The sequence below is a fragment of the Lepisosteus platostomus genome, chromosome 13 (assembly GCF_059453375.1).
Source record: "Lepisosteus platostomus isolate fLepPlt1 chromosome 13, fLepPlt1.hap1, whole genome shotgun sequence".
NCBI classification, from domain to species: domain Eukaryota; kingdom Metazoa; phylum Chordata; class Actinopteri; order Semionotiformes; family Lepisosteidae; genus Lepisosteus; species Lepisosteus platostomus.
The window spans coordinates 18091547-18235725 of NC_142623.1; the positions used below are offsets into that span (position 1 = coordinate 18091547).

General features: G+C 42.3%; 6 protein-coding genes across 16 annotated transcripts in view; all 6 read right to left on the reverse strand.

Annotated features, from left to right (window-relative positions):
• Nucleotides 1-4175: 4175 nt before the first annotated feature.
• On the reverse strand, nucleotides 4176-58934 carry gmip (GEM interacting protein). 2 transcript variants are annotated; one of them, XM_088603676.1, is made up of 22 exons: nucleotides 58223-58934; nucleotides 53777-53920; nucleotides 37979-38069; nucleotides 36545-36632; nucleotides 35521-35581; nucleotides 24660-24785; nucleotides 22883-22947; nucleotides 22167-22274; nucleotides 21557-21637; nucleotides 20266-20451; nucleotides 19242-19379; nucleotides 17130-17320; nucleotides 16524-16615; nucleotides 14953-15039; nucleotides 14035-14127; nucleotides 12965-13134; nucleotides 12189-12365; nucleotides 11397-11534; nucleotides 10348-10550; nucleotides 9676-9970; nucleotides 6307-6409; nucleotides 4176-5538 (listed from the first exon to the last, which is right to left on the reverse strand). In XM_088603676.1, exons 1-22 carry the CDS (start codon nucleotides 58488-58490, stop codon nucleotides 4862-4864), a joined length of 3582 nt encoding a protein of 1193 aa, XP_088459802.1. In that variant the 5' UTR covers nucleotides 58491-58934; the 3' UTR covers nucleotides 4176-4861. The 2 variants fall into 2 exon arrangements, with proteins under 2 accessions (XP_088459802.1, XP_088459803.1); XM_088603677.1 differs by lacking the exons at nucleotides 53777-53920; nucleotides 58223-58934 and adding an exon at nucleotides 48478-48915.
• A 2879-nt stretch (nucleotides 58935-61813) lies between these two features.
• Nucleotides 61814-66456, reverse strand: nxnl1 (nucleoredoxin like 1). Of its 4 annotated transcripts, none has more exons than XM_088603726.1 (3): nucleotides 65785-66456; nucleotides 64966-65295; nucleotides 61814-63000 (listed from the first exon to the last, which is right to left on the reverse strand). In XM_088603726.1, exons 2-3 carry the CDS (start codon nucleotides 65289-65291, stop codon nucleotides 62670-62672), a joined length of 657 nt encoding a protein of 218 aa, XP_088459852.1. In that variant the 5' UTR covers nucleotides 65292-65295; nucleotides 65785-66456; the 3' UTR covers nucleotides 61814-62669. The 4 variants fall into 4 exon arrangements, with proteins under 4 accessions (XP_088459852.1, XP_088459850.1, XP_088459849.1 ...); XM_088603724.1 differs by having other exon boundaries at nucleotides 65676-66456; XM_088603723.1 differs by having other exon boundaries at nucleotides 65557-66456.
• A 1562-nt stretch (nucleotides 66457-68018) lies between these two features.
• LOC148650151 (procollagen galactosyltransferase 1-like) lies at nucleotides 68019-97691 on the reverse strand. The gene is made up of 12 exons (XM_088603714.1): nucleotides 97346-97691; nucleotides 78626-78736; nucleotides 77942-78059; nucleotides 77392-77526; nucleotides 76848-77052; nucleotides 76505-76624; nucleotides 74750-74826; nucleotides 73964-74070; nucleotides 73564-73696; nucleotides 72990-73117; nucleotides 71559-71765; nucleotides 68019-70212 (listed from the first exon to the last, which is right to left on the reverse strand). The coding sequence occupies exons 1-12, from the start codon at nucleotides 97561-97563 to the stop codon at nucleotides 69945-69947; spliced, it is 1827 nt and encodes a 608-aa protein (XP_088459840.1). The 5' UTR covers nucleotides 97564-97691; the 3' UTR covers nucleotides 68019-69944.
• A 3841-nt stretch (nucleotides 97692-101532) lies between these two features.
• LOC148650152 (protein Niban 1-like) lies at nucleotides 101533-117343 on the reverse strand. Of its 6 annotated transcripts, none has more exons than XM_088603682.1 (15): nucleotides 117030-117343; nucleotides 115878-115942; nucleotides 113328-113458; nucleotides 113085-113210; nucleotides 111919-112033; nucleotides 110688-110849; nucleotides 110068-110183; nucleotides 109143-109247; nucleotides 108290-108452; nucleotides 107668-107846; nucleotides 106611-106772; nucleotides 106414-106530; nucleotides 105975-106082; nucleotides 104815-104926; nucleotides 101533-103812 (listed from the first exon to the last, which is right to left on the reverse strand). In XM_088603682.1, the coding sequence occupies exons 2-15, from the start codon at nucleotides 115930-115932 to the stop codon at nucleotides 103334-103336; spliced, it is 2130 nt and encodes a 709-aa protein (XP_088459808.1). In that variant the 5' UTR covers nucleotides 115933-115942; nucleotides 117030-117343; the 3' UTR covers nucleotides 101533-103333. The 6 variants fall into 6 exon arrangements, with proteins under 6 accessions (XP_088459808.1, XP_088459807.1, XP_088459806.1 ...); XM_088603681.1 differs by lacking the exon at nucleotides 117030-117343 and adding an exon at nucleotides 116284-116992; XM_088603680.1 differs by lacking the exon at nucleotides 117030-117343 and adding an exon at nucleotides 116049-116992.
• Nucleotides 117344-122623: 5280 nt separating this feature from the next.
• Nucleotides 122624-128908, reverse strand: pgls (6-phosphogluconolactonase). Its single transcript, XM_088603687.1, has 6 exons — nucleotides 128715-128908; nucleotides 127206-127490; nucleotides 126679-126786; nucleotides 125803-125904; nucleotides 124759-124899; nucleotides 122624-122909 (listed from the first exon to the last, which is right to left on the reverse strand). Exons 2-6 carry the CDS (start codon nucleotides 127476-127478, stop codon nucleotides 122763-122765), a joined length of 771 nt encoding a protein of 256 aa, XP_088459813.1. The 5' UTR covers nucleotides 127479-127490; nucleotides 128715-128908; the 3' UTR covers nucleotides 122624-122762.
• A 3403-nt stretch (nucleotides 128909-132311) lies between these two features.
• The window catches only part of slc27a1a (solute carrier family 27 member 1a), a 23893-nt gene continuing 12025 nt past the window's right edge, over nucleotides 132312-144179 (reverse strand). The window contains exons 5-13 of one of the 2 annotated variants that reach the window (XM_088603686.1): nucleotides 143030-143099; nucleotides 141408-141499; nucleotides 141130-141239; nucleotides 140217-140426; nucleotides 139096-139222; nucleotides 138869-139006; nucleotides 137947-138111; nucleotides 136108-136354; nucleotides 132312-134268 (exon numbers count right to left, since the gene is read on the reverse strand). In XM_088603686.1, coding sequence (XP_088459812.1) covers nucleotides 134223-134268; nucleotides 136108-136354; nucleotides 137947-138111; nucleotides 138869-139006; nucleotides 139096-139222; nucleotides 140217-140426; nucleotides 141130-141239; nucleotides 141408-141499; nucleotides 143030-143099 — 1205 coding nt within the window. In that variant the 3' untranslated portion in view covers nucleotides 132312-134222. The remainder of the gene's footprint in view (nucleotides 134269-136107; nucleotides 136355-137946; nucleotides 138112-138868; nucleotides 139007-139095; nucleotides 139223-140216; nucleotides 140427-141129; nucleotides 141240-141407; nucleotides 141500-143029; nucleotides 143100-144179) is intronic. The other variant, XM_088603684.1, reaches the window with a different exon arrangement.

The window sequence follows — 144179 nt, forward strand, 5'->3', positions numbered from 1 at the left end:
AAATATTGTTCAATCAGTCAAAGTTACAAAAGGAATCTAGGATTGGCTGGATGTACTAAATGGACGCTCACCTATATCTCAAATAACCATGAGGGGAAAAACAAATATATTCAGCTTCGCACTGTCTGGATTAGTTAGGCTATTTCTGGGGGGGGGGGGGGGGGGGGGGGGAGTATTTTCTGAAGAAAAATGGAAATGGAAAGGATAGGATTGATCAGTAAGATTGGTACTGTAGGGTCAAATCCTGGCTACGCCACTATCAAAACTCAAAATGAGTTTTGCGTGAACTGAATAATGCTGAGTGTACAGGGTGGTTTCAGCTGCTAAGTTTTGTCATTCCTCAAGGTTGTTGTTTTTTGCCAGGAGAAAGGTCAATTAGTGTTATTCAACCCTGAAAAATATAATATGGGGAGTTTGTCATCTTCTGCCAGTATAACACTCTTTTTCTTTCGGTTATGATATGTAAATATATACATTTTTAAGATGCTTTCCCTCGAGATGTTGTTTCGAAGGAACTGTTTAAGTGTATTGGTAGGAAATGACTCCTGATGTCACAGTAAATGGAAAATTTCATTTGTTGCCACAAGCGCTGGTGGTACAGTATTTGCATCATTCAGTGCCCGCAAGGCACATGTCAGCATTCTAAGCTCTATCAGTGTCCGCACTAGACTGATTTCATTAGGACATCCAGTCTTTTTTTCCAGTCAGTGTGTTCCCGTCTTTCTCCACGTCTGCGATGAGGGCTCGGCTACAGTGATTTAAGGTTTGGGAGAGGACGGGGTTATGTTTCTAGAGGTGCTCATAATTCAGGATTTGTGATAGCCTCCCCATTAAACTTTTCCTGCGTGGCGTGCTTCGATGTGTGTTCTTTACGCACCTCGTTTACAAATCCCAACTTCTGTCAGTTTTATGTACAGTTTCCGGTTAACGAACGCCCAAGGTATTTCGGTCCTTTCTGTAATGGGTTGTTTTTGAAGAGGAGCAGGGAGCAGAAAGGAAGTCATGTCAGGAGCACGGCACCCTGGGAGCTACCAAGTCTCGGTGCGCGCCGCCGACGGCCGCGCGTGTAGTGTGCAATGGGAAGCGGACGCGTGATGGGCTAGGTATGCGTATTGCACAATCATTCACCGTCAGCAGTACAGAGGTAACGGGGAGCCCTGGCAAAGCTCTATAAGTGAAAGCTGCGCCCCCAATTTCATTCCTTGGAAGCAGCGGGAGCTCTTAAGCCTTTCATTCCAACCCTTCAGATTCATTATTTTCCGCATACATCACGCCAGAGAAAGGGTATGCTGCGTAAACAAGTTCAGGATCACTTTTTTTTTAATAAGCAGATTTGTAAAGAAATCTAGTGATGTAGCAACCTTAAAATCCATTTTAAATTAAAAATCTGAAAAGAATACCATGTGAATTCCAGTATGCATTTTACAAGGATGGAATTCCCAACTCCAGGCCTGGAGGGCCGCATTCCTGCCTGTGTGCCATGCGCGTTTAAATCAGTAACACCCGAAAAGTTGGGAAAGTCCGCCACACTGTTCTCATTAAGCCACTAATTAGTTCAGTCATATCGTTAATCGTTGAGCTGAAATGAAAACCTGCAGGAATATGGCTATTAGGACTAACCAAGATCGAGATTCTCCATTAATAAAAATGATAAGGCAGCAGTGTGGCACAGTGGTTTCAGTCCCAGCAGCAAGACTGCTGTTGGGCATCATACCTTGCTCAAACGTGCAATTATATCTAGTATAACATACCCTGATGTAGAAATAAGTATGAATAGATGTTACTTTGGATCAAAGTGGCAAAAGCGACCCCCCAAAAAAATTAGTAGCTATTTACTTGGTAAATTGTAAGCATCTGTCTTGTGATGCTATTGGACAGAAGATGGAGTACTATGGACCTCTTACCAGCTGCAAGACCTTACTCTAGATCTTTGTGCCACTCAGGCTTTCAGTTACAGAGTTGATCTTCTAATTTAGCTGCATAAGTCCAATACTTGCAACCCAGGTTGTGATGTGTTTTAGAAATCAGTGTACTGTTAAAGAACAACAATCGACTGTGAAAAGCCTCAGGAAAAACAACGGTTACAAATGAGAGAAGGGCATTCAGCCAGTTTGGCAATTAGTAAATTAATGTCTAGAAGGTATTGGCTTCAGTAACGTGTTCCACACTCCCACCAAACCTCTGAGGAAAGTGGACTGGTCAAAGGTTTTACATTCACTTCCACACACAGTAGTTTGTTTTAAGATTTCGTGCTGGAACATAAAACCAGAAAGAGACAAGGCCCTCCAGCACCTGAGTTTGAGAGCTCTGATTTACTAAGAGAGAGAGAGACACTAGACTAGAGCTTCTCTAATGAGAAATATCTGAAGGAGATGCTTACTGCACTTAATCTCGGAATACAAGGTAGCAGGTTTCCAGTTTATTGCTGCCATGTCTGATTTTGGAACATGAGAAGGTAAGCAGGAACACAAGAAGGCTAAATGAACAGGAGCACATCTGGAGACGTTAAAATTAAAAATGAATTAAGAACCCTAGCGGCTTGGGCCTTTGTTTTTTTGGACTTGACTTGCTCTCTGACGTCATTGCACCGCAATAGTTCTGAGCACTGCTGATACTTCAGTTTAAGAGCCCTTTTACCTTTTAAAGATATAAAATGCAAGAGCATGCTTGAGATTTCTCTTTTATTTGAAAGGGAAATGAAAAGGTATTCTCGTTAAGCTGCACTTGGAACTTGAATAGCATCCCTAATGCTGTTTCGTCACGTCTAGTGCCAGAAGCATCTTTTCACGCTAAGGTATAAATTCTTTGGTGTACTAGTAAGTGCTAATTGTTTCACTTCAAGCATAATTGTCTAAATGTCCATAAATGGTTCTTTTTTGTTACGTAGTAAAAGATTGGCAGGAATTAAACTCAAAATGACTTTATCAAAAGGTTTTCAGGAACTACCGGGAAATGAAACTTAATACTTGAATACTAATTTTAAATTCAAAGTGGCCTATACAGGGTACGGCATACCACTCTTGCGCTCTTTCATTCGTGAGGGATTTCTTTTCAGTAGGTGCCGAAGCCACTGCCATCTAGCGGTTATCTGCAGTAACGACGCGATATATAAATGTGCCCTATTTCAGATTGCCTTTAAAAAACCGTGCAATTTTGTTTAAATCACAAATTGTTCTAACATACAGTACTGTATGTAAATAACAAAACCCACATTCCCCTATACAACAGATACGACTGCAGGTGTATACCAGCTGAAAATGACTGTTAATTTTATCTCTTTTCAAAATATTTGGAGATGGAATTGCCCACTGAAATCTACAAACCAGACCATGTTATTAAACACTGTACTGTGCTGTACAGTTTTTCAGAACCCAGCTTTGAATCAAATGTTTTTTGAGTGAACACAAAATGTAAGCATGTCAACTTTACTTTTCAAGAAACTACAGTCAGGCTAGGAGGCACTTTTTTACACAAAAGGCTGTGGGAGTGTGGCACAAGCTTCCCGGCCACATTGTAGAAACCAATACCCTGTCTACCATCTAGAAACAGCTGGATTAGATCCTCAGATCATTAAGCTACTAACTACCAAACAGGCTAAATTGTCTGAATGATCTATCATTTGTAACTATTGTTGCATAATGTCCTGTTACAACACCTTGGGACATATACTTTCTGGAATTTACCAACCCCCAAGGTATTTCGGTCCTTTCTGTAATGGGTTGTTTTTGAAGAGGAGCAGGGAGTTGAAAGGAAGTCATATCAGGAGCTCGGCACGCTGGGAGGTACCAAGTCTCGGTGCACGCTGCCGCAACCGTGTGTAAAAATATTTGCCTTCCCTTTATATGCCGTTTTGATATCAGCTAGATTTTAGCTCATTTTACATTTTTAGGACTGTGCAAGTAAAAAGTAACAGGCTCTTCCCACACTCCCATTCTTTGTGGTAAATATGTGCTTCCCGTGTCCTGTAGTCTCTGTTCATGCGTCGCTGTTCATCCTGAAGTAAATAAAAGACACGATAAATAGAGCTCACCACAATTGCAATCTAAAGAGCAACAACAAACAAAGGATTGTGTTAAAAATATATAGACACACAGGCTGTTCAGCATTAGAATGATTAAAGCTGTAACTAAAAAAAACCAAAGACAACTCATGAAACAATCCATATACCCAAGATGTGTATTGGAAAAATCTAGTTTAATATTTCGCATCATAAGAGGGAATAAGTGCTTTTTCCTTTAACCTTTAACAGCACATAACATTGCAGTTGCTTTTAAAAAACCTTTTTAAAATATATATACACAAAACACAGTGCAGCATATCCCAAATGTGACCACAAGCATGTGTCCCAGCACCTCCTTGAACAAAAACGGCAGTGACGGCCCAGAACAGACGGCTGGCCCTCAGCTCTCAGAAGAAACACTTGTTCCTTCAGGGAAAGGAAACGGATTCCTTGCCAACACCAATCGGCCGCGTCAGTTTCAAATCGCCGAAGGACACAGGACTCGCAGCTCTCCGGGTCGGGCCAGGTGACCAGTCTCCCTCCCCGCCGCTGGCTGGCTTCCTGCATGCCTTATAAGAAGCCAGAGATTGCCAGCGCTTGAAAACGTGGAGTTCATTCCCGCCTTAGGAAAAGGGAGCAAATAATTGGTTTCTTCCAGCTAGGAACGGAAGGAAATGGAGGTGTTCCAGGTTATCTTCGGTGGGGTGCAATGAGGTGGCCACATTTTTCAAGTGTTCTCATCACAACACACGTTGCCTGCCTCTAGTGCCTGGTCTGCATGAGACCTGTCTGTCTAGGACGACCCTTCACATAATTTGAACTGAGTCCAGGGTGTGGGGGAGGAGGTTAAGTACCACCAGATCACACAAAGCGGACCTGGCTGCCCTTTACTGAGTCGCTCCGACGCAGCTTCAGTCCAGAGAGAACCTTCTGGGCTGTGTGCTCTTCCCCCGGATGTCTCTTAAAAGATAACTTGTCCCTGCTGGCAGGCCTGGCCCTGCTGCCAGTGTTGTTATTGGACTGGTTGGTGTTGAGGTTGGCCAGGCTGCCCGCGGGGCCTTCAGCAGGCCTGGCCTCGGGTCCGAGGCCCGAGCTGGCCTGGGAGAGCTGCCTGGTGGAGCTGGTACCTGAATCCGCCTCCGGGGTGCGCTCAGGGACAGGCGGGTCATGCAGGCCCGAGCAGACGGGGAGGAGCTCCACCTCTGGGTGGTGTCCAGCTTTCAGGAGCAGCCGGGCGGTTTCAGGGGTGATCTCTAGCCTGCGCCGGGTTTGCCGCAGCACGCCGGCCTCCGGTGAAGAGCTGCGGCTGCTGTTGGCGCTGCCGGGCCCGGTTCGCCGAGGAGGGGAACACCCCTCACCCTCTGGGTTCCCCCCGTCCCGGAGGGCTCCAGTCCGGGTCTTTGTGATGGGAGTGGCCTGCCGAGAGTGTTTGATGGGCAGCCGACTGAAGTGACCTCTTGACTGAGCTCCTGTGACCATCTCCGATTCCTCGGCCTGTTCCTCTGGAACGCCGGCCTCGCTTACAGGTGAGTCCACAGCTGCGGGAGAGAGAGAGAGAAAAGAAGGACGGAGAAGGAGTGAGAAGAAAGGACCTGGAGAATTAAGGAGAAGAACAGATGAGGAGATCAACTCAGAGACACAACGGAGATTTACAGACACAGGCCAAGGAGCAAGACAAAACAAACACACGTGCCAGAAAGGGAAAAGGAGCTGTAGAGAACACGCTCACAATGTCCTCCGCTTTCAACATCTTAACATCAGTGACGTCTAGCTCAGCTCAATTCCTAGATGGTTGTGCTCATAACACAACGTAGCGCCAACGTATATACAAGCATAGTGTACAAATAATGAACCACATAGCCGAGCACAGCTGAAACTGGCATGTGGCAGAAACAGCAGGCATTGCAAATTGATCAAATCCAAAAAAAGCAGGTGCAGCAAAGGGCTCTTGGCCTTTAACAACTGTAAGAGATGCATTAGAGGTCCTGAAACTGTGTGGAAAAGACAAGTAATTTCCTATGAAAACTACTTTTTTAAAACCAGCTCGATCTGGAACCCTAAACAGACAACACTCATTAGCAAGGGGATACTCCATTAACTCGGAACTTCAGATGGAATTCGGCATTGGCATATAGACTCAACTCGGTGCCAGTAATTTATGATCAGGTGTTCAGTTTGGGGCAGCAACTGCCTTTAAGTGGCCCCATGTTCAGCTCTAATGGCAAACGAAAGCAGTCGCTGCATGCCTGTTCAGTAAGCTCTCACTGGCAGATACACTGTCCCTTCTCCCTCACTGGCCCGCCTACCTGCTCTGCCATTGGCCTCTGGGCTGAGCTGATCCACCGCCTCATTGGACGAAGACTTGTCCGATATATAGCCCTCGCTCGAGTCTCTCTTCATTGCAAGGTTCTGTTAGAGACCAAGAGAGAGGCACAGAGGGGTGCCAGTGTCACGTACGCTATGCAACAGTAAAGAGCCAACTCTAGGTTGATTTCTCTCCCTGACTCTCTCAGAATGTCACCGACCACTGCCTTTGTCCCTTCTGTGTGCGGTACAGTCTGGCCGATGCTTGACATATAATTATTACTCCTGCAAGCATCAACTGACAATGATCCCTTCTATTTTGTGGTCCTTGTGGCTTGTGTCAGTGAGAGAGCTCCTGGATATCTTGTATAAAAAAATTTAAAATGTTAGGGAAGGGTGGTAGTGATAGCATAGCTGCCTCCCTGGTCTGCAGAGATTTGATTCCAGTTGCTCATTGGCTCTGAGTACACACAGGGCCATTCCCTAGACAGGTTAATCTTGTAACTCAGAGCTCTTAGTATGCAAGCAATTGACACATGCAAGTTCCATAGTGGGTGAACGGCATTTTACAACCACTCTGGAAGCAGCTGTGCCTATTATGGGAGTCCAAACGGATCAAAACCCCCAAAGCAGTTAGTCCAAAGCCTTGCCTTGACTCTATGCACTCCACAACATGCTGGAAGACAACTGGGGTATGAGTCTATTTAGCTGTTAAATGTTCACATGCTCAAAGCATTGAGCGCTGCAAGCAGTTCATTAAAGTTCATTCCTAGAATGAGCTTACATTCTCCTCTTACCTTACTGTCTCACATTCTCTGCCTCTATCACAGGTGCACGAAGGTGACTTGAGTCTCCCAGCTAACCAACAATAAGACCACAAGGATCGCAACACATTGCATCCAATTAGCGTAAAATGTAGCTCATGTAAAAACCCTTAAAGGGGAACTGCAATGCTGTTTTTATATTTCGGGGTTAGAAAGAATCGGCATTGGTGAGTGCATTTCAAACCAAAATTAAAGTAAAATGTACACAGTAACATGTTAAACCTCCAATTTACATCACAAAATAGACTAAATTTCCAGGCATGTGCAGAGCCATATTCTGCGATTTAGAATGAGGCAACAGAACGTCTGTTTAGGTGAAGCAGCCCAATTGCACTGTAAACAAGCAGGCTTGTAAATACATCTCTTTTAATTCAAGTAGAAATACTTCTCTTGATTTCTATAAGGGTTTGCCAACAAATACTTGGCATAAAAACAATTTACTTGTGAACTGCATGCAGAGTTAACATTGGAACATTTCTGAAATGCCTGCTGCACAACCTGTACTTCTTTGCTTGTACATCACATTACATTAATCATTACGGTGACTAGTGAGCAGGAAGGGCCGCATCATGTTGCAGTTTGTGGGAACTCAAATGCGAGTTTGTGACATGGCAACTTAACTGTACAAAGTTAATGATTTTGTGCTTAATTCTAAATTAATAAAATGTTTCTATAACATCAATGATTTTTCTTTTTTACTGCGATTTAATAACTGAGAAATTGGGACTGCAGTTCCCCTTTAAGAACTTTAATACTTAATCGGTAAAAACCACGTCCACCAGCATATCCAAACGTCCAACACATTAAAGTGCACACCTAACCAGAAACAACTATACACAGTAAAGAGCTAGTCAAGCAAAATGAACAAGTAAAATCAATCAAACAGGATTTGTATGGTAGAAAGCAATATTTCAGGACAAATTAACACTAAACTGGATTCAATCAATTCAATGGTTGGCTGCTCAAGAACTCAAGGCAGTGTAGTTTAATCAAGCCACGTTCTTAAGAGTGTCTAACATTCTCCTCTTCCTTATGTATTTAACTTTGCCCACATTATCAAACTTTGTTAATGAGAAAAGCCAGAGCAAAATGTAGCTTTTTAAGAAAAGCTGAAAATAAAATCAAAGGACACAACATTAGGACTCAAGCACAGAGCATTGACTGCACACTTCAGCACAAAAAGCAAGACTCGGCATGTTAATCTGAAAGCCACAAATGCATTAGTCCTAGTTTTAGGTTAGGCCTTGTGCACTGTTATTCTGGCAAGAAAATAAATTGTAACTGCAGAATGGCGGTGGAACTGCCTTGTGTGTTCATTAACAAAACTCCAAACTGATTCGGTCACAAAGGGGTGGCTTCATAGCCTTGTCTTTTCTATGGATCTCTCCCAACTATATTTTCACACACAATTTAATACTCAATGTTCAACAACAGACATGGGTCAAGAGGTTATAATAAAGGAGATGATAACCTTTCAACTTTAAATTATGATAAAAGAAAATCAACCTGTTGAAGCCCAGACACTGTTCATCTCCGTCTCATTTAGAATTGGCCAAAACGCACAACTAGACAGTGATATGTATGGTGTCAGTTTATCATTTTGTTTTCTTACTACCTACAAATTAGTAAATCACAATGTACCATTGAGTTATTGGACAGTGGTGAAAGAAAGAAAACTTTTTTTTTCTGGCAGCAGTCATTGAACCAGTCTGGATATTGCCTTCTGCCAGATATAAAGAGAATGCATCTACCCTCCTAAAACCTGCTTGACAGATATGCTCTTGGGAAGACCTAACATCAAAGACAAAACCTTTAGCCATGCCAAGTGTGGAAAATGCCACATAATAAAATTTAAAAGTTCAAAATAAAAGTTGAAACAATCTATCACAGAAATTTCACAGCCACAGTTGTGTGGTAAGGTATGAGCTCCATGGATCACATCAGGCCCACTCAATTGCATTGGGCCAATGGGATTCTATCCATTCATCCATTTTCTGAATGTTTCTTCCAATTCAAGGTCACAGGGCAGGGCAGCCAGATCCTAACCCATAAAGCAGGATACACCCGGATGGGATGCCAGACCTTCAGAGGGCACACACTCACACTGGGGCCAATTTTCCCAGAAGCCCATTAACCTAGCAGTAAGTCTTTGAACTGTGTTGAGGGAACCAGAAGACCTGGAGGAAACCCAAGCGAACATGGAGAAAGCAAACTCTAAGCAGATGGCACCCCAGATCCAAAACTGAACATAGAGCCCCAGCACTGTTAGGCAGCAATGCTAACCTCTGCGCTACCGTGCTGCTCAAATGAATTTTACCGTGTTGCATATTTCTTAAATGACTAATGATATGGTCTAGATCGGACCTGATGTTGTCTGGAAAGACTGACCAACCCTACACCCAGCGGTACTTGGTGCCCTGCCATTGGGTAATCTTGGTCACTATCATACTTTGTCTGCCATCATTTTGGATTAGCTTTGCATGTCTTAGATTTAAGTCTTTCGATTTCCTAGGTTCTGGCTCGTGCTTGTCCAGCGTTCCATAATACCTCTAAAGACCTTGGGCGCTCCTGGCTGACTGGAGAAGCCTGTTCAGGTGGCTGCTGTGTCCTGGGACTTCCTGGCTCCGTTGATAAGACAGGTGAAGAGCGCGGCAAGTTCTCCGTCCCAAAGATGTGCTCATAGTGGGTAATGAAGAACTCCACTAATACGGCCTGGTAGCTGGTCTCCAAGAGATTGATCATGGACACATCCCCTGCCACAAGGGGGCGCATGAGGGTAGGCCCAAAAATGATGCCCAGGTTTTCTGGGGACATCTTGTTGACCTCAAACTGCTCTGAAACCCTGGGGGGAGAGAGACGAATCCATCAGCGGTAGACCACATTTTTTTCTTAGATTTAGGAGTTCTCTGCCCTCCTCCTGCCCTTAAGTCTATAAACTCAAAGTTTAACACTTGAATTTCCTGTACGAACACAGTTCTCTATGTACAGTACATTAGCTCCTTCTAGCACTGACATCTAGGAATCATAGGGTCAGCTCATACTGGAGCTGACATTTTAATTCTTGCATTTTGTTAGATGAACTTAGGAAATAACACCATTATCACAAATTAAAAGGGCTAGCTGAGAAGGATGCAAGTCTTAAATTTGCAAAGTTTTGAAAACATCCAGTAGTCATTGCTAATCCACCATAGCAGCAGCAGAGCAAGGCCTGGGTGGTACCTGAAGAGGTGGGTGATGAGGTGGTGCAGGGTGTTGTAATGTGACACTGGCAGTTTGCTCAGAAGGTCCTTCAAACACTGCACCAGGTCCCCCTCCATTGAAACAGTCTCTGCGGTCGTCTCTTTCTCGCTCATCCGCTGGATGTTCTTTCCCAAAGTTATGAAGTCATCGTAGAGGTCAAAGACAACCAAAGGCTCAGGCAGCTAAACCACCACAAATCAAAAACCAAAATCAATTCCATGTATTCGTCCGTTATGGTACGTCCACAACCATTCTGATGCATCCTGTAAAGAACGCACTGCATTTTGGAAGCAGGACACATTTTGACCAGTTTTGCAAATAGAAGAAATTTATAATCTGTAACGATACATATACATCTCCATAGAGAAACACTTCTTTTACTTTTTGAAACTCAAGCGCTCCAGCAATTCCCATTCCCCTCTGGGGAGAACAAGACCTACTGTACAGTCGTGCCTTTTTTTAAATGTCCACCTGCAACTACTGGCAGGTGATGCAAGCTCCACAGTGCTCAACAGGAGAGTCAGGGCTGATTGGGAGAATGGCGCATCTCTCACTGATGTCACTGCAAACCATTAGGTCACCAGTTTTGTCTATCAGAAGGCCAAGAGAGGCTTGGATGACTAATCCCAGGCCAACCCTGCTGACATTATGAGTTGCACAGCACCACTACAGGAATCCCAATATAACTCAACCTGGATCAGACTAGCCATGTCTGGATTGTAAAGCTCATTCTGCGCTTTGAATGAGCGCCTTCACTGTTTCAGACACTTGGGCACTCCCATTACATGTGTAATTTTAACTGGAGCAAGCTGTCAAAGCCACAATTTCAATAATTAGAACGGTAATCTAAAAATGGGATGGAAATGCTCAATGAAATGTAAAAAAAACCCACCCATCTTAAACAACTCATTCAACAGACCATTTGCCACCAGTATCTCATGTAGCAGGGGAAGGTAACCTTGGTACTGCCATGCAACTAATACGTCAGTCAAACCTGAACTGGAGTTACTGAAATCAGCAGCCCCCACCTCTTTGAAGAAGTGCTTGAGCACGGAAGTGATGTCATGGGGCGAGTGCTCTGACAGGTCCACCTGATCCCGCTGTATCTCGAAGGCCTGGCACAGTTTCTGAATGCGTGGCTTGGAGCCACTGACGCGATAGACGCCCTGAAAGAGATGCAAACGCCCGTGTCAGTTAAACATCCGACAGCTGTGTTATCTGATCATATTGTATTGTATTATGCCAGCAGCCATATAAAACCTGCAACTCAAAACTGGCAACCCACTGAAGCTCTGCAGGTATGAGCCTGGTCAGTACCTGGATGGGAGACTTCCTGGGAAAGCTACGATTGTAGCTGGAAGAAGTATCAGAGGAGCCAGTAGGGGGCGCTCACCCCGCAGTCTGTGTGAGTCTTGCCCCAGTAGAGTGACAGGGACACTTTGCTGTAAAAAGGTGGTTCAGACTCTCTGAGGTGATTAAAAATCCCAGGGTGTTTCTAAAACGAGTAGGGGTGTTACCCTGGCATCCTGGCCAGATATCCCCCTGGCCTTTACCAGTCATGGCCTCCTAATAATCCCCATCTGTGAACTGGCTTCATCACTCTGTTCTGCTCCCCACTGATAGCTTATGTGTGGTGACCATACTGGTGCACTATGGCTGCTGTCGCACCATCCAGGTGTGCCTACACATTGCTGGTGGGGGTGTCCCCATTACCTGTAAAACGTTCTAAGTAGAGTGTCCAGAAAAGTGCTGTTAGTGCAAGTAATTGTTATTATTGGCAAAAAGGAGGCCATTCATCTGCAGAGACCCGTAAGGCCTACCTGTACGGCCAGTGCCCGGCTCTCAATCTCAGTTGTGCAGCGACGCACCACAAAGGGCACCTCCTCTGGGAAGTCCCTGGGTACCAGGGAGAAGTCCAAACCAAACACAAAACCCCGCCTCTGGTCACACTCCTGCTGGCACGAGTCCAGGCACTTCCTGTGGAGGACCAGACTGCACTGCAGGACAACAAGATAGTTACCATGAAGCTCACTCTCATTCTTATCAAGCATTGCCCTGCCACCGTGTTTAACACTAACGAGCTTCGTGATGTAACACGTCAGAGCCCCAAAACATATCGGAAAATGTCAGTGTTTTACAGCAATACTTTCCCGAATGCTCGAGTCATTCTGGAAAGCCAATTGTGCTAGAGTGCATGACCAAGAAAAAAGGTGTTATATCAAAAATCTCTCGGGATACCAAGAAAAGGCTTAAATTGCATGCACCTTAAAAGAAAGTGGTATTAACGTCAACGCATCTGGAAAGATCAGATGAGACGAATGAGCTGTACTCCATATGCAATTTCCAACATTTTATTTAAGCAAAACAAAAACACAAAGGCAAAAATGTACAAAGCTGGTTTTAAAAAAGGAAATCTGACCAACGGTTGCTCTCAAAAATTCAAGTCTTATATATTGCGCCTGAAAAGCCACAGCCTCCTTTGGGATTTTTATTATTTTATCTGGGCTGCTCAAAGATCTTGCGTATAAAGACGTCACTGTCAGCGAAGAGCTGGCTCGCTCATCTTTGGCGCTGCCAGTTCTGGTTTTCCCTTTACCTCCTCACACTCAATCCCGTTGACCAGGATGAAGTTGTCGCACTGCCGGCACTTCGCCATCTTTCCCTTCATCTTGCGAAGCCGGTGAGTCTGTGCGGCTCGGGACTGAGTGCGGATCTTGCAGATGCTCCCCAGTGTCCCCGTGTTCTCGGACGACAACTCGCTGGCATCTGAGAGAACGAGACGGACGCGCCCGTCATCACCTTCCTCTTATACCCGGAATTCTAGTGCCTTCTTTTATCCACCCAATTTCTAACTGCTTCTTTCAATTCAGGGTCGTGGGGGAGCCAGATCCTGTCCTGTCAGGGTACACCCTGGACAGGATTCCAGTCCATCACAGAACACACACTCATTGTTTATCATAATTTTCATAAAGTTGTAGGTGTAATTATTGCAATACTTATTATTGCTTTTCCGTTAAAAGGATTACTTTTGGCACATCTCAGTCATAAGCTAGTGAAAATTAGTGAGTACCACCTGTGCCGTTAACCGATAGACTGAAGGATTTAAATTAGTCAGACAGATTTGGGGATTAGGGATTTATGTGATCTTTAAACTCCTATCCAAAGGGATTGATAAGGCAAAGTGCCCTGTGATGATGTTATGCGAGAAACCCTTGTCTTGGAATTGCAGATACACCCTGGATGGGATGCCAGTCCGTCACAGGGCACACAGACACAAAGAACACACACACAATCACCCAGAGCCAATTAACATACCAGTATATCTTTGGATTGTGGGAGGAAACCCTAGTGAACATGGGGAGAACATACAGACTCTGTGCAGATAGCACCCCCCAGGTCTGGAATTGATCTCGGGGCCCCAGCACTGTGAGGCAGCAATGTAAACTATTGCGCCAACCTGCTGCATGTAATCTTATGTAAAGGGTTTATCTTCTTGGATAATGGACAGAATTAGATGGATACTTTATTGATCCCGTGAGGGAAATTGCAAAAAACTGATCTCCGGGTTATTTGTTACTGACTCACCAATCTATTTGGCTGAAGTTTCTACTTTAAAATACGAGCAACAGGGCAAACCGTATGCGTTTGTGCAGGAGTGACACTTGCCTTCATAGAGTTGTCCCGCCTCCTTATCCTCCAGGTCCTCGGAGGACACTGTACCAGTAGAAGGCGCTTTTAGAAGTTTCCGGTTTGGGTGAGCTGTTAAAGAGATTTATTACTTGGAGGGAGATGTGAATAAGGCCACATTCAATCTTCTCTCAGTTCCTATTGCCAAAAGTTGAATTTTCCCCAGCTGCTGCTGAAATGGGACATGGCATGCTGGTTGAGCACAGCTGTTAAAAACACAGTAACACCTCATACCTTCAACAGCAAAACAGCTACAGATAAATACAGCCCATGCAAAATGTTTAACAGATCAAATAATGGAATAATTTGGTACTTTAAATAAAAACAATAGAAAATGTTGACTGAAAAAGGGTAAGAAGACTGAAAAAGGAACTCTAGATTTAGGAACAATGTGTGTTTCACACTGTATTCAGCAGTACTTCTGCAGGAATAGCCCTAATGCGGATTTAAATTTGAGTTTGACTAACTTAAAGGATGGCCAACACAACAGCATTTAGTACAAGAAGATGAACATCATGGTCACATTGCAGCATTTGATGAGCTGAATGATACACAGAACTCATTAATCATGCTATTGAAGCTCAGTTTAAGGATTTTCCATCCAGGAGCTGTTTAGACCAAGAACAGTGCCCCCCCCCCTCCCCCACTTCAAGAACTTTAAAAGTTAGCTGGTCTATTCAAATAATATAATCAAGGCTCTGCAATATGGACAATTTGCACATACACAAATAGGACCCTGTGCACTCTTGATAGTATTCTGTACAATTTAAACCCTTGGAAACCATGGTAATGTATCATGTGGTTCCACCTGGATGTGTATCATAATAGCTCTGGAGTGCACAATCCACATGATACAGCTGTTTGAAAGCACCATGTATCTGCACATTAGAACCTCACCTGGGCTTGACTGTGGGGACTCCAGGCTTCCTCCAGTGCTCTCAGTGTCACTAATCCCAGTCTTTGTACATCCAGAATTACGTGCAGCTGAAAAGCATAAAACAAGTCTCCTTCAGAGAGGCAAGAAAGAAAATAAAAACACCAGCATTTAAAGGTTTAAATGTACCACAGTACACCAAAGTAGAGAACGTTCTGCTCACTGAAAGCCGAAAACCACAGATCTCAACTTCAGCCCTTGTTGAAATGCTGTTCTTGTTTTAACACTTCGCAACCATGCCTGTGCATAAACATGTGATCGGAACCTCAGGTCCTATCACTGTGAAAGCTTAAAGGAACTGGTTAATCAGCTCTGCAGTTGTAGGAAATCAAGCCAACCAATTTGACGCAAACGGGCCTGAAAGATTCAGAAGGGCACGAACAAGGGTTCGAATACACAGAGGGCCATTGGGCCCTTTATGTTCATTTGGTTAGTTCCCTTCAGGATTCTTGACCAGCACTGGCTGTATTAGGACCATCTGATGAGACATCAGGCCCCTGCTCCTCTGAAAGGGACAATAAAAAGCAATTTGACATTTTACACGTTTTTTGCAGGAGGAAAATGAGGAGCCCAGTAAAAACCCCAACAGTCAGGCACCCCGAACTAATACGGGAGCCCACTTGGTTCGGTTTGAATGAACCGCATGCACCAGGCTGGTAGTTGCTTGTATTGCGCGTCTCTGTGCACCTGTATGGGCTGGAAAAAGTGGTGGTGCGGTCATCAAGCTTGGCACCTCCAATCCAGCCCACAGCAAGGTTACTGCGCCAACTCATGCTTAATGATCAAAGTCGCCAAGTCAATTAAGCAATTACGGATAAATTTACTCATTCTTCAATTAGGTTCACAGTCCTGAGTGGCAGTACCCCTTTGCTATAGCCACAATACTTCACTTCCCAAAACGATATACTGTATACAGTAGGCTGTATGCTGTTCAGTAAACAGCTAAATTAATTACATGCTTAGCCTTTAAACATAATGTTTTTTGTTTCAGCCAGCTTTGACTTCTGCTAATTGCTTTGCTGGAAAGCTTCTTCTTTTAGAGTCCTAAATGTTCTTCTGCTATTTTATTCTGTATGAATCATAAAAGTAAAGCTTCTCTTTATTGTGTACATCAGTGAACCGCGTACACAGTTATAAACAAAACCCTTTGACCTATACAAAATAAACAAAACGGGGAATATAACTGAACATTCCAATTTTCTGAAAACATCTAATTTGCTCAATTAAATCTCAATGCCTCGAGGTAGTTATTCATTTCAAAACTGTAAAAACCATGTTAAACTACCACGTATTCAAAATTCCCATCTTGGAGAGTCAAGCAGGCTAAAATATTGTCAGCTCCTTAGACTGGCGGTCTGCAAGGCCTAGTAGGGCACGTGTGCCTGCAGGGTTTCTGGGATGATTTAGGTAAATGAAGAGCATACATGGAATGAAATACCCTCATATCACCAACATCTTTGCAATTATCTGTATCACGTTCTGCACAGTTCACGAGATCAAACTTCTAGATACTCAGAATAATGTAAGGGCTTACCGCTTTCAGTGGCACTGGAGGGTCGTTTGACACAGGTCTCTTCAGGAACTGGATAGGGTGAATTGGTCTTCTTGCGACCACTAGAGGGAGACCTGAGAGAATGCATTAAAAGCAGTAGTTCTTGACTGCAGCCTGCACCTCTTTGGTTATCCAACATGTTAAAAAAAGTATTGAGGTAATTTCAAGTAATCATTGAGGTGTTTTCAAATATTACATTCTAAAGCAAATTTGGCACATCGTGCTTCCCCAGAAAGGGCATCTCACAACCTCAAGGTCCCACAGCTAAAGAACCACTGCATTAAAGCCTTGTGAAACTAGATGGAGATTGAATTTAAGAATCACAGAAATGCATGTATGTCCTGCAATTTGCTGCAATACCTGCACACACTTTGAGCGTTTCCTTTCCTGCTGCTGCTTTGCATACTAAGTTATTCAATTTCTGTGGATAAATGGAATATTTTCTGAGAATTATAGTCTGGAAAACACAGATGGTGATTTTAGTCAGGTGTTATGACAGCAGCTTTGTTTTATCAAGACAAGGCCCTTAAGGAGCCAACAATTAGCCGATGGCCAGTGCTGGAGTGAGGCCGTGCTCCTCCATCCCACCTCTTGCTTGACTCGTTGAACTCCTGGAAGGTGAAGGTCTTCTGAACCTGTTCCCTGCGGCGTCTCCTGAAGATGTAGCGCACATAGGACTCCCCGGGCTCAAAGGGACGGCAGGTCAGATCCAGGTTGTGGTAGCCCAGGGGAACAGGTTCGGTCATCTGCCTCTGATAGTAGAACATGTTGATGGTGTTCTGGATTCAGAGAGATGAAGGGAGGGAGGAACAAAGACATTGTCTGAGCAATCTATAATAGATGGGTTCCACTGAGGCTAGACTGGGGGGAGATCTTCATGGTTGAGTGCATATAAGACCCGTTGTGTTTAATGCGTCAAATCCTATGCTGAAGTTAAGCACTGAAAGAAAATCTGCTGCTTGAAACTAAACCACTTGATCTATTTACATTTAACATTAACTGAAGCCTGGAAGTCTGAAAGCATTAAAAACCTACATCACGTTACATCCCTTTGGCTCCTATAAGAAAGTGAATGGGTGCAACACAGGCAAAGGAATTAACTCTAGAGAGTATGAGCTAAATATGAGAAACTAGATGTAGTAACTGATTTTGATCTAGTGCCAAGAAACCAATAGGGCGCTTGCAAGGTTACTCTTCCAGCTTGAAAAACTGTATTGTGAGAACTGTGCACTAGAGACCAAGCAGCCAAATCACCCTGCAACTCACAACTGACAGCCCGCTGAAGCTAAGCATGTGTGAGCCTGGTCAGTACCTGGATAGGAGAACTCCTGGGAAAAATCTAAGGTTGCTGCTGGAAGAGATTAGAGGGGCCACCAGGGGACACTCACCCTGCAGTCTGTGTGGTTTCTTATGCCCCAGGATAGCGATGGGGAAACTAGACTGTAAAAAAAAAGAAGGTGCCGTCCTTTGGAAGAGATGTAAAACCAAGGTTAATGACCACTCTGTGGTCACTCAGCGGTCATTAAAAATCCCAGGGTGATTTCCAAAAGAGTAGGGGTGTTACCCCAGCCTCCTGGACAAATTTCCCATTGGCATTTACTAATCATGGGCTCCTAATAATCCCCTCTGAATTGGCTTCATCACTCTGTTCTCCTCCCCACTGGTAGATGTTGTGTGGTGAGCATACTGGCACACTATGGCTGCACACTGGTGATGGTAGAGGAGAGTCCCCATTACCTGTAAAGCTCTTGGAGTGGAGTGTCCAGAAAAGCGCTATATAAGTGAAAGGAATTATGAAATGTAACATACTGTACAAATACATCCATGGGGAGTACTGGCAGTTCACACCAGAGGGCACTAGATCAGCTCAGCAAGAACACCACTGCTGTCGACTATGACTTGCATGACTGGAAGTGCACTGTACACAAAACATGGCTGTATAAAACACTGCTGTTGTTCACTGAACCTGAATCAACACCACAGTCCTGCAGGTGTAAGTCTTACATTGTCGATGAGCAGGAGTCTGCAAAGCTTAACTTCTCCAAATTAAGCAACAGATTGATCCCATTATGCCATGCAGAGCTCAGGTTGAATAAAATTCAAACACTCTCCAGGTCCAGGGCTACAGAGTCCTGACAGAGGACAAGCAACTTTATATAATGGTCAAGGGTATGAGGATGGACCAACAAAGCTTGAGAACAGCACAGTATAATCCACAATGTGAAGACCGTGTATTTCTCATAATAACATTTACCAGTGAGAAGTGGAATTTGGTCCATCTGGCCCATTTTGTTTGTAGTAGTAGTATTTGTAGTAATTAACCCCAGGATCCCATCTAGCTGTTGCATGAATGAATGGTACAGTAGTGTAATGTATTGAGCATTGCTGTGCAACTGTATGGGCTGGAAAAAGAGTGGTAGTGCGGTCATCAAGCTTGGCACCTCCATTCCAGCCCACAGCAAGGTCATTGCGCCAGCTCATGCTTAATGATCAAAGTGGTCTTCAGTAGCCAAGTCAGTTAAGCAATTTAGGATAAATTCAGTCATTCTTTAATTAGAAGGTTCACAGTCTGGCTTGGAATTACCAAGTTTGACTATTCCTTTGCTGGAGCCACTGTACTTCACTAAAAGGGTACTAGCTTCAACAGCGGGACTGGACAGCTTCCCAGTAGGCGGTCAGCGTTCATGTCCAGACACTCACCTCTTTCAGCACAGAGTCCCCCTGGCAGATGAGCTTGCGGGTATGCACAATGATCCTCTCCTTGGTCTTATCCAGTTCCAGCTGGCGCTGGGTTGCATCATTCACACAGCTTCTGTACATAATCTCAGCCTCCTGCACCTAATGTGAGAAGACATCATCCTGTGAGAGGGGGTGGCATGGTGGTGCAGGGGTCAGCATTGCATCTCAGCGCTGGGGCCCTGGGTTCAATCCCTGATGTGCTATCTGTGTGGAGTTTGCATGTTTTCATCGAGTTTGTGTTTTTGTCAGAAAGACTGCTCCAGTTTCGTCCCACAGTTCAAAGATTTACTGGTTAAGCTGATTGACTTCTGGGAAAAATGGCCCTTACATTTTCCCAGAAAATGGTGTGCAAGTGTGTGTCTGTGTGTCCTTTATGATATACTGGCATCATGTCCAGGGAGTATCCTTGTGCCCAGTGCTTTCTTGGATAGGCTCTGGCGTGACCTTGAATTGCATAAGTGGTTATGCAATTCCACTTACAAAGCAACATTGATTTAATCAAGTTTTGCCAAATATGAGGATTTTTTGAATATCCATTTGAGAAAATCCATTTTAAATGATTTGGCAAGAAATTCAAGTTTATTTTAGCAATTGACCATGGATGGCTTTTGGTTATAAGAAATTTAAAGAAGTCTCATTTTTGGATGTTCATATACTCTTCAAAAGTAAAAGGAAAAATATTTGTTTTACTTCTTAAACTTCATTTAAATATTTTTTTGTAAAAAAAGGTTTAAAAATGTACTGTCATTTTTTCTATCCTACATTCCTAGTGCAATTGAGCCAACAATAGTTTTCAGATGCTCATTCAATATCACTGAAATTTGCCTCCCATACACAGTATACCCCATCAGATGAATGTTCCATCTGTAACTGGTCAATAAAAGCTGGATTCAATTCTCCGGCTGTGCAATGAAATACAGGAACCCAGTTTGTACATCAAGCATTTCCGGGGAAGGTCTGACCTATGCGCACAGTGAACTCTGACCTTGAGCTGTGCCTCGTCTCGGGATCGCCTCCGCTTCTCAACAATCTTACTGCCGCTGGCGCCAGCCCCGGTGGTGTTGCTGTTCTCCTCCTCTGCTCGCGCGCTCAGAGCCCGCGCTTTTTCCAGCTCCTCACAGCGCTGGATGTACTGCTGACGGGATTTCTTCAGAGCCGCAATCGCCTCGCTCTGGCCGGGGGAGGCAAAACCAGGATGTTAGAGATGGGCTGCACGCAATTCACTTGGAAGTGACACGATGTAAGGCAATATAAGATAAGATCACTTTATTGACAAGAAATTTATACAATTTCTTGCATTAGGAATTTGTCTTTTCGCATACCCCAGCTTGCTCTCCGTGAGACACACAGGCACACAGATGGGGAGAGAGAAGCCTGGGGTCAGAGCACAGGGTCAGCCATTTATACGGCGCCCCTGGAGCAGCTGGGGTTAAGGGCCTTGCTCAGGGGCCCAACAGAGTAGGATTCCTCTGCCGGCCGCGGGAATTGAACCAGCAACCTTCCAGCCACAGGTGCAGAACCTTAGCCACAGTGCCGATGCTCCAACCCATGTCTGCTTCTGGGTGTGACCTTGTGCTTTTAAGTTGAGCATGTAACCATTTGTATTTTTCTACTTGAATGCTCATCAAATAGTACGTTACAATCCACCTACTACTCAGGAACAAGCTGTTTCTATGATCCAATTCTCTTGTTCAGTGTTCTGTTCCTTCATGCTGCTTAGTTTTGTGCGTCAGGCTAGTACAGAACAGCCAGTAGTGTGTTCCACCCCAGGTAATCAACTCCACGCTCTTCAGTGTCTAACTGTTGGCTCTCAAAAATCAATCTGAGATGCTTACAAGGGCCAAAAATGTGCATAAAATGTTCATCCCATTCACAAATTACTAATAAATCCTGTGAAATTTAGCCAGGATTCTAGGGCTAAAATCCATACCCTTGTGAGTAATGTCAAAGAATCTTTAAAGACCATACATACAGAAGGACCTTAGTTTATATTCTCATGTGGAGGACAACACCCGACAGAGCAGTTCCCCTTGATTTGGAATGTATGGCGTAGAAGAAAGAGCGTCACCTACTGGTCCTCCAACACTACTTCTACATGATTTTCCCCTAGAAGCTCAGATATGCCATGCAGACAGCTAAGAGTGACAAATATGAAACACATCAGGCAGATAAGCATGAGAAACTGACAGATAATTGAGGAAGTCAGACAGATAGACATGAAAATACGCTGGTGGTGATGGGAATGGGGGTGGGGAGAGACTGTTAAAGGGCCCCACCATTCTCCTCTGCTCCCGAATCCACTGATCCTTGAACTCTCGGCGCCACTTGTCAATCTCATTCCTCTTAGAAGCCAGAGCCTGGAAAAGGTAAGACCATCAATAATTAATAAGTACCTAATCAAAGCCAAAGAGGCAAGTACATGTGGAAAGTCTTCCATCACCTGGAAAACTCCCAGGAAGATTTAAACCACTGTGGGCTGAGTACGCGTCTATCATATTGGGTTGTGTAAACTATACTAAATTTAGGTTTGGTTTTTTTCAGGTGTTTTAGGTCTCTTTATAGCAGCAGCACCTTAAACACTTGTAAGTTTCAATTAGACCAATTAAACCCATCATTAAGAGTTTCATAAGAATGGCTGCATACACACTTGCTCTATTTAATAACATTAGGCTTGTCTCCTTTCATTTATTTTACAAGGAAAGCCAATTGAAATTATTAGAGCAATAACAATTCAGAAATTTAAGGGTAATAACTTCCTACAAGACTTCACCCAGAATTTGAACCCACAACCTTCTGGTCTAGAGTCCAGAGACCTAACCACTGCTCCATGTTGCAGCTCCTCTGTGCGAGTCCTTCAGCTTTAAAGCCACGGTCATGTGTCCATACCTGGCAGCAACGATGCTGTATAATTTCTGTGAAATTTTTCATCAAGCCCCCACAGTTGATGTCATGTTCTACGGCCATGGTGTAGATGTACTGCAGGGGCATCAGATCCTATTGAGAAAAGAACCAATTATATGACATCATACCCCTCACACATCTATCACAGAGCCTTTCACAAATAAGGTACCAAATCTTTTAATTAAAAACTAACTTTGAACAGATGGGATTTTGATAAATGATGAAGTTGGAGAGAGGGCTTTCCTGGTCTTATTTCTACAAGGAGAGCATTCTAATCCTTAGGCCAGGCATTTCTAAATCTAATCTTTGAGACCCCTACAGCAGGTGTTTGGGTCTCAGCAAAGCTCTTAGTCAGGTGCTTGAAGCTTGACGTGGGAACAAATGCGATTCATTTTCACTTGTTCCCAGCTATTAAAACATATTGGAAGTGTCTCCAACTTTTGCAAAAATGAAGACTTTTGTGAAGGTTCCAGTGAAGCAGCAAGATAGTCTAGAATGAAGACTAGCTTGGGCAGGGCATCGAAAAGTGATTTGAAATTAAATTCTCAGATTTCTAAATATCACCCTTCACAGACACACTGACAAGCTTCCACCAAGACTATGCTTCCTGACTGCAGTCCTGGCGAGACACTTATGCTACAAAGAGGTAATTGAACAGATCAATCCATGCATTGAGCAATTAAATCACTTTGACCCCTGACCTGTTGAGTGACAATGGACCTGGCGGTCTCTGCTGCTTTCACCATGTTCTTTGAGAACTCTTGCTCTGGAAGGGAAAGGCAAACATTTAGAGCTCTTTCAAAACAGAACTTCATATAGTTTTCCTTTCTGTGGCAGTGTATTGTAAGCGACAGTGATGGGTCTGATGATCCTAAGATGCATCAATAACTTCACTACTGGAAAGAATTTCAGATTGGGTAAATGTTACCATTCGACAGACAAAACTTATCTTCATGAATTGGCACAGTAAATTCATGATCTGGCCAGGTTTTCATGCTCTTCTGGTGCATGAATTACATTAGCTTTGCAAACTCCTGCCTGCGTTATTCGGTTTCACTATGCTCTAATACATGGTTTTCCAGAGCAACCCTTAAGAAAGAAGACATCTAACCATCTTACTTTTTTCTCCACTTTTACATTTGTGGTTTGATCACACCAGATGCCTATTGCAGCAGTGGGATTTTAAATTAAGATGAAACAGGAGAACATTTCTATACAAGAAAAAGAAATCATGATCTAGAGCACAACACAAATGCAATTAACAGGTAGCAGCAACCATCTTCCCACGGGTTAAAGATGGAAATCCTGGCAGTCCTGTAAAAGGAACAGTAGTTTGCCAGTGGATGAACTGCAAAAAGTTATATAAAGGATCGCTTCTCTCCAGTCTGTGGAACTCCTTATCACTTGTACTGTATAATCCATGCCGTCATTGCCGCACCACATTTACAATCTGCTTATTTCCATAATCTTTTTATAATCTCCTCTGCCGCGCCTCTCAAGATCAGGGTAGGTCATTGAGGATGACAGGCAATTATCAAGGATTTGATTTCAACCGAGACACTGCATGAAATTTCACCGAGCAATGTACATGGCCTGCATCCTTCTGTAGGTACCTCCCTTGATGAATATCACCCAAGTCTATTGTTAGTTCTCCTTCTGTCATGTTTCCATGCCCCACCACTAACATACCAGTAGCCCACCAGAAAACCGTCAGGGAATGCTCAGACTTCATGCTGCTAAACCTCTAATCTATTTAAAGCATTTCTAAGAGGTGATAGATGATTTAGTTTGAGTTTTCTACAACTTAACTTACAATTGCTTGATGTCTGAATGTTAGCCAGATTCTGGCTTTCTTCACTCTTGGATTTCCAAGTATTTTGTAGTGGACTTTGTTCAGGAATTAGCTGCTTAAATCCCTAGACAGAGTGCCTTTGAAAGAGCTATGCTACATTTGTAAATATTATGACTATTATGACACTTAAAAATGATTGATGTGCTATGCAAAGTTTACTCAGTGGTATCTGCAATTAATGGGACACTTCTAGACATGTCTATGTAAATGTTTTCAAGCATGAAGAATACAGTCTATTAAGGCAGTGTAATGTGTGAGCGAGACTGGAGTTCACATATGAGTTACGATGTTGAATTACTGGTGTTGTGCAGAAGGTCACGCACGCCTGAATTAAAATGGTCAGACTAATCCCATGGAGGTCACTTTCATTGGAATGCTATGATAAACACCTTACGTTTTTGGGAAAAAATAACAACAACAACAACAACATTGTCTTAATTTCCTCATGGTTTTTGCCAGGACTTTAGACATAGATAAATGCACCTCAGCTCAGGAGTATTAACCAATGCTCCAACTTTTGAAGGAGTTTGACATCCCCATAATTTTAACTTAAAAGGCTAGACTTCTGCACAGACCTTACCATTAAAAGGAAAGCTTTTAAAAGGAGAGTGTGGAACAGAACTTACCTAGAGTGAATCGTTTATCCATCCAGGTCAGCAGATCCTTAGCATATTTGCACCACATTTTAGCATACTGGAGTGCTATCTCCACACCCCCCTCACTGCGCTGCAGGACCGTGTCAGCATCCTGGACTGAGAAAGTGTACACAAGCATTATTGCCAAGTAAAAGCCTGAAGTATTGTTGGAGAACACCAATATCCCTATCCCTCTGCAATCTGTAGTTTTCCTTCGCTCCCCCAATGTCCCAGTTCCAAAATCACTGGCCGTTTGTACAAAACCGTTCCACTTCCAGAATTCAAGCAATCACATCTTCACGGCCACAGGAGGGAATTCACAGACGGACACAGGAGAAGGGGCACCTGCCACTGGCCAAGCGCAAAAATCTTTCCCTAAGAAATTGTGAAAATTGGCAGATCCTTCACACGGCGGTAACGGAACAGGAAAGACAAACTGCTTTGGATTTATGACTGATTGGAGACCATTTCAGGTACACTGGAGTTTAAAGTACTGTCACTCTCCCATCACACACGTGCACAACAAACAGGACTGGCTTACTTCTCTCTCTATCCATGTCTTCGATGCCCAATAAAGACAAGTTCATCTATTCACCTCAACAGACCAATCTGCTTCACAGATTTACTAGACCTTTCTTCTTCATTTGTGGTCCAAACGCTATGAGGGATTTGTTAAAGCACACCTCCTCCTTTCTAACAGATCCCCAGCTGATCAGTCTCTCTCAAGTCTCCTGTCACTGAAGGATTTCACCACAGGTTTGCAATCGCCTCTCTCAGCCTCTTCCCACGTAGGGCAACTCGTTTCCCTGCACGGCGTCACAGTGTGACCAAATTTTTTATCTCCGCTGTTCCTACACTCGGCATTGCAATTCTCTGTTCCCCTGGCCACCCTGAAAGATCAACAGCCGCAGCTGCTCCTAGGTTGTACCACTGGAATGACTGTGAATGCTAGCTACTTCCTTCCTCCCCAAACTGCAGTTTGAGGCTTCCTTATTGGTTTATCAGCATACTCACTTTCCTAACAGCTCGTCATCCGGCCATCCTCGACACCAAGATACTTCTGACACATCAATTCCTAACTATACTGCCTTCCCACAACGCCTTCATTTTCCATTACTATGGACAAACCAATACTAAGACCCTTCCCAGCTTCACCTATAAATGAACTGCTTTTTTCTTGACTTTCTTGTTAAATACCAATGACTCTTACAGGAGAGGTTCTAACATCTTAAGTTCAATTGTAACAGAGAAGAAAAGTCTCTTTCACTTTCAGTTTTATAAATGTGCATCAGCGTCTAATCCCTTAACCCAAAGTTAGCTTTTTCACTCTCTCCTACTTGTAAGGACGGCCCAAATCCATTCCATAACCTCACGCGTCTCTAACCAAGACAGCCACCTCACGGTTCCAACCACAGAATTCCTCCAGATTTCACAGTCCCATGGGTGCAAGTGCTCACATTAGTCCAACAGGGTAAATTTGTATGTCCACTCCGGCCGATTTAGACCACTCGGATGTCCTCCAGTTTGAGAAATATTATTAAGCCAACAACGCAGACATGCCTGTATAACAGACTGCTTTTCCCCCTCTGCCTCTCGCTCTCCCCATCTTTCTCTGCATCAGGATAAGGATTAGCTCTGTCCCGGAGCAGACTGTGGCAGTGACAGGCATTAAGGAGGAATGGGATTTAGCACCAACAGTGTGACAGGGCTTGCCATGGAAGATGGTGGAAGCTTCTTTCTCGCAGAGCTGGGCCAAGCCCCTTTCCAGAAACAGCAAACGGGCTGATTGCCTTGCAATGTGGGACACAGTTCAATCTGGTTCTTGACGTAAGTCAAGGATGGCCAATGGCCTTGGGAGCCATGAATCACCAGTACTGGCCCCTGTGCTTTTTGGATCACTTTCCGGGACATTAACAATTCTTGGACCTCCAGGTAGGTAGAACACCAGTGAAATTCACACCTTTCTGAATCTTTTCTGCTGTAGGAAGCAAGTATGTAGTCCTATAATCAAGAACTGAAACATTCTCATTTTTAGAGGTAATTGCACTACAGCAGTGTTGTAATCTCTCCATATACAGATACAAGTCTCTTAAGGGTTGTGGGAGTGTGGACAAGCTACACTATCGTGTTTTTAAAGCTGATACCCTGGCTTCTTTCAAGACAGCTGGTTGCCATTGGTAATCAGGACAGGAGGCACTTACTGACACAAAAGATTGTGGGAGCGTGGGACAAGTTACACACCATTTTGTCAAAGTCTATACCCTGACTTTGTACAAGAAATGGCTTTATGAGATGCTTGGATCAATTACTAATAGGCTCAGTTCACTCATTTGTAATTATGGTTTTACAAACAGGAGAAGCACTACTGTAGTCATCCTTAGGACATACTGTACATCATAAATGATGATTTTATTACAAAATAGCTTTCAGCACTGAGTAAGCAATGGAAGGACTACCGCAGACCAATTCTTTTAGAATAGCTGATTTTTACATCTCTCCGATAAACTCAGTGATCTCAAACCAGACTGATATGTGAATTATCATTAAGGTCCGATGTATGAACATCCAAAAACAGACTAGCACGGTCTTACATGGAAATTCCAGCCAGTCTATTAACTGATCCATTTACTTGATACAATGCAAAGAACATATGTTACACTAGTTCAGGTGGGTAGCTGCGTCAGCATGCGTAGGCTGCAAAGGAACAAGTAATAGGTTTATTCCATGCTGAAAAAAAGAAGAAAGAAAACGCAACGTTTCGGCCATGGAGCCTTCTTCAGGTGTGAGAAAGATGAGGCATATGCTACACTAGCAGAAGCCCTCAAACTGAGCCCACACTGTAATCCCAAAAAGTATTCTGTAGACATTAGGACCCCTTTGGAGAAACACATTACATTAGGACAGTCATTAAAGACAATGGGAAACCCTGACATGTAAACAATTGGTTCACTTGTAAATGTTAAAGGTTAACAACGCCAATATTTTCAACTGCTTGATGCGAGCGAGAATCCCAAACCCCACCCACCCAATTCAATGTACAGTAATTAGAACTAAATGGGGAAAGAATGTGGCAACAGCCACTGGACAACTGTCCAGCTTTAGTGAAAGAGTTAAAAAAATGATTTCCCACATTAACCTTTGATAAATCAAGGCAATTAATACACTGTGACAGAATTCTGGCACTTCTCTATATCCCTTAAATAGCTATCATCTGTCACCGAAGGCCAAATCCTCTTCAGCTTCAAATCCAGCTGTGTGGTCTGCATGTCTTTGAAGAGACAGCTGTCTTTGACCGAAAATCAGATTAAATCAGGTAGAGCCAAGATTACAGTGTGTGAGAGAGCATATTAATGATAGACCTGCCCTGGACGGAGAACCAATGCTGGAGGATATCAATACTGAGGTCACTGTAAATTAGTCTGTCATGTCAGATTCAGGGGAAAGCCAAAGCCCAGCTACGGCCAACATGCTCACTAGGGGAGAAATTGGAGACAATTTTTGCCCTAGCATTCATTGCTGAAATCCACCTCCAACAATCCCGCTGTCACTAACTTAGCGAGAAACCCATTTACTTGTTTCACACCGGTTTCAGTACTTAAATCTGCAGTTATTTAATGAAACCTTTCAATTCATTACTGCCTATTCCCTTTTACATTGGAGTGGCAAAGGAATCGGTCATCCTGTGCCTTTTTCACATGTGGATTTTACATGTACAGTAGCTTGCAAACCTGCTGCAGAATAAGGTGAAAAAAAAAAATCGATCGGACCCTGTCAATAATTAAAGATTTTCCTAGGTCACCCCAAAAAAGAAAAAAATACAGCAGATATGCTGATTTTTGCACTCGTTTATTTTGATGGTGGGATTTAATTTCCTGAAAGTTCATTAAAAATTAAAATGCATTTCTAAGAAAACCCGCATCACCACCCCCGACACAAAAACACTGATGGAAATCTATGGGGAAAACCCTCTGGTACATCAGAAATGTCACACATGAGATGATTTCTCTGGAATTGCTGTAAATAAGTCACTGTGAAAACTTCCCCATTTCTGAATGTGCCCACGACACTTTCTGGGATGCTCTTCCTTAAAACCTTTCTTTCTTTGTTTTAGGCATTCTACATTCCTGTAAGCATTACTATGTAGCCATGAAGGCCAGCCGTTTGCTAAGACACAGTTTTGTTCCAGAACCCAAGGGAGCTTCAAGCCCTTTTTAGCTGAAAGTAATGTAACTCAATATACCGCCAATCATTATTTGTACAACTGACTCATCTTCCTGATAAGCATCCGTTCTTTCCCACTACTATTACAACACAGATGCACAGACAGAAACAGCTGGTTTATCAAAATGGAAGACAGTGAAACCCATTCAAATTGATTCATTTTTACCGTTTCCAAAGAACAAGAAGATAAGAAATTAGAAAGTTATTTGATCTGCACAGAGAGCACAACTGATTGAGAGTGAGGACCTGTCTTATGAAAATTTTAGCTCTTCAAAAATGTCTGATTTTTTTTTAAAAAGCAGAGGCATTTCAGAACTGTACGTTACAGCTCTAGCAGTGGGTAGGAAGACTGATCCTATTTATCTTTTAAACAGCATCAGATTCCTGCTCCAACTCCAATTATTGCAAGTGTTTCAGTGGTTGGATCAACCTGTACTATTAGGACTCTGAACAGATGTGATCCGAGAATAATCCACAACTTCTAATCCCATTGCCAAAGGGCAATCTGTTAGTGTGACTAATTACAAACAATCAAGAGCAAATTAGCTAGGACTAGGCTGTTAAAACACAGTCCAGCACTGCTCCATGTAATTCAGTAACAATTCGCATTATGGATTTGCATGGAAATTTATACAGATGCAGCCATTCAAAGTGAGCGGTACAGACACGTACCGCAGGTAAGATGACACGCGATACCGCGGTGCGTGATTGGTTGACCGACAGGGGCACTCGTGGTCCGTTGGTCTGTCGTAGAAAGACTTACTGTAAACGTCTTTACTGTGCCCGTTGTAGATATTGAATTTTACCACTGAAGGGAAATCTTAGTAGCTGAGCATAAAAAGAATAGGAGCATACTGTAACGCGTGTGAAGGCCATAAACGATATTAATTTTGGAACGTAAACATACAGTATATGGCTGGTCTTGGTACTTTAAAGAAAAAAATACACACCAGTATTCCATTTCTCCCTAAACATTGTAAGCTTCGAAGTCTTTAACTAACGTGATACCGGAGTCAACAAGCATACTTTTAGAATTTGATTAAAAGGGAATATAATATGGAATCGCGTATCTCAAGAAATTAATAACGGTATGATTATATCCGTGTACTGCGACAGGGCTGTGTAAGGCTGTTTCGCCTGCCTGATCATGTGAGCTCCCTTGTAGCTTACTGGTCTAGGTGCGTGACTACCAACTGGCGGTTGTGTGTTCGAATCCAGCTGGTGCTGGACTTTTCATTTTTATTTATTTATTTTTTAATCGCGTAACATAAACATATTACCGTATGCAAACTGTACTGTATACAGTATGTATATGTATATTTAATGTCTTAACTGTGCCCGTTTAATTGAATTAAAAAAAAAATTATTTAACACGAACATTAAGCTGTTTACATCTTCCGCCTGAGAACAGTCACCCGTTGCTACCCAACGCAGAATGGTGATTGGCTGACACCACAGCGTACACAGATTTCTAAACTGATCAGGATCGTTATCTTTGTCTTATGCATAATAATGTTCACCGCTCTGTCCAGCAAATTAATAATAAACTTTATTTTATATAGCTTTTTAAACGAATAAGTAATTAGATTGCTCATAAACCTAATCACTTGCTTTTTCTTTTTATTTAGGCTCAGATTTCAACTATAGATCGTATTATTAATAACCATAATAACAACCAACCAACAAAAACAACCATATAAACATAATACCAACCAAAAACATAGATAACAACCACAATACAAAATCAAATAATCAAACCATTTTACATTTTACACTCGCAAAGTCCTCCAATTATCATAATCCCGCCCCTTATGCAAAACCAAACCTTCCTCCCATCCCAGTTTATCCTGTTTATCATAAACAAAATTCACCTCAATTTTCAACATAAAGCATTACACAAAATCAATACCTCAACACTCCATACTCAACAACGATAATTCACAAACAGCCAGAACATGTAACTACACATTCCCAAACATACCTACTTTCCATAGCCCCGCCCCTTATGCAAAACCAACATCCCTCCCCTGTTCTCTCTCTCCCCTGGCGGTTGTAATTGTTTTTATTTTCAAATAAATTTTAGCAAAGTCATGTATTTTAAAAATCTTAAGATTTTTCTATTTATGTCTTTATTTAGTGGTTTCATTAGTGACAAAGGCTAAACTTTCTTGGAAAAATGTCTTTTATGTAAACCATGTTTGCTATTAATTCATTCAGGGCTAAAATATGTTCATTGTCTTCTAATGAAAGAAGGGTTCCTTTCGCCGTAGTCGGGAGCCTAGCCTTTAACTAGTAAGTACTGTATTTACTGGGTTTTTGAGGGGGGGGGGGGGGTGTCTTTCGCTGGAAATCTCGCCTCCTACTTTGAAAATACCCGTGAAACCGGTTCAATTCGTCACAGCCAGCACTCCTGCAGAGAGTTGGGTTGTACTTGCAGTGTATACAGTACACGCGTTATGCTCTTCGTTAATGTCTGTGAAGTTTTATTTAATCTCTGAGCCATACTGATTCTTCTGGAAGCCAGTTTCCGCCAGGGAGTAAAAAAAAAAACACACTATGGTATTCTCTCCAATGCAGTGCAGTTAAAAACATACCTCTGATGCTGCTCCTAAATGAATATCGTTTATGACCATCAGAAGCTTTATGCTCCTTTTCTTTTTTCCAGTGGATTGAACAGGGAGAGGCATTTCATGATGTACTTTTCACTGATGAAACAACAGTGGCTCTGGAACAGTTTTCAACCAAGTCGTTTTATAAAAAGGGGAGATATGTACACGTTACTGAAGCTAAAAGTTTAGCCTTTGTCACTAATGTAAACACTAAATAAAGACATATAGAAATCCCATTTTTAGGATCAGAGTCTTACATGTGGTTATTTCGAAAACGTTTGTACGTGCTCCTTCTTACCATGTTACTGTTTACCGTTACTGACCATATTAAGTTTAAGTGCCTGTGGGCACTTTTCCTGTCCGTGGGGGGTGGACCGTCTTTCATTAGAAGGTTAGTCTGTTCTACTCTGAGAATGTAGAGGGGGTGGGAAGTGCCCGCGGTCATTTAATTAGTATTAAAATCTTAGTTATCTTTCTAGTTCACAGGTTTGCATGCATAATTTAATTTTGAAAGCCACTGAGACATCAGGTACTACTGTTGTATTTATGAAAAAGAAACAAAACAAAAAACATACTAACAACTGTGCCATCCTACTCCTTAGTTAATACATTTTATTATTCATAAACAGTTAACATTGTTAGCAAAATATTTTGAATTATATTTAACCCTATTTTTTCTTTAGTTTTGTATTTAACTTATTATATGATAGTCAGACTTAATGTATATTAATGTATATTTGAACAATGAAAATATATTTTTACAAGATTTTACATTAAGCACTTAAAATTAATATGGTTAATAATAGTAAACTGTAACATGCTGTAACAAGATTGGTTAACTGCGAAGAAAATCCTTTCAGAGAAAATGTTTCAGGTGTGAAGAACAAACCTGTTCCCACACACCCTGCCCCCACTACCATTAGAATATACACAAACATTTTAGCGTTTCATTCTGAGCAGAAGACCCTCACACCTGAAGAGTGCTGGCTGTGACGAATTAAACCGGTTTTACAGGTTTCAATCACAGATTGGGACTCAGTAAAGTAACACACAGCGCCACTGGATTTGATAATACTGTACCTAACCAAAATTCGCAATATGGAAACAGAACCTAATTGTTGATAGATGATGTACTCGTAACATTTTTTCAAGACGAACTACAACATTTAAAAAATGACTTGTATGTACTTGATATCTCTAATCAATCCACGGGTTCCAGCACAAAACGAAACTAAAACGCATACCGTTTAGCGCTTCTTATTAGTTGCTCAAAAGTAATTTGACCGTATGAAATGCATAATATAAACCTAGAAACATATACGTGAGCAGTACTTAAGCACTGTAGTATCGGTGTTAAGACATACCTCTCAAATACTGTAAATCAAGTAAAAAATATCTCAAGACCGATTCTGGTCGTAATGAAACCATGTTTCGTGTATGTTTTCTTTTTCATCTTGAAATAACTAATTTCTAAATACCTTTTTCACTGTTAACATCTTGTAGCAACTTTGCGACAAAATATACACTCTGACAGTTCATCCTGCTACCAACATTAAATAAAACAAATCTTAAGATTTCTATATTTATGTCTTTATTTAGTGGTTTCATTCGAAGCTTACAATGTTTAGGGAGAAATGGAATACTGGTGTGTATTTTTTTCTTTAAAGTACCGAGACCAGCCATATACTGTATGTTTATGTTAAGATTTCCCTTCAGTGGTAAAATTAGATATGAATATTCAATACTTAAACGGGCACAGTTAAGACATGAAATATACATATACATATTGTATACAGTACAGTTTGCATACGGTAATATGTTTATGTTACGCGATTAAAAAATAAATAAATAAAACTGAAAGGTCCAGCACCAGCTGGATTCGAACACACAACCTGCCAGTTGGTAGTCGCGCACCTAGACCAGTAGGCTACAAGACAGCTCGATAAGCAGGCAGGCGAAACAGCCCTGCGGCAGTACACGGATATAATCATACCGTTATTAAATTCTTGAGATACGCGATTCCATATTATATTCCCTTTTAATCAAATTCTAAAAGTATGCTTGTTGACTCCGGTATCACGTTAGTTAAAGACTTCGAAGCTTACAATGTTTAGGGAGAAATGGAATACTGGTGTGTATTTTTTTCTTTTCATGATAGGTGTCGCATTTTAAATCATTTTCGTAGTTAGAAATTATGAAACGCCCTGTTAAAAGCAAGGAAGTTTTTATGCCCGTTGAAGTAAAACAAAATGCCTGACAAAGTATGGCTTGGACAGATTCCAAGTGCTTGTACAAATGTGCTAAAGAAATTATACTTTGAGTATACAGCTTGTCCAAAGTCATCCATTATTAATACTATTAGTAATATCTTCAGTAAAGGCTTTGATGCATAAATATTTCTGATAAAGGTAGGTTGTGTACTTTTGTCCAACTGAGCAATCTTGCTTTCATAAAATATACCAACATTTGAATGACTGATGATTAACATGCTGTAATACACAGTTCAAAATTAAAGGCTCGAATGCTGTACATGAGAGGTTAAGCTCCCCCTGGCGGTTTTACAAGGCGACGCCGGATAGCTAGTCACGTGACACACGTGATACCGCGTGATACCCCGGTGGGCGTGTCGCGGTATGCCGTGAAATACCTCACCCATTTTGAATGGCTGCATCTGTACCATGGGTGTATTCTGGATCAGCATGCAGAAAAGCAGTGTTCAGGAGATTCCTACAACAGACTATGACAGCACTACAGTAAATGTTAAAGGGCTGCATCAGGTAGCCCCCCCCAATGTTATAGTAATTATAGAAATTATGGTATTAACAGGGCTTTCTGTAGCAAGTATACAGTAGATAAACCATAGGAAATTATGGGGATAGGGGGGAGAAAAAGACAGTTTACTGTTAAGGTGTAATCTTTCATACCTTGGAGGTGTATCATATGGAAAAGCATACATAGTAAATCTGCTCCACATAATGTATTATGGTAATGCCATAAGATATATGACCTGGCTTTAACTTTAAACCTCCACAAACAGCCACACAAAGGTATAACCGCCAATGCCAGGGCCCATTACAAGAGTAACAGACCAATGGGGTGATCAAAGTCTCTCCTTTATTTCGTTAGCGACTAAAACCTGACACGCATGCTGCAAAGCAGAACATGATAAGCGCAGTGCTAAAACACCATTGAAAAGTGATCAAAATGCTGTCTTTTGGACTACAACCAGACCACATCACCATCCAACTGAGCTAAACAATTTTTAATTCAACCAATATCCACCCTATTTTGTATTCAAATAAGGATAATATTCCAACTCTGTGATTCAACTGCATTGTGGCTGACCATTTCCCAATTAAAGAATTCGTCCCTGGGCTCAGGCACACATCCTCCACACCAAGGACTTGCACGGTGGGGAAGGGATATCCCCAAAACTTCATGCCCTGGATGTGCTGAATAGGGGTCCCCCAATGCCCCCACAGCTCTTCATATTTCAGGTAAAGGCAGAGAAATGTATCAGGGCATCATCCTCAGCTTGCTCAAATGATATGGAACAGTCTGCTGAAATAGTCAATGTTTCCAGCACTACTCTGTATAATTCAGTAACTATTAAAGAATAAAGCTATACTGTACTCGCACAGTAAAATACTCAGGCAACTGCCTCTATTGCATCAATATCTATGCTATGATTATCCTTCAAAAGCCATAGCTCATGACACTGCACGATTCTGTCAAGTCATATTAACACATCAAGTTCTTTGCCTCTGCAGGCCTGGATTTAAGTCCGTTTCACCAAAGGGCCTAACATATGGCAGAGCAGCAATTTAATCTCCGAAAGCCTGGTTTACAGTCCAGGGGATTATTAGATGCAATGGGATTAGACACCAGCCTTTCACTTCTGCAGCCTGGGGCTCCTGTCCAAGGGTCTGTGTTGGGCACCCAGTTAATCAGCAACAATGCATTGGTGTTTTCTTAGCACAGCAAATGCAAAAGAAAGAAAACAACTTCATCATTTTACTTACTAGTGAACATACATTCCCGGTCTTCCCCATCACGGTACTCCAAATAAAATGTGTCATCAGACTGAAATGAAAAGCAAAATGGTTACCCTCCTGATCTGGCTCAACACTGAAATAAATAGCTAAGTTCTTTATCACGTTAGATACACTCGATCTAGATGCTTGAAGATTAAAGGGATTTGAATTTGTTTTTTCAATGCATTATGTACATACTGTACACTTTCTCTACTTTGAGTTTATATTTTCTCTTTGTAGTCTTCTAGGATTTGGTCTCAGTAACACAATCTGACATGCTGACAGTTGAAGGAAAAATTGATTCTTAGAAGCTTTTAAGGACAGGAAATGGTCCAGAGAAAGAATATCAGTGTTACACACATCTCATCTCCTGTGGATTTTATAGGGTGGTGCAACACTAATTCCCTCCCCAGGAAGCTCTACCAGCTCACAATTGAACTCAAGTTGAATGATAAATATAGAGATCCCAGCATTACACTAAATTTCATTAACTAGTACGGTAAAATGAGGGGTTGTCAGTCTTTTCAGTTATTTGTTTTCAATAAATTCCTCCCAAAAAACATTTAATAAAATAGGAACAAGTGATAGGTTTATTCCATGCTAAAAAGAGAAGAAAGAAACATTGTGTTTTCTTTCTTCTCTTTTCAGCATGGAATAAACCTATCACTTATTTCTTTGCAGCCTACGCATGCTGACGCACCTGAACTATTCCATAAAATTTGCAATTAATAAGGATTCCATCATTACAAAATCTTAAAAGTAACATTTCAGGTAAAAAAATGCAGATCAGGCAGTGCCAGAGCAACATATAGCCATGCCAATTTGAGTGTGCTAGATGAGGAGATGAAGTATTGTCCCACTGTTCCTGAAGTCCCACCGGACAGTCTCCCAGGACCTCCACGACCCAGTAGAACCCTAATCAAGAACCCCTGGTGTAAACTGGTTTCTGTCAAGGTGAAATGTGATTGTGCCATTTGGACACAGTAGATAGGTTAGCAGAATTCTTACTCACCGTGAGCTCATCTATTTCTGTGGTTTCAGAAGATACAGTCTCTGTGATGGACTGGGTGTCGGGGTCTGTGGCAAGAATATCCACGGTACTGAAGGACAGACAGGAAACAAAAAATAGTTCCTTTCTCCCCAGTTCAACATAGCCCTAAGTTAACAAAAAACAAATGTAATGTTGACTCCAAATGATCCAGATCTGAAGGTCTACCGTAACTTCTGCTTCTTTAAAGGTTGATGAAAAGTACGTTTATCACACCCACAACATCTTAAGAAGGGCTTAGGAAGATATCATTGCATTTGGCCAAAGAAACCGTGAGATCACAAATGCCCTTATTCTAGATAATTAAGGTGATCAGGGAACATACCTCCCTGGGCTCTAGCAGAAATGTTTAAAAAGGTCCTTGACCCAGGATTATGGCACCAGACAATAGGCCTTACTGGAAACATTCATGGCAGCCATAACAGCCTCCCTGACAGTGGAGAACATATTGTCTGAAATGGAGATGGGGCTTACATGCCTGGTAAACTTACTTCTATTTACTCCCCTAAATGAAAGCTGCAGCCACCAAGCAGTGACCTCTGGAGTTTCTACTTCACCAGCCAAGTACCCAATCCCAGCAGCACTCCAGCATGAAAGCTTTCCTCCCACAGAAAGGCTGAGAAGGAGCACTGCTTTAGGTTTTACACAACAGTGAGAAAAACAATGGTAGCCTTCTTTAACTGGAACACAAGCCGAATCACCACAGCAGCACACTGCAATAGCTACGCTGAGGACAAACAACATTAACTATTTCTGATAGCATCAACATTGTGGTTTGCGCCATCAGTCAGTGAGCGTTTTTGGTTGACTGTTGGCACCAGGTAGGATGTTGCACACTGTAGCGGAAACAACACTATCTCTGATAGCATCCGTGCCTTCCGAATAGAAAATCTTATCTAGTGTATTCCAGAAAACATCTAGCATGTCTGGTGGGGTGTCTGTGTGTGTTTTTGGGGGAGAAGCATCCAGGCAGTTATTGATACAGTTATGAGAAGGGAGGGGCCAGAGACATGATGAGGTTTTACAAGTAAGGCAATGGGCTCTTCTTCTGGGGAAGAAGTTTTGAGAGAATCTTGTTTGAAGCCTATAAGAAGCTTAACTATCCAGCTGTACTTTAGAGAGGGACTGAAGAAATATACCAAAAAGCTCAAAGAAAATGTTTTTTGAATGTTATGATTATATGCATGTAGGCATGCATCTATTTTACCTAAATAAAGGGGTACAATTGTGAGGTGGGACACAGGTGATGAAGATCTCGGAAGATGGCCAAGATGGCACAAGCATTGTGCCAGGCAAATAAGCAGGCTTTGCAACACCCCCACTTTCCTTGGGACAGGCTTGACAACAGTAGGTTAAATATAAATAGGACTAAAAGCACACGGGGTCAAGCATACATACGATTGCGCAAGGGACATGTCCAAGGCGTCAAACTCCCGGAAAATCTCGCTGTACCTCTTGGTATCACTTCCTTTGGAGTGACTGGTCACATCTGAAAAAAGAAACAGACAGGGGGACAGGATTAATGCATAATTCCCACAGAGGGAAGCAAACAAATACACATTCAAAGAAAAACGCCACTTTATTCAAGCACATTCACAATGCCATCTTCACACATCACTTGTTTTTTAATTGCAGTGGAGGACTGTCGAACTGTTTGCAGTCCTGTTTATAATACTAATTGCTTGCACTTCTACAGTACTTCTCCAAAAGGATCACAACGCCATTCACGAAAAGAGGGGACCTCCATTCACCCTGAAGTGGACCAACCACTTAAGTATGGAGCTGTAGCTCTTATGCAAATTTAACGGAGGAATTTAACACCATGGCATCATGGGATCTTTAATGGTCAGGTTGTCAGGACCTCAAATGGAGGTCTCATCAAGCAAGTCTAGACCCTCCAGTTTCAATGCATGCTTAAGACTTGGAGGGCTGCTTTCTTCTGCATGAACTTGCGCTTAGATGTCTGCGTCTGGAGTCCTGTTGCAAACCAAAGCACACAGGTTCTCCGTGCCAAATATGGATTAATACAAGTTTTAAACCATTGGGTGCTCTCTAGTCTGGGCCACTCTTATCCCCCCTAGCTGGTGGGATGCAAGCCAGGCCTCCAGATGTTCCAGTACATGAACACTGTACAGCTCTTCTGTAAGCCTCTGCTACATTTGGAAGGCTTTTCAATTTGAAGCAGCCAGTAACTACAACGAGGTACTGCAGAAGTTAAAATCAGGTCAGCTCCATTCAAAGGTTGCCTTAAGTCAGCAGTCTGACAGAGCTGACCCATATGTGGCCTTTTTATTTGTGTAACCAAGTGGAATTTTTGTCTTATAAGCAAAGGTCTGCACTCAGTTGACTGGTCAAGTTAATTGGATATATATATAATCAATTACATCCAGCTGATTGTATAGTTCTACTGTTCCCATGGCTTTGTTTTACTATTATCACCACAATTACTGCTCAGCTTCAGTCTACATATTGGATTCTATTTCAAGTCGAACCCTAAATCACCTACAGTATTTACAGACTGGGAATCCTTGTACTGTATAAGCAGTATACAGTAAGCAACTAAGCAAGCAATGTTTCAAATAAAGGTAACGCCTGTCTTTAAGGACAGAAGGATATTCCGATTTGTGTCCTAAAAGATCTCTAAACAAAAACAAACCACCTTGTTAAATCTATCAAACTTATATTGTTCCAAGCCTTTAGAAATGAAGTATTTAAAGACTACCTGTAAACCCTGGATTTTAGTTTTCCAAGACCAGAGTTTGAGATCCCCTGTCTTTTGTGCTTCATAAATACATGAATAATGGATTGCTGTGGACAGGAATATTATGACTGCAAAGGAATTGTAAAGAGTAATAACTTATGTAGCACCTTTCCAAACCCAAGGCCACTGAATAAAAAAACAAACAACTTCTAAATTAGTTTTTTTGCAGAGAGGACAGCTACAGTGATCACCTGTGAACAAGATCAAGCTGTATTTAATACCCATTGTTTTGCTCCGTTTCCAGTTTTACAAAGCAACACTACTTGGTTACATTTGGAAATGCATAAACTGTTCAGGCGTTATTCCTGTAATTCATTGCACAATCCAGTCAGCCAAGAGCAAAAGTTCAGACCTTATCTTTGCCCATTAGCGCTCACGCAGAAAGCTCCCCTGTGAGAGGGGCATTGGGGAAGTATTTTAGAGAAAGAAGAGAGTAAGACCCTTTTTCTCTGTCCAGAAACCGAGCAGCAACACACCACACTCCCTCTAACCAAGACAGCAAAAGAGCTCTCACAGGGACAGAACGCTAAATTAAAAAAAACGACTTCAGATCTTGCAGTCAACATTACCCAGAAACAATTACACACAGGTGCCAAAATTAGCAAAGCCCATTTTTAAATAAACTGTGCTGTTATGAATCATAATGAAGATGTGTTGTTTTTTTTTTATAAGAGGAACCAGAATGGAGTTCTACACTAAAGGCAGACAAGTCAACACAATCCCTCATTTCTACTTTCAAATAAAGCTCCCAGAAGGCATACTTCCATGTGCACAACATGGAAATAAGACTTTCCAAATGCCAAGACTTTCAGACCACTCAGAAATGCATGTGAATCATTAAGAAATGTTTAATGGTTTATGTTCCAATTCTATACTTGGATATACCGTGTAAATTTGAAAATCGTCCCAACGGAGCCTGAACCAGTATAAGCTCTCACTTCAAGTACAGGCTCTCTCTCATTCATTGTTGTTTTTCAAATTCTAAGCATTTCTAAAACGTTTCAGATAAGGATTAATTACATTTAAGATCTCAATCTAAGAGGTCATTAAAGTAATCATTCTGTTTATACAAGGGAAAACATGAATGAAAACATCTACAGTATGGTCCGGACAGCATGATTTAGATACTGGATCACGTCATTGAACGTTTTGCCCAGGACTGTCCAAAGAGCAGCACACAGCTGTACTTTCAACTGGCATAGGGTCAGTTAGCCAGAGCTTTCTTAGCAAAACAGCACCATCTGCAGTTTCCCAGGCTTACAGTGATGTCAGCAAGAGACATACTGTACTCCTCCTCCAATCGATGCTGCCTCATCTGTAAGGCACTATGCTGATGATATGCCAGCAGCCATATCACCTGCAACTCACAGCTGGCAGCCCACTGAAGCTCAGCAGGTGTGAGCCTGGTCAGTACCTGGATGGGAGACCTCCTGGGAAAAACTAAGGTTGCTGCTGGAAGAGGTGTTAGTGGGGCCAGCAGGGGGCACTCACCCTGCAGTCTATATGGGCCCTAATGCCCCAGTATAGTGATGGGGAAACTATACTGTAGAAAGGCACCACCCATCAAATGAGACGTAAAACTGAGGTCCTGACTCTCTTTGGTCATTAAAAAAATCCCAGGGTGTTTCTCGAAAAGAGTAGAGGTGTTACCCTGGCATCCTGGCCAAGTTTCCCATTGGCCCTTACCAATCATGGCCTCCTAATAATCCCTATCTATAAATTAGCTTAATTACTCGTCTTCCCCCTGTAATAGCTGATGTGTAGTGAGCGTTCTGGCGCACTATGGCTGCCGTCACATCATCCAGGTGGATGCTGCACATTGCTGGTGATGGAGGGGAGTCCCCATTACCTGTAAAACACTTTGAGTGGAGTGTCCATAATTGTAAGCAATTATTATTACTATCAATGTTGCATCATGGGGGAACAATATTGCTAATGGGTAGAAGCACAGATAAGAAGAGCATCTGCCCATTCTTTTCACACAGCAAAGGATACATTAAATAAAAACTGCAACCAGATAATACCAGTGCTTACAAAGTCAAATTAATTGTTTTAGCGGTGAGAAAAACAGATACAGGAAAGAACTGTACACCAAGCCAATGTACAAAGAACTGGGGTTTCCTGTGTATTTGATACACACAAACGAATGCTACTTCTAAACCACCACTGCCATGGAAACAAGCGGCTTGGTGGAGCATTTCTCTCAATGTCTCTCAAACAATTGCAAAAACAAAAAAATAAGAGGCTGGTAGTCTCATCAGGTGGCACTCAAATCAGATAGATCAGGCATCAATGTTGTAGAGGGGACGGAGAACAATTCCAGACCTGAATGTTGCACCCAGAAACTAAGTCATTACAGGGGATACATTTAACATCTCCCCATTTTTACGCCATTGAGTATTTGTGATCGTGAACGTGATAATTCACTGATTTGATGCCCAAATGACAAACTCCACCCTAAAAAGCAGAGTGAAAATGGCAAATTTCTAGTAAAAACAAATCATTGCAAAACTGTTTTTTGTGTCACATAAAAATCATATATATATATAGAACTATTAGTTTGAGATGTTTATTTAATTATGTCTTTTCTATGCCTGGCATTTAGAGAAAAGTGGAAAATTTCAAGCAGATTATTATTTCAAGCAAGATAAGATCACTTTATTAGCCATATAATAATAATAATAATAATAAACTTTATTTTATATAGCGCCTTTAAAGGTGGCTTCTCAAAGCGCTTTACAGGATGACAATTTATATACAATTGTCATATAATTGTCAATTAATTGACAATTGTCAAGCCATATACAATTTCTTGTATTAGGAATGTGTCTTTTCACATACCCCAGCTTGCTCTCCATGAGACACACAGAGAGAGAAGCTTGGGGTCAGAGCAGCATTTATATCCAGGTGCCCCTGGAGCAGGATTCCTCTGCCAGCTGCGAGATTTGAACTGGCAACCTTCCAGCCACAGGCGCAGATCCTTAGCCACAGTGCCACCGCTCTGCCCTTATGTTGCTAGATAAGCCAAGTAATGTATTCTGTATTTAATATTATTTTAACTTATCAAGTAACATAGTAGTATACACTATTAGATGTGCTTGTATATCACATGGTATTTAATGCAACTATGTAGTATTACAGGGCACATAAAGTTGAATTTCAAAGTATTCTGCAGTGTTGCATTCATCTTCATGTGTACTGTTAAGTATTATTAAATTTTAAAAAATGTTCAGCCCTCATTCTCAATGCTCTCTCATTCATTATTTTTCAAATTCTGAGTGTTTCTAAAATGTTTCATATAAGGATAAAGTACATTTAAGTGCCCACTTTAATGGATCATTACATCACGTCCTGGTCTCTCATACTGTTGAAATGGATTCTTAGAGAAATGTCACACTTAACATCCTCTGGGAAATATTTATGTACTCCTGGTCCCTTAACCCAGTTATTTTTTTTAAGGGAAATAGTTCCCTGCTTACCATTCTTTTTTTTACGGTCCCAATAAATTACATTAATATTACCAAAAATATTGGTAGCTGGAGTTTACCCCAAGTAGTTATTATTAGCAATACTTTTTTTTGTCTTTGGTGTCCCACTTCTTGTCCAAGCTATCCTAGCAAAGAGTAAAACAATCTAGCAACTTCTTTAAACTGCACAGAAAAATATGCAAACTGGCATTCAGTCAATGTTGATCAGAAAGCGGACCTTTTTTTTGCGAATACTCAGGTACAGTCCACCTTTAAAACAAGCTGGCTTTTGATGCTTATCTACAAATCTGCACACGAACATTGGTTTGAAATGCAACAGCTTCCTGTCTGTGAAACAATAAAAGCTCAAGACCACAACAGCAGTGACATCTAGAAGGAAATGTACTGGAGTCTGAAAGGTACATTTCCCCCCTCATCTGGGTGTTTATAGTACTTAATGGTTCTGTGCTCTGCTGCACTCACTGCTGTACTTGACTGTAACTATTCCACCAAATAAAACAGCCTTCTCCAAGATCTACAGGATCCAAGGGAAGAAAGGATTGACTCTAGCAGCAACTCCCCACCCTGGTCCTGGGTGAATTCAGTCTTCCGATTTTCATTCCAAATGAGATTAAACATTCTGGAGATAGTCAAGGCCTTTAAATGCTCTAAAAACCCATCTTCCTGCACTGTCCTTGCTTACACAATCACTTGAACTTGGTTTAACGGATTCTCATCATCTTATGAAAAATCAGCTTCCATGGTTATGACTGAAAAGCTCTCAGATGTGACCAATTTACAGAGATCAGATACTCCTCCAAAAAAAATCAACTTTCCTTCTCGAGGGACAATATATTAGGAGAGGAAATTAAGCTTAAAAACATACTGCAAATGAAAAATTAAGTAGCCTGTGATTAAGAACTCAGGTGCAACAGAAAAAGAAGAGACTAGGGTTTCCCCAGACCAGGTTGGGAGCACATTCTCTTCAAAGTATCCATGAACTTCTTATTTGTTGTATTTGTTTAAATGCAAACTTTTTATTTGCATTTAAATTAGTCAAGGACAAGACAGATGCACTTTTGTAAACATTAGAACATGTACAGTATGCACTCAGACAGGCTGAAAAGCATTACCATTACTCCATGTGCACTTACAGTACAGATTCAATTTCATTATGTCCCAGTTTCTTTGTACCTTTGCTCTTTTCTCTTGTCACTTGTGCACTACGTTTAGAAGTGTTAATAAATATGCTCCGATTCTGTACCTCCCAGTTTGGAATTTATCATTGATATTCCGTTAGGCCACCATTCAAAGCACAAATCTTTGCTCATTTTTTCATAACAGTGCGTCCTCCCATTCACAACCACCTCCCTCTCTCTCACTGCCAGGCAGGCTCGCTCTCCTCTCTCAAACTCTTGCTCTTCAATCTTACTCCACCACTCCCCCTCCCGCCACCCAACTCTGTTAAGGTCTTTCAAAATGTGCACAAAATTCAAGGAAAAGGAAGAGAAGTCAGACCTTTTTCTTACACAAGAGGGCATTCTAAATACGCCTTAGCAAGACCAGGAACTTTCAACTCCCCATTAGAAGAAAAGTGACCACTTATTTTATGAAGAGATTGTTTTCATCACTCAAACTTTCTCCCAACTACATTCATAAAGACTGTCAAATACTGTAAGCAGTTGATACCTATAGTTTCACTCTTTGGTCCTTCAGGCGACATACTGTATAAGAAACATTTCACTTCTCAAACAATCTAGGTAAGTCAATTACAGCAAAGACAGAACTAAGCGGAAAAATGTAACATCCATCCTAACCAACCAAACTTTCTGCCCATATAAGCAGCTGGGAATTTCTGCGGTGCAGGTAGAAACCTTGCTCAAAGATACACTGCTGTGTCCCACATGGTATTTGAACCCACAACCTTCCTATTCCAAGTCCTGAGCCTTACCCACTAGACCACACAGCCGTCATATGTAGCATGCAGTTCAGAACACATCAGACCATCGGGGTTTGGGCTTAGATTAGATCACCAATATAAAACAGCAAAACCAGCAACTTCTACCAGAGTGATATCAGCAACAGAAACACGACTCTTCAAACTCTTCTCAGCGCTGATGAGCTTGCAGATGAATGGGTATGATGAAGGAGCGTGGAGGCTCATTCTCATCCTGCTCATCTTTATTGCTCTGCTGGTGCAGGAAAGGATTTGTGTGGCATTGCGTCTAGACAAATGTCTTCACCATGCCTCCAGCTGACAGTGACCAGCTGGATTAATGACAAATTTAGTGAATTACCAGGGAATGCAACACCAGCCCTCAACTGAATAGGTGAGAGTGCAGACAAAAACTGAAATCTCCCTCCCTTTGCTGAGCAACATTCGAGCTTTCGCAAGGCAGAAGAAAATGTAATGGTTCAAAGAACGGATGACGACAATGGTCAAGAAAAATTCTATAAATATACGTGCAGGGGGTGCGATCAAGTCTTGTGATTAGGTGGCCGGCGTTGCCAGCTCGCTCAAACGGGAACTGAGGGCGTGAAGAAGTGAAAACTGAAGAAAAGCAGCATGACGCTGAACTTCTGCTATTGTCGACCGAGAGCTGGGAGAGCTATCTGGGGCAGCTGCAGCACCTTAAAAGTCCAAAATCTCCACCCACCCTCTCCAAGAAACATTCGCCGCCATTGAGAACTGCCTACTGTCAGTCCACCCACCACTCTGAGCCCACAAACATCTGGGCCAAGCCTCAGAAGAACACAAAATTTCCCCCACTTTCAACCCTGTCTATTTCCACACCACTAGCCAGAAAGGAAGCACTGAGCTCTAAGGCATTGCTGCACAGCATCAGCCTGCCGGTTCAGTTGTACTGCAGGACATCTGTCTGACCTCTGTACTGGGGATCACTTAAATTTTTTTTTAAAAGCGTCACCCACTAGAGGAATAGTACCAAAAACCATCAGAATTGCAAATACCCGCTTTGAATAACACTTTGGAAGACAATACTGGCACAGAGACAACACAGAACTTTATGATAGCGATCAAGCTACTTGACCCCATTGCAGCGGGGACAGACTCATGGCCACCGCTGGGAGCTCTATGAGCATAAGAGAGAGGGCAGTACAGGCCAGGAATTTAGCCTGACCACCTCCAATCTCCAAAACCTTTCAGACTGTGCCCTCTCCACCTTTATCATCTTATTTCTTTAAGTTTCACTGCCTTCAGGCTGATCTTGGCATGTGCAGTCTGTGCTTGGCATTGCAACCATTGTGGAAACTGCCTTAATCTTCTGTACTGTAAAGTGCTCCAAGATCCATCTGCAGTTTGTTGACTTGAACTACGTTTGCTGAAACGTGGACTATTATTTTTGACGGGTATAAGAACAGTCCTAATTGTAGCATGGCTATAAGATGGGGTCTCACACTCCATTCGCTCCATATTCTCTGCTCCATATTTGGTTGAATTATTAAATTAGGTGCATAACTTACATCTCTAACCAGGCTTGGAGGCGAGTTGTAGGTAACCATCTTTAATGACGCGAAGGACTTGTGTAATAAACTGTAAATACACTTTATTTTGAAAATGTGTTAATTGAACACTCACGTTCGAACAAAAAGAGACTCAAGCCCCTGCTTGAAGTTCCATGCCCGAATTTGAGGTTTTCTAGCTTAGCCTTGAGGCGCATGCGTGTATACAGCAGCTGGCTGAAGTTTTTATAAGCCTCTCTCTCTGGTTCTCTGCAAGGTTGCGTTCCAGTTAGGTCAACCACATCCTGCTTTCCTTGACGTCAATCACTTTGTATTCAGGACATACTGTATAGGTCCGATTTGGGCAACTTGTTAAAAAAAGAGTCAGGAGCCATTTTAACACAGGTCTGGGAAGGTGGGTGGGGGAGGCAATTTTAAGTCCTTCAACAAAGCTTTGGGGTGGGGTGTTGCTTCAATACTGAAAGGGATTAAAGCTCCTCTGTGAAAAGCCATTTTGAAGAACAGAAATACACAGAGGCTGGGAAGCCATTCATATGGTAGAGATGGACGCCGATTTCAAAAGGAACCCATGGATCAAAGTGCTGTGTGAACAGCATCCGGTCTTGTTTGCCTGGCTTCAAGACCACTGCCCCTGCAGAGACTAGTGACTGTGCTTCTTATTCTGAGCACTGCATAAGTAAGGGCAATGAAAGAAGAGAAAACAAGACTGTACGCCTACTTTCTCTGGCCCGCAAGAAACCTAGGTCAAGTATGCTTTGCCAGAATGCTCAGTAACCTTGACATCTTAAGCATTCCGAAACCGTACGTTGAGAAATACGTTCTTACAGGAAGCGACACACAACGCCATTTAGTTCCTGGGCAGGGAGACAAGTCTGCTGTAGGAAACGTTGTTTAAAAAGCAAGAAGGAACAATGCCCGCCCACATATAAAATAGCATCTAGGTAGTGCAGTGCTTAAGGTATTTGCATGGTTATAAAGGAGACACTCAGCAGAGTTTTCAGCATGGCTAATGACTCACCGTCCGCTACCCTGAACGAGTTGCTTAATGTTCTTGTGCTGTTTTGGATGGGCTGTAAAAGCCATATGATTGAAGTGATTGCAGCCATGTTTTGTAATGCATAGCTCCCCGCCCAATTTCCCAATGCCACTTTCACTAAAGCCAACCCCATAACCCTTGATTATTATAATAAGGGTGGTCTCTGAAGCCTGCTCATTCTCTTTCATTTATTATTTGTGGGGGATTGCAAGGACAAGGCTGAGCTCTCAACAGTTTGTGGTTCACCACTGCAACTCAACCCATCACAAAAGAAAATCTTGTCATCCTGTGTGGCATGTCGTTATACCTTAACGCCAGCACATGCCTGTGGTCATGACAAAGTGAGCAGCACATCCTTCCCGGGCCTAGTCTTAATAGCCTTTTCTCTGCAGCACTGTGATAAGCCTTCCTGGAAGAGCTGCCAATTTAACAAGATTTGACTCTCTGCTTTCAGGACCAGTTGAATTTCCAGAAAGCTCACAAGCACATTCCATCCTGTCATATCTTATAATGTGCAGTTCTGACAAGGGGGAGAGAGTAAAAGTGGCAGGAAAAGATGACAAAACACCAATCATAAAACACGGCAAAACCAAATGTCCATTTCTAGTAGCTTAGTCTCTTGTAAATCCTTAAGCAGCAAAGCCAAGTTGCATCTATGACTTGGGCACAGAACGGCCTTTATTTTGAAAAAGGGGTAATTTTTTCTGTGGCGGGATTCTACACATTCATATCTGAGGGTACGAACAGCTCTATTGAACAGGGAGAAAGCACTGCGAGTGTAGAAGGAATGTCCAGATCAAGTCCTGCATGCAGATTTACCAAGACCGCTTGCAGAAAAGGTGTACGATCACCACCCTAAACATTAAAAAAAGCAAACCAGGCTGAAAGGCCTCCTTTGGTTACTTAGTTGGAATCCTAAACCAGTAACATTGTACATGGCCATATCAACTGGAAATAAAGCGCAGGATTCCAATTTAGTACATTTTGGGTTTGAACAGGTTTTGCTGGAATTAAAGAACCACAAAGGGGCAACATTCTTCTTATCACCCAGCCAGTCTAAGCCCATGCCCTAGTGCAAGCACAGCCAAAATCAATGTCTGCGAAAGCCCTTTGACAGCTCGTAACCCACTCTCACATGCAGAGTACTCACCCTCTTCTACAGAGTCGCCCATTTCTCCAATTCCACTGCAGTCACTCTGTCTCCAGAGGACAGGCCCAGGGTGTTTCTAGATCCAACTCTGAGCCCCAGACTCTGCCATACAGATTACCCCACTCTCCCCTAACTGCCCCTTCCGTAGGAGCTTGTTCATAAATATGACTAGACTGGTCCAAATCCGTCCACAGAAAAAAACGAAGACTTGTAGGGAGAAATTAAACCTGTTTCCCCCCCCCCCCACCCCACCACACCACAGCGGGGATGAGAGGCTCTTTTGTCTTTTAGAGTTCCCTTCAGTTTTCTTCTTTCAAAGCGGAAAAGGTTCAGTGAGCGCCTTTCGTAAAAAAGAAAAGGCGCAGATGACAGCGACTGCCTAGCAAACCAATGTTCTTCCTCGTCTGCCGCTGTGTACAGGAAGTGCCTCAGTCTCCCTCCTGCAGCAGGATGACTTAGACTGTCAGAGCGAGTTCTTTTTTTTTTAAAGAAAACGCAACTGCCTCCATTTTCCGATTACCTCCTCCTCTTGCGTATCATTGAATCACTAACGCTAAGCCAAACAAGGAAGACAGGCAAGCTGTGGGTGTCCTATAGTATTTACATACTGAGTAAGAAGAAACTTGCCATTTATAATAGCAACAAATCCACAGGGGTCAAGAAAACGTCCATCTTCTTTTGTAGCAGAAGCACCAGTATGATATGGGTAAAAATCAGTCCACCCATTAATACTGGTGATCACCAGATTTTCTCCTATGAAAGTCATAGGCTTGTAGTGCGTGAGGCCAGCAGTGAAACACTGGGACACAGGCTGTGTGCCAGGTGGCAGATGCTCTCTTGCAGCCTTGTGAGATTTTGGCCAGACAAGCATGGGCCTGTTCACTGGTCTCTGAGCCCTAGATGCCACACGTCATCCCACAACATGGAGATGTTCTGTTCTGGAGAACAGAAGATCGTCTTGCCATTCTCTTCACACAAGAAAGAGGTGGCTACAGCAACAGGGTGCGGGCATGCAGTGCAGTGCTTATGTCTACATGACCACGGGAATGGGGGAAAGCACAGGTCTCAGGACTCAAGCAATGGCTGGCTGTGCAATGCGGTTACCCTCAGTCACTGCTGGTGGAGACACTGCTGCCCAGACCATCACACCGAGACCCCCCATATCAATCAGGCTTTTCCATTCAACAACTAGAGCATCAATATGTACCAAACTCACCTACATCCATCAGCACAGTCTGTGCAAACCCTGATTCATCACGAAAGAGGGGACTTGGCTCCACTAATGGGAAGGCCATCAGGATGGGGTTTTTTTTTTAAAGGTCTGACATTCAACAGGTTGCCTCATTGCCTGTACCCTCTCAGCTGAGTGCATATACAACAATCAAAGTTACATGAATAACTCATCGGAAGGATGCCAAAAAACCTTTAAATAAAGGATTCCAATCTTGGGTACTGATTTTCCTAAAAACATGCGTGCAAACATTCAGATGAGATTACTTTTAAAATTACATGCATGAATAGCTTACATCTAATCTGTTGTTTTTCCCCCTGTAATTTACTCAGATAAAACATTCTTCGATATCGTTTTAACAATTAAGTGAAAAGGGCAAACTTGTCATTAGTTACAGATATATGTAGGCAGCTTCTGCGCTGAAATGTTAGTGGGCCCATTTCATTTTCTTCCGTTTTGGTGTACCATACCCATGTCTATGTTTTCCATTAAAATATTTTTTCCTTTTCAGTTTCATGGGCCAGGCTGGCATGGTAGCACAGCAGTTAGCATTGCCGCCTCACAGCACTGAGGCCCTGGGTTCAATTCCGGACCTGGGGTGCTGTCTGTGTGGAGTTTGTATGTTTTCCCTGTGCTCATCTGAGTTTCCTCCAGGTGCTCAGGTTTCCTTCCACAATCCAAAGACATACTGGTTGGTTAATGGGCTTCTGGGATAACTGGACCTGGTGGGTCTGTGTCCTGTGATGGACAGGTGCCCTGTCTTGCACCTGTTGCTTACCGGGATGGGCTCCAACGCCCCCCTGACCCTGAATTGGATGAAGGGGTTAGAAAAATGACAGACTTTCATGGGCCAGGAGGATAGCCAAAAGAGCCCCAGGGCACTCTACGAAAAATCCAGGGTAACAGTTTATGGTACATAAGAGTGGAAATGTGGTAACAATTAACATAAAAAAAGGCTGCAAGGTTCAGAAAGAGCAATTGCAGAACCCAGTGCATTATCTGAAATATTTGCAAAACTTAGCAAGGGGATTTGGTGGAAGTTTCACTTTAAGATATTACACACACACAGCTCCTTTAAGGAAGTGGTTAAAGTGTGACTTTTGCAGCATTTTCCTGAGTGGGGCACGCTTCTTACAAAGAGAACACAGAGGTCAAAATAAAACGGAACCAAACTTCAACTTATCTGCTACAAAGGGGGTACTAAATTAAACATGATTACAATGATGAACAATGATTACAATGATGAACAATGATTTCACACAACTGAAAATGCACGTACACTCTCTGGAAATGTTGTTAGTAATTGTTTGAAGGAAAAGAAAGTTCGGAGAGAAGAAGGAGGCCATCTGGCTTATGTTAAGTTAATCGCTGTCATTTAATTGATCTAATGAGCTCATCTAGCCTTTTACTGAAAGGAGCAATTGCTATTGACTTCAGCAACATAACTGGCTCTTGTGCCAGACCTCCACAACCCTTTGTGTAAATCAACATCCCCACAGTTTCCATCTGAATCCCCTTCTCCATGTTTCTTTACCAATTCTTAAGAAGTCAACTGGGTTGACATTGTCAATGCCTTTGTGGATTGTGAGTACTTGAACCAGATACTCGCATTCTCTGTTTGGAAAATCTTTTAGCCTTTTACGAGAAGGATGTGACTTTGAAGCTGGGAATACATCTGGTTTCTTGTCTTGGTATGCTTTGCAGAGCCATAATATTCTCATATTGCAATTAAATGTACTGTACATCATATTGTAATTATGATTTTACATCCCTTGATTTAAAAACTGTGTTATTAACGACATCCTAAACCTGTTTGCCTTTTTTTATTGCTTCGCTAATCACATAAACTTGGGCAAATAGGTATCCAAGTCTTTGGCAATCCCTTTTTTCAAGCTGAATGTTCCCCATTTTAGATTTACAGGTCATAGTTTTATTTGCAACTAACAATCTACCTGTCACCTAGCTAGAACAAATGTCATTCATGCAATATTCATCTCTATTATACATTTCATTTGCTGATTCTAGAGTCTGCAGATCCATCTACAAACCGGACTAAAACCCATTACAAACCGGACTTTTTGTTAATAACACAGTTTTTAAATCAAGGGATGTAAAATCATAATTACAATATGATGTACAGTACATTTCTACGACAGAACATACATCATTGCTATAAACAAGGAAGAGCAGTGGTCTTAATACAGATGAATACCTACCACCTGCAATTTCAGAATAGAGGACTTCTAAAAATGAAAATGGAAAAAACATCTAAAAATTAAGCATAACAACTTCTGTTTGTCTGCATTACCACTGTTGCTTGTTGGGGTCCTTCGATGTTAGTTAACCATGATCTGCCTTTTCTAAAAGCATTCTAGCTATCTCTCAAAATCCTATTGCTATACAGATTACCCACAAGTTAAGTTCAACTTGTTTTCATTATTTCATATACTGGTTATATTGTCCAAAAATTGGGTTTTATTACCATTTTCATTGCTATATTTGCAATTGTCTAGACAACTAATACCATCATAGTCTTGAAGGACTGTGGAATGAATTCTGTTAAAGGTTGATGATTAACAGCTCATTTTTTTCAGTATAACTAGTAGAAAATGTCAAGTGCTTCTTAAGTGCTTTAAGTGCCTGTAATATGTCTGCCTCCTCTATGTCTAAGCTATTCAATTTAGATTGCACCTTGAGGCATATGTATTCCTTGGTGAATACCTGTGTGAAATATTACGTTAATACAGTCATTTCCCTTTCTTTACCTAAAGGTTTTCTCTATTTATCACAGACACTATCTTTAATTGTTCTTTTGCTGTTGCAGTACAGAAAACATTTTAGCCTCTTAGCCTTCTGAATATTCCTCGGTAACTGGAATTAATTTCCATACCTGGGTACCATTTTGTTTTAATGATTTTATCAGAGGTGTTTCCTGTCTAGTTTATTAACTGATTCAACAAACCATTTGGGCCACTGCTTTCCAGCATTTCCGTGCTCTTGAGGCCAATCTTTTCTGCATTTCCACTCCCACCCAAGATCCCGGATCTATACCTTTTTTCATTCTCCTCAAGACCTGTCTCATTCCTTCTTAGTCTGCTAATACCGCAATTCCTCCATGCCTCAGTATTTGTTGTGATTTCAGTAATGGGGGGGGGGGAGCGGAAATCACACCCAAGATCAGATTTTTTTGGGAAAAAAAAAACACTTCACTTCTTCCATTCGGTTAAAATGGACGTGAAAGACAAGACTGTAAAAAAAATGAAAGGGGTCATTCCTGTGCAGCTACTGCCCGCCCATATTAAGCATTTTCATCCATTGGGAACTATTGCTCTTTTTGTCAACTCAGTTCATGGCATTAAGCCCCAAATCACCACCATATACAGACAGGATTCCTCAACAAAGAGCACTACTCACTCTGTCAGTTCCACAGCACCTACTACAGAAACAGAACACGCTAGAGGAACGATTCAGCTCTCCTTAAGGAAACCAAAGGCACTTCAACTGTGAAGTAAGTTTCAGGGATGGCTGCAGGGCAGAAAGGCAGAGAGTGCCCTGTCTCCAACTTAAGTCAGACAACACACCAGATATGCTCGCTCAAAGACGTACACCCATTGGGGAAGTCCTGGTCACAACAAGCAACTGCAAGAGCCCAGACTAGAAAAAAAGCCTGCGACACAGGCCTACCTGCGCTCCAAACAAAAGCTTTGACTGGTGGAGAGAGCCACTTGAGAGCTTCTGTCTGGTTTTCAACAGACATGGTCATAAAACTCCTGGCGGCAGAAGCTCTCCAGCATCCCATTATAGTCTACTGGTAATCAATTCCACATAAAAGAAAAGAAACAACACATCTCAAATAATGAGACTGGATTGTTTCGTTGTACGTCATGTGGCCTATTCAGAGTTTCAGCATCAAAGGCTTTTGGAGCTTCCCGTCGAAACTGGGCTCTACAATGGACTGCCACAGAACAAAAAAGCAAAGATAACTGAAACTGAATTGGGTCTTATTAGTTAACACCGGCATTCAGCTTTCGAGTCAAGGTTTTCTGGTCAACCAAGACAACGACTCACCACTGAGAGACTGATAGAGATCAGAGAGCAGTTGGCGCACTGGGAGGGACTGGAATCTTGGGTATTTCTCATTCAGTGGCTGCAGCGCCTCCAGAAAATGGCGGAGCTTGATGTCAACCAAGTGCTGAGAGGGGCAGGCCGGCTCTGAAATGCAAACACCAACAAAAGTGTCATCAGCAGTCATGAAACGCCCACATTTATCAGAAAAGGACCTGGAGGAAAACAAAAAAATGGGGCTCAGGGAAAATAAAGCACACCTACTCAAATCCGTGACTCAAACTGCAGACAAACAACTTCATATCAATATTTTGAACTATAGTTTCCCACTGGTTATGCCATCATCTGAGTTTCTGTGAAACTGGCCCTGGTGTCCACAGTGCTTAAGACAAGTGGTTGCTATTCCAAGGAATGGGGTTCAAATTCCCATCTGAGTGCTATCATCCGAGTTATGATGAGAACTGGTTCCTATAAAATTGGCCCTGGTGTGAGTGTGCGCGTGTTTGTGTCCGTGTGTCCCCTGCAACGGACTGGCATACTATCCAGGGTGTTCCCTGCCATGCACCTGTGGCATGCTGGGATATGGTCCAGCTCCTATATTGGATAATGAGGTACAGTATATGGGATGTGGGGATTGTCCTGGAAAGGCTATCACAGCACTCATCACATCAGCCAGATGTTACCTGGCCACCAAGAGCGTATTCATTGGAACAGATAACTGGGAATGGCCTTTTTGTTTAATTAATTATTTTCATCTTTGCCAATTAACACCATCACCACTTGACCACCTCAGAGTTCCAAGGAAGGATGCGATTGGACCAGGATCATTTTAACACAGGGAACCTGCACAATTCTGGTGCAACTCTTCATCTTCCAAATCAAGGGGTTAGCAAGCAACCTTTCTAGAGCAGGTATTTCTCACTTTGTACCTAAACAGCCCCAGCTCTGATAATCTTGCTGGACACCCTAAAGCACCAGTTAAAAATTCACTTGGAAATTTGTGATCAATTGAACACCTCGTTTGTTAAATTAAATGGAAACCTTTAAAACTGGAAGGGTAGTATTTGTTTTTTCAAATGTTCGTTTAAGTAGTTTAGAGAATAAGAATAATGAGTTCAGTTTTGTTCGCCACACTACAAGAAAGATATAACCGGTTGAGAGATGGCAGAATGTAGTGCGACTAGATTACATTATTTCCAGCATGAAGGAGGATGATATTTTTACACAGACAAATTAATACCAGAGTACTGAATCCTTTTAGTGCAGAACAGATTTTGCATGTACGTGGTTCAGTTTTCATAATTCTGAGACAGGCTGGGTTTAAAAACTTCAGAATATGAAACAAATTAAGAGCTCGAAGACAAGTGGAAACTATTCAGATGGGAAACAAGAGTACGTCTTCACACAGCATGTTGAAGGAGTCTGCAATTAATGAGGTTGAAACGACGACAGCAATCCGATTAGCCCTGTCTCCCGTCACCGCTTACGTTCAGGCGCCCTCTAGTGGTTTTATTTTTTCCTGAAAATGTATACTTCGTTAAACTGTAGATACAGGGTGCATTAAAACCCGATATATTAAAACTAACAAAATTAAGAGATCTCTCTATAGTTTCTACACTCGAAAACCTATCTTACCCTGAAACTGATGGCCAGTTTCCTTTAGGTTTCCTTACACCATAAAAAAACAAAATCAGAGTTAAAAATAATATATTGAGATTAGATTCATAATACTGTAACGCTCTGGGGTTCACGTGGGTTTGCGCCCTCGCCGCTGCCGCCTGAGGTAGGCCCCCAACCGTCGGGGACTCGAACCTGGGCCTCAAGCGTCACTCAACAGGGACTCAGCCACTTGAACTAAAGGGAGATCTCCCTTCAGCCTGGCGGCTGCGGTCCCTGCTATTCACAGGGAAGGCCGGTGACGTCACAGCGCTGGTAAGCCGGCTCTCACAACCTGCAATGGTGGCCGTATGCATTACAACACGCTTAATTATCACTAATTCAACAGGTAATTAATATTACTCCGTAAAAAGAGTCAAACGACGGACTATACTGCAGATCTACAATGTCACACCTACGTCTACAGTGCCGTGAGAAGCAGGTTAATTGTTTCAGAGCGATCAAGTGCTGGGAACATAAATGTCCAAAATGCTAAATCCCAAAGTGTGACTAGAATTTAGCGATCATTTGCCAAGAGGTAAATGCTCATAAACCGCAGGACAAATTCCTAAATGAATTCTTTCAACAGACCATCATTCCAACTATGAGTTTAAAGACGCTTTATCAAGTGCTGCAGTTTTACATGTCGATCTCTAAGGTACGATTAGATTACAGAAATAAGTTACATTCCTTAAAAATCAAGCATTCATTCTCACCCGTTTAAATTTCTCATTTGTCTCACATTTTCTATGAATGTCAATTAGTCGTCTTAAGAACAAATGCCTTCATTGTTTTACAAAACGACAATAGCAACACTAATACATTTTTCAACACGGATTTTTACAGTTTGGCAAAGAGAATGCTGCATTGCCACAAACTGTCGCATTTAATTGAACTACCTGCTTGAGTAGACCTTTGGAAGACATTTCTGCTCTCAGACATTTCAAAAACACTCATCTGCTGAAAACAAATGGAAGGGAATCTTGCTCAATCTTTAACTTGCTTGCTTACTGCTTTCTTATTTCTGGCAGCAAATAAATGATTAACACAGACGGTAATAACTATCAAATACTCCTAATGACTTACAATCCACACAACCAAAGAGTTTGAGAGTTGACATGAAACCAAGGTTTTTTTCTGGGTTGATACGAATGTGAACCATCCAAATGTGTAATTTCTTAATGTCAGTTAAGAACAAAGGTCTAGAGATCAGTTTCATTGATGGGGCTCGGGTGACACATCACTGGCAGACACAGAGGTCCTTCAGTAATAAGGTTGAGCGCCACTGGTTTCCAGCACAGCTGTGATGCACGAGTCCAGTCCAGGAGGACAACAGCATCTCCAGGTTTTCATTTCACCTCTGTTCTTAATGACCTGATCATTTTTCATAAGACATCATCTGTTGGAGGTTTGGAGAGACGTAGAATACCTGCTGGTCCTCACGTACTGGAGTTCCTATACAGTACAGTGTCTAAATCAGGGGTTCCCAATCGCTGGTTATAGGGGTCCAGAACCCCACAGGTTTTCCATATCACATGTGAATGGGATCTATTGATGATCTAACTGGATTAATTTTGCTCACTGGCATCAGGCATTGCTTTAAAGGCCTGATGGATTCTGGATTCTTGGACTTAGTGATGGGAACTGCTGTTTTAGATCAATTCAGTAGTCAATAATAATAATTCCTGACATTTCACTCAGACGAAGACTCATTTCTTCCACCTCTGAATTGTAGTACCCAGCTTTGCAACACATTTTTCACCAGTTGCCCCACTACAGAACAGATCAGAAGAAGAAAAGAGATTTTGACAGTTGAATTCAGGGGAAACTCTTGGGAAGCCTGATTATACAAGACTATAGCGGAATATAGCGCAAACACTAGTGTTATCACTGCTACTCTTACAAGCTGAGCCATGGGATCTTTAATGTTAAACTGAGATCCCGATGAGTTGGACAACTCATTCAAAGGATGGCACCTCCTAGACCACAGTATCTCTGGTCCCCATACTACAGTAAGTGGAACATTGGTTTGAAAAGCCTCAGCCAGAAGGAGGAGCACCACCTACTGGTCCACCTACTTGACTTACAACAGCAACCAATTTTTTCTTAATGGTTTTTTATCCCAGCACAAAATGGGCCCAATCTCATCAAGGACAACTCAACAGTCTTTAAAACACACCTCAATAATTTTGAAAGGAATTTTTATAGGTTTGGATACCACAGTTTCCAGGTCTTTATGATGATAAATTACTTCTAAAACCTAATGGTCTGCAGTTGTCTCAGGCCAGGAACGAATTTCCCTGCCAAATACTGTACCTATCACCTACCCAGTATTTGTACTCAAATTTCCAACATGATGTCACAAATACCGAACTTAGAATACAAAATGGGTGTAAGTTTTGCATTTCATTCGTTTGTCTGGGTGTCGTCTTTTCAATTAGGAAGTTTGCAGTTTGCCCCGGTAAAATAAAATGGGCGTTATTCATTGAATTATCCCTGGCTGTGCCTTCTCCTAAGGCCACGACAATTCTGACATAAATCGGTTGGATTCCACATAGTGTTGCTCGCGACCAACAAAACCACATGAAACAGACATGCTTTCACAGCGTAAACCATTAAACGGACAATTGTACAGTATATACAGTAGTCCACAGACATTCTTTTCTTATAACTCATTAACAAATGTACTGTATTCGCCGAGGGTATCATTACCCACGTTTTATACAATTTAAAAGCACTACTGCCAAAGTTCAAGTGACAGTACTACTGTAACCATTTAAAGAGAAATCTTACCGTCACTAAGCATAAACAGCTGGCGGAGCTCCTGGAGACTGCAGACTACGGCTCTCAATTTGGATACAATCCACGACAGGTCGTGGTTTAACGAAGTTGGGTCCCGGGCCAGAAAGCGCAGAGTCTCCATCATTTGGCTCTCGTCTCTCACCCAGTAGTTCGAGCCCGCACCGAAGGCCGGACGAGATGCCCCATTCCCGGGGTCGTCGAGATCCTCCATGTTCCCCGAATTTCGTTCAGAAAGAGGTTGTCCTTTTTCGAAGGACATCTGCGATTTCTTTAAAACGCAAAACAATCTTGGCACATCGCTAGAAGCTGCTCAAAATTTCGACTTTGACTCATATTCATAAACACGCGAAGACAAATTGTTCTAATATTAATCCGAATGCCTGCAGCGGTTTAAAACACAACCTCGCCAGAGAAATCCCCAAGCTGTCCGGTTACAACAAACCCTTTAAAACAGTCACGCCTTCTAAAATTTATAGACGATTTGGTTCTTGCATGGTAATTTAAAACAATAACAAAGCGCTTTAAGACTAATGTTCTACCATGATAAAGCTGATTTAAATGGTTGCCCCATTACATTAGGTCTGACATATAATACTCTAAAAAGGATTGCGTTATACAAAACTCCTCAATAAATTAAACTTGTTTGCGCGCCTCTATCTCTGTGTCTCTGCTAGTTAACGAGTAGCAACATGTGCTGGCTAATTACTTTACACAAAGTAATGATTTGTTGTTTTCGGGGGGATATTGTTTCCTGTGATTATCACAAGTAAAAAAAAAAGTGTTTCCGTAACTGAGTAAGCAGAGCGAGCTACGGATCACGTAAAACTCAGCAGAACTGGAGCACAACTTGGTGAACCGCATTCCTGTACGACATTCCTGGCGTGCTCGCAATCGATAAGGTGTAAAGATTCCAACAGCAGAGCAGGACTCTGATAAGAGACTTCGCCCACGATGACGCCACTTTCATTCAAACAGCGACCCGCGGTCTGGCCAATTTGAGTCATTATAACCCCCGGACATTAAGTGGTTGCCATGGTTAGCTGATTACAGTCTTGGTGAGAAAATTAAGGTCAAGATTACTTGTTAGACGTTAGCAAGGCTTTCGTTCTATCCGGCCGCTCGCTGGCCTTTGTTGCCAGCAGTACTTCAATAGTCAAGTGATTAGTGAATTGTCTGAGATACCCTGTCCCAGTTTTTTTTTTATTACACCTGACCTCAATTTTAATTAAATTGAATCAACCCACGCAAAAATCGGGCATATCAGTACACGTTTTAATAGATATATCTTACATCCAGTCATTTTCTAACCACTTTTTCCAATTTACGGTTGCAGGGCAGCTGGACCCTATCCCGGCAAGCAACGGGCGCAAGGCCATTGCAGGGCACACTGACTCACACACACACCAAGGCGAATTCTCCCAGAAGCCACCATTATTCACCAATTTCTTAATGCTTTAATAATGTAACAGTGATCACTTTAATAGGTGACCTGTTAAATTACAGTAATTTAGAAATGCTTTATTACATGTTAATGTCATATTTCCAATCTTTACAAACGGTCACTTCTTACAGAGGTGCCTGGCTGTGGAGACTGCACACTTGTTGGGTTTCATTCCAGCTCATCGTAATTACTTGATTGTAGGCTTAATTGAACTAACATTTTGATTGATTGAATGAAGTGTAAGCATTTTTACTTCTCATTCAATGCATTTTCTAACTGCTTCTTCCAATTCAGGGCACAATGGGCGCCAAGCAGGGTTCACCCTGAACGCGACACCAGTCCATCGTAGGGCTCACACAGGAAAGCACATTCATGCCTAAAGCCAGTTTTCCCAGATGCCAGGATATCAGCCTGTCATTGGACTATGGGAGGAAACCCAGGCGAATAAGAGGAGACCATACAAACTCCACGCAGACAGCACCCCAGGTCCCAAATTGACCTCAGGGCTCTGGCGCTGCCTCAGCAGTTCTAACCACTGCATTACCATGTCGCCTGTCAAAGCAATCACAAACCTTAAATTCTGAGGTAGACTGTCTAGGAATCTCAACTATCCCAGTACTGCAAAAAGCCGGATATGAGCGTCGCACCTCTTAATCGCCTAATGACAAACGATGTGGAGCAACTTTAGCTGGGCATTTTTTTTGCTAAATGTCTCCGCCCAGTGGACATTTTGCATTCAGCAGGCAAGTGTTTTCCTTGAATCTTGTTCAAAAGGTCTTTCAACAGGGACACATTATTGCATATAATTTCAATATTCATATACAAATTGCTTATAGCTATCAAATTAATAAGCTCTCTAAAAAGCAAGAAGCCACATTTTGATGGTGTCTGGATTAATGGCCTTTACATTAAACACAAGAAAGACACTGTTAAAAGTGCCATAAGGCTTGTAGTACTGTATATTTGTACATTTTGTCGATGATTAATTTAATATTTTGATTAAAGCACAAATTATTATATGAACACAGATGAAAACGTCTCTTTGGTATCTATATATTCTGTGAGGCATTAAAAACACAACAAATGCTATTGGTTGCAGTACTAATTTAATATTGTGTGTTTAAGGCTTCACAGTATATCTATATCTATACACACGAATTCATTTTGATGACAACAATTTCCTTATTAATTTACAGAAGACATTATAAAACAAGAGGAAACAGATCCACTAACTGTACATAATTGTATTCTAACATAAGAAAACAAACATTTTGTATTTGAAAGAAAACTAATTGTGTAATAAGATGCATTATATAATGACATAGGAATAATTGACCTCTGTGTCAAATTAAGGCTAAAAAAGAAACTGGGAATTCTATATTTTCTTTGGAATTATGGAGAAAGTTAAAATACATGTAGCAATCTATTCAGTAATTTATAATTCGGCATACTGAGAAGCTACACCCCTAGCCAGATTAAACACAATAAGAAGAGCAAAACAAAAATTGTTTGCACAGACAAATATGTACACACAACCTCAGTCATTCTGTGGACAAAAATGCAATATGAAATGACATAATGGAAAAATATAAAAAACTAAGGTTGCTGCTGGAAGAGGTGTTAGTGGGGCCAGCAGGGGGCGCTCACCCTGTGGTCCATGTGGGTCCTAATGCCCCAGTATAGTGATGGGGACACTATACTGTAAACAGGCGCCGTCCTTCGGATGAGACGTAAAACCGAGGTCCTGACTCTCTGTGGTCATTAAAAATTCCAGGGCGCTTCTCGAAAAGAGTAGGGGTGTAACCCCGGTGTCCTGGCCAAATTTCCAATTGGCCCTTACCAATCATGGCCTCCTAATAATCCCCCTCTATGAATTGGCTACATCACTCTGCTCTCCTCCCCACTGATAGCTGATGTGTGGTGAGCGTTCTGGCGCACTATGGCTGCCGTCGCATAATCCAGGTGGATGCTACACATTGGTGGTGGTGGAGGGGAGTCCCCATTACCTGTAAAGCGCTTTGAGTGGAGTGTCCAGAAAAGCGCTATATAAGTGTAAGCAATTATTAAATTATTAATTATTATTATATGCAAAAATACATATTCATGAAGCAGTTATGGAATAATCCAATTGCAGTTCCCCACAGAGAATATATATATTTATAATTTGGATCATAATATTGATTTTTTTCACTTGTATGATTATCTTTCTAGACAGATGATATGCAGTCCTCCATCTGTTAAGATAAGATAACCTGTGAGTTTATGAAACGATAAGCAATAAGTACATCTGAAAACATTGTAGTGCTAATCCCTAAAGAGATGTCCTGTTCTTCAAAGAAAAGTGCTGTTCTCCAAAGAGAAGTGCTATACCCCAAAGAGATGTTCTGTTCCTTAAAGAGATGTGCTATTCATAGAGATGTGCTGTTTCTCAAAGAGACATCCCATGTTCCTAAAAGAGACCTCTCATTCCTCAAAGTGAAGTGCTATTCCCCAAAGAAACGCCCTGTTCTTCAAAGCAGACACAGGAATGGTTTGGTCTGCTTTTTCAGGAAGTACAGAACCCGACTGCAGGTCCTGTTGCATCTTTCCTCTTATACACATGTGCAGTCAGCCCCTCAGAATGTTAGCTCCTGTTTAAAAAGCACTGTGAGCTAGCAGGGCATTCAGTAGAAAATGTTACATAGTGGTCTGCTTCTTGAACAGATCTTAGTCTTACCCGAGTTTGAATTTAATCAAGGTGTTGATTAAAGATAACCAACCTGTAATTTGCAAATTGCCCAGAACATGATGGCAAGCTTCCATTGGGTAGGGGCAATAAGCCTGGAGGAAGTAAAAAAAAAACCCTTATCAAGTATTTTTTCTTAATAATATGTGATCACTTCCAGTTAGTTCATCCAGGCCTAGAAAGGACCATTACACAGATCTTTACACTACAACTACCTTTCAGCGAGAGCCAGTGCTGATTGGCTGCTTGATTCAGACCAAGCCCCTCCCCCTTCAACCCCATGGATCCTGCCCCTCCCCCTCCCCATTCTGTGACCCCTCCCCCTCCTTTGAGTCCTCCTCCTCCTCCTTCTTCTTCTTCTTCTCCAGCTTGTATTTCAGGCGGCGCAGGGGGTCTGTGGCGCTGCGCATGCGCATGTCGTCGAAGTCTTCGGCCATCATGAAGCTGCGATCGATGAGCTCGGCCGCTTCCTGCCAGTTCTTGAAGCAGTCTGGCCCGAGCCGGCTGATTTCGTCCACCGCGTTGGGGGAGATCACGGTACAATCTGGTCGCAGCACCACCACCGTAGGAATCTCCGCCACCTCGAACATAAGCGCCAACTCCCTGCGCCACAGGGGGGAGAAAAGGAGAATTAAAAATAGTTTTTAGCCCTCAAGGTCTCTGAGTGTGCAGGCTCATGATGAAATGCAAAGAGTGTTTGACTTTCTTTATCAAATGGATTAATACTTGAATAACACGGGCTTCAGAGAAGGAAGGAATGAAATCTGAAATCAACAAACCACCTCACTAATGTCCTTTTAACTTTATAAGCTTGTCCACAGCATTAATACCTGCGCTCTGACCCCAAACTGCTCTCCCTGTTTGTGTGTCTCATGGAGAGCAAGCTGGGGTATGCGAAAAGACAAATTCCTAATACAAGAAATTGTATATGACCAATAAAGTGATCTTATCTTATCTTTACATTGGAAACAAGGTCCCAACCTCGTGCTGGTAATACCTGAAATGGAGCAGATAGCTGTGGATTGGGAGTCTGTTTGACCTCCCGGTATAGAAAGGGTATCAGATCACTGGAAGGGTGAATCAGTCAAATTCCCCAGAAAACCACAAACAGTGCTGCTTCCTGCCTCACAGACTTTGGCAGACAAACGCCAGCAGAGGAGTTAATGACTCTCAGTCGTTTTAATTTTGATCAGGCTGAAGACCGATTATTCTGGTCACAAAAGGAAAATGAAAAATCTCAGTCTGGCCACAGACCCCACACTTCCTTATGCCCATTGGTCATTGAATACCAAGTGACAACGAGGAATTCAGTACATTTTAAAACTAAAAATGATGAGCTGGAGTTCTGGAAAAGTGTGATGAACACCCAGTCGCAAATCAACAGGGTTGAACAGAATGCATTGCTATGCTGTCTGACCAGTTTCTGGGATATATCCTGGAACGACCCAGATCATGTCTGGCTCAACACTGCCACTTTTCATCTTCTCTGGGATTCTGTCCATCCATCTATCCATCCATTTTTTTAACCACTTAATCCAATTCAGGATTGTGGGAGAGGCAGAGCCTTTTCCAGCAAGCAATGGGCACAAGGGGTACACACTGGACAGGATGCCAGTCCATCGCAGGGCACACACAGTTACAGATACACACACTCTTATACCAGGGCCAGTTTTCCCAGAAGCCAATTAAACTACCAGTATGTCCTTGGACTGAGGGAGGAAATCGGAGCACCTGGAGGAACTCATACAAAAACACAGGGAGAACAAGCAAACGCCATACACATAGTACCTCAGGAACTGAACTTGGTGCCCCAGCGCTGTGAGGCAGCAATGCTAAATACTGCGCACCGTGTCACCTGATTCTGTTAATATCTTTATTTTTTGGGCAGGTATGCACTGGTTCTTAGATGTCTGGATAAAACTGCCAAAATAATTGTTGAGAAAGACATTTTTAAAACCATTCCCCACAGGTGCAAAGCAGGCTAATGACTGACAGCCAATACCAGCTTAACAAGAACAAAGCATGTCTCTGCTTCATGGGTGAGCCTCCCTGTGCTGACTTAAGCCCTATTTTTAGAAATAATTCTGGATCATCACTGGATGGAGGCTCTCATACTCTTGTGAAGGGGGTTATTACTTCGTAGTGTTGGGTTATGCAGCAATAACATACCTTAAGAAGATGCCCTCTATCCAACAGAAAACGTACAGTTATTGTAGAAGCCCTACTAAGCATGACAGCTGAGACTATAGCTCCTCTTTCCCCCAGAGGAATACAAAACTGACAAAGCTGGGAATCTGCTACAGTCGCCACCGTTTCGTCTTAAAGGATGAAACAAAGAAGTACTGGATTGCTTCCCTGAAAACCATTCCACTGAAGTCTGGAAAGAGTGTGCTCATTCCAAGGATAGTTGCTTATCAACTGCCTAATTTAAGAAAAATAAACTTATTTATTCGCTTCTTACGTCTATTAACATATATTTGGGGTATTTCATTTGGAAAAACAACTAATAAAAATAGACGAACGCTGAAAAAGACAAGCGTATGAACCAAACTACTGTACTGTACATACTTCTTGTATGGATCTTCGAAAGGGAGGGTAAGCCACCGTTTGGGCATGTCCTTGAGGAACTTGCTCTGTCGCTTTTCGCTCTGGTCCAGGGAAACGTACAGCAGGACGAGCTGGGCGGCTCGCTCCACGTAGAATTCGTCCGTCAGGCGGACGAAGAACTCCTTGAGGGTGGGCGCGAACTCCCGGCACCTGGGGCAGTCCCCCGAGCCGAAGAACAGCAGGACGATCCGGTTCTGGAGCCGCAGCAGAACCTCGCGCTCCGTGTCCAGCTCGTCGCGGTCCTTGTTGTTTTTTACCAACACTTTACCGACGAACAACTCCACCATGTCGCTAGACAAAAGAAAACACACACGCTGAAACGTTTCAGGAGGCGAGCTAGGCACAGCTCCGTTGATTTCTATAGTTAGTGTTTTACATTTTATAAAAGCCCGAATAGGCTTTTGTGTTTGCTACGAATAACATAAATGCATTTAGAAATGGGGTGAATTAAACTGGCCGCAGGACCGTTCTTCCACAGTGGTACCAAAATCTCTATTAAACACGGTTCTGGCAATATGAGGTCATTTGAAAAGGTTATTGTCCATTACTGACATTCACTACAGTAGAGGTAGTTAGTGTCAATAGCAGTAAGCCATAAAATTGGAACAGAAGAGTGAATTCCACGTGGTTTGTTTAGGAATGATTCCTGGTACAAAGCTGCAGAAACAAACCCGTGTCTGCTTTTCTTAAAACCACGCAACTGTGTTCTTCTGTATCTGTTTTTAACAAGGCTCGTCTTTTCCCGCAGTTGCTCAGTAAAAATCTTAGCAGCGCTTCCACCTTCGTGCTGAACGGGGCGAGGACACAGCCAGATCCAATGATGTTAACCGTGAGCCAGAAGCTGGCTTGCATCAGGACGAAGACGTTGGTGATGATGTTGCCAGTGTTAAATGGGTCGTGCAAAACAAAAGAACTTTGGGGAGCCGGCAGTCGAAGTTTCGTCCCTCCTCGGTTTTCAGTCCTGTTCTTTTGCCTGTGGTCAGATCAGCTTCAGCAGATGGACTAGTTAATCTTGCTGCGTCTGTAAAATGCAGAAAGCGCATCTAAGCAGGCAGCCCCTGCTTTCAGCTTAAAGTACCTAAGAGACTGGGCTCTGCTGAACTAAAGAGGATTTACAGGAAAGGAGTCTCGTGCTGGGCGGTACGATCACCAACGACATCTCTTCAGGAGCATTGTGGTTAATGCAGGAATGATAAAACACATCCTGCAAAAAAAGTGCAAGCAGGGCTGCGTTTTTCATTTTTGGAAGAGTCCACCCGCTGTTGAATCCGGTGCCTTGGGATCCTTTAAGCCCACAAAGATCCTCTGATCGCTAACATACAGACATTTTAAAGGAGTGTGTAAAGGCACGAGTGTCTAAGCTTTGATTAAGTTTGCTGTACTGGGTATTATGGATCCTGCTCTTGGTTTTCTGCTTAATTATTAGGAAAGACTTGCTGTGTTTAAAGCTAACCAGGAGCTCAGATTGCAACAGCACGGACCCACAGTGCAAGAAACAACTCTGCTCTTTACTTCTCAGGTGCAGCTCTACTTTTAACCAGCAGGTGGCACTACAGCCACAGCCTTTTCCTATCTCGATTTGTCACGAAAGGCTCGAAATTTGTCACGAAAATGATTGTCTGTGGGCCAGAAGATAAAAGATGAGGTCACTCCAGGATAGACGGAGTCTACTGTAACTGTGGGAATAGCTTTTTGCAGTCCTGGTTTTGTTCCAGATCTGACACATGACACCGATTCTGTCTCATTTTTCAATCTCCTCTTGTCATATGGTGTACAAGTGCTGAGCTCCTTGGAACAGCCACCATCTGAGCTAGACCCGGTGTACTTCCATGAGCTTTTAGGTTGACTATTGCTGTCACACTTTAAAACAGAAATGGAAGTAAAAGGAACATAGAACTGCAAAGGGATATTGTTAAGCAGAAAAACTTCCCCTCTGTGAAAAACCTCATGAGTTAAAACAATCCCAATCCTGGAGGCTCACATACATGTTGGTGTTCATTCTAGCCCAGCTTAATTACCATGTTTAAGAGATGAAAACAGCCAAAGTCAATCCTATTAAGTCAACTAAGGATTGGATTGTGTAACTGAGAGCCAGGCTAGAACAAAACCCAGCAGGCGTGTAGGCATCCAGGACCAGGACAGCGAACCCCTGAGATTAAGGACATATTTTCGGAAAGGCAACCTGCAGCCTCTTTGCAGTGAGGCATGTTCTATGGACCGCTAATTGTTGGACTCGAATTAGAACGTCACAAATCCCATCAGCCTCCTTGGCCAGAAATACACTCAGTTAATTAATCTCTGAGCAGCTTGAAATGTTGGGAAGTACAAGCTTCAAGCACTCTGCTTTTGTAAAGCAGGGTGGGGATAGTTTAGAGGCAGAGAAGTCGATGGAGAACAAATTATCATTTACAGGTTGACCTGAAGATCCTGCTATTATCCAGTTAGGAATTCACCAGAGCCACTGGAGCAAAGAGTCATTTCAGGGTCCAACATCATCAGCATCCAACCTGGGATTTATACCTCCAGCCTCCAGCCTCCAGCCCAGAGCCCCAGTCACTGCTCTGCACTGTGTGAGCAGTACTTGCAGGGCATTGAATCTTTGCAAAAAAAACAAAACAGACCTAGGTCTTTTTTCAGCAAACACCCAACTGGAGAGCTGAAAAGGACATTAAGCTTTAACAGGGTATCATTCAGATTATGCTTATGATGCGATACATATTGGAGCAAAAGTGGCAACTTTCAAGACTTCACCTAGAATTTGATTCTGAAAGGAGCCGACTTATTGGAAAGCTTCCTTTCAGAATCAGGAATCTAAGTTCCGTGGTTTAAAAAAAAAGATTAAATCTCCCATTTATGGTCGGGGTTGACCAGCAGAGCCTCTGCAGTTTACTGTAACCATCCTCACAATCAGTTGCACATCCAGGACAGCTGCTGTCTAGCCCACTTCTTCCAATTCTGTTCTTGTTAAATTTAAACCAAAATCAGCTCAAGAGAAATTCTGAAGCCCAGGCAGCTTTTGATAAAAAGATTTTATTCTTTGACAGGAAGGCACGTTGGGGGGAGGTGAACATGGAACGAAATGTAAGCCAAGGCTGTACACAAGCAGGGCTCCCACAGGTTCCCCGCAATCTACTGCGAGGCCAGGGGGGTGTGCTATAGGCAAGGGCAATTGGCTCTTTACCATGACTCCGTGAAAGCCCTGCAAATCGGGCCCACTCAACAGATCAGCACTGACAGGGTTGACAATAAATTAAAGCACACATTAAGATCATTTTACACTGGTCATAGAATGTGTTGACCACAGATCACAAACACGCAATAAAGACAACAACCCCCTCCTTCGATAATAATAAAAAACAAAAGGTACTAGGGTTTTTTCTCTTGTACTTCAAATCCAATCTCTGATTTAAACTATTATTGCTTGTTATATTAAAGGGTTGTTTTAAATATGCATGTTAGGCATTTCTCTACTATATGCTATGGTCTTTAGCTTTTTACAAATTATCATATTGACCATATACTTCTGGTTCTAAAATTATTCCTCATTCTGTAGCACAGTAAGTAGGTCCAAAAATAAACACAGAGTGGGCAAAACTGGACATGCAACTTCTAAAAAACATGATCAGAAAACCCTTACTCCACAAAGGACTGCTAAAATTACACTACTATACTCGGTTTCAAAGAGCAAATAGAAAGATAGTATTCACTACTTAAATGGAACTGGATATACATTTCGTTTGAGACTGCAAACCCAACTTGGACATGCTGAGCTGATCTGTGCATGTTTGAGGAGGGAGGTTTCAAAAGTTGTCGAGATTCTAGCTGTTGCCATAACAATTCTTAGGAAAACCAACAATGGGATATTGCACAATAAAGACACAGGCAGGGGTTGCATTAAAAGAGAAATGAATTAAGAAAGTAAATTTCTATCCTTTAATTCTTGTACTGCTATCAAACATTTGGAGGAAAAAAAAACATGGTACAGCAGGCTATTATGTAGCCCTTTATCCTAACCCTCCTGTGCATCCAGAAACACATCAGTGTATGTACTGTATATTTATATAAAGGATGAACAAAGCCTATAACTTTGAAGATTTTGTCCCTAGTGGGTGCTACTTAACAGTACATCTCATCTCTGACTTTTCACTCTGTATTTAAGCTAACAGTAGTGTCAGATGTGTCAGTTAAAACTGAGTTGACTGTGAGGTTTCTCACAAGACTGCACTAAGAGATATTTGTTTTTCCTATGGCAATGACCAGAACTGCACCCTCTGAGTATAAAATCTGCAAAGTCCAGGAAAAGCTTCAGTATAATTTGCTGATTGTTAGTTCTGGTAACAACTGCTAGGGAGTAACAGGTCAACGGAAGGCACAATGCAATGCTGAATTCTTCTATGCACAAACAAAAAATTAAATCTGCACTTGTATAAAAACAAAACTATAAGAGGTCAACTTGATTGTCCAAGTTCAAGGTAGGGATATGCTTATGCCTAATCCAGAAATCAAATCATGAAACCTAGATCACATTTTAAAAATGCCTCATCCTAAAACTGACCTTTAAAACCCAAAGACTTTAAAATCACACAAGATTGACAATAAAAACAGGAATAAAGCTTGTGTTCCAAAACCAAAGCAATAACCCTTTTTTGAACGCTCCAGTCCAGTAGAGTGATTTTCCGAAACAGGGGTTTTCCTGCCTCAATCTTCGATCCCGCAGAATAAAATATTTCAAATTAAAGGGACAGACATTCAGGTTAGGACTGAGAAGGCATTCGAAAGAGTCCTGCAGACAAGGACTGAGCAGGGCAGTCTTTAAAGATCCCCAGACGGGATCTTCTCTTGGAATGGAACCTTCGAATCCATCTTGGGAGTGTTCCAGTGAAGCCTGTGGACGCTGGTGGATCTTTCAAGAAGGCTTTCAGGTCCAGTCACCCCGAAGATCATAGCTCATCCCGGGCTGTGCTATCCAGGGGCGACTGGAGGACGTCGGAATTTTGGGCCTCGCTGCTCAGCTCCGCCTGCTCCTGTGTCTTCTGGGACTTGGCCCTGTCCCAGTCCGTTTTCACCTGCTCGTTGTCCCAGATGGTGGAGGTCTCCGTGTCGCTGACATAACCGGGATCGCCCGTATAGTGCGTGGGGTAGACCAGCAAGGGCTCGGCGGAAAATGCTTTGAGGTCCCTCTTCTCAAACTGCTCCATGTAGTCCGACCTGAGGAGATGGAGGGGAAGGCAGCTGGATTACAGAATTTAAATCGCAGTTGCGTTTCTAAAATGCATTGGTTTTTGAAGTCTTTCCTAGCATATAGTCGATGCCGAGACCCTACAAGGATCATCATGAATAGCCAAATTTACATATACCCAAATCCACCCCTATACTGCTGTATACTACAGTATATAGTATGTATCATTAAAAAACATAAGTAATCTTCCATTATACGATAATTAAAGTACTAATGCATTGGCTTTAAGTTAAATAACATCAAGCAACTAAAAGAAACAACAGTAAACACATAGTAATTAGTTAAAATAACACAAATCCCTCCTGGATCCCTGTACTTTCTCTCTCAGCCTCTTAATAAACATATCTCACTGTAATGAAAGGGGAAATTAAACTGTCAGTGAGCCTGTAAAGCTGTCTACAGCCTGTCATTCCCCACTCTACTGACACAGAACCTGGAGTGTTCGTTACTGTATAAAAACAAGACCATGCTGAGATGGGGATGCTGGGTAGTGGGTACTAGGGTAGGGCGAGGCTCACTCATGAGCAAGATTGGTCTCATGACCCAAGTCTGTTGCACCACTAATTTGAAAGTAGCAGTTAACAGCTTTAAGCTTGGTTTTATCCAGCTCTACTCTTCCTGCACACAAGACCCCTTCAGACAGACTGAATCACAAATAAGCAAATCCACGACTGTTACATTTTCAAATTGAGACCTTATTGTATATAGACAATGATGTCTAGATAAAACTTATGTGATGCATTAGATCTGGACTGGTGTGTTTCCAGAATGTAGTCAGGAATATCACAGAACACCATTGGTTACTCACTACACTTTAATAATTCGTAATAGTAATGATGAATTCTGAATTAGTAACTTTCTACCCCAAATGTTGCACATTCCTGACTTCCAAATCTAAGCTCTCCTATGGCTTCTGCAGGGTGGACATAAATCATGGATCCCTCTTATTATCACAGCAACACATATGACAGACCCAGAAGTCGCTGCTGTGGTACTCATAAAAAAAAACACAAGAGAGTTTACAAACAAGAGTAGCTAGTAGCTTGTTTGGTAGCTAGTAGCTAATCAAACTGAGGATCTCATCCAGTTTCTATGAAGAAGCCACTGGCTTCAAAATCCTGTCTGGATAGCTTGTTCTATACAAGAGTACTCATCCTTGCTCTATAGCCACTTAGTAAAAATAAGTCTCAACTCCACATTCTACCCTGACAGTTTTTCAGTTTTACCATTTCTAACCCATGCAGGATCTGGCTATATTATTTCGCAGGAACTGCAATTCCTTTTCCCCCCATGTTCCTTGCGTTGGGATACATACACTGGATGCTTGTTGTACATGACCGGCAGGAACTCATCCACGGGCAGCATCTTGGTGAGGGGCTGCGCCTCCAGCAGCTTGCGGGCGCCCTGCAGTGACATCACGTAGCCCAGGGTCCAATAGGAGTAGTCAGCCTCTACCAGGTTGTGGATGTTGGGCACTGCTTTCTCGGGGTGATCCACCTGCATGCGCTTGCGGCCGATGTAACTGCGAGAGGAGGAAGAGAAGGAGAGTTTCAGGAAAACTGGCAAGCCTTCTTGGCTCCCTGTCCTTGCTTCTAAACCTGTTGCGGGGGTGCAGTTTTGCATGACACTTTTCACATTCACCAATTCATACATCCTCAAGAGACCCCCGAAGAATGTCTTGACCGACAATTTGAAATGGAGATTGTTGCGCTGGTACGGGCAGATGGACTGGGGGGTGAGCTAGCTGGGGCGCAGGAGGTGGTGGTGTCATCAACCTATCTCCCTCCTCTGGCTGCCGCAAACGACTAATCGCCTGGAGATTCGGAGCACCTGGGGTTGGTTTACAAGCATGCCCGTCCCGTCAGAATAAATACTTGGACCTAAGGGAGCTCGGGGCTCTCTCATTGAGTTTTCACACTCGAGTCCATCAAGCGTTGTCTCGAAGTATTTTTCCCTTGTCTGGCTTTGCCTGTGCTCTGACCCCTGCTTTTTTCCTGACCGCGTCCGCAGATCACTTCCTCAGCTTCATTTGGGACTGCATCTGCTCCCGTTACAACCCTCACTTTGTTTGGATTTCCATCCTGCACTGTGTTTTTCCTTCACTTTGCTCTGTCGCTACCCTGCTTCAGCAACACACTCTCACTGTGCGCGATCCCTGCTCCGCCCTGCTCCTGCAACACCGTCAGCACACTGCTCGCAGTTCCTCCGGGGCTCGGCTGCCTCTCGCTCAGCAATTGGGTTTTTAAAACTCCTGGATTGCACTCCGAGTCCCACCTTGGGAGAACAAGACTTTGGAGATTTCTTACGAGCACCTTTTCCTATAGATAGCTCAGACACACTGGCATGTTATCTCTGTATGTTATAGGGACACCCTTTGGTCAGGTCTCTCCAGCACTGAAATTTTCCAAGCTCACGAATACTACTACCTTGTGACCAGTCTCTGCTTGGTCTTAAACTAACCTAGGTAAGGAATTTACTAGCTCGGTTAAGAGCATGCAAAAAAAGCAATTCTAAACAGCTGGATATTGACACATCTGGCTATATTCCCTTCTGATTATCTTGTGTACAGAGAGGAGATGACAGTACAGGAACAGCTGCTAATTCAGTCACTTCTGTGTTATTCCATAATAATACTGTTTCCAAAAACATTTAATTAAATTAAGAACATGTTGTTTTGTGATCCAAGCTCAATCTTCCACGGATTTTGAAGCGCTCTAACAAATATTCTTCTCCCCTATATACTCACATGAGGTCCCAGTCCAGGCCTTCACTCTGCACCTCATACATGAGGTTCTGAAGACGTCTCTTGAAGAACACCTCGAACCGCAGGTCATCCTCGATCACGAGAGATGTTTCCAGACCACGGTCCACGATCTGTGAACGGACACAGTCCGAACCGTGTTCACACACACAGACAAAAACACACAAATGCTCCAAGTCTGCAATACAGCAGACACACCCACCCCCAGGTCTGCTCAGAAGACACATTTACTTTATCTACACAATCACAAGACACTGGTAACTGGACCTTGTCACAATAATGGAACATTACTCAATTAAGTGCAATTAAAATGATCTACTTCATCAATGATGCCTTCTCAAAGTTTGTTGTATGACTGTTAAGCTTAAAAGGTGGTAAATAAGATTGTCATTAACAATCTGACTTATGACACATGATCACAGACACCTGTTGGGATACCGAAATAGTAACGCCAGTGTCTTAAAATTAATTAAATCCACGGGGAGAAGACTTTTCAGGCAAACATATTACTACACCTCATGCAGACCTCAAAGCCTGGGCCTCGCCCCTGCGCCCTCACCTCCTTCCAGATGTTGTAGTGGGAGAGGAAGCAGCCCAGCTCCCCCTTGGTGAGTGGACGGCCGTGGTAGGGGTCACTGTAACCTGGCAGCATGTGAATGCCCATGTTGTGGATATCACTGACATTCAGAGCTCTGTCACACAAAAAGAGAGTCAAAGATAAGAAGAGACAGTCACGCTTGATACGGCTGCAACTCTTACAACAAAATAGTGAAAAGGGACATTACTGACAACCAAACAGAATCCCTAATACAAATTATAAATAATTTTAGTTTTTGTTATGGTGAAATATTGTTGGATACACACACTAAATGGCCTTCTTAGCATCAAATAAAAAATTGGTACGAATTGGGAGATAAGAACAGAGTGACGGAACTGGTTGGCCACTGTGGGACACTTACTTGCCATCCACAGCAGGAACCACTTTGCAGGCAATCTCTTGCTCGTGCAGAGTCTGCAACATCCTGTCTCTGCGGTCCTTCCTCCTCTTCAGGTTGATCATGAAGATCTGTAAGATTGACCGCATACCAGCATCACCCCTGGCTTAGGGAATGGTGCTTTTCACAAACTTTGGTCTTTATGGAGTGCCAAATACAGTATTTTTAGCTCACTTCAGTTATCAATTCCGTACTTTGGGGTGTGCTACGGCACTTGAGAGTCACAAAGGCAGCCCTCCAGACAGTTTAGTTTGCCTACCATTGATCTAGGACAGGTTAAACTCAACCCACCTCATGCAGGCCTCGAAGCCTGGGCCTTGCCCCTGCACCCTCTCCTCATTCCAGGTGTGGTAGTGGGAGAGGAAGCAGCCCAGCTCCCCCATGGGATCACTGAACCTTGACAGCATGTGAATGCCTATGGCTGCCCTTCCAATGTACTTGATTACAGTATTTAGATGCCACCAGCTTTTTTCCTTGCCATTTTGATCCAGTCTGATGTTATTTAATTAAATAAGGGAGTGGTTGCTGCAAAATTCTGTAATGGAGAGATTACTGGTTTAGTATCCCTGTTCAAGGAACATGGGCCATTCGCCAGCCTGCTTGGCATGACATTGATCTTTTCTTTTGATCTTTGATATTTTCTATTCCTTCCTCACTCAAAGTGCATGCTGACCCGTCAGCAAAAACACCTTGGTCACGATAAACACGATTTATTTTGTCTGTCTTCAGACTCCCTCAGCACCCTCTTACCTCGTCAAAGCCCATCTTGTCTGGGTTTTTTGGGGGTACGGAGATGAACTGAGAGGGCTCTATAGGTGGGTTTCGAACTGGGGGAGAGAGTAAAAATCAGTGCTGTACTTTGCAAATCCTGATTTCACACAAAATCCACAGTAGGGTCCTGACATCAACCAATTTAAATTTGCGAATGTTGTTAATGTGCGATTCGGTCTTGGCTGACGGTGTCTTAGAAGGAAGAAGAGCAGAGCTTGATGAATCTTAATTGAAAGCTGTTCAGGGCTACTTTCAATTCAGTTGTGCAACAGACTAGGATCGCGAGATGAATCTACAGTAGCTTGTGAGTGAACATCTCCCTGCCCCCTGACCAAATACCCACTATGCATCTCAGCAAGGTCTTGTTTTTGTATTGTAACAAACACTCCAGGTTCTGTGGCAAAAGGTGTGGGGAACGACAGGCTGGAGATGACAGTTTTATTGATCTTTATACTACAGTGGGGTGTGCAGGTCACAGAGGCAGAGAGAGAATGTGCAGGCTGGATGTTAAGTTATATTAACTGATTATTTTAATTTAACACTAATTAATACATAAGGCAGAATTACTTATGCCTTTCAACTATCCATACTATAAACTATAGTATTGTACACTATGTGAGAGTATAGGAGTGGACATAGTTATAGACTATTTTTGCTACTGAAGACTGTTCTCTGCACCAAACCCTTACGAATGTCAAGACTCTACTGTATAGTGGTGTAGAATATTCACTAAAAGGATTTCCCTTGCAGTTATTCCTCAGCAGAAAATGGCTAGTAAAATCTGGAGTGATAGACACAAGTTGAAATATTGGTAAAAGGAAAAGACTTGCACTATATTTTCATTCAAAGGCAGACCGAGGAACCATTAGGAGAAAAGGCAAACAAGCAATAGCAATATACTAAATGGGGTCACGTCCTGTCAGTTTTCTGCCATTCAATCATTCTTTATTCCACACTGCATGGAACAGGTAAGATGGTTTCACATTCTACAACATATGGAAACACTTCTCTGTTATGGACAGTACAAGTCTAAAGACCTGCATAAAGGACCACTTTTCAAAACCTTCTAAAGGCACATTTTGCTATTTGATAAAACCTGCCTGGTGAGGGAAACTATGTTGACCTGCCTGGGAAGTGACGCAGTGTGAAAATCTTTATTTAAAAAAAAATCAACTTTAGCTTTGAAAGGAGAAGGGTACAAGGGGCCCCAATACAAAGATTCAAAATCCTTGAAGGCAATGGCAAAATCTATTTGGATGTGTTAGTGGACATTTTCAGAATAAACTGAGACACACGAATCAGAGGACATAAGTGGAAACTACGTGGAAGGACATTTCTAAATCTGGATGCAAAGGATTGTGAGGGTGTGGAATAAGCTACCCATGTTGCTGAAGCCCATCCCCTGGATACTTTTAATTCTGCCTATTGTCAGCATGAGAAACGCTTTCAGAGTGTAACTCTAATAGACTGCTGAAAGTTAAACTGGCTACTTGGCTTCGATTTAAAAAACAAAGGACAACACATCCAGATTTAAGGGATTCAGAACAGAAAAGTCTAGATGACAAGTATTGTAAAAGCAAATTTAAAAAGCTACAGAGGAAAGGGATGGCCAACTAAGATGCCCTCTGAATATCCAATTCACGCATCTGGGACAAAGTCAGGATACGCAGAAATATGAAGCTATCAAAGGACTTGAAAACCACGTGGTCAACTTTTGACGCCAAGTCGTCTCACCCATGACTTCCAGCATGGTGTGTAGGAAGCTGTCCGTCTCATCCTGCAGAGTGCCGTGTGACCGCAAGGGAACTGGGAAGAACCCGTAACTTTCTCTGTTGCACAGAAACATCTGAATGTCTGCAAAAGAAACAAAACACCAGAGTGAATCCTGGGAACTCCATCTCCTTTCATGGTGACCTTTCACCTCTGATGCCACGTGGCACAACCTGATCCTGATGACGCAGCGTCAGCTACAGTGGTGAGTGTTCCACTTGTTAGGAAGCAGGGCCCCTCTCTAAACCAGGCGACATGAATATCAGCCAAAAGCAACCTGAAGGGGTTTTAAATCTCTTATTCTCACCTGCCATTTTTGCAGAGAAAGCAAAGACGATTATGTCGTCAAAGGCCCAGGTGTAGTCGGGGTGAGGGGGGTAGAAGGCCAGTTCACGGGACGCCTCTTTGCGAAGGTCAATGAGGAAGGTGGAGTGCACCATGGGAACAGCGAAGCAGCCCTGTCTCTCCTGCTTCCGGATGGGCATGTAGGCCGGGGTGCGCTTGTAGTAACCCTGAGAGGGGCAGGGGGCAGACGGAGAGAGGCACAGAGAAGTCAGTGTTGAAAAGAGACAACGGTTCAGCTGAAAACTGGCTGGCACAGGGCAGCCAGCCTCCACGGGCAATGGAGTAGTCAAATCAACCATTTTTGCTTTGTAGATTGTGAAATTGCATTCATCTGATGTCAATTTAGAAGTTGGCTCCCATACCTACCATATATCCATATATGTGTGAGTCAAAACTGTTCTAAGCAAGTAGCTTTGGCTCTGTTAAGCCAAACTCTGCACCTCCTGGTTTTTGTACTTTCGGAAAATTCAATGACCACCAGTCTGTTTCCTGGCCTGCCATCCTACCTGCGTAGTCATGCCGCACCAGAAGTTGGAGTAGGCAGCTCTGGACTCAAGCATGGGAGCCACGATGGTCTTGTTTTCAGTGATCAACTTCCACAGGACCTCAGGGTTTGTCAGAAGGTTGTCACAGTCTACAATCTGAAATGCAGGGAGAAAAATGGAGTGGCGGAAGGGAACTAACAGCCCTTTTGTGGCCTAACAGCCTGAAATCAAGACGCATGAAATCAGAATTTATTTCACCTTTATTTACACCCCGTAGCACACAACGTCTAAGTGAAAAGGAAACACTCAGTCACTCTGAAAAGTCATATCCAAATAGATTGGATAAGTATAAATATAAAAAGTTTCACACAGTGTAGATTGTCTCACAGAATGCCTGAAAATATGCTACACACAAACCAGTAAAAGATATAAGATACCGATTTCTCACTGCATTCATTTTTTCAGACTCGGAGACAGAGGTTTATTAGCACTGCAGAGCCATGTGTATACCTTATACTTCCTTCCCCAAACAACAGTTCCTGCTGACAGCTACTGGGGGTAAGACACTTACCAGGAAGTAGTCAGCCCACATTTCTCTTGCTGCCTCCAGCGCAGCCTGTCTCAGTTTCATCACGTGTTCATAGCGCAGGTTAGTCCAGTGTTTGGGCCCTGCCTCATCCTCATAAGCTCTAGAAGTAAAAAGGTCACAGTTTTGAGCAGCTGCCCCTAAACACCATTACTTAAGTGCTGTGTCACCTTCCGGATTTTATTTCAATTTCCACTACTGTGTACATGTTCTCCTTTATTGTATAAAACTAAAGGGCAAAAATGTGCTTGATTGAAAGTACAGCATCTATAACATGCTTCTAGTACTGGAGAAGGGTGTTTTTATTATTTAATCCAAAAACTGAGCTGAAATAACCAGGAGCCTTTGACTGAAGGACTCGAACTTCTGATAGTTTAAAAAAGAACTGGAATAAATAACTGAAGTGATATTCAAATAAATGAGCTGATAGGAAAGCACTGTCCTTGCTTGGGTTGATAGGTTTTAAAAAGTACATTGCTGCACAAGAATGAGTCAAGATCTACAGTATGCACAGGATAATTGCTTATTTTTGTCAAACAGGATGTGGCATTTCTGATTAAGGGTACAACCGCAGTGTCCTGACAGGGGACCTGTTCTACAACACTGTGGAATTGGACCATCAACCACTACTGCATCTGTATTTCCATCGCAGGCTCCCGCCCTCCTTACTGTGGCTCCTCCTGCGGTCTCCACTCCACATAGTGGTAGTAGGTCTGCACCTTGATGAGCCACTCACGCAGGATTGCTGTTGTGTTGTCCGAATTGTGGTCGGTTGCCACCCTGTGGACACAAAGAGAAGGACAGGACTTTGGTATTCCAGGACAGGTAATGAGAGTACTGTTCTGTAGGGTGGAAAGGGTTGGGAAAGCATGGGACTGTTATTATTGAAAACAAACATATATAAAGATAAACAGAGCTCCCAGAGATATCAAATTTTGCATCAGTTTTTAAAAGACATTCTAGTCAGATCCAATGCACTGGACTCAGTAATTGCACTGTTGAGATCTTTTGGTTTCTCAAACTTGACTGTAAGAGCTAATGGCTCACTACCCTCGAGAGCAAGGATGCTGACTGTTAAGTCCTTCTTCCTGTAAGTAGGGGTTTCCAATCCTGGTTCGGGTGACCCACACACCTGCTGGTTTTTGTTCCAGCCGGGCCGTCGATTACACACTTTGAACCTTCACTGACTTACTTTCCCAGCTCTAACTGTTGTATTTTGTAAGTGGAATAAAATCCCAAACTTGTGACTAGAAGCAAACTGCAAATATTTCAATGAAGCAGCTTCCTCTCTCATGTAAGGCTTCAGTTATATAATGAAAGTGGGATGGAATGAAACCAGCAGGTGTGTGGGTCACCACATTCAGTTCTCAATTGGGCTTGAAACCACATATGTACATTTTTGTAATGTGTTCAATAGTCTATGTAACTTAATATTTACCCTTTTGTTTGAAAGCAATGCACTTAGATGTACAAATGATGGTTTAGTCAATCCTGCGTAAACGATTTTTAAACCTGGCTAATACTAGCTGGTGTGTGACATACAAGAGGATGCATCGACATCTACTAAAATGAGAATAAAACTCACTCATCACTCTGGTGTATGAATAACAGATTTGTGTTGCAGTGTGATCATCGAGGGTGGCATTGGGGAAACCGAGGAACTCCAATGCTGGTGGGAGTTTACACACAAAGTGTTGTTTATACAAAAATCTGTCCAAATGTGCCCTTGCAACACAGTCAAAAGCAGAACATCATGAAGGATACTGCGCTTCAACCAATCAGGAAGAGTGGAAAAATGAACTTCCTGGGCTTGAAAACAACTGTGCCCCTTAATGGAAACCTTGGAAAAAAATAAATTAATAAACATCAAGGGAAGCAAAATGAGCATCTATTTTAGTGCTTTCTGGGGTCCTGGGAATTTTTAGAGATTTCAGAGTTATGGGTAGATTTCAGAGACATTGCTGTGAACAGGCAATGACTACTATGTTCTCTTCAATGGCAAAGTTAGAGGCAGACCTCCCTGTATAATTGCACTAGGCCGTCCTACATCTAAGTGTGGGTCCATTTTTAGGTCACAGAACCACACAGAGAGTTATAAAAAATCTTTTTATACCCAAAACAGAATAATATTGTTTTTACACTAGTGAGAATCCAATATTGGTTATAGATGTGGAGGCTTAAATATGAAAGGAACAGATTCGACAGAAATTGTTTGAATCCCTGAAGGCCGTCCTCAGGAGGTTTATCTTGACGTGTATCTTCACACATTTCCAGTGCGGTATTTGGATTTTAAACTGTGAAACAGTGAGTGTCCCCCTGAACTACCCAAAAGGGTGAAGGGTGAGTTCCCAGAGTGCTGCTGGTCCATTTCCTCCTCTGCTTGTTCCAGAAAGGCGAGAACCCCAGTTTTTTCCAATACATGCTGTTGCATGTCAGCCAACTCCAGACTCATCACCCTATTCTAAATCAATTCAATAAACAGACATGGTAATAAGATTTCTGCACAGTCTTGCTTCATCAGTACTATTTGTACCTAATACTAGAACCACAAGTGTCCACTAGAAGACAGTGTTCTAAGAATGGCAGATGATAATGTGATGTTAATTTCCTCTGGCGTTGTACTGTCCATACAAACCGTCTTCACGCTCCTATTTATACATTTATCAAATCTGATTCTTTCCCAGTGCTCAATTCCCCTGACACCATTGTTTAAACAGGACAAGGTATTAGACAAGCATCTTATGAACGATTCATTTTATACACGGAGATACTTTTATTTGCTGTGGTTCGCATGCAAAAAAAACCCGAAGGAGGTCAGGAATGAAAAGAACATCTAACAATAGCTGCTGTTAGCTCTGGCTCACAGATCAGGAGGCTACTCTGCTGCAGTAGATCTGACATCACTGCGAGACTCACTGTCGTGAGCTCAGAAACACAGAGTACAGTAGAGGAGTTTATTGACATATGGTTGATGCAGCACACTGGTGGTGGTTGAGGTGGTTGGTGGTCCAGAAAAGCGCTATATAAGTGTAAGCAATTATTATTATTAGTAGTAGTAGTAATAGTAGTAGTAGTAGTTCAGGTGGGTAGCTGCATCAGCATGCGTAGGCTTCAGAGGAACAAGTAATAGGTTTTATTCCATGCTGAAAAAAAGAAGAAAGAAAACACAACGTTTCGGCCATGGAGCCTTCTTCAGGTGTGATGATGATAATCATAATATTATAATTATTATTATATGTACATGTACACTGGAACTCTTATTCCACTGATCTCTCAGGGCATACGCAGTAAAGCAGCCAACACAGTACGACAGACAACCTCACATACTGTAGACAATACATTACAAACATAAAAAATAACAAGAACAATAATGTTGTAGAGAACAATAAATATGTGGTCATGCTGCTGCATGAAGGAGCTGGCTGAGGGAGGTTGCACAAAGTGTGAACACAAAAGTTCAAAATCAACACTTTATTTTAAAGGCATGAGTCTGAAATATGCAGAAGACCAGGGCAGTTATTGCTGTTATGAATAGCTTGTGCTGAACTGGATTCACTTGGTTAACACTATCCAGAGTGATTTCCACACTGTGTACCCCTTCATACAGCAGGATATTTTACTGACATACTTTTCTCAAATGCACTACAGCAACATCCTGCCTGGGAGTTATGAGCTCACCTCTCGACACTCCATTCTCAAAGTCAGTTGCTCACCTGGCCATTTTCTAACCATTTTTATCCAATTCAGAGTCGCAGAGAGCAGGAGTCTATTCCAGCCGACAAGGCAGGATTCCCCGGGAGAGGACGCCAGTCCATCACAGGACACACACAGACATAGACACCCACACACTCACACCAGGGGCAGTGTTCCCAGAAGCCAATATATTGACCGTGGGAGGAAACCCGCACAAACACAGGGAGAACATACAAACACCACGAAGATAGTACCCCAGGTCAGGAATTGAACCCAGAGCCCCAGCACTGTGAGGCAGCAATGGTAACCACTACCGTTCCTCTCCACTCCCTCAAAAGTTAGTTATGTGAAATATAAATAAACAATTACAATATACTACTGTAGTACACTACTTATGCTTTTTGTCTGCACAGGAACCATAAAAGACATGAAAATGACAAAACAAATCAAGCCTTATGCATCTATGAAGTGCTGGATTTCCTTAACAAGAAGCACATCTAACCAGGTTCAGTAGCAGTAGAAAGGTGAGAGGAGAAACGAACAGAGCTTGGCTCAATGCAATCAGTACAGAAACCAGAACGCCTTGAAGTAATGGAAGAGATCCTGGAAGAGGCAGGACACAGGAGGTGCTTCTTTACTGTTAGAGGTACAGACACTCGGATCGGAACAATCCGCTCCCTAAACACCTTTTGTAAACTGGAAAAAAATGGAATCTCTCAAAAACCATCTAGATGGGCTGCCTGGATGAATATCATACTGGCATCCTCCACACATTTGTTAGTTTTCCCTTTGAAAAATGAACTGAGATGCACGGGACTCTGGTTCCTGAAGCACTCTGTGTGTTTACAGAGCACCGCAAGCTGATCCTGTAATTAGCTGCACTGCCAAAACCACAGTCCTCTTGGTTTACATTGTACTGGGAAAGGCACAGGCAACGTGGACATAAATCACAAAGGGCAAGAGAGCCGGCCTGCCTCTCCATAGTTGAAAGCATCACTTAATATGCGACAGCCCACTGGAATTTCAGGTGATGGGCACAGACATATTGTATTAATAATATATTCCTGATTGGAGGTCAAAAGTCCCCCAAGCATTTCATTATCTTTACGCACTGTTTAAATTCCAGTTCTGTCACAGGTTTTCCAAATAATGAGGTTTACAAAAGTCACCTCTCATAAGCTGTACTGCTGCCATCTGCCTACAGGGGCCCCAGCCTTTAGCACAAGATCTTTCCAAAAAACTAAATCTGATCAGCATTGAATGTAGCCATTTCTTGAATATATAAGAATGCTTCTGAAGATGAGGTACTGGCCTAAATAGCCTGTGGCATTCAGAGACATTTGAAAGAGACTCAGATCATTTGGAGGCAAACCAGCTGACCCCAAGCGAGCGGAGCAGACCTGACGTTGAAGTGAACTGTGGGAGGCTAAATCCTGTGCAGCTGGAACACAGCTGGATCAAAAAACAATTTCCCATAAAAGCCACTGTAATTCTGTTTGCAATTAATAGTGGCAATACACTGAAGATGACCCAGGATTGCCTTGCCCAGCACTTCAAAGTTGAGGGTTTGCAACCAATAATAATCTTCGATATAATAAAGGACTTGGGTTTTCTTCTATCATAGTCAATCATGCTTTGAATAAGTTGGTGTGCATTCAGTGGTAGTGAGGCAGAAGCCCAGACCTCTTTTGCCTTTCATGGTCAGACTAAACTGCAGATTTTTAGTCCTGCTGAAAAATGGGAGAGCATGCAGCTCAGTGGAACTGGCAAATATTTTATTACATCCAAGTCGCATTCAAGCTGTTCTTACAGAAGCCCAGGAGGTTACCGCAGTGGGGCTCCTAATATGTTGGCCAGTGAGTGTCGATCTGTGCACAGATTCTAAGTTGCACAGTGGGTGAACAAGTTGATCTTGGCATGAAATAAAAACTGGTGGCCACTTCGTCAGATTTAAAACAAAGCGAGATCAAATCTAAGTCTCCTCTGATTTAAGTGAGTGTTAACTAATGTGTTCTGCAGTCCCAGCAGCACAGGAATGAAAAAGGAAATAAAAATCGGAAATTGCAGTCAGAGAAGCCAAAAGCCTGACACAGGAAAAAACGTTGAGAGGGGAGGTTAACTGCAGATAACGCACTAAAGTTAGTGAGAAATTTTAGGAAGCAGAAGAACAGACTTTTTTTTGCTCGTGTATCAGAACGGCACGGTTTGAGGCTGTTCATTTTTCTGCTGACACAGGAAGTGCCAAGCCAAGCCCTGAGAGAGAAGAAAGAGGAAGTGTTTTCCTTTAAATTAGGTCATGATGATATGAGGATGAAAAATCCATGCCAATTTCAGGTCTTTCTTAGAGCACAACGCACTTGCAGGTGGAAGCAATAAACAGCCCTATAATTATGTGTTTGGAATAACCCCCCTCTCTCTCCACAACACCCACCTGGCCTGTCTCTCAACCCTGACCTTAGTCATGATAAAGTGGGGGGGGCGTCTCACCGGTATTGGGATCAGCGCAGCACTAAACATCGGTGGTGGGGGGGGTTTCAGAGCTGGTCGAGAGCAGGGAAGGGTCAGTCTGGCAGACAGACATGGCAGAAGGCTGCAGGGTGGTAATCTGTGTGTGTTAAGGAAAAGGCTGCTGTGTTGCCAGCATGGATGTGCAGGCTACTGAAGATATCAGTTCAACAGCACTGTAAGAGACTTACTGCAGGTTTCCTCAAATCTAAAGAATAACAACCACTTTTACCATATACTATAGCACCTTTTAAGGTCACTTTCCTATGGATTTATCCAGAGTTCACTATACTTTCCCACACTAAGTCATGATAAAATGATTTGCTGCCAAAGAGCTGAGTAATAATGTCCTCTGGGACATGCTACTGCAACTACGTACTGCATATATAGCACAATACAGTGGTTGAATAGAGAAGAGTAGAACCACAGTGGAGTATGGTGACAATGAAATGGCAAACAACTTGAAGTTTATTATTCTAAGCACTCATAAAGCATTTTCCCCCTCCCCTCCAAGAAAACTGGAATCACGATTTACTTTTCTACCCACCTGAATGACAAACTGCCCTTTTTCTAAATGACTTGGCTTTGTGGCTTCAGCTCTTGGCCCTGCTGAAGAGACAATCAGACATGCACTTCCACTGCGCACAGCTTCTCAGCTGTTTGTCACAAGACATGCTCTGAGCACATTAATGTCAGAAGTGTTACACAACTGACAGGAAAGTTACAGCTGGTGGTGAGGTGTCACTGCAGGCACTGCATTTAAACTGGAAGACAAAGAAAGCCCTGTCTTCCAGTAGACTAATCCTACCATAGAGACGCCCATTAAAGTCTGTGCTCCCATCGCAGTTGGATTATCTCATAATCCAGTTGCCAGGGTTTTCCCTGAAGGATGTCCAACTACATCAGCTGCATAATTTGTTTTCAACCCCTGTGACATAACCAAACATCCCTGTTCCTTCAAGCCTAAATGCTCTTGCTTTTACTTTCCACTTGTAACCTCAGATCTGTGCTTTACTGGAGAACCTAAACCTTCTGGATTGTGGAACTGGCTTTCAAGCAAACTCCTCTAGGGCTACTTCACAGGGACCGAGGAGCCTTTTTTGCAGACCCGTGTCCCAGTACCTGGTAACATCCATGCTTACAGTAAGGATAAAAGGTTTAAAAAGCAGTTGAGTGTTTTGTTTCTGCATGCCTGTATGTGGAAACACCAGAAGGGAAAACTACTGCGGCTGATAGGGTGGAGATGTTTACAAGGATCGGAGAGAACAGGATGTGTCCCTGCCTGATGAACTTTGAGAAGATGTTTGATACTGCTCCTGGAGCGCTGTCTGCATGCATGCTCCCCCCCCCTCTCTCACCATTCACTGAGACTGAGAACTAGACTTAACACAATAACCGTCTTTAACCCAGAACCAAAGGACGTACTTTGAGAGACCATGCCATCTCTGCATATGCTCTTTGCATGAGGAATAGCCATCCCTGATCAAGCAAATCTCAACTGAGATCTTTAAAAGAGATCTTGAAAGACTTCTCCATCAACCTACAGTACTATAAACATTTCCTTCTTAGTATGTTTTCAATTCCCTCACCTCTCTTTTAGTTTTTTTTTTATATCAAGCACATTGAGCTTCTCTGTAATGAAATGTGCTCTATAAATTAAATGAATTATTATGTCTGTATTATCAATCAGTTTATGAACAACAAATGTAATGGCAAATAAACTAATGTGAATGGAACAGCAGGCACTGATTATTTTGTCTAAAAGGAGGATGGATTTTAGCCAACACTAATGCTTTTCTAAGGAACAGACAGCACTGGTCTGAGATTGCAGTCCAATCAGGATTATCTCAATCTCCATCTCCAGCCAAGATAACAAAGACGAGACTAAAGTTAGAGCACAGAAGAAAGGCTGAATGGAACCGAGATGTAAAAGATGGGAATGTTCACGGAGTACACCTTCCCTGGTCCCTGAGATGTGTCCAGGCTGTTGTCATTAAAGAGGTTGCCAAGAAACAGTCACACTCTGGGGGACAAGGGTGGGTATATGGGTTTATAAAGGTCTGTGAATTTGAAAAAAGATTTATTCCAAATAGCAGAAAGCTTACAAAATAAAGGAAAGCTCAACTGAACAGGAATATCAGGTGGTGGTGAATTTGTCCTAATAGTGGAATTCAAAGACAGAGGAATCAATTGGATCACAATTGCTTTTGACACTTTACACCGGTCAATCGTCTTATTATAGTCCACAGTTGGAAAGCAGGGTGAAATCTGGGTAACCCCAGAAAAAAACATGCACACTAGAGTAAAACAAACAATAAAAAACCCAATTACAACATTCTTATAAGAGGGGCCTTATCCCTTCTCCAGAAGGCCTTCAACTCTTCACAGGATAGTATGAATTTTGAGAACTTTGTACGCCCCTGTGCAAGTGAATGGACACTTCCTACACCCTGCTGGTATCTCACACGTACTTGTCAGTGCACGGCATCCTTGTGCTAAATACACACACAGGACGGAGCTACACGAGTGCCACACGCCTTCCCCTCCGTCACTGGCCCTCTTTCACCATTCCAAAAAAACTGTTTCCCTTCATTTGTCATGTTAAGATTTGCTTAAGAAATTAGTTTCCAGGTTATGTCTGGAGCTCAGAGCACACATTACAATAGCACGAGCAAAGCACAAAATGTCTCCATTAAACTGCTTAAATAGTCGTTAAAAAACAAATGGAAAACGGCAAAGCAGCAATGCTAACCAAATCAACACCAACTTATTAGACTTTATTTTCATCGGTCTATAAAAAAATTTAATTGCCCCTCTCTGAATCACCTTGTTTTGTCTGTTCCCACTGAAGGCTGATTACACAAGGTAATAAGGATCTTTGCCAACAGCCACTTAAGACAAAGGTAATAAACATTTTACTGAATTTTGAGAATTAAGGAAGAAACAATATCCAACCTGTAAATCTTTCTGATATTTTAAGGTTTAAAATATTTCATCTGGGGTATGAAGAAAAATAAAACATACTGTACAGACCATTAAGTGATTATACATGGTGCTGTACATAGGACCACTGCCCTTCCCAATTTATACTGATGGAAAAAAGAAACACCTCCTCCTCCACACTCTGGCCCTCCCGTCTGAGTGGAACAGGCTGAAGAGCTACTCATCCGTGAAGAGGACTTGATGGCACTGCTGACGAGTCCATCGCAGCCTCTGTCTGGCCCAAGCCAGTCGGGTGTGAGCAGAGGGCCTCTGACAGGTCGCCTTGCTCTAAGGCCAGCAGCATGGAGCCTCACTGTCCTGTCACTGCGTCACTGTCCGGGCATTGTGTCTGCTAGCAGTTTCAGCAGCAGTACAGGTGGCAGATCTGAAACGATCTCTCAGATGAACCAGTCTGATGTGTTGGTCCTGCTCTAGTGTGGTCACTCGAGGGTGACCGGATCTTGGATGGTCATCTGTCCTGCTGGTCTGCTGAAACCTTCTCTGCAGTCAGGACACAGTGGAGCAGCTTACTCCATAGGGTCGGGCAACACTGGTACATGACATGCCTGCCTGCAGATTGCCAATGGCCCTCTCCCTTGCTTCTGGCGACATTTGAGGCATTACAGAATGCACAGAAAACGGACTAAGTGAGGCCTTTTTCTTGCATTGACCTAAGCTTTGAATGAAGGCCGTTTTAAAGGTGACTTGATCAGGCATTGTCCCACCTGGACCTTGTTGGGTAGAAGTGCACCTAACGAGCTTCGTGTAATTGGCAAGTTGCAATGCCTCACTGCAAAAGCTGTATTGCTCATCAGAGGGCTTAAAACAAATTGACAACTTTTTGTGAAAGAACATAAGCTGTAACTATAATATTCCCATTCCAGAAAACGTTGCGTTTCTTTTTTCCTCATTATATTTAATTGAAACCTGAATTGTAGCTCTCCTGAACTGGCCACCTCTGAACTATAATCTGGTTCAGTCAACCAGAAACATTTGTATCTTATGCCAAACTAGGAGGAAAGTAAACTTAGTAGAAGTGGCAACAAACACAACAGTACTGTATCGGAGGAAATGCCTAGCAGATGACTTCAAAATAAATAATTGTGGAGTGATGCATGCGGGTAGGAAAAGCAAAATATGTCTAAAAAGGAGAAACAACTGACTCAAAGAAGTTACTTATGATAAACAATGTAGGTGTTTATTCCGACATTTTCTGAACTCAGGCTTCTGTTGGATGATCCAGAAGAAACTGATAAATAAGATAGCAGGAGAAATTATTTTTTTCCATAAAAACTATTTTAGACTCTTTATTTCCCATTGGTCCATAACTAAGAGGCTGTATTAGAAGAGTGTCATACACCTAAATATGGATAACATATTTTAGAACCACTGATGATACTCATTATGGTATTATACTATTTTTCAAGGTCTATTTTTACTGTCCTCATATTGATATCACCATAGTAGTACATGAAAAGAATTATGAAAATAAACCCATACGGTTTTTAGGTTTTTCAAGTTTCCTTGCAAAGAATGGATGTTTACTTGGTAGTCATCTATGATGAAGATGCTCCGTTTATAAATCCTTTTTGTTTTCTAGACAGTGAAGGGAAGCCATAAAGAACATATTCCTATTAAAATTGTTAAATGTGGATAATGAGCTAGAAAGATCTGAATACGAATATTGAGGAGAGTTTTTGTCAGGATGCTCCTATAAATATGCAATTGTTCTGGAATCAGTCTAGAAAAGAAAGAACATACATAGTATATTTAAGGGCTTAAAAAAAGTACAGCTCTGACAGTGTAAAAGAACCAAATTTGTTTTAGTCTTGACTCTTGAACAGAGAAGACTGAGAAGAGAACAGCTACCATTTGAATACTGAATCCTCAAAGGTATCGAGAAAGGCAGCACAATGGACTTCAAATTTGACACAAACACAAACCAGAACAAGTGGAAACTAGAGGAGAGCACTTTTTAAAAAAAAATCAGGGGGCACATTGTTTACACAAAGGATTGTAGGAGACTGGCACAAGCTATGCTACCATGTTGTTGAAGCAGGTAAACTGGCTTCTGTCATGAAACAGCAGGGTGAGACCCTTGAGTCCATTAGTTACTACAGGTCTCTACGTGAAGGGCCAGATGGCCCTTAGTAAATGAGTTAAACACCTGCGCTTGTTCATAAAAATCCTTCAGCTGACAAGTCAACCATTTCAGTCAGGATCATTCCAAACCCGTCCCATAAAACCTCATCCGAAGGGAGAAAGAAACTGCTTCACCTGGCTCTTCCTGCACTTTTACAACACTGCAGGACAAGTTTCATGCCTACAAGAAAAAGACCAGGAGTGTGATGGCAACACGCTGGTGGCACTGTCCTCAGATTTTTCTGCAATCGACAGCTATGACTGGCATTCTGTCCAAAGTGACAACATCAAATTGTTATGTAAATGTGTTTTCTAGGACATTAACAGTTTGCTAACACGACAGTCAATTGAAGATGCCCCCTTTTAAAACCTATGCTTCTTGGCTAAGCTCTGCTTTGCCGTGATCTTTACTGGGAATTTTCGGCTTTCTGAGGGGAACGACCAATATCGTTTTCATAAATCAAGGTGTAGGTTGACATGCTAAGTGTGCGTGGATTCCATTTTGACAGGCCAGATGGGAATACCTGTAATCCAAGAATATTAAGAACCCAGCAAATTTAAGCTTGTAAAGCATTTTATAGAACACCTGGAAAAAATCTGCAGCACCAGTCATACACTGGAAACATGTCTGAATGTATACAGGCAGCAAAACAGCACTTACTCTAGACAAGATTAAGCAATAGAATTTTGTTTTGACAAAACTCAACTGCACTTTTCACGTGAAAGGAAATAATACTAGCATACAACAAGCGACAAAAATAACATTTAATAAATTGCATTTTATTGAAATAACCGAAGCTTTTGAATATACTGCACCTGCAGACAGAAGTCTGCAGCAAATAAACAAGACTCTTACATATTTGCTAGAAACAATATTCCAGCTCTTATAAGCTGTCTGTGAAGAAATACCAGGGCAGAACACTGTGTCAGTCGGCACCACGGACGCCGACAGGAGAAATTCATTTCCTATAACCTCACTTGCTGCAGGGCCAGTCTTGTGCAGAGACATGCATCGGCACGTGCTAAATCCTAAACCTCGTTCGCAAGAACATTCATTTAGGTGCCAATGAGCCAGATCTTGAACTGTATCCCCACACCTCCCAAAAAAGTACTTTGAGCCACACAGGACTGCTGAAAACATCATTACAAAAGACTATGGTGAAAAGAAGTCTGAACACTGTAATTCATACTGAGGGGACAGTGGCACAGTGGTTAGCATTGGTGGCAGCAATGGAGCCCTGGGTTCAATTCGAGACCTGGGCTGCTCTCTGTGTGGAGTTTGTATGTTCTCCCAGGGTTCACATGGTTTTACTCCAGGAGCTCCGGTTTCCTCCCACAGTCCAAAGACACACTGGGAGGTTCACTGGCTTCTGGAAAAACTGTCCCTGGTGTAAGTGTGTGCATGACTGTTTGTGTCTGCCCTGTGATCGACTGGTGTCCTGCACAGGCTGTGTTCTGTCTAGAGCCTGTTACTTGCAAAGATCTGGCTCCCCCACAACCTTGAACTGGATATAGCACAAGAACAAAAGCCAAATTTAGATCCACAAGTTCTTAACAACTACAGGCTTGTCTCAAACGTCCCATTTCTATCTAAAATTCTTAAGAAAATAGTTGTGGCCCAACTTCAGTCGTATCTGGACTCAAATAATGTACTTGAGAAGTTCCAGTCTGGTTTCCACCTAGGCCACAGAACTGAAACTGCATTAAATAGAGCTGTAAATGATATTCTGTTAGCTACTGATGCGGGGAATGCAACAGTGCATGTGCTTCTAGATCTTAGAGCTGCCTTTGACACGGCTGATCACTCTGTTTTGTTACAAAAAACGCTTGAGTTTGAGGTTGGCTTATGTGGAACCGCCACCTAAAGTGGTTTACTTCATATGTAACTAATCGTTTTCATTATGTTCAAATATTTAATTAATGTACTGCTTCGTCAATGTCACCAGTTCAATTTGGGATATCACAGTGCTGGGACCAATATTGTTCTCTATGTACATGCTGCTGCTAGATAGGATAATACAATTTTTTTAAAAAAATTTATTCATACTCTGACGACACTCAAATTTACATTTCGTTTACACCTAACGACAACTCGTCTATTATCACTTTACTTAATTGCATTAATGAAGTAAAGACTTGGATGTGTGAAAACGTTTTGCTACTCAACTCTGATAAAACTGAGGTTCTGTTGTTTGGAGGAAACAATACTGACAGGACTACCATCACTTCAGCACTTAATTCAGAGGATTTTGCCTCAAAGACTCAGCTCGTAACCTTGGGGTCATATTAGACACAAAGCTCTCGTTTAACTCTCATGTTAAAACAGTATCGAAAACATGCTTCCTACAGTTAAGAAATATTGCAAAACTAAGGTAGTTTCTCTCCACTCAAGACAGAGAAATTAATACATGCTCTTGTATACAGCACGTTAGACTACTGCAATGCCTTACTATCAGGGAGCACACACCACTCTTTCAACACCTTACAGCGAATTCAGAATGCAGCAGCTAGAATTGTTACTAGGAGCAGAAAGAACAACCATATAACACCTATACTTCTGCATCGGAAGATTTCAAATTGTTTTCGTGCACATTATGAAGCATGCTGACAAAACGGAAAGGCGACAGGATACGTCTCTCAGGAGCAGTGAGTAAGGGCTTGCACTACTGCCTCAACCCCTTTGCCAACAACTGCTCTTTTTCCGACATTTTGGGACATGCTCTTCCATTGCCTGCAGGGGCTACGTGCCTCGGAACAGTGTTAACAAGATCTAAAAGAAAAATCCAAAACATCCGTCCCAAAGCCTCCAACATCCCTTTGAACTGAAGGTTTATAGCAAAGACTGCTCTCGTCTCATCTACAGCACAAGGGGCTCTATTAGCAGAGTGCATACACCAATATAGGACACAGCTGCTGGGTCACATTACATGTGGTCCCTGGAGCCGGAGCAAAGAATACCTGGCATTGTGTGTGGTTCAATGGGAGATGTGTGATGACAGCCAAGAACCTTTTCCCTCAGACAATGATATTTGGAGAAAACAGCCATCAGAAACACTGGCCACCCTCTAAACACTCTATGATAAGAGGGAGTACTACTTTCACAAATACTGCCACTAAGGAAAACTGCCAATTAAAACATTTTACATCTTGTAAAACAGCTTAAAGAGCAGGCTTAAAAAATCTGAACAGTTTAGCTATGACTCAATGCTACTACCCAGCCAAGTCATCATTTATTGTGCTCAATGCTTTCAGAATGTAATAAAGCACACAGATCATGTACCCAACACAAATATTTATCTACCATAATGTAACTTAATATAAAAGTGAGTGGTTCCTCTTTCTTAATTAAAATAATTAGAATTGCTTACACTTTTATAGTGCTTTTCTGGACACTCCACTCAAAACACTTCCACCACCTGGATGATGCGACGGCAGCCATAGTGCACCAGAAGGCTCACCACACATCAGATATCAGTGGGGAGGAGAGCAGAGTAATGAAGCCATTTCATAGATGGGGATTATTAGGAGGCCATGATTGGTAAGGGCCAATGGGAAATTTAGCCAGGATGCTGGGGTTACACCCCTACTCTTTTTGAGAAACGCCCTGGGATTTTTAATGAACACAGAGAATCAGGACCTCGGTTTTACATCTCATCCGAAGGACAGCGCCTGTTTACAGTATAGTGTCCCCGTCACTATACTGGGGCATTAGGACCCACATGGACCACAGGGCGAGCACCCCCTGCTGGCCCCAATAACTCGTCCAGCAGCAACCTTAGTTTTTCCCAGGTCTTCCATCCAGGTACTGACCAGGCTCACACCTGCTTAGCTTCAGTGGGCTGTCAGTTGTGAGTTGCAGGGTGATATAGCTGCTGAATAAAGAGATCTTTTTGTAAAGAATTCCAGGCAGGATCTATGTCCCTGACTGGGCAGAATTTTTGTATCTGTTTTTTCCAACTGATCTTGGAGATAACCTTAATCTTCTGGCTTGTTATGCTGCCTGCATTGATCCCTTAACTGGCTTAATGATTAGACAATATTGATTAAGGGAAGCAATGTAAAAACCACAAACTACTATGCAGGACCAACAAGGCTATAAGCACAAAATTAGATATTGCTAATCTAAAAAGTTGAAATGCATGCAATTGGAATACTCCTCAGAAACCAGAGGTAGTGAACTAGTTCTGAGAGTGATGCGTTGCCTTTCTTACTTTCTAGCTGATGGGGTAGAGCAATTTGAAAATGGAAAAAGAGGAGATTATTATGGGACAAAATATACTGTACAAAGACACTGCCAGGAGTTAATCCAGTGAACTTTAGGATCAACGATGAAATGAGAATCCAGGGTGCAAAAGCAAATCAAGAGGTAGTGCATGTAGATCTGAGAACCAAAAGATCATCTTTACACGAAGTGGGGTGCACATCCACCTTGTTGAACCTGACACCATCACCTCTTGCAAATCACAATAATATGAGATCCCTGGATTAATCATGGAGAGAACTACAAACCAGGAAAAGGAAGATGGACCTATAAGTGTTCCCATTCATAAACTATTTTTTTATGTTAGAAACAAACAACACTTTAAGATCCGACTTGAAACAGATGCCCACTTTAAGAATGACAAGAAAAATGACAAGATACTCACTAAACTAAGCAAATTAAATTGATCAGAGAAGGTCGAATTCTAAAACAATGCTCACTGTACAGTAATGCAGAGAAAAAGAGGATGCTCGAAGTCTCTGAAGTTTGGAGTTTGACATCTTGGGTCTGGAGGAAATGGGTCATAAATATTCATCTTTCAGCTATTAAAAGGCTTCTTGAGGCCGAGGTGAGGTGAGCAATGAGACACACAGCTTCTTTTGTATTGCGCACACAGCCAGTGTGGAGAGGAAACCAGGACTCCCCCGAAGGAAAGAGGCAGAGCTCCTTCACAGCGCTGTTTCAGGTTCCACAGTTACATCAGCCCCCAGAAAGCCCAGTCGCGGGGAATATTCTGGCACGCTTCAGACTCGCAGTCCAGGCCCACACAGCCTGATCGCCCAACCGTGGCCTACAACAGCTAGTGTAGCCAGGCCCTGAAGCACTTCAGAACAGAACACGCTCTTAAAACCATTGGCAACACTTGAGGCTGCTTCAACCCAAGAGACCTGCTCACTCCTGCGTACAGCAGCACACGATAGCCAGCAGAACGCTTGGATATGTGGCAAAAGTGTGCCAGCTCCAGCTAAGGTAGGTGTTAGAACAACAAAACATGCTTGCAAGATCCGGGAGTGCTATATTCCCTTTGCGCCATAAAATAGAGACCTCTCCATGCTGCAAGTGCACAAAGAGCAAGCACAACAGAGCCTGGACCGAAATGTGCGGGACTTCTGCTGATTTTATCAAAACAAGCAGACATTTCTTCAATTTTAAATAGGAAAGAGGCTCAAGGAGACAGCAGCTGAAGCAAGACGGCAAAGGTACAAGTAGAGAAGAATTCCAGGGGGGGAAATTAAAGATTAAAATGACTTTTCCCAGCCCAAATAAACCTCTAGTTCTGCCTTAGAGCAAGGAAGGCTGGGAGCATTTGATTCTGGGATCTAAAGGACAATTTCTTTGGTTAATCTAATGCCCAGTGAAGGGGGGAAAAAATCAGGTTTGTCCATTCATAATATCTGGGCTTGGCGACAGTTCTGCGGCGTGAGATAACTACCACTGGGTCTTTTATTCCACTGTAATTACACGCTGGTTGCTGAAGGCAAAGCACCACAGTTCTGCCAAGCAAAAAGTAAACACGGTCTACATGGCATTCCAACAGTCCAGTCCGAGCCACAAACACAGGGACTGAGTGAGGAAACCTTTAGTTTATTAGACCTGAACTTTCACACCTTGTCTCACCTGTGTTGCACCCTATTCACCACATCATCGCAGATACTGCAAAACACTTGAATTGTCGAAGACAGCCAGTTCATTTTAGAAGGAAGTTACAGTAGCTACAGCAGGGTTTCACAATGCTGGTTCTGGAGACCCACAGGCTGCTACACTGCGTTCCACCAAGCACAAATAACTAACCAAACAAAAACCTAACAATAGGTTCAATTCAAACTCGAATCGTTTTCAGGTCCTAAGCAGGCAGTAGGTTGCCTTTTAACTACTGCGTTGCGCAGATCAAAACAAAACTTTTGAGTAGAAAACTAAACTTGGAAAAGTTCTAATCAAGCAGTTGGATTGTTGGATTCATTAAAGAGATCAGCTGCGGTGAATCCAGCAGGTTTGTGGGTCACCGGGACCAGGATTGGATACCCCTGTCCTATATTCCTAAACTTTGATTATTTCGTACATTCATAGACATATAACTATTGTATCTATATTACGGAAAGTGATAAGCAATTAGGTGATAAGCTTATTGCCTTCAATACGAACTAATTAGTTGTGCATCCTCATCAACATTTCAAACATGCCAAACAACACGAAACCGACCGAGTGTATTTTACACAGTCCGTCTCCTCCGCTTAACACGTTTCAACTACTCACGGATACAAACACGCCAATACTTTATTCTACCGCTGTCACCAAAGTATTAGTCATACCAGGTGCGTTAAACTCGAGCAAAAGTTAAAATTTCACATTTTGGAGCATTTCCAATTTTGGAGCATTTTTTTAGGATTTGCGTTAAATTCGAGCAAAAGTTAAAATGTAAAATTCTGGAGCATTTCCAAAGAGGTCCCGCGATTTACACGTAGGCGACGTCGCGGATTCCCCTGAATGGTAATGAAATCCTCCTGCGTCTGAGGCTTTCGAACTGTAACTGAAACGAGGGATTGTTTCCATTATGTAGTTCATATAAACCTGCAATGGGTTTTACTCTGCTTCTGCCGCAAACCAGAAAACCGTTTTAGAAAAATTAAGAGGTGGATCGCCTCCAAGTCACACCGAAGGACGCTCGGCTGAGACCTTATTTAAATGAATGGTTAACGCCTGGAGTCATTTATATTGGAGGGCTGCTGCTGGAAACTTTTAAGGTTTTATTTGAATACCGCTCGCCAGGGTGCCTTTCTACGTTCATGTTTTAAGTACAGTAAAAGTGTCCCTCTCATATGATCGTTGTACGTCGACATTTCCTCTTTTCAAACAGCCTGCATGTGTCGTTTTTGTCCTCCCCAAAGTATTTTACTACTATAAGGAATATCGGTCCTAATGAGTTCTCTTAAATTCCCTTTCGTTGACACGATCATATAGACTTATCAACGGAAAAGTCTGCAAATCTGCACTGTTCACCTCATCACGAAAGGACGGAGTGAAAACGGTGCCTTTTTTCCAGGTTCCGAACATGTATCGGCCTGGTTTTTTAATAACTTAAAAAGGAGCTAAAAGCAGCTGCTCCGATGCGCAAGAGCACGGATGCGCTGTTCCCCTCAAGACAGCTTGTGAGATGATTCACACGTAGATACACAGCCCCCGAGGGAAAAGCAAAGCGATCCGCTAAAATCCACTGCACTTAAACTCTATTACCTTCAATTACTAAATCATACATCAGATTTCGATGCTCAACTACCACACTTGCTCAAGTTACTACAGATACAGCGAGGAACGAGAATTATATGGTAAACTACAGTAACCCGTTATTGCATGTGGACTACTAAACTTTTTTTAGTTACTTCACTCACGCGTTAACAGAGATTTAAAACCTCACGATATGCAGGCACCTAAGTTTTTATCTGGACTGTGCTGTTTCACAAAAAACACTTTCTATAACGTAACTCCCAGACACTGCAAATGCTGCCCGCGATGCATTAACGTTTCTTGTTTCTGATAACTGCGAGATAACTTTAGGAAAAGTTCGAGTCACCCAATTTCGTGTTTATTAAAAAGTCATGCATGTGGCATAATTTCCCTCGCTGATACTATAATACTGAGCTAGGACAGTGGACCTCACCAGCCTGCAGTGATGTGTCAACAGCATTCCAACATTTTAGCAAAAGTTTTCATCTTACAGCTCCAAGAAACCCGCATCTCCTTGCATTTTCACTCTGCTTTACTACATTAAAAAAAACCCTTTTTAAAACGCTCTCCGGTTTCGGGCTTACCACAGGGCAATCCGGTCTTTGGGAAAGTTGAGGCGCTCTATAGTCGCCAGGAAGTGCGGCAGGGAGTGAGCCGAGTTGCGGCAGATGAGAGCGAGGAGCACCCTGGGTGCGAGCAGCGGGGACTCGGGGCTCCAGCGCTCTTCGGGGAAATATCCTCGGGCCGGCCCAGGGATGAGAAGCGACAGCAGGGCAGGCAGCAGAAAGGGGAGCCGGAACATTGCAGACGAGGGTTTTGGGGAGGAAATGCCAGCAGGGAGACGCACAGCAAACGGAGAGTAAGGTTGACGAAAACGTTATCCACGATTTACTGACCACCGACAAAAATACAACGCCGCAGAGCGTTTTTTTGGCGTTAAGGGGGAAGACGTTATTAAAGGGGAAAAAAACTTCCTTAAAGGGGAAGTTCGGCTATTTTACGTTTTGTGTGTGCAGATAAAAAGGAGAAGTTTCCTTTAAAGGTGTTTTATCCGCCTCGAGTGGAAACGGTATGTACTAAGACGGAGAAGAGAGAAGAGAGATGGTTTAGTTTGTGGAGTAAAACACTGTCAGTCATTTTTAAGTATTATTTTCCAATACAAATTCATTACCAAAGCTCATCCTTACGTACATCAAGCCTTGAGCGAAAGACACGACACCATCATTCCATATAGGACCCATAGGAACCAACGAACTCCAGGATAGGTTTTTTGATGCCAGACGTCTGTCTTACTAACTCAAATCTTTAAAGGATTTTGTTGCATAGACAGATCGGAAGTACCGACCGGGAGCCAAATGATATCCAGAGTAAATTAAACGTTCGTTTTAAAGTAGAACCTAAATACCAGAATTAACTTCACAAGGTGCTTCTCCTTTAGTGTTCATGTTACATTATCAAAACATACTCGGGCGCTGAATCTAGGATCAACTTTATTTTTTAATACAAGAAGCGGCATTTCAAAATCTCTTTAATTTTTATCCCTCCCTTTAAGAGAATCCAGGTGCAGATCGCGGCGTTAAATTGGAATGTGCCAGAACGTTCTGTGGGCGTGGCGAAGGCAGCTGATTGGACACTTAAGGGCTGAAGAAGGTCTTGGTGGGATGGGCCACTGTAGGCGCAGTCTTATTAGTCCCAGTAGAATAATAAACAGGCACAGCATTTCACAGCACTGGACTGTTAGTGAGTGTGTATTCGTGGGTATTTATGAACAAATCACAGGGCTTGATTGTTTTTGTTAAAAAAACTTTCCTATTAAACGTTCTTTTGATTAACTAATCCCCTCTTAGTTTTCCGTTCGATTTAGAATATTAAAAACCTCTCCAAAAACTGTTAAAATCTTAATTACAAAATTACAGATCTATAAAAGAGGAATTCTGAAAACAGGGACATAGCTTCGATTTTATTTGTTTACACATAAATCCGAAAACTGAGCTGGACTCTCCCTGAAGTTATTTTAAGAGAATTGCTTGTTTTTACACTGGACGAAAATACTTTGCGAGGTAAGAAAGTTGTCAGCATTCACTGAGCCAATATATACAAGGTACATCCTCAGGCAGGGGCCATGCTAATATTGTATTGTTTGTATTGTAGACCTGGAACAAGTTAAATGTAAACCCTTTTTGTGGGTGATTTGTTAAAGTTGTAATTCAGAGATGCATGTGGAACACAAATCAGAATACCCATCAGCCCTCAGGGTCCCGAGCTCCCTTTATTGATCAATTTCTCACTTGTTGTCCTCACCTTTAATAACAGGGGATTAAGGGTGACCTGTAATACTGATGGGTTGGGGCTCCTCAGGACCATAATCTTTGGGGATCTTTGACCTTGATAACCAATAATAAAAGATTCTTACAAAAAATGATGAGGGTCATTCAAAAAATGAATTACTGTAAATAGGAGTTTCTATCGAACCACTGCTCACTCAATACAAAATAAAGCAGATGTTTTCAAAAAATAATTCCTTACACTTAAATGGCACTTTTCTGGACACTCCACTCAAAGCGCTCTACAGGTAATGGGGACTCCCCTCCACCACCACCAATATGTAGCCTCACCTGAATGATGTGACAGCAGCCATATTGTGCCAGTACACTCACCACACATCAGCTATCAGTGGGGAAGAGAACAGAGTAATGAAGACAATGTATAGATGGGGATTATTAGGAGGCCATGATTGGTAAAGGCCAGGAAGACATTTTGGCCAGGACACCAGGGAAACAACCCTATTCTTTTCGAGAAATGCCCTGGGATTTTAATGAGTCAGACAGTGAGTCAGGACCTCGGTTTTACATCTCATCCAAAGGACAGCGCTGGGGCTTTAAGACCCACACAGACTGCCCCTACTGGTCTCACTTACACCTTTCCCAGCAGCAACAGTAGTTTTCCCAGAAGGTCTCCCATTCAGGTATTGGCATTGACTAGACTCACACCTGCTAAGTTTCAGTGTGTTGCTAGTTGTGAGTTGCGGGGTGATATTTTTAAAATCCTTAAAGTAGAAGGACAACGAAGTTCCAATGAAATCATTCCCACAAGGTGTGCCTGTCAAGATTTACTCTAACGGCAGTTTTCTAAAATTAAAAAATATATAATTTCCAAAGCCAAGTCCGTTTTATGGAGAGTTTCTGAGTTGCTGTTTAAATCATTTCACTAGGTCAGAGAAAGCTTGCTGCTCCAGTTCCGAGTAAGGACTGGTTTTCGTTCTCATTAGTTGACTCCTTATGTCGGTGAAGAGGAGAGATATGGCTTTAGCCTAATTGTTTTGCAACCCATGTGATTGTAGATTAACAAAGCTTGAGAAGGGTGTGTAAGGGAATGTTTTTCCTGGGTGAAAGTTAGAAAAATTGCACATTATGGTCAAAAATAAAACAGTCAAAAATATTCATCCATCTATCAATTTTCTAACCTCTTCATAAAATTCAGGGTTATGGGGGACCCGGCCAGCAATGAGCACAAGGCAGGATACACCTTGGATGGGGCGCCAGTCCATCACAGACAGTAGTAAATTTGCTAATACTAATTTAAAAATTAATGTTGGTCCACTCCAAAGTGTAATCAATTTATAAATGCACCATTGTATTTAAAAAAAAAACCAGGACCCTGAACTTTTTGTACCAATGCAGTTGAATATCACAGCTCCTGGAAATACTTCAGTGAGTGGATTTTTATGACTTGAAAGTGAAGACAGGGTTCTACTAGACTTCTGTTTATAAAAACTACAGGCAGAGATGACACTTCTGTGTGTCCGCTGCTGTTTCATTACTGTAAAGTTACCTGTAAATGGCTCAGTGAGATTTTTTTTTCACAAATGCAATATTGGCACATTCCAGTAAGCATGTAAACTGTTTTACTGTCAGCTCCTCGACCAAACTGAACAGTAGATCATTCTTCTATCGATGGAGCACATTGGACATTACATGGTGAGAAACAGTACCTGAGAATGCAGAATAAGGAGTTGCTCTCATTCCACTTCACATATGGTCTATATATACACACACAGCTGGGAGATGTCTGCATTGTAAAGACTACATCCCGCCACCCACATCAGACGATAAGCAGCTGTTCAGACGGCCTAGAATTTACAGTCAGAAATAAAAAAAAAGTTCTGCAAAGAGGAGCAAAAAAAGAGAAACAAAACTGCATTTCCAAATACAAATCTGGAACTGCTGTAACATAATGCCGGCATACTATTTAATTTGCCAGAGAGTGATTCGGATTTCGTCGTCCCACATTCCGTGGTTTTGGACTGCTGCTGTTCTCTGTGATGTAATTATGTCCAGAGCAGTGAATGAAAACATTGGTTAGGAATGAAGCAGAATTCTGTAGAAATTCCAGAGAAACTCGAGCCAGGCTCTGGCAAATACAGTATCATATTAATAGTAAAAAGTTAAGACACGTTTGGCATGACTGTCTGAAAAACCAGTTTCTTCTTAAAATTTTCATCGTGTTTTCACTAGATGCCATGTACTAGTTCTGAAACGTCTGGAAGGAAGAGATTGGTGATTTCTAAACCCCTATACCTTTAACAGCTGTTGTTGATATCATCATAAAGCTGGTGTGCACTGCCCCCCTTTGGCATAATGCTGTATTGCAACTCGCTTGCAGATTGATTATTATGATGGCATTTTGGTGCTATAAAATGACTGCAAGCCCACCAGCTGTATCTCCAGCATGTTCTACCATTTTAAAATAACTTACATCTCTTAGGAAGGTATAGGTAGAAATAACGTATTTATTTCAGTCTCTAGTTAGAGATACAGTATGGTTCTATAATCCAAAGTAGAACAGAAGATTAAAAATGGAAGTTAACAGCCTGGAGCTTAACTGGACAGTTTGAACAACATCTGGATTTCAGCATTAAACACTGGTTTGACATTTGACTGACTTCACACTCTCAAAGAGACCCGTTATACTGTCAACCGCTAAGCAAAATATTTCAAAAAGTTCAAAAACAGAAAAACAATTTTCTCAGTAAAAATACATTAAAACTGGGACTAAAAGCTTTTTAAGGTACAACAATGTAAAATTCCTTTACAGCCATCTTTCTGTTGAAAAGGTGGATCTTTCATTCATAACTCTTGGCTAATGCAACATTTTCAAAACTGTTTTTTTACCTACTGTACATTAGTCATAGCTCCCTAAAAGCATGTCTATTTGTATGACTTGTTGATTTCTTGTATAAACCCTTCATTTCATTTTAACTAAATATGGCAAGAGTTTCATTACCATCCCACAACTAATTTAAACAAATTACCCTTCAGCCTGAACAGCAGTGATCTCCTGAAACTCTTGTACATTTCAAATCGAAATGTTTTAGGACATGCAGTTTATTACACTAGGAAATAATAAATTAAATCAGCTCTCAACAAACAAAGAAACAATTGAAACAAACAACCCAAACTATAAATGTAAATATGCCTTATAAAGGATTCCCTATTAAAGTAAGAATAAAAATAAGAGCTCTCTAGGGCATTAGGTAACAGTAAATGACCATTAAAACATCCGTCCACTCTACTGACATGTCTCTATCTGTTTCAGGCAGTTGACTGCAGGGTCTTCTGTGCTGGTGCTCCCAGCATGCATTGCGAGTCCCATGACTCTAGCTGGCTGTGTGCTCAGTCACGTCAGCCCATTGCAGCCTGCATGTGCTCGTAAAAGAGTTAAAATCTCCCACAGTGTTGAAAAGAACTGACATTACTGGATGAAGATCCACCTGGGCCGGTATCTCCTGGAGTGCGTTTTAGGCAGGACTGAGAACTGGCCAGTGTGAGAATGGGAATGTGAAACCAGTTGGTCAGGCCTTTTCTCCTCCCAAGTTCTCGACTCTTGTTTCTCTGCCACCAGTCCCTAGTCCTGAATCTACCTGAATGATACTTTCTTGGGCGGCCTCTTTTATTGATCATTGAGCTCAGTTTGATATTACTGTTTGCCACTCTCTTTCAGCGTTGTCAATAGTCCATATCTCCCAAAACACTCCACAATGAAGAGGTTCAGTGCTCTCCCCTCTATGCACATGGCATAGTGCCGGAATTAGAACTCTGAATTACACATCTGGGATTTTTTCTCTGTAGAACGTTGTCTAGAATAGCCACAATATCCTTATGTAATGCACTGACTAGATTAGGACACACTATCCTAAGTGATATTGCACTTGTAAAGTCTTAGAGTGTCTTGATGATTTTGATTACAGCATTTTCTGCTTAAAATAAAGCACAAGGGCAACATTTAATGGAGTGGTTGGTACAATTTATTTAATTTAATCCTTCATGCTGGTTGATGGGTTGTCTTGGGGATCCATACTAATGTTGCACAGGTTTCACTGCACAGTGCGTTAGAGATTGGTACTGCACTACTGTTCATCTCCACAAAAGCTTCAATGCTAAGAAGCTGTCTGAGAAACCATTTATTTTAATGTATACATGGATATGTAAAAGATAGTAAAAAGTCTCAAGGAATTTGACAGTGTGGGACATCTTCGGGAAACATTCTGTTTGATTTTGCCCAGACTCAAATTCTTACTGCTGCTTTCCTTCAGGAAACAGATGCCGATCTTTGCCAGTGCCAACCAGAGAGATATAGTCCCCATTCAGCCTAGAAGCTTGCCCTGCTGTAGTGAAATCTTGCATTGAACTGTCCATGTTTGAAACAGCAACCCTTCTTCCTTTGTTTTGTCCCCATTGCCTCTGGTTTGGACACATCTGATTGGTGGTGAACTCTGGGTTCCCAGCATGCACTGGGTGGCACATGGCTCTGGTTTTCAGGTTGTCAGCTTGCTTGGTCATGCTATTGTCTACTGTGCTGTCCTCAGTGCTGGTCCATAGGTTCTCATAGGAGCTGGTACTTGATGTAAGCGTGGTGGAGCCCGAGAGCTGACTGTAGGACCTGTCTCGGGAACTTGCTGGCCATACACTGTATGATTGCTCAGGGGTGTTCAGTAAAGCCAGGCTGGGACAATGCAAGCTCAGTTTGTACTTCTTAGGTGTGTCCTTGAGAACTGTAATAGAATGGAGCCGCAGTCAGTGTCCTAGCAATATACACTCAGGCGGATGACATGCAGCTTCACTAAAGCACCTCATTATTTGACATTTCTGAGCCACTCTACCAAATCTAAAGCCTTTGAGTTCATTAATCTTGACAAAATATATAGTACAGTAAATGATACACAGCCAGCTTTTTAAATTAGCCTTACTGTATACACTTAGAATATTTGCAGAAATACATTTGCCAGATTCACAGATACAGTTCTTCAAAATTACCACTTTTGAGTGGGGAGCAGGTTGCTAGGTAGCCGCAAGAATTTATTCATTTATTAGTGAACATAGTAATTGTTATGGCTTAGTTAGAATTAAAAAATAGCTCTTCACCTCAGAACAATATATTTTTTTGAGAATTATTAGTTCAAAAAAGTAATTCACAGATGTGAAATCTGAGAGTATCTTTAAGTGTACTATTAAGAATGACAGTGGGTCACAGCCTTACTGACATCTGACCTCTGGCCTTTGGGTTGCAAGCATTATAGGGCTATAATGAGCCTATGAGTCAGTCTTTGACATTTAGTTTTCAACAGAACTAAATGCTCTACATGTGACATAATACTGCATAATTAAACTTTTTGGTATTAATCTAATGTGTGTATATTCTTTACCACTTACAAAAGTTTTGGCTTTCAAATGTGGTTCCTTGAAAATCTGATCAATTTTGGTGTCTTCCTGTGGTTTAACTGTGCTTGGTACATTATTGCTCCTGCTTAACAATGGATTTTCAGTTTGTGCAACTTTTTACTTCCACACCTCTGTTCTTAACTGTTAATTCAGTGTTAATTTTTCTCACTATCATGGTATACCAAACTTACATTAGATTTACATTTACATAGATCTACATTTGGATTATCTGCTTTGTCTTCACACGATCCTATTTTTGGTTTGGAACAGCATGTAGTCGGGACTTTCTCAGTCAAACCAGCCCTTAACAAGACAGTTTGAAAATCAGTTCCTACCGCCTCTAATCTCTGTTGTCAGAGCTTCTTTCAGCACACTGTGGAAGATGTTGTCAATGTGGAGGAAATCGCTGTTGTCTGAAAACACCATCTGTTCATACTTGGTCAAATGCTGCACACAGAGAAACACAGAACAGAGTAATTCTAAACCCAATTCTTTCAGTTAATTCTTTGGTTAGTATCTGGGGTTTTGTTGATCAGTTTAACAAGGGCACCTTTAAGTAAGGGAATCTTTTTCATTTATGGAACCAGCAGTACAAACAGAACAAAATGATTTTCTTCATGAAGCAGAATGTTTGAGCTAGTCCTGTAGTTAAATAACCTGCTCCTTAATCAAAGGATGAGGACAAAGACAAATAAAAAATGCAACAGCTTTAAAAGGAAACTGCAATGCCATTTTTATAGTTCGGGGTTAGAAAGAATCAGCATTGATAAGTGCATTTCAAACCACAATAAAAGTGAAATGTGCACAAAGCTCCTAAAACCTCCAATTTGCATCACAAACTAGACTAAATTTCCAGGAATGTGCAGCACCTTATTCTGCGATTTAGAATGAGGCAAAAAAACTTCCGGTGATGTAAAAGCAGCCCAATTACATTGTAAACAAACGGGCTTGTGAATGCAGTACGTCTCTTTTAATCCAATAGAAAAATTGCTCTCGATTTTGAGACGGTTTTGCCAACAAATCCAACTTACTTGTTAACTCTGCATTCAGAACACGTTGGAGCACTTCTGTGGTGAAATGTCTGCTGCACAACCTGCACTCATTTGCTGTCACATCAGATTACATTACTCACTATGGAGACCAGCGAGCAGGAAGGGCTGCATCACGTCACAATTAGCGCAAACTCCTACTTTCGTCTGTGGCGAGATCAGGGCTTTGTGATAAAATGGTGACTTCTAGTACTTTCACAGATTTCATGATTTTGTGCTCAATTTGAAATTTGTAAAAAAAAAATGTTCAATGATTTTTTTTGTTACCGAGATTTAATGACCAGTCTGAGAAACTGGGACTGCAGTTCCCCTTTATAGGCAGTTGGATTGGAAAGAAATCAAGATCAAAATGCTACGGCCTTAGTTTTCCCTAATGCTAAGGATACCCTCTTTATAGATCATGTGGCTGGCTAATGATGCCAAGGGAAGGCTGGCATTCCACCTACCAGTTTGCATCTGGGCACCAGTTCCTTGAGCAGCATTGGCAGGGCGATGTGAAGCAAGGCGTCACCTGCCAGCTGTGCCTGCAGTACTACCAGGTCATGATCCAGCTGCTGTGGACAGGAAACAGGTAAAGTTAGATTAAAGTGTGTCGCAAAGCAGAGTGGCTCCAGTAACATCACATTAAGCAAACTTAAAGTCTCATATAATGGAGTGCTAGTCCATTACTAGTTAACTCTCATAATAAACCTACATACCTGGGTTGACAGGAGTACATTCCCCATACATGGACTGATGACAAAATACCTGCAAAATGCAGTCAAGTGCAGGGCTTGACTTGCCCACTCCACTGAGCGAACTTGTGTGAACATGTGAAATGAAAGCGTGCACACGATCACCTCTCGTTCACGAGCAGGAAAACCACTTTCCTGAGCATAGACTGACCTTGAGGACGCGGTCGTGCACCCTCTGCAGAGCCTGGCTGAGCTGTGCTGGGCTCAGGGAGTAGCTGAACTGCAGCGTCAGAAGGCGTCGGAAGGTGAAGACCGCACTTTCCAGCAGCTGGAGGGTCAGAGAGGGTTAAATTTGCACCTGGCCTTTAACAATCTTGGCCTCTTAATAATAGCGTGCTTGCCGCTTACCTGCTGCACAGCGCTCTGTGCCTGGAGTACCAGAGGCCTACAGCTCTCAATCCCCCAGCTTTCCTGCCACCCTTTCTGCCTTTCTGCTGCTGTTTCCAGGAGCAGCAGACAGTCTGACAGCCGCGCCGAGCCGACACCAAGACTACACAAAGGGCTCACCAGCTGAGGAGAGACAGAGGCCGCAGCTAAGTGGAACACATGGTTCTTGACTTTCTTGGGCTGTTACTGGCAATGCTGCTACTTACTGAAGTACTCATTCAATTCTGACAAAACTTCTAAAAACTATAAGAAGGAAGCATGGTACAAAGGTAGCAAAGCTCCCAGGCACTCAGGCCTGTGCACAACTGCCCCATATTCCTCCTGTCACTTCCTGTCAGGTTAAATTATGTGAAAAGTTGTGAGGTGAAGTATTATTGGTCCATCTTTAATCGTGCATGTCCTTTGCAGAACTCTAGTCTGTAAATGGTGTGCTAAATCCCCTTCTTTGGGAATATGCTGCAATACCCAAGTCAGCCTATGCTGATTTTAAACAGAATCAGACTGGTTTGCCATCATTTGATTGTGTATATGTCTTCATCTCAAATCAGCACAGGAACAGTGGAGAACTAACTTGTGACATCTGTCAGAATGACCAGTGAAATTTCAGAACAAACAGTTAAACATGAAACTCAAACAGGACACAAGAATAGACTATGTGGAAGTCCATTTAAAACTGAGTATAGAAGGCACTGTTTTACCCAAAGGGTGGTGGGAGTATGGAACAGGTTACCCAGCTGTGTTGCTGAAGCTGATACCCTGGCTTCTTTCGAGAAATATGTAAATAAGATCCTTGGCTCGATAAAACTACAAACTACAAAACAGGCTTCCTGGGCAAAATGACCTCCTCTTGTTTGAAACATTTCTTATATATTTTTTTAAAGAAATAAACACTGTTTCAAGTCGACTCTTAGCCACTGCACAGCTAGGGCTGTGGTCTGTATTAAATGAGTGGTCTGTATTAAATGAGCCTCACACCTTGGTTCTTTATATTATAATCATAAAATATTTCACGTCCCACCTCCTGCAGTGATTGGCCAGTGCAGCCTGTGCAGATGATGTCACCGCAGACATCCAGAAACAGCTGTCTGATGGCAGCCAATCCGGCGTGGAGGGGCGCGGCCACCTCCTCGTAGGTTGAGTTCAAAGTAGGAGTGACCAGACGTGTTACACACTGCTCGATCTCCAGGGACATTTCATCTGCCAAAGGAAACGGACACACAAAGGCAGATGTTAGATGTCATGGTGAAATGATTAAAAGCAACACAGCTACAAAGTATCATTATCATGATGTTTCATCTCCCTCAGTAAGGCAGAGATCAAGATATCTCACATTTCTGTGTACCTTTCACATTCTGATATTCAGTTTGTGGGCAAATAATAAATGTGAGAATGTCATTGATCTGTTTCTTGCCCTCTGGATTAGTACCCGAAATATCAATCCACCTGCGGGGGTAGAGAAACCAAAAGCAGGTCTTTCCTGCACACCACATCTGTAAATGCCTGCTTTATCCACCACACCTAAGGAAACTTTGTGGACCTTGATCGACCTTTTATCCTCTAATTCTGCCAATGACATTAGACTGTAACGGGGCCGTGACTGGCTCTGAGTCTTCAAACCTTCCTTCTGAATGTCTCTCTACCTGTGATACTCTGAGCAATTTGGTCTTGCAGTATGCTGATCTGATCCAGGTCAGAGCGAATCTGTCTTTCCAGCTGAGGGCGCCGTTGAGTGACCTCCTTCATCAGCACACTGAGCTCCACAGTCACCTGGGACAGGACTAGACTGTACACTTGTGAAAGTAGCTAGGAGAAAAGATAGGGCATGGAATTAATACAAGCATTTATTACACATTCTGGGCTTTTCTCTCAGAAAGTTTTGTTTATTTCATAAACCCACACAATTAATTAATTGACCCAGATGTTCCCCTGCTCTTTCTGCATTTTTTTTCCATTGCTTTCACCTAATGGTGCGATTCCCAACAGAAAAATATCAATTTGAGCATTTTGTTTTATTTTGTGAATCGTTAAGCCTCATACATCACCCCTCAATCTTGATCCTCATGAGTCATAGCTCTGCAGCTTTTATAGGGAACCCAAACTCCCTGATAACCAAAATCCTGGAACCAGTCGAAATTGCTTCCATGTATACCAGTAATTAATCCAATTAACTCATTAAGAGCTTGAGTTTGAAAAGGAAACTTTTCAAGACCTGGTGCAAGGATCGCTGGTATTAGGAAAGAAGCCAGTACTGTACAGTGAACAGGTTGTGATAACAAATAGAAGTGGTGATAAAAATGTCTAAGGCTTGTTCAATCATCCTCACATCACTTTAATTGTTTTAATTCATAAAAAAATCACAGTTTAAAGTCAGTAACAAAGACATTCTGGCAGGCAGATGCCTGTGATCCACATGGTAAAACATACAATACACAAGATATTGGAAATTAATAGAGAGCTGAGGTTCTGTGAAGGGAGGAAGCAAAGGCATCTCACCTGTAACCACACATATCCCTTCTTGCTCTTCGAATGCACCAATCGGGGAAAGAGCTGATCTCTCAGAGCAGGCAGGAGATCTTTGACGATGACGCTGGACAAGACCTAAAGGCACAGATAGAACATACGCTGGAAGTACAGCACGGTCGGAGGTGAGAGCTGTCACAGCCTTTTTTGAAAAACCTAGCCAATGTGACAAACAAAAACACGAGCAGGAGGAGCTGTCACTTTCTCCGGCAGTTGAGAACAGGTGCTTTCGTAAAAAAAGAAGGGTGGCATTTATTTGCTTCCCTGTGGTGGTTTTATATAAAGAGGTACAACTAAGAATTAGATTAGATAAACATTGTTTAAATACACTTTATGAGTAATTGTCATGGTTTTAGATCATATGCTGACAAGCCAAGTCAGTCAAATCCACTCTTACAACAAGTCCATCTTTCATGGTATTCCTCATGAAATCTCAAGGAAGCACATCAAAGTATAGCAAAGCAGAGTAAATGCATGGTGAAGTATGGCAAAATAGTGTGTTAGGTGATACACTCTGATAGACACGGCAAACCATGGCACAGTTCATGGTATAAGCTTGGTAAGAACATGGGAAAACCTCCAACATACTGTGCAAAAGTTACACAGTAAACCTTCCTTAGTGATGAGAGGTCACAGAGATGAGCAACAGAAAGCACAAAACTGGATTAATAAAAAATGAAATTTAGACAACAAAATGCACACCAGATGGCCAGGAAACAACTTGAGGCACCCATTAAAACAAAATGAGTGTTTCAGCCAGAACAAAGAACTAATTTCCCAATTTCCTCTTATTTACCCTCTGTTGGTTTGTTTCTTTGTATTCAATAAATAACAAAATATGTTAGAAATAATGGAAAGAGTGCCAGGGAATTGTTTGAGATGGGAGCCATTTTCTTACCTCCTCCTCTGACCCCATTGCCAGGACCCCTGTGGCATAGCTGCCCTTCTCTTGCCTGTAAAAACGCACAGCTTCCAAGAAGGCTCTGGTTTCAACATTCCCTTTCCTCTGAAGTACTGAAAGATATAATTTCTGGGTGAAGCTGGTGTCCAAGCTTTTTTTATGTCACTGTCTCATGCAATTGCAAGTACCAGCTCCTTGGGTGTTAAAGTCAGCTACCCCCTTCCCCTGACCTCCAAAAGTAAATCCATTGAATGATTGTGGGAGTATGGAACAAGCTACCCAGCCACGTTGTTTAAGACACTACCTTGGATTCATTCAGGAAACAGCTAGAACCAACAGCTATGGCCTCCCCTCATTTATAACCTTATGCTGCCATGTTGCCAAAAGAGAGCACTGAAAAAAAAGAACACAATTGTAATATCCTAGTCTAATTTAACCAGAGATCTGCCATACAATATATATTTGAGCATTTCATTTCTCTTCCACATCGGTTTCCCCTCTTGCCAAATGAGCAGCTTCAGTAATTTACAGAAGGATTGTTTTTCCTCAGGGACTAAAGGCCCTGACACTCGCCCCCCATCCCCCCCCGTGTCGCCGAGAACAGGGTGTTTTCTTACCTGTGCTGTGGTGCAGCACAACGGACTGCAGAACCCTTTGCCACTGTAGCTGCGTTTCCTTGGAGTTTGTTGCCACGCACAACGGCGCGAGGTAGGGGTGGTGGATGAAGACAGGGAACTCAGTGGGGCATTCGGAAAAGGGCATCTTGCCACCCTGGCTACCTAGAATATAATAGACTCTAATGGACGGAGAACCACTGAGAAATGTGATTTTGCAAGTAACTGAGTGACTAAGGACTGTTTCATGCCCTCGTAGCATGACTTCTTATGAGACCTTTCATATTCTTTATTCACGTTGCTGGTCATTAAAGTTGTTGTCCCACTTCTTATTAACTAATATTTTCATTTCTGTCTAACCTGTTGTGGATTCACAATATCTCCTGTCTGTTGCACCATGTTGTCTCAGGTTACGGATCCTGACTAGCCTCTAGTTTAAATGGAGGTATTTAACCTGTCTCTCCTAGTGCAGCAGTCAGTCTGTGTATTTGTTTGGTTAGCATAGCCTGGTGTGAGTGCTGTATCAAAGCTGGGACTCTATTAACCTTACACTTCTTAAAAACTGTTGGTGGGGAATTTTCTGGAAAACTCCAGATTTAATTTTTGTATCATGTGTTTTGACCCCTTCTTTTGTGCTTTTCCTTGCATAAGCACATTTGAGAAAAGGGACCCTGTTTTTGCACTACTTTGCACTATTTGTGCATCCTGATTGTTTTTAGTTAGAATTTGTTTTGAATTTTGTTAGTTAAAAATACTAGAATGCCAGGTAAAAAATTAAAACATTGTGAAAATACAAAACCACAGCACCAAAAAACAAGCCAAGCAAATACAAGTGCACGTGTTGGCTATATTCAAATTAAAGACATCTTCAAACATAACTATAATTTGGGCTTTGTTGGATGTAAATTATACCTCAAATTATGCCTTAGCTGGATTTAAATTATGCCTGAAAAAAACAATTGAAAGTTCACCTCCAAAGTTAACCAATACATTTTTAGTGAGACCTCAAAGTCATCCAATAAATCTGCTCAGTTTTATACAGTTTTGGATCTCTACAGGTAGATAGGCAGCCTGAAAATGAAACTTGGCTATTCACTGATTTATTGAGTGAAACAAAATACTTCCTTGTGTTTATTTGTCAATGATGTGACTTTTAATTGAACACTTGTTGAATCTAACAAATGTATTTAACATTAACAGTGTAGAAAAGCTGTATGCACAGCCCATCAAATACCTTTGATGTGTTGGCACATCGTGTCCAGCAGGCAGCAGTGTTCCTCTACAGATGTGGAGACCTGGGAGCCCGTTAAGATTAGAGTGGTTTTGCATTCCCAGCCTTTCTCAAACACCTGCACAACACAAAGTGGGTGAGCTGTTGACTTCTCGGATGAACACGAGCTGTTGACTTCTTGGATGAACACAACCTGACACTTCACAGCAGGAGAAAACATTTACTCATTCAATTTTTTCCTTGTTGTATACCTGCTTAATTTAATCTTTGTATTGTGGTTCATGTGAAAAGTAATCACGGAGGATTTGGTTTTCTGACTTCCTGGCAAACAGGGTCTCCTATACTTCATGGTCTCATTCTTCTCATTTTCAGAGGGTGCTACTGTACATTAAAACAATTACAAATGTCAAACTAAGTGTGTGCTTAATAATAAAAATAGGAACTGGCAGTTTCATAATAAGATAAGTTTTATCATAAGAGAAGATATTAATATATCTTTGACATGTATTCCAAGACTGCAATACCCTTAAATCGATCAATTCTGCTTCATCTGATTTAATAACACAATACTACAAATGGGGGGGGGTTAGAGACATTTTCGATGTCTAATTCAGTTACAATTATAAAAAGCTTAAGACTTGGGCAAGGTTAACACATTCCAATTATCACTGTACATCCAATGCATATCCAGGAGAGGGTAGTAGGAGAAGCTGGGGCCTAACCTTCCAAGCAATGGACACAACATTTGATCACCCCGAATGGGATGCCAGTCCACAAACACGAACACACACGCTCACACCAGGGCCAATATTCCAGAAGCCAAATAACGGACCAGTATGTCTTTGGACAGTAGGAGGAAACAGAAGCACCTGGAGGAAATCTAAGAAGAACATACATATTCCATGTAGACAGAACCCCAGGTCCAGAATTGAACCCAATGCTACGAGGCATCAATGCTGCCTCCAATACTCAATATATTTAATTTTAAAAATTCTCTTTGGCACAATGCTAAATACTACTCACCTGTACTGTATTATTGTACTGTGTTAATTTTGAGAATTGCATTGTTAAAAGACAAAACATTGTATCTGGAACACAGCAACATTTTTAAGTCATCCTGAATAAAATTTTTACAATTTTGGTAACAATTAGTTAATTCCACTCCCTACCTCTTTGGAGTCCCGACTCTCCACTGCAAATTCTTTTGTCACCAGGAGGTGGCGCTCTCTCCACTTGCCATCCTGGAACACCTGCAAGTTCCCCTCCAAAACCACGTCACTCCCTGACACTGCATCCTAGGATACAGGATGATACATACAATTTGGTCATGCCTGGAATTGCTAAAAACTGCATTACTGAGCTACAGATTTGTTTGAGGCATAATATGAGAAATTGTGACTCGTAACCCTTACTGGATTGTGCAGAAGTCGAGTGTCACAGCCTTTCCTGAGCCCCACTTCCTCTTGGATGTGCTCCAGGAGAGCGACTGGCAGCTGTCTGTGATAGTGTGGGGCAAAATCCTTCAGCACTGCTCCTGTGTAACCTGCAGCAAGGAGAGAAGGAGATTACAGCACGGAGAAAAATGGGGATCGGCAGGAATCACTGCATCTGTGACCTTTTTCCCCTCTTGAGCAGGAGAGATCAAGTCTGGGGTTTCGGTCCTACGAAATGTATTGATCTGATCAAACACAAACAATTGCATCTCATTCGCAAATCAAACGAGCAGGGCTCCAAGGAAGTTCAAGCACGTAAAAGTGCTTGCTCAGAGCGCAAGCTGAGCCCTTAACACCCAGACGTCTCTGGCAGGAGCCTGGGGTCACTTGACCAGCCAGCTGGGAGAAAGCAGGAGGATGGGTGTCACCTGGCCAGAGAGGATCCTCTCCAATGTGTGCAGAATAGCCAATAGCTCGATGCTTGCTGTGACAATAACAAGGCAATTATTACCATTTTAGGAACTTGTATAACTCCACAAGTCTTCGAAAGCCTCCTCAAAACATGATACAACTACAGATGAAATCTCTAGCTTATAAAAATGTCAAGTTCCTCTTTCAAAACAATGCAAACTGTATCCTATATTAATATAATAATCATCTATTTTCAGACATTAGGTTGCAAAAGGCTGTGACTGTGGGATTTCGGAGAGAATGTCACATTACAGTTCAGAGTGACATTGCAGTTCAGCTATTTTGGGCGCCTGATGCTGGAAATAATGTGAGATCACCAGACACCTAGACAAAGACGTCTCATTGTGGGATAGCTGACATTGAACTTTGAACCCTCCCCACAGTCGGCGGGGAGAATGGGGGAATAGAGACTCTTCAGGAGAAGACAGGATGGCCTGTTTCAAGCTTCACAACAATCAATTGTTTCTTCAACTTTACGCACTTGGGAGTTTGGAAAGATGGCAAGGAACTAATGGATTTTGAGTTTTCTATTTTTGATAAGCAGGTGGGTGCTTTAAAGTGAAATTGGCACCATAGCACACTGATCTTACAAGAATACTATACATTCTTGGAATCTCACATGAACGCATCTTTCTGTATTGACCTTCCCATTCATTTCTTCATACAGTTAATCTGTTCAAGACTCGGGCATGAGAGAATTTGAAATGTTTGGACATTAGTGTTTAATTCCTTTAGGAGTCATATAACTTTTAAAATGGTTTTAGGTTCCGAGAGTCCCCCTTTGTGATTGATTATAAATTTATATCAATGATATCTCAAGAATTATTCTGCTTGTTCAATTTCTCGGTGACCATTCAACACAGATCTCACCAAATACTGTTTTTTGTTTGAGCATTGCTGACAACAGCCCAGGTCATATTAGATTAAAGTACCTCGAAGCACAGAAACATATTTCATATACCTTCCTTGACATCTGCACCCCATCTTCTATTCCTAAATTAGAAGATGGGGTGCGCTCTGACACCAAGCTTCTCTCCCTGTCTGTGTGTCTGTGTGAGCAAGTTAGGGTAAGCAACAAGACAAATTCCTAATACAAGAAATTGTATATGGCCAATAAAGTGATCTTATCTTAAAAACAATCTCATCTCAGTTAATCAAAAATGACCTTAAGCCACTGTGAGAGCAGCGTTTAACGAGGCTATTAAGGTGATGTCACACTTCCGTTTTCTCAATAGCATTGAAACTCCTGGCCAAGGGATCAGTCTTTTCCTATGAGTTTGGCTCTCATATGGGAGTTCAGGTGTTCAACCAGGACTTCAGTGAGTGTTCTAACACAAAATGCTTAATAGATTTCCTGAAAGCCAGTTTTTGCTAGGAATATGTACTTAAAATGGGAAAACGACAGTTCAATGTGCAAAACCGGAAAAATTCTATAACAAGCCCCAGTTATAAGACAGGTATTCGGGAATAATTTCACACAAAACAAGCAGAACTCCCACGCCACAACGTAATGCTTGTCATCAGCAGATCTCACATTCCCCGAATTGTGCCCATATCCCTGGACTGTGGACAGTGATAGTAAAGAGGGGCATTGATGCCCGAAACTGAGGCATGTTGAATAAACAAGGATTGCTCATTTAGTCCCTGACAGCTACGTGGCTCAGGCTCACACCCCCCTATCAAGGTCAGACAGCTTTTTAAATTTACACACAAATCGCTAACAAGAAGCTTTGCTTTCCATACAGGTTTCCATTCTGATAAATTAATTTGTCATTCATCTGCGTAGGGTAGGATTACAACTATGACCCCAGTGCTTGCCTCGTTCTATACTCACATCTGATAATTGGACATCTTCTCTTTTCAGCTCTTCTTTGTAAGACTGGTGTTAAAAAAGCACCTAAGGAGATCTCTCTGTTACTAGCTGTCTGGTCCTGATGAAAGTGCTACTGTGACATGCTATTGGAATTTCTCCTTTCACACGAATTGACAATGGCAACAGACTGACTTCCATAGTGCCACCTGAAAGGTATGATACAGTGTAAGTCACTACAAACTTACCTGCTAAGTGTTTGCGTTGTCTGGCATCTAGATGTCCAGAATGTAGTCCCCCCATTTCTCAAAGTCTTGAAATGAATAAGAGAAGAACAATCAGCAAAGCAAAAACCCACAAATGCTCCACAGAGTACAAATAATGAAATACTGACAGATGGTCTTCCTGAAATGTAATACCATACGTCCAGATATCAAAAGAGCACTCGGGACATAGGGAGTCTCAACTACATGGCTTCTCTTTTGATCAGGAACAGGTAAGTAGTAAAGACAGGTTTCTGTTGTATCCCACTCCGCTAACGCTGTGGCTCTTTTGTGATTGCGGTACGGTGAAAGAGACTGATCTTCCTTTCCCAGGTCAGCTCACAGACTCGTCTCTCCTTCCCCTGTGATGTTTATCAAGTCTGCGCCTTACAAATATCAGCGGTTACGGTTTGTGCATCTCTGCTCCCAGCCTCTGACTTTTCTCTTTGCATCTTCTGGCCCAGGTCTCTTCATCCTTCCCCTTTCTGTGTTGCTCTCTCTCTCTCTCCACACCCCGCCCCCCTCCACTCCCTTTCTGGATACCAGCTTGTTTGCTGTAAACACGGGGCTGCTTTCTGTCCTCTCCAGCTTTTTCTCGTTCTTGCAAGCTAGGAAATCTCTACCTCCTCCATTGAGGATTCTCAAATGCTCTCTTCCCTCTTCAGTCCTGCTTCCGGGACACTTGTCTTAATTGTCCTCCACTAGCAAGACCCCCCTTCAGCTTTGTGCCTTTCAAGAGCTGTAACAGAGGAGGAGAAGAGCTGTTTTGCCTCCTCTCTTCCTCAGCCCTCAAACCGGTCTTTTCCATCCTCTTCTCTTCCCGTTTTGAGTTGTTTTCCCAACAACTATACAGAACACCAGCTGCTTTTTAATACATTTTTTGCGCCTTTTTTGTTAATTATAACTGTGTTCCCCATCTCGCACAAAATTATTTTCCTTGAAGCATTATTTTCCCCCATCTTCTATCGTCTTCTCTCCCTGTCTCTCTTGCTCCAGCTTTCTCTCCTCTCTGCTTGTAAGTGTAGTCTCCCTCCTGATCCATGTCTCATGCTTGGGGATCGATTATTGTTTAGTATCCATTCCACTGTAATCCTTGGTGGTTCAGTTTGACTCAGTGTCTTACACCCTGCCACTCACCCTCTGTCCTGCTTTCCCCTGGAGCCTCGGATTTGTGCTGAGTGTGTCCTCACTCGCGCTCAAAGCTCCCTGTCCTTCCCTTCACCTAGCAATTAAATTGTTCCAATTCTTTGCGCTCGCTTGCCAGTCTCAAAAGACCGGGCAACCAGCGACTGAGGCATTAATAAACATCCCACTCAGCTTTCTTACCCACGCAAAAACCGTCAGATCTGCAAACAGGCAAACCTTACAGTGATCTTTGCACACATCTTCTTTGGTACCAGTTTATGTTCAGCCCTTCGTTTAGAACTTTTCAAATTGCTCAATTGTTCATGCATTTATAAATATATATAAGACTATAAAGCCAAAAGAAAGAAAGCTTTAAAAGATGCAACATAAACATTTTTGAGAACTTTAAGAACAGTCCTGCAGCCAAAATGATGAACAGTCTAACAATCAGAGAGCAAAGTCTTATAGACAAGTGCAAGGATTGTGGATCATAGGTTAATGCAGTGAGACCAAGAGTGTTTATCCAGGCACAGCAGCAACACAAAAAATCAATCCTAATCTTGAAACATCTTTTGATCCTAAATTGGATAGCAGGACAGGTGTAACATTGTTGGGACTCAAAACCCAACCAATTTCCAACAGAACAGTGCAGAATGGTCACAGATGCACTTGCATAACACTTCATCGACCAGACAAAGACAAGAGCCAGAACTGAGGAGGGATCAGAAATGGCAGAGTTTCCAGTTTCACGTGCACAAGGAACGACACACCCTTGTGGCGTTTCCCTTGCGGGGTACAGGGCCCTGTGAGAATGGAAACTGGTTAGGCAGCACAGAAAGTTCCAGACCACTGAAGCACCTAATGACTCTCTATCAGTCTCTGAGGGCCTATAGGGAGTATGTGGGGAATTCAGAAAGCTGTTTACTATTAATGGTTCCAAGCACCTGTTTGAACATCATAAAAATCGTAAATACAAACACACAGGGCTACCCGAAGAAACATTAATCCCACTATGTCCTGACTAGACAATTATATCATTGCATCTTTACGAACTTTATCAATTTTGATCATTTTTGGTGATGCTAATATCTTATTTGAAACTATCATAGTTTTTCATCAAACCTTAATGTATTATCATCAGCTATTCTTGATTAATGATAGGAGGAGGGTCACCCCAAGACTCATCAATGATTATTTGTCTTCTACGGTCCTCTTCCACACTCTATCATCATCATCATCTTCATCACCGTTCATTAATTCACGGCAATCTTAAATTTAAGACTTCCTGCTTGACATTTGACGTACCTTGCAAAAATAGCATTCTTCCGTTTTTAAAGATAGCCAGAGTATGTCCTGTGTTGTCTCTTACTGTAACACTTTCGTCTAGAATTTATTGCTGCAATGCCCTAGTCGCTTGGGTATCTTGATCCACACTGAACAAACTTCTCTAGTTTCTCTAGAATTCGGCAGCCAGAATCCTGACCAGGTCTAGTTTAAGGGATCACATTACTCCTGTCTGGAGTTGTTGCACTGGCTTTCTTTCAGATTTTGTGTTGATGTCAAAATCCTCAAGCTCATTTATAAGGCTCTGCGTGGCTTGGCACCTCAGTTCCTGTCTGAGCTACTATCGTCCTTCTCCCTGCCTCACACCCTTCATTCATCTGAGACTGTTCTCCTGTTTGTCCCTCAACGCCCTACATACAGTACTATGTGCTGACGGGGCCTTCACTGCTTACACCCAGAGCTCTGGAATTTTATCCCATAGAATATCAGCTCTCAAATCCAGACTCAAAACCTTCTACTAAATTCTAAAGCTTCTTATAAATGTAACGGCACAGAGCCAAGATTGAGGTAGGACCCTATGCTGTATCCGAACTGATATTAAGCACAGAGTTGGAGAGTGAGAGAGAAAGCCGGGTGTACTTAGCCAATACGTCGGATCCGAAATCGTTGTAGTAGGGAAACGTAGGTCAATTAGCTGGAAGATCACAGGTAACGAGGGATACTAGGGAAGGAGCTCCACTGGGATACCCAATTACGTGATGAAGGTAAGGAGCCCTTAAGTATTCTGGGTGATAGGATGATTAGGCCAAGCACCGGTGTTTGCGGGAATTGGAAGGTGCTTGTTTCTGATTACCGGGAGCCGCGTTTGCTCTTATTACTGAGGGCTGTGACAGTAAAGCTTTTATTGAACTGTTGCCTGTCTGCCCCTTTTTAGATAAGATAAGATCACTTTATTGGCCATATACAATTTTTGCATTAGGAATTTTGTCTTTTCGCATACCCCAACTTGCTCTTGATTTGAATCGGCAACCTGCCAGCCACAGGCGCAGATCATATCTTCTACTGCACTGTAAACTTTTGTGTCTTTGTGCTAATTTTACAATTTTTCTTACTGTTTTCATTGTGTAAAATTTTAATTTGTAAGCGCTTAAAAAAGATGCTTTGAAAGGTGCTATATAAAATAAAGTTATTATTTACTATTACTACTACTTCCATGACCACTTGGCTTCAACTGTCATGATTTTATTTTCATCATCCTAGACCTGTTGTGTTTTAGGACACACATAATATTAAAGAGGCAAACTACACAGGTCACAGCTTTCAAGTTCATTGATTTATTCATTAGAAACCAGTATCTCTTACAGTCACAGACATATGAATTTTCCCCCTGAATCTGAAACAAAGTTAATAGCTACCAATTAAATCTAAGGAGCACATTATTATTTGCCAATGATACACACCTTCAACCTTATTGAACATGGATCCTTTCTAGCACATGATAATTTTCTTCTAGCAAACCAAGGCACTGGATCTGCTATTTTATTGAATTGAACCAGATCAGACAGCAAGCTGGTGTACTACACAGGATCTTTCCTGCTGGTTCTTAATTTCTATTTTTAGGAGGTCATGGGCCTTTTGTATTGTTTTGGTTCCTCAGGCCAGCTGCCAGTCATGTCTGGATAAATAAAGGCTGTTTCACATCAAGGCAACAGACCTCTCTTGCCACCTCCATGCTTCTCTCCACTGTAGTGAAACAATAAGCACTGCTGTGTACACAACCTCAGAACAAAACATCTTTCTGTCCCGTCCGAAAAAGGCCTTCTCTGTTTGAGGGTCGAGTATGAAACAGCCGCACTGCGCAGCCTGGTGAGGGATTAGCATCACCACGCCTCTCTGACCACAAAACTCCAAGGATGGCTCAGAGATGACAGTGCCTCTAGGCCAAAGGTGGGCAATCTTGGTCCTGGAGGACCAGTGTGTCCAGAAGTTTTTATTCCAACTTAATGAGCTAAACCAGCCAGTTACTGTCTTAACTGGACCAGTTTACCAGCCTTTTCTAGTTCCCACAGTGCTGCTGCCTGCTGTAAGGAGACTGCAGTTCCTCCCGGACCGGGACTGGACACTTTTGCTTTGGTCCATTTTGGTTAGGATGGAAAGATGTGATGGGAGCCACAGTGGCACAGTGATTAGCACTGCTAACCCATCCATTGTAGCACATGATGGTTATCAACATAGTAACAGCAGGTTAAGCATATACCAAACTGGTATAGCAAGGGGTGTTAAGACAACCGACTCACAGAAATTTTAAAAATTAAAAACGTTCTTTTTTTAAAATAAAAGCGACTCAAAACAGTATGGGAGCAGACCAAGCTGATTCCGGGTTGGAGTTACTGTACATTATTTTCCCCTCATAGCTGGGGGTCCCCTCAGGCAGTGGGCGTACAATTGACCAAGCGTCACTAGGGGGCTGGGTGGACTCACTCGAGTCAGCGAGGGTATCCCTCACTTCCTCGTCATGGCAACCCCCGGGTCGCCGTGGGTGTCGCAGTCTGGTGCGCCAACCTCTTCACTCACCTACGGGGGTGTGTATGTGAGGGGGGTCGTAGTATGTCAAATATCGAACAGCTATGAGGGGCAGGTGGGTGTACGAGGAGAAAGTGTCCCAGTCGTCTCGACTCCCCCAGCCTCCACACCCTCCAGCCTTGGGGTCCCAGTAATGTCCGGTGCCGATGCCAAAGATGAAAGGCGAGATACACAAAATTGAACATTTTACATTTTAAAGCAAGAAGGGGCAGGGCGCATTATTCGTGGCAGAAGTGTAGCATGGCAAATCACAAAAGATTATAAAAGAGCAAGGGCTGCAGGAGGGCAGGTGGGGAAAAAAAGGGGAAGAGAAAGAAACGTGAAAATGCAGATGGAAAGATGGGGGGCGGCGAGAAAACAGACCACAGGAAAGAAAGTGAAAAAGAGAAACTGCAGCTTTTTCGAAGGCGGAAAAACTCTGCTTTATTGAACAAAGCATTTAGGACGCAGCTTTCTAGTTTCCACACTTTCTGAGTGTGGGGAAGAATTACAAAAGTAAACTAAAGCAGTTTTAAGCTTAGAAATATCCCACTAATCATACCACTGTGTGCTGACATTAAAGCCTTCCATGAATAATAATTAAAAATACACAGAGCTATGTCAGCTCCACCCATTATTAAGTTGGTCACTAGACACTGAGCTCCAAGCCCTAGTGAGGTCTCACATGTATTCTCTGACAGGAACAAACTCCCAGTGGAAAGATACAATCGCCCAGAAGTCACAATGCTTCTCACGGAAGCATTAATCGCTGTTCTTTTGTGGCTCATGGGCTGCCACCCCCCTGCAGCTGGAAGCAATGTTTAGGCCACTGGAGAAGGAAGAATAAAATCAAGTAGACGCCAAGAGAGAAACCGCTTCCGGCTCAGCTAGGAAACAAGAACGTCAAAGACCCAAGTAGGAAATTAAAGAGGATACATGTTGTGGACTGAAAATCTGATTATGAAGCGGCGCTTCTTTACCAAAAGAGTAGCCAGTGTCTGAAGCAAACTGTCAACAGGGGATGCTGACTCCCCTACAGTCTTTGAAAAGGTGCCTGGGCAAGACCAAGATACTTTAAGTTCAATCCTAATGCCAAACTTGCAAGACATGTTCTTAGACGTCTCAGGCTCACTCTTGCCCTGATTAATTCACTCCTTGCTTGGCACGTGCCCTTTCTCTTGTTGCTCTGGGCTGTGGTGGCACAGATGGGATCCCCAGCGCTCATCTAAAAGAGGCGAGACAGGCCATGTGTATCTGGGTGTATCTGCAGGTGAAGCCCAGTTATCCTTGCTTGTAATGAACCCAAAGGTGCTTCCTGTTATCTTATTTTTAGACGTTTCACTTCCTATTTGAAGTGAGACGGCATGTATTCATGAATAACCACGTGCTACCATCAATAACCACATCGCCACTGTAGCATAGAAACCATGCTTTCTCCAAATGAAAACTTTGTCTTGTACTGAGGGTACCAATGTTGCTTTCTTTTGCAGCAGGAGACACTAATCTGTTCTTTGCATGTATCCAAAGGCAGGGGTTCCCAATGCTGGTCCAGGAGTTCCACACACCTACTAGATTTTTTGTTCCGGTGAAACAAACATTTATTGACTTAATTGGAACTGCTTAACTGCTTTCAGCTCTTAAACACATTGCAGGTTTGCCTCTTAGATACTGAATAAGTTAACACAAAATCTCAAACTTTCAATTCAAGCTTCAATTAGGTCATGAAGCTCAGAAAAATGAAGACCAGGGGGTGTGTGGGCCTCCAGGAGCAGGATTGGAAATCTCTACCAGTGACACAGAAAATATCCCGTGAGTGTGAGATTGGGAAACCCTTTCCAGGAGATAAAAAACCTCTCCCAGGTGTCTATCTGGAGGGTGGGGGCCAAGGTGGGTGGGATATCACAGCACTGCAGTGGCTGACGGCCTCTCCACATCCTTAGTTAAGGAAGCAGCAGCTGCCTCATCCAGGAACCACAGCAGCTCCCCCCCAGCTGGGTTAACTCGAGCTGCAGGCAGAGCCGGGCCTTCACCTCCCTCCAGAACGTGCTGTGGAGAACAGAGGGGGAAGAGAGAGGTCAGGCCCCAGACACCCTGGGCACAGAACACTCCCAGCATCAGCATTTCACTGCTCTCAACACAACCTTTCACGTCTGTTTCTTTCTACTGATTGCTGACTGAAGCGGTGATCAGATGAAAGCCTAGTTAAGGCAGTGGGGAAGGGGACTGGGCTTCATCAGGCAGTGCAGATTCAAATAAATAACTGCTAATTCAACATCCGAATAATACAAAAGTAACAAGTAAGAGACAGCCTTCTGGCCCATCCTGTGCTCTGTTGGCTGCTAGCGGCTTATTGAGCAGAGGACAGACACAGCCTCTGTTTCAGTGGTGTCACTTGCTCCAGACCTCCACAACTCTGTATGTAAAGAACTACTTCCTTCCTGGTTTTAGTCCTAAATCATGCACTTCCTTTTCGTTCCCACTTGCATCCTCTGGTGTCACGGTTGCTCCTGACCTCCGGGTGGAATGATTCATCAGCTGTTCATTTTTGTTTCAGTAAAAGAGAATTGCCCTTCAAATGTTAGAAGTGTGTGCCAGAGGTCTCCTTCACGTCTTTGGACGTGTTGTCCCAATTAATACCAAAAATTAAGTAAACCAATATCCCCTAAGGAGAACCACAGTGGGGGCATCTACTATATTCTGTAAGTTTCTAATTAATGTAATCTAATTAATTAACACATGTGCTCTGTTTAACGATTAATGCTTCACTCATTTTCCATTGTTGGCAACCCCCAAAAGCCTCTCCCCAGCGAAAGCATGCAGAACTGTGACGAGAACACAAATTAACAGGCTTCAAAGCCCTTTCCCTTAAACATTAGCTACTTAATTTTGTGAAATTCAACCATCCTGGAAGCTTGTTTTATAATTTATAATTTAGAATTTAAGGGCAAGCATGATAAAATGATCACCATCTTATACCTGTTGTCATTTTAAATATGCAGAAAATCATTTCATTTGATAGTTGCTAGATAGAGGCAGTTTAGTATTAGATATTTTTAAAATTGCTTTAGTCTGAAGCTATTATGTCTTCTTAGAAATGGGACTTCTAATGTGCAAGAACGGAATAGCATAAGAAAAGATACAAATGTCTGGAGGCTATTCATCTCATCTAACCCATTTGGTAATTAGTAGCTAATTGATCCAAAGATCTCACCCAGCTGTTTCTTAAAAGAAACCAGGGTATCAACAGGTTCAACAAGATGCCCTGACAGCTTGTTCCACACTCCCACCACCCTTTGTGCAAAGAAGACTCAGCAATAAAACATGTTCTAAGGCATTTACAACTTTTAATCCTATTTTGTATAATCAGGAGAGCTGCAGGGAAGGCTAGGAGAAGCTGAAATAATAGTAATGTATTGCTTTCTTGTTTAAGCAGTACAGTTTGTATGAAGACCTGAAACTTGTGAAGTGTGAAAATCAAGACAATTCTATACAACTGAAATATCAGTTATTCCATCCATCCATTTTCTAACTGCTTGATCCAATTCCGGGTCGCGGGGGTGCCAACACCTATCCTGACAAGCAACAGGCACAAGTCGGGGTACACATCACAGGGCAGGCAGACACAAATATACACACACTCACACCAGGGCCAATTTTACCAGAAGTCTGTTAACGTACCAGTATGTTTTGGGGCTGTGAGAGGAAACCAGAGCACCTGGAGAAAACCCTCACAATCACAGGGAGAACACACAAACGAACACGCACACAGCACTTCACTGCCCCACTGTGTCACCCATATAACTTATAACCCTGACATAATAAACTTATGATGTAAGAGAAATAATGTCACAAAATATCACAAGCACAATCGCTAAGCAGTGCTTTAAAGACCCACCTTGAGCACAGGTGCTTTGCTGCCCCCTGTTGATACAAAGACCACACAGCGGGCAGCATTGACCACAGGCAGGGTGAGGGTGATGCGCTGAGGTGGGGGCTTTGGGGAGTCGCTGATGGGTGCCACTGTCCGCTGGTTCTCCTAAATGGGGGGGGGTCAAACAAGAACGGGTGGTTTTTGACATGCAGGACACCTAAAGCAAATTTTAGTCCCAGCTTGTGATAAATTCGTAAAGAGCAAGCCAGATCCAATGTTCTGCATGTGTGAAAAAATAAGTTTGTCACAGGCGTACAATTATTTCTTTCTGAATAAAAACTCTGTGAAAGAGCATGAGACCCCACCAGTCCTGCTCTGCAAGTTGCAGTTAGTTTAGAGGTCTGATGCTTGATGACTCACTAAGACAGAATAATCCACTTCTATAAAATCTTCTTTGAATTTATGAGGAGTTTCAGATCTCAGCTCCTTCTTTCAGGATTCTCCACCCGGGAACATCTCTGGAGAATGACTGAAATCAGCAAGTAGCAGGACTTTCCTCTGTCAGGCATAAGGAACTCCCTTCCCAAGTCCACTGGAGAATCTGAATCTATTTTTCCATTTAAAGCCCTGATTAAGACTTCTTAGTTTTCGCTTTTGATCTTGTAAAGATCTTGAAAAGAACAATGGAAATTTATATAGGATTTACTGGTTGTAGAACAGCAAAAAGCCTATATTGTACTAAAAACCAAGGCTTCTGAAGCTAACTAGTCCCATTGTAAATTCACCTACAGCACTTTCTCCTAGGCAGGCAGACTGGTCTGAAATTAACACATGATTTTAGTGCACGTGTAACAGCAGAGCGAATGTTGCAAAAACTGGCTTTGGATGTAACGCTTATTTTGTGTGATCACAAATATAATAACATATATTGTTATATTATACAATACAATATAATATAGATTTGTATATAAATATATAATAATATTCAAATATTAAAGACTATTAAAATTAACAGTACAATTGTCTGCTTTGCTTAATTTGGAGGTCCAAGGTGTGCTGTTCCCTTACCTCCAGCAGGGGGTGCCCTGGGAACAGAGAACAGGTGTGTCCATCAGGCCCCATTCCCAGCAGCAGCAAATCAAAAACCGGAAACTCCTCGTTTGGAAATGCCTGCAGTGGAACAGATAAGGAAACAGCTAACCCAGAAGAATCAACACAGACAAAAGGAGTTACTATAGAGTTACAATGGGGCAGACAGACACGCACGCAGTCACAGCAGGGCTAGTCTCCCCAGAAACCACATAAACTGTCAGTATGCCTTTGGAATGTGGGAGGAAACTACAGCACCTAGAAGAAGCCTACGCAAACATACTAATTCCATGCAGATAGCACTCCAGGTCCGAAATTGGACCCAGGACCCCAGCACTGCGAGCCAGCAATGCTAATCACTTAATACTGTGCCGCCAGCACCAAACATATTCTACATTTGACTTTACATTTAAAAAACAAACCTGTTTATTTTTCAGGTCAATTCAGATCCACGAATCTTAAATGTTATCAAGAAAACAGAGGGTGAGAGAGGGAGAAAAAGCAGAGCCCAAGCTTGGCGACACGAAAAAAGGTTACAGACGAGAGGAGACCAATTGGCCCATCTAGTCTGTTTGGTAGTTAATCCTGAATTGATCCCAGGATCTCATCCAGCTGGGATCAATCCTGGGGAAAGGAACCCGGGTATCAGCTTGTTCCATACTCCAACAACCCTTTGTATAAAGAAGCAACGTCTTGCACTTTCACATACTTCCCAGTATACCTTCTGGTTGGCGTTTCAGTGTTCATTCATAAAATGTCTCCTGGGTAGACTTTGTCAATGAATCCATCTATCAGACTAGTAGTAGTTGTCTCTACTCAAGACTAGGAACAATAACCAGTAAAGGCCTCAATTACCTCACTCAGTTTCTTGGCGTAGTCTTTTGCAGCTTCCTCGACACTCAACGAGGGGTCGATGGCCAAGACCTGAGTCTCAGGGATGCTCATTTTGCATAACAGCTGACTCTGAAACAAAGCAACAGCTTTTCAATGTCCCTTCCCACACCATGTCTAATACCACAAAGTGACCATGAAATACTGAATTAATCCCAACTCCACCCCTACTGTACTGTGTCTCCTAGATCACGGGTCTCCAACCCTGCTGCTTATAGGACAGTCAGTCTTATAGGACGCCTGTGAACATCTTGATCAATCAATCTCTTCACTTAAAGGCAGGACTTAGTCCCATTAGTCCCGAATGATCTCAAAATGATCTCATATAACAAACCAGCTTTTTAATCGCTCAAAATTTAATTGGTGACTGAATTGAATCTGCAGACCTGTTGCCCTCCAGAAAATCCCTGCCTTTAGTCACTGAAAGGTCTGCCTTGCAGTGTGCAGTGGGCAACAGGCAGCTCTCTTCACCATGTCTGCAACAACCTTACTTTATACAGTCCATAGGTGCTCTCAGGGTCTTCGAAGGGAACCAGGCGCTCGTCACAAAAGCCCACCAGCCACTTAGAAGAGTCTAGGCCGGGCAAGGCGGGCAGGTCGCGGGCCAGCATGGAGACCAGGCTGCCGCCAGACAGGCCGAGGGAGAAGCGGCCGCACTCCGAGCCTGTCGCCCGAGCTGCCCGCGCCGCAGTGAAGCGAGCCAGCGCCGGCCCCAGCTCTGCCGCCGACGGGAACACGAGAATGCGCCGACCGCCACCGGACATCTCCAAGGGGGGCTGAGAAACACAGACACGGGAGCAACAGTCTACAGTACTTACTCCTAAAGCCACTGCTTTGGGGTCCTGCTACTGTATTAATTGATGTTCTATGGAATTTTATCTTGGTATGGAATTTTATCTTCTTTCTGGAACATTCTACTATGCTAACTTGTTGCCACTGTATGGTAAGTTTTTTTGCTACAAATAAATAAAAATTATAACGTTGGAGCGGTGCGGTGGCTCTGTGGCTAAGGATCTGCATCTGTGGCTGGAAGGTTGCCTGTTCGTATCCTGCAGCCAGCAGAGGAATCCTACTCCGTTGGGCCCCTGAGCAAGGCCCTTAACCCCAACTGCTCCAGGGGCGCTGTATAAATGGCTGACGCTGCACTCTGACCCCAAGCTTCTCTCCTTGTCTGTCTGTCTCATGGAGAGCAAGCTGGGGTATGCGAAGACAAATTACTAATGCAAGAAATTGTATATGGCTAATAAAGTGATCTTATCTTATAACTAATTACTGATTAATAAATCAATAAAGGATTTGCCTTAAGCCCAAACACATAAAAGGGAGTGATGTGTTTTAGTTACCAGTGATAGTGAGGTATGTAGAAAAATACAAGTCCATTAACATTTCCTTTTGAGCTGCAAAATATGCACTTTACTCATATTTTTTATATGTCAAATGAACAAAGTGTGCGTTCCTCCGGTCAGTCACAGAAGTACATTCTCTGTATCATACGCATATTTCAGTGTTTAGAGTTTAGGCAACCTTCCTTCAGTCTCTTAACTAAATTATGTAAATACCCTATACTGTAGGTTTATTTAAAAATGTGCTTTATGGACTGAACCCCTTTATTTATTTATACCACAAAACGTAACGGTACAACAGAAGAGCCTCGGGTATCCTATAACAGAATTTCCGTCGAAGACATTACTGCATTCATAGGTAAATATTTATTCATTTTACAAGGAAGCGTTTTTTTAAATAGATTACTTAATGCAAAGTTTTGCAATCACACACTACTTCGCCCAATTAAAAATAAATGTATTAAAACACTACTGTCTCTCCCGTCTCCGATTTTTTAAAACCAGCTCAGAGAATGATGCTCCACCTGATATTACAATTTATCGTTTTCATGTAAACAACTAAATTACACACATAAGGAACGTCGGTTTAAGCTCTAATTCGACATGGAAATAATGTCGCTTCTCATTCGCAACATCCTGCATCCACTGAGTACTTACTATGTTCAGAGAGTAACAAAGTTCCACGCCTTCCTTACTGTGAATGCGCTTTCGATTTATTCTCTGCCACACGTTTTTTTGTTTAAAAATAGTTAAATCAATTTTTATTTGTATTGCAAGTCATTCCAACAGCCCGAACTGCTCAGCACGCCCCCATTCATCTCCAGTTCCTCATATGACGCCGCAGGAAAGCCATACCCGCAGTGCCCCTTTCGCATTGCATTTCGGGATACGTAGTCTTTGATACGACGACCCGAAATCCCAGGCAACCCAGTTCACCAGCAGCTGGCAGTGTTTGCTCAGTAGCATATCTTTCTGGAAAGCGAAGTCCAGTCTTTTATGCAACAATGTCTGCTGTTGTAACTGTTGCTGGGACATGCTCTATTCATTGTTTGTAATGTAATAATAAAAATAGGATAAAACCGATTTTAAACATTGAGTGCTATCTGCAGATGCCGTTTGTTGCTTATCTTACAAAGATACTGGGCCACGAACACCAGACTTTATCTGTGACAGCCTTCACATACGTAATAAAGACTATTACGATATTTTGCATGACCAACAGCTTCCGTATTGTGGCATAACGCTTATAGCTACCGCGAATCATAATTATGTTAAAAGCACAGCTATTGTTGCTTGTGTCATATTTGTAATATTAATATCACAACTATTTTAGATTTAATTATCTTTATATCAATCCATCCATCCATTTCCTAACTGCTTTATCCAGTACAGGTTTGTGGGGGAGGCAGGGTCCATCACAAGGCAGACAGACACAATCACAGACACACACTCACTTACACCTGGGCCAATTTTCCCAGAAGTCAATAAACCTACCAGCATGTCTTTGGACTGTGGGAGTCCAAACTGGAGCACTAGAAGAAAACCCACACAACAGGGGGAGAACATACAAACTCCACAGAGACAGAACCCCAGGTCTGTAGTTGAACCCAGGGCCCCAGCGCTGTAAAGCAGCAGGGCTAACCACTGTGTCACCGTGTTGTCCTAATTTCATAGATGCATTATATTGCTGTATTTTTTCTTTGTATTAACACAGCTGTGCCAACTGCAGCTTCAGTATTGTTGTGTGTGGTGGTCATGGGTCGTGGGTCTTTAAAATGTCTATAACAATCAGTAGCACATATTTTGGAAGGGGACACCCCATCCCAAGACTGCAGTGTTTCCTGTGTCACCAAAAGGTGGGTAAAGTATTGAGGTAGATAACAGTCAAATCTGACTGCTTTAACTGAGGTTTAATACAGAATTAACATTGCACTGGAAAACTCCAGAAAGTTCCAGAGAAGACCTATAGCTAACATAACCACCTAAGGGGGAGGCACATCTCCAGTTCTCCATAGGGAGGGGTGCAAGGCTTCCGGTTCTTTCCACTGGAGCTCTTAACCTAATGGAATTCATTATTTGCTTAACTGGATAAGCTGAAACAAATGAAACAAAGCTGGATCTATGAATCCTCTTGGACTGCAGCCCTGGAGGACTGTTATTGACTTCTCTTACTCTCTAAAATGCAGAATAAGGTGATAGAGAATAACACATCAAGTATTATACACAAATACAATTCAAAGCGTAAGGACTATGTGGAGTAAACCTTGTGCTTTTTGCTATTAGCACACAAAATTGATTAGAACCAGAGAGTGAAGGAAATGTTTTTTTTTTGTCTGTTTTTGGCTGAGTGTATGACTTCTGGTTCAGAGCCTTGGCAAAGTTGGCATGAGTTGCAGAGTGTATCCTATTTCTTTCCTGCTTGTGTAGCAGCTAGCCCCGAACCAGCTTAGTTGTACTAACAAGACAGGTCTTGAACTGCAAAGCCTGCTGGGAAAGATGGCCACAGACAGCATGACTAAGCATTTTTTAGTTGTTCAAAAAATGAGAGCGCTCTTGCAAGTCTCTCTTTCGTCTCTCTTGAAAGTCTGGCTTTCGGAGACTTACTTTCTCCCTTACACCCTTGGCTCTTAAAAGGCATACAGTCCCAATGGGACAAAAAATGGCCCCCTGCTCATTCATTCTTTTCCAAAGCACAAGGCTCATTTGCATTTGCTAATTCTTCAGTTCCGGACACTGACAGCTCTCTTTATTGCTGCTGAACGCAGCCCTGCTTTTTGGAAAACCGCACCCCAGCTGGCTTGAGGAAAACAAAAAAGGGACCATCTTTTGCAGACTGATGAGCTCCGGAAATCGTTATTGCAATTAATGCGGGTCTAAATGACATCACCCAAAATGTATTCAAAGGCCTTTCAACAGCTGAGGGTACTTAGAAAAAGTTTTCTGCTTTATTAAAAAAAGGGATATTTAAATTAAGAGCTACAGAAGCAGGGATCAGAATTTAGCCAAAATCAGGGTTTCCAACTCGGGACCCTGGCTTATTATAACTGAATCTCATACTTAACCAACATTTTATCAATTAGACCTTTATGAAATCTACTCCTTACAGGCATTTGAAAAGGTTCAAATTAAATATTCCTTCAGTTACTGTAAATGTACGGTGAAGGAACTCATTATAATTTGTGGTAACTAAAGATGTCCAGCTGCAATGAAAACCAGAGGATAACAGGGTCACAACTATGAGATAATTCATGTTATACATACTGTACAAATACTTAGAACATTAAATCATTTTTATTTTAGGGGAAATTCATTGCTCTAGTCCTGGTGTGCGTGTTTGACCTGAGATGTACTGGCGTCCCATCCAGGGTGTATCCAGCCTTGCGCCCATTACTTGCCGGGACAGGCTCCAACATCTCATGCAACCCCAAACTGGATAAAGCTGTTGGATTAATTATTTCTCTTCATAAAAAAAAACTGATCCAGGGCACACAAAGACGCTATTTATGTAAAACACCAAAGCATGTACCATTTTCCAGCTCCCTTTTAAGCACGATCGTTCATTTCAGAGTTTAAGAGCAGCACATTCAAAAGCATTTGCTTCAGAAACAAAGAAGCAGTTCTTTCCACCGAAGGTGGTTGGAGGATGGAATATATTAGCTCCTCACATGTTGGATGGCGATAAAAAAAGGATTCTTTCTGGAGTGCGCCGAGGCCCATCTAGTAATAAGCTATTATCAGCCTCAGTGGAAAGCACTCTATTATTCTCTATTATGTTTGTTAGAGACAATTCTATTTTTAATAACAATTCAGCCTACCACGGCCACCCAGACAAAGGTTATCAAAGTTCCATCGGAACTTCTAACCTACCATCTGAACACTAAACTACGGACTTCCATCGTTTTTGAAAGATTTGTAAACCCATGATTTCATTATGCTTTAACTGTACCCACCCCTTCCCTTTGTGTTTATATTATAGGTGGTGAAATAAGCTTTATAAAAACATAAATTCTAAAATCCCAAACTAAAGCAAATAGCATCACTCAAGAGAAGTTTGTAAATAATTTCTGTGCTTCTGAAAAGTAAAAAGAAAGTTGTGAGGCAGGCTTTAACATACCGATCATTAGTCCACAGTGCAGTGTAAGGATCCCAGGAATGAGAAACGTCCTAAAAAATCAGTTTCTAGGGGAAGCTAACGAGGTAGTGTTCCACTGATTTTTCTATTGCTTCTGATGTAGACATGACAGACACTGGTGGTTTCTGTTAAAGAAAATAAAACCTTTATTAATAAAAAACTTTTTTAAATCTAAAAAGAAAATCCTTGTCAGTGAACACCAGGTGTTTATTTCTTTCTCTAATGGCATTGTTTTCCTAAATATTATTTATTCTCTTTCCCTTTGAAAATGATTAAATACCATTTACTGTGCTTTTTCACAATGATGATAATCCCAAGAATGCAGGTGCTCAGGAAAACTCTTAAAATACACTGTTCATAGGGGAGACGGCTGATAAGAAGCAATTTCAACAAATCATACTAAAGGCAGAGGTAATTTTCCATTTGTATCTTAAGGCACTTCTTGGTTTGTAACATAACATAATGCACACATATGCTACAAATTAAATGTTCACAAAGAGTGTTTAAAATAAAAAAAAACAACAAGTTTGGTTACAGGTTAAAATTCATGGTTGACACCAGAAGTGAAGACAAGTTTAGCTGTTCATGATTTCATTTTCCTACTCCTCTGGCAGTCTTTTTTAAATGAAGAAAAAAACAAGACGTACTGCTTGGTTTAAACTAGAATCTAGAGATTTGTGTTTGTCTTTTATAATCATGTGACTTGTGACTAAAACAAACCCAAAGCATTAAAAATAAGGAATAACCCCCCCCCCACTAGAAATAAAATTGTCTTATGATGTTAGTCTTATGGTAAACTAGAGTTGTATAGCTTAAAAAGGATATTTACATTGGTGTAAATTCATCCTTGTAGGGTTTTCTGCCTGTTCTTTGCGTTTAACATTATCCTGTTCAACTGTCATTATTGAACTATAAAATGAATCTCTAGGTGCTCAAGAGCATACAGTACACTATTTTCTCCAGCTTCCTTTTTATGGTATTTTTTTTTTTAAAAAAGAACCAGCTTTCTCCGATGTGAGTACAGTGCAATTCTTTGTCATTGTTTCTCTTAGAAGTATTAATCCATGTCAATTAATGTGCCAACAGCAATCCCGGGAGCTTGTAGTGTTACCTGTGAGGACAGACCCCTGTTCCAGGTGTAAAACAGAGGATGACAGACAAAGTGTGGCAGCTGTTGCTCTTTTTCACTTTGCCGATACAAAGGGTGTAGCAGTAAAACTTGAGCTGATCAGGAACTTGTAATTCCCTCACCGCAGTGCGTCAAACATTCGCCACTTCTAAAGGCAAGACTAATGTCTATTCTTCCAATGCATAATTGGAAGAAATGATCCCCAACTGATCACTTTGATATCACCACTTCCACAATGAATATGGTACTGTCTACTAGAAGTAGAATAATTCACACTGTGCCAACCTACAGGCATTCTAATGCCCACATTTGACTTCAAAGCCAGAAAGTGCCTGTTTATCAGCACCAGAATGGATGAAATACCCACAACACCCTGCAAATGTGACAACTTGAGGGTCAGGGATAGGAGTTGGTTTGGACTGAGGAACCCCAGGCATGCAATAAAACGAAGATAGGCTTCTCAGGGAAAAAAAAAAGACACTGCAAATAGTTATTTTTTTATAAATTAGAAAACTACAATTAGTGTCCTGTGCTTCAACCTCACTTTTGTAACTGATTTTTTTCAGTCAAGCAGCATCTATTTCAAGTTCCAAAAGAAAGGTGTTCAGATCCTTCCGGGTCCACTGGGTTTCATTTCATTCCAGCGCTGGGGACTGGGGGTTATTCCTACGAAAGCATTCAAGGATCCTGGAGCCAGAGTTTTCCCCAAAGGCTTTTGTTCAGATTTGTCTAGAAATACACTTGCTGCTGGCAGGGGTCAGTCAGTTTGAGCCAAAGTTAAGTCTCCATTTCTCATAGAGGCACCTTGCCTCCTATAATGGCACTATATAATTCCTCGTCCAAGGTCTTGTAACCCCCGGCTCGTGCGGCCAAGAAGAAAATCCTATCAGATGAATGACGTGGGTCAAATCCCTCCTTCTGCAGCCTTGTCTTCTGGATTTTGAAGGTACCTGAGAGAGAGACACTACTGTGAAAAACGCTGTAGACACCCAATATGAATAGGAAGGTTTTGGCTACTGTAACAACTTTGACTCTTAATGCAACATAGCTTCGAAACCATGCTTGTCATTTAGCAGCCTTTAACTAATCAGAATCTTCACAAGCTTCATCACAACTCCAAGGAACATTACTCACGAGCAGTCATATGAAGTGTTGTAGCAGCTACCATCACATTTTCCAACCATATTTAAGTGACCATCACTTCTCTGTACCCAAGCATAAAGGATACTTTTTGTTCTACAGAACACAGATCAAGTGTCTAGATTTCATTAGGAAAGCACCATAGAATTGTAAAATAAATCATTTTAAATAATCTAATATTCACTTGAGTCATGTCATTACAATAAGCTGACTAAGCCCAACCAAACCTAAGGCCTTTTCCAGTTTTGATCTAGGGACTTTTTAAGTTTCAATGTTTCAAGTTTCAAATATTTTTAAAACAGGAAATCTACAGTTCCACTAATAAAGTACTGTAGGCAGTTCTAGATGGAAGTCTCAAAGGGTAGTGGGAGTGTGGAACAAGCTACAAAGCCGTATTGTTGAAATGATACCCTGGCATCTTTTAAGAAATGGCTGGATGAGAACCTCTGATCAATAACTACTATCAATGGAGCTGGCTGGGCCAGACGGACAATTCATCCATTAATAGGAAGCTGTTAAAACCTGGCAAGGGCAACAAAAATACTTTTTAGAGCAAATCAAATCATTAGGTCAATTAATTTGAGCTGAGCTCAAATGAAAAGCAGAAATGGGCCCCACACTCCAGGAATACTTGACTATGATAGTTAAGGTGGGTAGCTGCGTTCCTTTTCAGCCTACTCATGCTGACAAGTAATAGGTTTATTCCATGCTGAAAAAAAGAAGAAAGAAAACACAACGTTTCGGCCGTGGAGCCTTCGTCAGGTGTGAGAAAGACAAGGCAGTAAGCAAAGGTAATGTAGCAGGAGAACAAAGGCTGGGAAAGAGGAGGAGCGAGAGGAGCAGTGGACAGAAAGAGAGGCCAATCAAGAGGTGTGAAGTCAGAACAGGTGCAGAGAGGTGTGAAATGAAACCTACAATGAATAGAGAGAGAATTTAGAAGCAAAGTAGTCTGTCGTTAAGAGAAGGGGGAAGTGTGTACCTGCAAGTACACATCTAACACCACACTCATTCAAGTCCCCTCAGGACAATTCTGGATCACCCAGATGGCATCTTGTACCTCCAGCAACCTTATTTGCTGTATCTCTTGCAGTAAATGCCCAGCCATCTACATTGGAGAAACAGGAAGGAGACTTGGAGACCACTTCAGGGAACATGTCAGGGCTGTGAAGATTAAAGATCTCACCAAGCCCATTGTTTCACATTTCACCTATGACGGCCACGACCACTCCAATCTCTCCGTCTGTGTTCTCAAAGATGGTTTTCTGAACTCGTGCATCAGAAAGACTAAGGAAACCAAAATTATCCTGCAGCTAGGATCACACCTTCCCCCTTCTCTTAACGACAGACTTCTTTTCTTCTAAATTTTCTCCATTCATTGAAGTATTAATTTCACACCTCTCTACACCTATTCTGACTTCACACCTCTTGATTGGCCTCTCTTTCTGTCCCCTGCTCCCGCCTCTCGCTCCTCCTCTCTCCCAGCCTTTGTTTTCCCACTACATTACCTTTGCCTACTGCCTTGTCTCTCTCACACCTGAAGAAGGCTCCACGGCCGAAACATTGCGTTTTCTTTCTTCTTTTTTTCAGCATGGAATAAACCTATTACTTGTTCCCATACTAGACTATTGACAACTATATAGTTGGACAACCTTGATAGTCCAGTGTTCCAGCTCCTGATGAGCTTCCCTCCGCTTTCCTGCATTGCCATAGGAGTCCAAGGAGGAGGGTGGCTGCTGGGCTCTCCCTCACCTGTAGTGTCGACTTGGGGGGAGATCCGCAGGAACACAGGTCTGGCGTAGGGGGGCAGCACCTTCAGGATCTCCCTGTAGAAACGCTCCGGGTCAAAGCGCCCATCTCTGTCAGCGATGGCTGCCATCCCTGCCTTCCCTTCCACCCCTGAAGAAAAACAGTTACACAGATTTCAGTCAGACATGTCCAGCATAGCCATGCATCCTCAAGAACTGTCCCTTCCGTCTGTGAGAGTTTTGGTTTCTAACTTTGACTCTGACTAAAAGAATTCTGAGAAGCAATGTGTATTATAACTTTGGTCACGACAAAATAAGCTCAAGCGTTTTGTGCTAGTCAACGTCCCTTCTTTGAGGCCAATGGAATACTTCTCACTTTCTGGAGAGAAAGCAGCTGACTCGTGTAACACTGCCAGCTTCTTAAAACAAAAGTCTTCTTTGACAAGACTCTCATTAAAACTCAAGGAAGTACTGGGATCCTCACCTTAAATTGACCTTAAACTGCTTGGAACCCTTGGTAGCATTCCAAATCTGTACAACTACACTTTCCTTAGGAGACCTCACTTCTCACATGAGATATACTGTCACTATCAGCCATTTTCTAACAGTTCAGGGTCACAGGGGAGCCAGAGTCTATCCAAGCAACAGCAGGGACACAAGGTAGGGTACGCTCTGAATGGGACTCTAGCCAATTGCAGGGTACGCACAGTGCCAAATACATACACGGTCATACCAGGAGCAATTCTCCCCGTAGCCAATTAACCTACCAATGTGTCGGGGCTGTGGGAGGAAAACCATACTAACACGATGAAAAGAAACAAACTTCACGCAGAGAGCACCCCAGGTCTGGAACTGAACCCAGGGCCCAGCACTGCGAGGCAGTAATGATAACCACTGTGCCACTGGCTGCCCATCACTGTCCTTTTGTGGATTTAATAAATACAGGATTTGAAATTTCCAGTATTATTTAAATAAACACCATCAAAACGTACGGCATTTAGAAAATTTATATTCTAGGTTTACAGAGTGGTCAAACTCCATGATGGCTAAACATTTTAACAAGATCAACAGTGCACTAGAGCTTTAAAAAAAGTGATATTCAAAATTATAGCAATGTACAAAGACTGCTGACCAATCACCAAAAGGTGAACAAGGGAAGCGAATCAGAAAGATTTTGGCAAAGAAGAAACTTAAACCTGTTTGTAGTTACTGCACATCTGCAGTTCATGTGGTTTCTGGAAAAACTGCAGGGTGGACTGCCAAGCATGTAAAATTGATCATTTTCATATTATATATAACATATAACATTATTATTTGCTTGATAGCAGTACTAAAAAAGTAAAAAGAGGTGCTGGGGCTCAAGAAGGGATTTAAATTTTAAACATAAATTTGAATGAGCAGGTATTATTGCTATTACCCTTAAAGTCACAATTTGATATCAGTATACAAAAGTTGAAGCATTTTTAACTAAAATACCCAATAACAATTTGATACCCACACTGAGAACAAAATGAAAACAAACTGTACCTAAATATACATAATTAAAATCAGTTGTCATCTATACTTAAATAATTGCAATAACTGTTCAATTCTTTGCTGATGTCTGGTCATCTTCAATTCCTGGGGGCGCACTCCTGCAAACCAGACTGGTCTCTGATCCTTCAAGCTGACTCTACGCTACTCCGAAGAGGACATTTGTACTTGGCGAGGCAGCAGGTGGGCCCTGCTGAGTTCGAAGCCCACCTGGCACAGGTACCCCGTACACAGCCACGTCGGTCTGGCCCAGGATGGTGCTGAGGGTACCCTCCACCTCCGTCGTGGAGACGTTCTCCCCCCTCCAGCGAAACGTGTCCCCGCTGCGGTCCTTGAAATACATGTACCCCAGCTCGTCCATCTCCAGCACGTCACCTGGGGCAGGGGGGGAGAGATGCCCTCAGGTTGGGCTGGCATTGAAGCAGCTCTGCCAGTATTATAAGGCCTGCTGCCTTGTGGCTAGACCTGAGCACAACCCTATCTGCGTCATCCTATGCTAAACGGAGCTTGCGTAGAGTTTGTACTGTACAGATACTTTCAATTCAGCCAGTTCCATAAACTCCTTTCTCTATCATTCCATTATGTGAATGATGAAAAAACAGAAAACACTTTTTTACTTTGAAACCATGTTCTTTTCTATCCTCTGCTGTACACTTTTTTGTCTGTTTGCTAATAATTATGAGAATAATGATGGGAGTAATGCTATAATGAGCAAAGTTGTCGCTGAATGGCTTCCACCATCCGCACGCATTAAGTAATGGATCTGGCTGGGTATTATGATGTAGTGGTGAACAGTAAACGAGAGTCTATACAAGAAACTCCAGATAATCACTCTCTACTTACAAGAGAGAGCAACACTCCTGAGTGCTGGCTTTGGCAACAAACAGTACTTGTCCTTTGATCTGTACACTATACTAATGATACATATATCTAATATCTGGGTACGACAACTAAAATATTATATGCACTGTATATGCATTTGATCTGATATTTCAGGAATGGGTACTGTACACTGGCAAATGTTTGCTGCCAGTACACACGGTTGTTTTTTGTGTAACCCATTTAACACCCAAATCGGCTTTTTAATAGGTCGGTATGAACAGGCCAGTGAGAAAGGGGAAGCCCAGGATACCCGAGAGGTAGGCCGAGTCGCCCTTCTTGAAGGCGTTGTAGGCGATCTTCTTGGTGTTGGCGGACTCGTTGGCGTAGCCGTCGAACCTCCGCAGGGGATCCTGCTGGTTGATCCGTCCCACCAGCAGCCCCGGCTCGCCTGCAATGACACACAGCCGTTGGCAGCTCCGGCCAGTTTGCCCGAAAGCCCTGCGCTCAGACGAGAGGGACGGGTGGCGGCTTTCTCACCTGGCCTGCAGGACACGCACAGCCCACTGCGGTCCCGAATGAGCTCCATGGTCTCCTCGTTGACCTTCACCAGCCGGATGGGGTACACGTTGGGCAGGATCCGACTGTTAAACCCACACGCCCCCACCTGGGAGCACAACACACAGGAGGGGTGTGGGTTTCTAAAGAGCCTAGACTAAATTCTTGATGGGGCAAACAACTGGCAGATGACCTAATGTAGGTACTTTACGTGCAGAATATTACTGCAAAGCATCAGAAACAAACTATAAATCTAATCAGGAAGAAACTTGAAGAGCATACTTATGAGTAAATCTTAGGCGTTTAAGTTCATGGATTGTTTTTATCTTCCATGCAATTCTGAAGCGATGAAAAAGGGCCAACAATATTAGAAAATTCAGCTAGCAGTGTGGAATTTAAATCAAGGGATATTATGCCGAAACTGCATAATGCACCGCTGGAAGACCTTATTTCAATTACTGGGTGCAATTTTAGTCACAAAGGTACATAAACTAAAGAGATCACAGCTCTAGTAGAATCAATCCAGAAAAGAGTAAATAGATGTATTAGCAGTTTCAGAGGAAGGTCCTGCTCTGATAGGTATGAAGAAATGAATCTTTTAAATCTTTAAACAGAGAAGAAGACTACAAAAGGACCCAATTTAAGATTCCAATAAGGATGTGCATTTAAAATTGTTCCTCTTTACACAAAGGGTTGTGGGAGACTGCAACATGCCATTCAGCCATGCTGTCCAAGACGATGCCCTGGTTTCCTTCAGGAAACATCTGGATGAGATCCATTAACTGGATCAATTAAATATAGAAAATACACACAAAAGAGCTAGACAGTCCTAATAGGCTCCTCTCATTTATAATCGCTAGTAAGTTCCTATGTTCCCTGAAATTAACACTCAATTTAGCATTGATGATGCTTAATTCATGGCCTCATTATAGTTACTTGATCATCTAGCAAGGTAAACAAGCTCCACAAAGAAAGCTTCCACCCACTGGCATGTTTCTATTCTCCTAAATTTACTAAACCCAAGCCACAATCTGACCTGGGATGTTTTACAAGCACTGAACTACCAGGCCCGTCTTGAACCAGAACACCTCCACTGTTCTCACCTTGCCGTCCATGTTGGCGATGCTGCAGTTGCATTCGGTGGCGCCGTAGAACTCGCCCACCTGCTTGATGTTAAAGCGCTGGGTGAAGGCCTCCCACACGCTGGGCCGCAGGCCGTTGCCCACCGCCAGGCGCACCCGATGCTGCCTCTCCACCTCCCGGCTGGGCTGGCTTAAGAGGTACCTGCAGATCTCCCCGATATACTGCACTACCTAACGTGGAAGAACACAGCATCCGGGCTGTATAAGTCAACCAGCGCACAAAGCCCTCCCGTCCCATGCTGGATTGATCCATGACATATTTCTCTTCTTGCAGCGAACTCCAGGCCTGTATTACAGGGCCATCACCACCAGAGGGCACCAATGAGGCAATTCAGAGACTGCTAGTTTACCTGTTGCTGGAAACTATATGAGTGCTAACTGCATGTAATAAATGTTCACATGGTGGATTACAAGACAGTAGTTCATTGGCTGCAAGCATACAAGTGGTGTGTTAGCAGTGTTATTGTACAGTAACGTCAATAGACTGTATGTAGATTGGAGAGGAGGATCGCATGCTAGTTAATGTGCTGTGTTGAGGCAGGCTACTGAGTTCCTTCTGCTTTTTTCTGAACATACATAGAGGCAGGAGTCTTCCTGAACCTTTACTTTTCATCTGGGTGATGTGCAAAAAGGTCCCCACTATGCTGTCAAGATCAAGGATCCTTGATACAGTGGGCATTTCCACTGTAAACTGGAGCAAGGCAGTTTGGCCTGAATGCGTCAGTCTCCAGAAGAAAAGGCTGGAGGCCTGCCCAGCACCAGGCTAGCAGCCCATCCAACCTGTTCTGCACAGACAGCGGGGTAAAAAATGCCAAAAGTGGTATAAGGAAAGAAGATCAGAATGCTACAGTGAAATTCCACAGGAGGTCCACACCGTGCAGTTGTACTTGACACAGTCGTCCCAGAAGCGGCTGGCCGAGAACTTCTTTTTAATGACCACGGTGAGGCCGTTGACCAGGCACTGGCCCACTCCCATTATGTTACCTGCAGCGAAGGGGGGAGAGGAGAGGTGATCAGGCTCAGCAGCTTCAGGTTTAGAGCCAGATCATACAGCTCAAGCCCAGCTACTGTTGTAGTAAAGGCCAATACCCAGCATTCATTACTGTTGTCACTGCTGCACGCTTACAGTCTGACAAACAGACTCAGCTGTACCTGCAGAGTGGTAGAGGGGGAGGCAGTCATAGACGATGTCATCTGGCCGCATTCCAAATGCATGGTACCCAAATGCTGCAATGCGGTAATACCTGCCGTGGAAACACAGAGCAATGTCATGCATAAAGGTGCGAAACAGAAAGAGACACGTTGTCGTGGAAAATTACCTGGATCCAAATTAGATTAAGCAGAAGCAAAAAGCTTTAGAGGTCTGGAAACACATTGCTGCCATCAAGGAAAAAAAAATCATGTGCTATCTCATAATTACGATAAAGTTATCTCATTATTACTAGATAGTACATTCACGCATACTTTATGTGATAATCACACAATAGCATAATTGTCATACAATGATCATCTAGAATGATCATTAGTTGAGTTTCAGTTTAAGCGGTAGAATTGACAGCACAGTCCACTCTTTCTTGTTTAAGGATAAGTGTGTGTATCCTCATGCTTATAATGATTGTGTTCAAATTGTAACATTTCATTATGACTAAACCCCAGTCGAAAGTCTGTTGTTGCACATTCTGTAGCGCTGGACATTGTCACCAACACTTAACCCACAGTTCCAGCTGAGCGGTATCGGTAGGTTCTAGGTGCTGTCAGAACACAATGTAAAAGGTTGTTCATACAGTCAAATGAGCATGTGTGTTTCGTAATTGTGCGATATGTCCCATGAAACATTATGTTTTAATAAGCTCATAATAATTATAATAATCTCATAATAATTAGATAATTTTCTAAATTAAGAAATAACTTTTCCTTGATCATCCAACTTTGTAGTTTTTTAGGTATCTGCAGTGATTTTGGAAACTCCAAGAATGCACTCTGATCATGATAAAAATATTCAATATTCCAAAACCCTATCATTCAAAACCTTTAACTATGCCACATGTGAAACAATATATAGCACACTCAGTGACAACTTGTCTGTGTTTTTAAGTCAAAATCTCAGATGTTACATGCCAATTTCATCTTCCAAAAAAAACAGTTTTGTTTTCAAAAGATGAGAAAGTTTGCAATTACAAACTATACAAAGACAATGATGTACAAAACCAAGAGCTAAGTTTTACATTTAAAGATTTCAGCTGAGATGTGGAAATCCAACAGAAGACGGTTCATGACTCAGACATACTACACTGAGCCACTAGTTATTCACATTAATGTCACCAAAAAGAACTCGACTTAAACCTCATCTCCAAGCTGCACAACAAACTCATTAACAGAAAGATCAACTTCAACAAATTGTTCTGTGCGGAAGCAGCATACTGACTAGTTCATTGCTCTAGCTAGCAGGTTCAATACTCTGCACCAGCTGCTTGCAATCTGATAAAGCGTCCTGTTAGCCTAAGTGTGGAAGTGATCATCAAGAGTCAGCTATTTCTGAGTTTATATTTATAGCAAAGTTTCTCATTTGTTTTTCACGTGGACATCCTTATTTTACAAAAACGGTCTTCTTTTGTAGGATTAAATTCTTTAAAAGGAGTGCTTTTTCAAAATATTTCCTGAACCTTTCTTCAGATATTTAGTTGATTTCAGAAATGAATGAGAATGGACCGAATAGGGGGACCTGTATCAGCTGAACTGAGACAAAGATCTTGTAGAAATGGACTATCACTCACCTGCTGTGAACTACAATAGCAGCTTTGGGAAGCCCAGTTGTGCCCGAGGTGTAGATATAGAAGAGACGATCTAATGAAGGAGAGAAAACATGTGAAGCAGACATAACAACTGCAAATACTGTAATTATTGGGAGTGGATGGGAAATATTTAATTCGTCACATGCATCGTTTGTTGTCCAGGGCTGCAAATTTAATTCAAAATGCTAGGGAGTGTCGTCCATAGGCCGCATATTTAAGCAAATTTGGGGAAATGTAAAAGAATGAGTAAATATGTCCCTCCAAGTAGGAATACATAATTTCTTCAATTTGCCCGAGGCACAGAAACCTAATTCAAACAATCTCTATCAAACTGAGCCACTTGTTTTCTGCCAAGGAGATTAAAAAACATTATCTAAGGGAAGAATTCCTCTTTAGAAATATTACAGACCACAGCTGTATTTAAATGATCATCCTCAAGAGACAGTAGAAGCCCAGTTTTCTTACTGTGGTGAAATGTCTGCCTTCTAGTTTTGCATATGTGAGGCCAGTTAATGGTGCCTGTGTTTATCCTCTGTCGCAAATGCACTATTTTCAAGCCAAGGCTGGTTATTGTGATCAGTCCAGTGGACAAATACATAACTCTTGTTTTTGCATCCCACTCTCCTGTGACCCAGAGGTGAAAACTAAAGGTGAGGGAGTCTTACTGTACTGGACAATCTCCTTTCACCCACTGAATCTGCAGACTCCACAGTTCGACATTTTGGCATTTCCCACAAACACACAGTAATACAGAAGGAGCCCAGTGTGCGCGCGAAGGTTTCACAACCATGCAAAACACAAATCTGCATTACCCTGAGCAACTTCTGCAACAGGCAGTAGAGATGCATACCATCCAGACAGATGGCCTTTCTTCATGGTGTCACAATTCTCTTAAACTTTCTTAAAAGAATGCCTGCATGATCAGTCATGATTGAAGCATTACGCGTGGCATACTACACAGCTGTCCACAACGCTGACAATTTAGTGAGCATCCTTGTTTTCACTATATAAAATAAAAAAAAGTTTTGAGACAAGGTTGAGTTTTATCTACTGTGGATATTTAGAAATCGCAGTGCTTGCAGTTCCCCCTGTGGAAGGCCAGCACTTTAGTCTGTTTTCACCACTACGCAGA

Coding starts and splice junctions, on each gene's coding strand:
- gmip (XM_088603676.1), bottom strand. CDS start 58,490: ATGTCCTTCGAAAAAGGACAACCTCTTTCTGAACGAAATTCGGGGAAC. Junction 38,070..53,776: donor TCTCTATCAGTCTCTCAGTG/GTGAGTCGTTGT, acceptor TTCTTTTTTCAG/ATGTGACCAGTCACTCCAAA. Junction 22,275..22,882: donor GGTCCATTGTCACTCAACAG/GTCAGGGGTCAA, acceptor TTTTCTCAATAG/GATCTGATGCCCCTGCAGTA.
- nxnl1 (XM_088603726.1), bottom strand. CDS start 65,291: ATGGTGGAGTTGTTCGTCGGTAAAGTGTTGGTAAAAAACAACAAGGAC. Junction 63,001..64,965: donor TTCGAAGATCCATACAAGAA/GTATGTACAGTA, acceptor CCTGTGGCGCAG/GGAGTTGGCGCTTATGTTCG.
- LOC148650151 (XM_088603714.1), bottom strand. CDS start 97,563: ATGTTCCGGCTCCCCTTTCTGCTGCCTGCCCTGCTGTCGCTTCTCATC. Junction 76,625..76,847: donor TTTCTCTGCAAAAATGGCAG/GTGAGAATAAGA, acceptor TTTCTTTTGCAG/ACATTCAGATGTTTCTGTGC. Junction 74,071..74,749: donor ACAAGATGGGCTTTGACGAG/GTAAGAGGGTGC, acceptor TCAATCTTACAG/ATCTTCATGATCAACCTGAA.
- LOC148650152 (XM_088603682.1), bottom strand. CDS start 115,932: ATGGGGGGACTACATTCTGGACATCTAGATGCCAGACAACGCAAACAC. Junction 113,459..115,877: donor ACAACGCAAACACTTAGCAG/GTAAGTTTGTAG, acceptor TCCTTGCTGCAG/GTTACACAGGAGCAGTGCTG. Junction 110,184..110,687: donor TGTGCTGCACCACAGCACAG/GTAAGAAAACAC, acceptor TATATCTTTCAG/TACTTCAGAGGAAAGGGAAT.
- pgls (XM_088603687.1), bottom strand. CDS start 127,478: ATGTCCGGTGGCGGTCGGCGCATTCTCGTGTTCCCGTCGGCGGCAGAG. Junction 125,905..126,678: donor ACGCCAAGAAACTGAGTGAG/GTAATTGAGGCC, acceptor GTTCCACTGCAG/GCATTTCCAAACGAGGAGTT. Junction 124,900..125,802: donor CAGGGCACCCCCTGCTGGAG/GTAAGGGAACAG, acceptor CCCCCCATTTAG/GAGAACCAGCGGACAGTGGC.